At 44.2% G+C, this 134395-nt stretch overlaps 3 protein-coding genes, 2 long non-coding RNA genes, 8 other non-coding genes and 2 pseudogenes across 14 annotated transcripts; 10 read left to right on the top strand and 5 right to left on the bottom strand.

Annotated features, from left to right (window-relative positions):
- The first annotated feature begins 8296 nt into the window (after positions 1-8296).
- Positions 8297-8368, top strand: trnaa-cgc (transfer RNA alanine (anticodon CGC)). The gene has a single exon. It is a non-coding gene; the product is annotated as a tRNA-Ala (tRNA).
- An 8737-nt stretch (positions 8369-17105) lies between these two features.
- LOC138242515 (antigen WC1.1-like) lies at positions 17106-19428 on the bottom strand. The gene is made up of 4 exons (XM_069198049.1): positions 19401-19428; positions 19233-19271; positions 18397-18711; positions 17106-17458 (listed from the first exon to the last, which is right to left on the bottom strand). Exons 1-4 carry the CDS (start codon positions 19423-19425, stop codon positions 17106-17108), a joined length of 732 nt encoding a protein of 243 aa, XP_069054150.1. The 5' UTR covers positions 19426-19428.
- A 13291-nt stretch (positions 19429-32719) lies between these two features.
- LOC138242819 (uncharacterized) lies at positions 32720-36815 on the top strand. Of its 2 annotated transcripts, XM_069198377.1 has the most exons (7): positions 32720-32750; positions 33450-33517; positions 33840-33923; positions 34163-34225; positions 34893-34985; positions 35519-35875; positions 36314-36815. In XM_069198377.1, the coding sequence occupies exons 2-7, from the start codon at positions 33476-33478 to the stop codon at positions 36497-36499; spliced, it is 825 nt and encodes a 274-aa protein (XP_069054478.1). In that variant the 5' UTR covers positions 32720-32750; positions 33450-33475; the 3' UTR covers positions 36500-36815. The 2 variants fall into 2 exon arrangements, with proteins under 2 accessions (XP_069054478.1, XP_069054477.1); XM_069198376.1 differs by lacking the exon at positions 32720-32750 and having other exon boundaries at positions 33280-33517.
- A 24556-nt stretch (positions 36816-61371) lies between these two features.
- LOC138242816 (protein FAM78A-like) lies at positions 61372-71148 on the top strand. The gene is made up of 2 exons (XM_069198372.1): positions 61372-61699; positions 70052-71148. The coding sequence occupies exons 1-2, from the start codon at positions 61395-61397 to the stop codon at positions 70575-70577; spliced, it is 831 nt and encodes a 276-aa protein (XP_069054473.1). The 5' UTR covers positions 61372-61394; the 3' UTR covers positions 70578-71148.
- Positions 71149-82941: 11793 nt separating this feature from the next.
- trnaf-gaa (transfer RNA phenylalanine (anticodon GAA)) lies at positions 82942-83014 on the top strand. The gene has a single exon. It is a non-coding gene; the product is annotated as a tRNA-Phe (tRNA).
- A 109-nt stretch (positions 83015-83123) lies between these two features.
- Positions 83124-83196, top strand: trnav-aac (transfer RNA valine (anticodon AAC)). The gene has a single exon. It is a non-coding gene; the product is annotated as a tRNA-Val (tRNA).
- A 1387-nt stretch (positions 83197-84583) lies between these two features.
- On the bottom strand, positions 84584-84748 carry LOC138243639 (U1 spliceosomal RNA). The gene has a single exon (XR_011192292.1). It is a non-coding gene; the product is annotated as a U1 spliceosomal RNA (small nuclear RNA).
- Positions 84749-88134: 3386 nt separating this feature from the next.
- LOC138218669 (5S ribosomal RNA) lies at positions 88135-88253 on the top strand (annotated as a pseudogene).
- Positions 88254-88790: 537 nt separating this feature from the next.
- On the top strand, positions 88791-88899 carry LOC138218955 (5S ribosomal RNA; annotated as a pseudogene).
- A 4242-nt stretch (positions 88900-93141) lies between these two features.
- Positions 93142-95552, bottom strand: LOC138242884 (uncharacterized). The gene is made up of 3 exons (XR_011191754.1): positions 94609-95552; positions 94102-94262; positions 93142-93973 (listed from the first exon to the last, which is right to left on the bottom strand). It is a non-coding gene; the product is annotated as an uncharacterized lncRNA (long non-coding RNA).
- Positions 95553-109790: 14238 nt separating this feature from the next.
- trnaf-gaa (transfer RNA phenylalanine (anticodon GAA)) lies at positions 109791-109863 on the top strand. The gene has a single exon. It is a non-coding gene; the product is annotated as a tRNA-Phe (tRNA).
- Positions 109864-109972: 109 nt separating this feature from the next.
- On the top strand, positions 109973-110045 carry trnav-aac (transfer RNA valine (anticodon AAC)). Its single transcript has one exon. It is a non-coding gene; the product is annotated as a tRNA-Val (tRNA).
- A 1282-nt stretch (positions 110046-111327) lies between these two features.
- LOC138242914 (uncharacterized) lies at positions 111328-112936 on the bottom strand. Its single transcript, XR_011191789.1, has 3 exons — positions 112855-112936; positions 112089-112359; positions 111328-111683 (listed from the first exon to the last, which is right to left on the bottom strand). It is a non-coding gene; the product is annotated as an uncharacterized lncRNA (long non-coding RNA).
- A 17557-nt stretch (positions 112937-130493) lies between these two features.
- On the top strand, positions 130494-130566 carry trnaf-gaa (transfer RNA phenylalanine (anticodon GAA)). Its single transcript has one exon. It is a non-coding gene; the product is annotated as a tRNA-Phe (tRNA).
- Positions 130567-132135: 1569 nt separating this feature from the next.
- Positions 132136-132300, bottom strand: LOC138243612 (U1 spliceosomal RNA). Its single transcript, XR_011192267.1, has one exon. It is a non-coding gene; the product is annotated as a U1 spliceosomal RNA (small nuclear RNA).
- Between the last annotated feature and the right edge of the window lie 2095 nt (positions 132301-134395).

The following is a 134395-nucleotide window of genomic DNA, read 5'->3' on the forward strand; positions in this document are numbered from 1 at the left end:
GGTACAATGTAAGAACTAAAGTTAACTACACCCATAGTAATGCGTGGGGTCCTATCAATAGAAAAAAATTGTTGTAACCCGAAAACACAACAAACATAAAACAAGAAGTCTTCCAGGAACCTAGGTAAATCCCTGTAGTAGTCTAACAACTACGAAAAAAACAAACAAACGCAACAACTTCAAAAGAAAAAGAACATTAAAAACAAATCTGGGGAACAACAAAAACACAGAGCCTAATGCGAGAGCTTTTTCAAGTCTTCAGTGCTCCTCTCGTCTCAGTAGACCTCTCTCATATATTTGTGTACAGGTCAGCTGGAGGTACACAGCTGATGGTAATTTAAGTAGGGAGCTGCGTCAGCATGCATGGGCTTCAAAGGAAAAAGTCAAGGTTTATTCCATGCTGAAAAGAGAAGGAAACACAATGTTTCAGCTGTGGAGCCTTATTTGATTGTGACTCGAAGTAAACCTTTACTTCTTCGTTTGATGTTAATTTATCTCCATCAGATACCTAATAGTATCTGAACTTGACAGTTGCTTTCAGTAGCTAAAGACACTGATCCAGGTGAGGCTCGAACTCACAACTCCGCTGTGTACTGCTGTATAAGTACCATGCGCTGGCCGATTGCGCCACAGGAGATGTACAAGATATGCTCCTCATACAGACTGACGCTGCAAAAACACAGGGTGAAAACGGTTTCGGTTGTGGATCCATCTATACATGGGGAACACTAAAATAGCAAGGAGAATACAAGAAAAGAAACTGAAAGAATTGTGCTAACAGCAAAGGGGGACGGAGGGAGGTGGTCGGACAAGTAAATCAGACTGGCAGATTATTTGTATCGACATTTTTTGAGTCAATCAGCAAACAGCTTTCTCTTCATGTGCCTTAAACCGTGCAGTTTGTATCTTCGTTGTAGATAGGTTTCTTCAGAAGTCCAGTAAACTGACAATAATGGAGAACTAGCTGACGCACCCCGTCGTGAAGACCCTCTGTAAGGTGATTTACACGTTTCATTTTCAAGTCGCTTCCTTTACACGCAATTGCAGCCCGGACACTGAGAGAAAGCATGAGAAATGGCTTCAATTTCAATGTGAAAGCGCAGTACAGGTTCGATGGCTTCACATCTCCCACCAATCAAATGACATGCAGTAAAGCGATCTAAATATGACTCTGAAGTACTGGGAAAGATGATTATTTTGAGCGTACCTCCCAGGGTCTGCTACGAGGCTTAAATTGGCTTCTTATTCGCCAGCTTCTTATGCGTGTTTTTCGTTCCACCTTAAATGGTGCTGCTGTGATGTTATGTCGCCTGTAGATGGCTCTCTTCGATCAGTACTAATCCGGCTGGAATACTGTAGACATCTTCACTGAAAGGGAATATCCAAATAAATAGCGACTGTCCAAATTATATTTTTGTATGGAATATATTTCAGAAAATGGCAAACCAATTTTAAAAACTCACCACAACACGGACTTACACTGAGAAAAGTTGATTGCACTTTCTGCTTATTACTACGGCCTTCCCCCCGATTATGAAAATGTCTCACAGTTCTGACACCGACGTGTGAAAGACAATGTAACAGACTATCAAAATCCTGAAGTGCAAGAAATTTTAAGGCACCAGTTTTTTAAATATGATCCTGGCATGTCAGAATACATTTCGAAAAAGTATGGCATGAATTGCACGAATTGCAATGGCACAAATTGTTGAGAATATCACTGACCTTGCCGATATTTGCAGGGGATACGAATGTTTTACACATGTTGAACTACAACAAGTAAAAATTGAGCTCCTTAGTCAATATCACCGGGAATGTCCAATAATGACGAACATCAGTAGCTTAAAGGAAACTTAGACTCGCACATGGAGTTTTATCTTCGAATGGAGGGTGGGAGAATTCATTTATACTTTCGTTGCTCATTAGCTAATCTATTTTAAAAATATAACACAGATTTGTTCGACTGCACCAGCAAGCTCTCCACTGTCAATTGACAGGACTTTAGAAGAACATGTTCTCATACAACCAACATACAAATTACACATCTTAAGGAACATGAAGAGAAATCCGTGTACTAAATAACATAAAACTGTCGCTGCAAATTATCACCAAGCTATTTTATGTGTCTGACCACCTCTTTGCTACTTTGCAGCGAGCACAAATCTTTCTGTTTCTTCATCGCTATTTTACTGTCTCTTTCCCCTATGTGGAGACGGATCCACAGCCGAAACTTTAGGTCAGTTCCTGTTACTCTGTCTGATTGAAAGAGCTGTATTAAAGGCACTCCCATCTCTGCAGGAAAGTTATTGCTGCTCTTAACACAATATACTGCAGCCAAATATAGCGATACTGTCACTGCCTGTGGGCCACGTGTTCCTGCTGTCAGTCTATTATGTCATGTTCATCCACACCCAGAAGCATTACTGCTGTAGCACAAGAGTTATATAGGCGCAGTCCATAGAGCAAGAATCTCTTAATCTCAGAACTGTGGGTTCAGCCCCCACATTGGGTCCCTCTGTGTCAATTTGATCCCCCCCCAATCCTCCTAGCATGACCTGATGGCGTAACAGTGATACCCAGTACCCAGCGTAATTCAGCTTTCTTTCCATTTGATTCAGATTTTGATCTGAAATCATCGGCCGAACAAGAGTTTGTCTAAATCGAGGGAGATCTGCTCACAAGCAAGTATTAAACACTTCAGCATTTTCTGTTCGAATACCACACTTTGTCAAAACACTGCCGCTTCTTAAGCTAATAAGTAACGGTTTTTGAGCACGCATTGTATTGTTAATGCTTATATTAAAAAAACATAAATTCACATAGTGGAATTTGGACTGAACAAAGTAGTCCAGCCCTTTTACAACATTACATACCCACTGATTAAAGCTTAAAACTACAGCAGCAGGAGTAACAATAATGGCAACAACATGTTTGGAGTTCGGCATTTCATTTATTCTGCGGAAACATCGTATCGGAATGAACTGCCCGAGATAAAAGAGTTATTGCGGCTTCAGATCGTTTTTACAGAGCATTGCGTTGTTCTGTTCATGCTGACTACACGCTTTAGATTTGTCATTTACTGCAGGCGTTGCTTTTCCAGGTTTTTCTGAAATTCCTCGCATTTGAGCCAGCACTAAAACATTTCATTCCCGTCGCTGAATACATCGTGGAAACGGTATTTGCAACGGAATGCTGTCACACATGAAACCTTTTTGTTATTCGGTTCTGAAGTTTGAAAATGAAAATAAAACGGGGGTCAGTTCATAGACTTGAAAGAAGTCCAAGCAGCATAAAAACCCGTGAATTCTCACAAATTGCATTGTGCTGCACCTTTCTTCTGCTGCTGTTATAAATAAGCCTTAAACATTTGAATGCATACCTTACTGCTGCTAATCACATTCACGTGTTTACAAAGCTTTTTTCTGTCCGTTATGTTTTTGCTAAGCAGTTTCTCCGTTTTCCTCGTACTGTGATTGTCAGCGAGCACAACAAGACTGAAACAGTGTAAAGGCAGGTAAAAAAGACAGGGTAAAACGCCTGATTGTCGGGAGTGGGATTTGAACCCGTGCCTCTATTTGGAGATCGAAACACAAATCTTAAAAGACACGAAGCTGTGAATTTACTGTTTTAAACCGCTTGACTATCCTGAAAAAATGAGTACTGATTGCACCAGTCGCATCCGATTTTCCGTAACTTTAGAACGATTGATACGACTGGACGAACACAATTTACCGGGGTAAAGTTAGCTTGAAGTTCGAAAACGATTTTGGCACGCCTGTAGCGCTTTCACGAAATCTCTTAGAGTTACAAAAACACTTGCTTTGTGTATAAAATACATTGTGGATGATTTCTCAGCCTTTACTTTTTCGGTTTTATGACATTTTTTTGACCAAGCACGAATATTCTTTTGTCCATATCTCCGCAATGGAAGCACAGAACGCCTTCAAACCAAAAGCATTTTAAAGACCACGACTTGTGGATATTTCCACAGCCTTTACATCAAACTATCAGTGAGCTAATTATCTTTTTTTAAACCTCTGGTTTTTCATCGATGCGTAATTACGCACGAACTGGAACCCGGGGGACCGCTGTGTGCACACGTTCACAACGCGAGAAATACTGTTCAGAATACTGTTCACTGACAGAGAGTGATCTCATTATGTGTGTTTGGATTTTAACAACTATTTTTATTGTTTGCTTACCTGAATGAAAACAGGGCGTAAAGGAAGGGTTTCAGAAATCAAACAAAGCTTTATTCCCGTGCTTCCAGTCTGGGTAATGGGAGACTGCGCTGTTCTGCTTCCTATGGTCATATACGGGTTTTTCGCACGAAGCCGTATTGAACAGTATTTCTCGTGTTGTGAACGTGTGCACACAGCGGTCCCCCGGGTTCCAGTTCTTGCGTAATTATGCATCGATGAAAAACCGGAGGTTTAAAAAAAGATAATTAGCTCACTGACACTTTGATGTAGAGGCTGTGGAAATATCCACATGTTGTGGTCTTTAAAATGCATTTGGTTTGAAGGCGTTCTGTGCTTCCATTGCGAAGATATGGACAAAAGAATATTCGTGCTTGGTCAACAAAATGTCATAAAAATGAAAAAGTAAAGGCTGAGAAAGCATTCACAATGTATTTTATACACAAAGCAAGTATTCTCGCGATTCTAAGAGGTTTCGTGTAAACGCTACAGGCGTGCCAAAATCGTTTTCGAACTTCAAGCTAACTTTACCCCGGTCTTCTCGGAATCATCTGTCCGGTTTCGGAAAACTTCCGAAACTTCGTGCACGATCGATTTAAGCACAATCTCCATGAAAGAGTACGCCTCAGTTTCCAGATTAAGCAACAAATTCTCCATTTTTTTCAGAGTTGATCTGAAAAACAAAAAAAATTCCTGCAGCTGCAGTGGCTGTAAACACGTGGGTTTGAACACAGAAAGTGAAACGTGGTCAAACAGAGGATTTCCGGGTTATCAGATGAACTTCCTTAGTGACCGTTGCTATGAACCACAAAAATATTAGTCGAATAATAATAATCTGAAAAAAAATAGTCCAGAATAGATGTTTGCGTTATATTATAGTGTAACGTATACGGCCGACATTTTTTTATTATTTTTATTAAATGTGTAAATAATTAACAAATACAACTACAGGAGCAGAAATGGATAAAAGAAATAAAAACACGAACGTTTAAATAATATTTCAACTCAATCTGAAAAGTACTAAAAAGGGGAGTATTACTGGACCATTTTGATTTTATGAATGTAAAATTTACTAAGAATGACTAATAAATTTGCTATAAATAAATGCTTTTTTAAAAAAGGTATCTTACACCGTACAATATCAAAGTCCTTAAACCTAAAAAAAACACCTTTAAATGCCTACAAACAAAATTCTGCAAGTCCGTCCAAAACAACTTCACAAACACACACCTTACAACTAAATGTACCAAAGGTTCCCTTTCAGCTCGACAAAAAATGCACAAATCATCCTGCTCATGCTTAAATAAGTACTTTAGAGAGTACTTATTTAACTGGATAAAACCTATGAACAATTTTAAATAATATCTTTTTAACTTTATTTGTAATACAATATCCAACAGGAGTTGTCCAAACTAACTTCCAATTTATATTTTCAAATGGTGCAATCCAAAAAGATCAACTTGACGCACATGCCTTTCCTGTATAAAGTAAAAATCATCTCTCATTTTTTTACAAAACAAATCGCTTTTCTTTTTGCAACATTTCGAATACCGTTAATTTCATAGAAACATCTATCTCAATTTCTTATTTATTCCGCACGTCTGCAGTCACTGTTTACATGTCTGCATTGTTTACTTGTACGTTGTCTACTGTTTGTACAGTATATTGTCTTGATGCACTGTCTGTACTTTGTGTAAAGTATCTATATCTAGATATCTAGATATATCTATATCTATGCTCTCGCAGTCTCCTTCCTCACCGCTCCTGCTCGCTTGACACTCAGTCTCTATGCCTGGGCTCGTTGAATCTCTGTCCAAGTCTTTTGGATCTTAATGACTATATGACCAAAAAATAATTTCAGGTTTACAAATTTGACACCTACTCAATTCAGAGTGCACATGTTTCTTGTTACAGAGGGGAAAAAATGCACATGAAATTTCTCATGCTCACCTATAAGGCTCTGCATGGCTTGGCACCTCATTACCTGTCTGAACTATTATCGCCCTACTCCCCACCTCGCAACCTTCTCTCTTCTAATTCTGCTCTCCTAACTGTTCCCCAAGCCCCTCTACACTCTGTGGGTGACAGGGCTTTCTCCTGTTATGCCCCAAGCCCTGGAACTCTCTCCCCAAGGATATCACAGAGTCACCTTCTCTAAACTACTTCAAATCCAGACTCAAAACCCTCTTCTTTAGAAAAGCCTTTACTGAACTGGTTCCATTCTTCACCCCTCTGCTTTTCTTAGTACCACCATCCACGGTCTCCTCTATATATTGTAATTGTGTTTTATCTTGTGTATTTTTATTTATTGTTGTTGTCATTCTGTAAAGAGCTTTGAGAAGCCACCTTTTAAGGCGCTATACCCGTGTACCCCATGTATTAAGAAGACCCCCCTATTCCAGTATATTACCTGTAGTGTTATATTAAAAAAAATCATAAAAAAAGAAAGAACACTTTCACAACCCAAAGCAAGGTTGTATAAGGTGAGGGGAGCTGTATGGTGTGTAAAACACTTGGTTGCAGCATTGTGAATGTTGTGCTTCAAATGCTATTGCGTGTCTAATAGGTGCCGTATTGAAAAAATCATAACAAAAACTGAAAGAGGTTTCACAACCCAAAGCAAGGCTGGGAAAGGTCAGAGGACCTGCTTAGTGTGTAAAACACTTACTTGCAGCATTGTGGGTGCTGTGGTTTAAATGCTATTGGCTTGTGAACAGCATCCCCCTATCCTAGTGCACAGTGCCACATTCAATAAAACCATGAGAAAAAGAGATTCACAACCCAAAGCTCTGCCAGTCTTCTGTGTAAACAATCATGGACATCACGATTTGCACATCATGGGTGCTGTTTTTAAAAAGCTGTTGAGTAAAGAATAGGAATTTTCCTGCAGAATGAAAACAGGAAATAAAGAAAGGGTTTCAGAAATAAAACAAAGCTTTATTCCCGTGCTGACAGTCTGGGTAATTGGAAACTGCTGTTCTGCTTCCTATGGTCATATATGGGTTTTTCGCATGAAACTCTATTGAGCAGTATTTCTGCGTTGTGAATGTATGTATGTATACAGCGGTCCCCCAGTGTTCCAATCAAAACCCCGACTGTCAGAAAAGGATAATTAGCTCACTGATATGTTTATGGAGGGGTTGTGAAAATTTTCAAAGTCGTGGTCTTTAAAATGCATTTGGTTTGAAGGCGTTCTGTGTTATATAATATGTGATATGGACACAAGAATATTCGTGCGTGGGATAAAAAGACAAACTGAAGGCTGTGAGAATATTCACAATGTACTTTATACACAGAGCAGTTGTATATACAAAGCAATTGTTTCATAAAAACGCTACAGGCGTGCCAAAATCGTTTTCGAACTTCAAGCTAACTTTACCCAAAAGTGATGAAAACACAGACATTCAATGAAAACGAATTTGATTCACTCAAGGCTCCGCTCTTTTGTTGTGATGTCATTTTAATTAATGTTAGCTGTGATTAGGTGTCGTTTTTGTCTCTTTTAACTTAAGAGTTAAAGAGTTTAAGAGTCTGCTCCTTTCTTCCTGGTATAGAAATAACATGTTCCATGTTTACAACCACCACTATACATTATTTGTTCAGCTCTAACGCCTGTCTGCGTTGACAAGGCATCTCAAAATGACATATTAAATAAGAACACGATCCTTCCGGTTACCATTCCTGTGGTTGGAGCGTTGTTTCGCCCTTTTTCGTTCTTCTACAATATTTACAGACAGGGCTTTATCACTGGAGTTGTACAGAAGAAGTGTGCATCGGTCCATGAAAATCATCAGTACTGCTGTTGTTCTATGCGTAGTTTAACCGAGAGCACTTAAAAGATGCAAAAAGCTTTCAAAGAAAACAGAATTGAAACACAGTAGAGTAAGGAGGTAAAAAAGCACTCCCCCGTCGAGGAATTAACCACCGTCGCCCGTGTGACTGGATATAAAAATAACTGATTCGTTTTTGCCCAGTCTCTGGAAGCTTCAATGCAATTATTTTTTCTTCCTTATTTCTTCATTCCCATGAATTTACTCTGTAGTAGAGGAAACACGAAAGTGGGAAATTGCAGGCATTCTCCATGAGCACACACCGCTGGGGATGTAGCTCAGTGGTAGAGCGCATGCTTCGCATGTATGAGGTCCCGGGTTCAATCCCTGGCATCTCCACGTGTTTTATATTATTGTGCTCACATCGCAATCTTCTGTTGAGTGAGAACTCTTTGTCGGTGTTCATAGAGAGACAGGTTTACACAATTAAGTTCAGTCACACACGAAGTGCTACAGTGTTGCTCTGCTGTTTTAGATGTACCTCCAAAGCATTTAGTTCTGTTAACTACAACAAATGATTTGAACAAATTTAACGTCATATTCAGGAAATCCAGAGAACGTCTCCACACTTGTCGTGGCTGTTGAAGAAATCACCTGTTAAATCTCACCTTGGATTTCTTGAGAGATCATTCAGCGAGCGAGTCCTCCCTCTGGACTCCGCACTAAACTGAAAGCTGTGCGAACTCCTCACTGCGTGTCCTGTACTGTTACAGGTGCTCTCGTGTAGATGTGGAGCACAGCCATAAGGACACTTTGAACTTTTTCCGTATGTGAAGGAAAATTCAAAAGAGCATGAAAAGTATGGACTGTATAAAATATCCATTGGACAACTCGAGAAAGTACTGAAGGACTAAACAACGACTTTTGATGATTACAAGAGATTCAAGAAACACAACCGTCTGCACACGGGCTTGGATCCTGAACGCTTAAGTTAAGACAAAGCGAAGGATACGAACTGTAAACTCTCTTACAGTTTGTGAAATAAAACAATTTCTTACTTTCTTAATAATTTCTTACTGCTGATAGACGATTTATTGCATTTTAACAAAATTAAACTGTTATTCACACACTCTAACGAAGATAAACGTTAGTGTCTTCCGGTGTGTGAGCCCATTTCTAATAAGAATAAAAAATAAGTTATATCAATTGAATTGTTCTACTTTTTATACTTACATAGTCTTATTAATATTTCAGTTAAATATTTTCTTCTGTAGTAATACTAGTCTCGATTTACAATTTTTGGACATGGTAAATGTCCAAATAACTTGTGCATCTTAAATAACTTTGTTATTAGTTTCGGTTTTGGAAAATCGCGCCCAGAAGCTACCAAAACTGGTAATGCAATAGCAGCCTTCTGGGTGGAAAACAAAAAGTATTTCTTGGTATGAATCCTAGCTCATTTATAGGCGGCATTCTAGGACTTCTCGCTTCAGAAATCCTGTCAACGCATCGTACGTTTCTACTCCATCAATATCAGGAGTGTTATCACTACCAAACGCTAAGAATAGATCCTGGCAATACAAGATCTTCGTTGGAAAATTGTTTATTTTATTTTTTAAAAATATTTTCAATACCATCCAAAAAGTCAAGTTTCAATTGTATGCAACTGATGAGATCTCTCTTCGATGGAAGTTATAAGTACATCCAAAACACATTTCTTGTGGATCCAGAAGAGGATCATTATGAGGCTCAAAACATGCCTGTCTCTTCATTTTTTGAGGACGAATTGATTATTGAGGTGTAATCATTGGTTCAAAACCCAAATCATCTGCTATTGCTGCTGTTTCTTTGATAGTTTCTTCAAATCCTTCAATTGGTCTTCGATATCGAGGGATAATATCATACAAGTTGTGGTTTTCTTTTAATCACCAATTTTATTAAAATTTCACCTTCTTTTACTGATGTCTTGCATGTATCACAAGATATAACAGTCCCCTTGCGTCCTCAGGTAAAATGTTTTAAAAAGTACAACAAAAGTACAATATACTGAACAGCATTTATGGTTAAAATGAAAGTACATACCAAGATATTAAAATACAATTGTACAGATTTGTGAAGTTTTCCACCAAATCTGCAGTGTAATTTTGAAGTATTATAGCTGAGAATGCAAGGTGAGTATGAAGATCAAATTCAATGAGTGAAAATGATTTTCTTGGAAGTTGCCGATGTTGGTCATTATTTATCATTCCAGGTGATATTGACTTAGGTACTCAAATGTTTACTTGTTGTAGCTTGAAATGTGCAAAACACTCACATTTCTTTCAAATATGAAGATGTTTTACTGTATCTAGTGCTCTGTACTGGTCAATCTGGGTGCTATAAAATACCTATGGTTTGAGGTGCAGTATAAAGTGAATATTGGGGTGTCTCTAGTGCTGTGGGATGCTGTGTTTTAAATTGAGCAGCTCCTGAAGGCAGGACAAGGAGTCTTAGATAGATAGATGCAATTTCTTCTCATGGGATCAATAAAGTATCTATCTTAACCTTTTGATTTGAAGGGAATGTAAATAACAGCCAGGTTGTCTCTTGTGTTGTGTTGTGTTGTGTTGTGTTAGTTAGTGATTAGTTCCTAAAAGTCTACAAGTACTCTCAAAATATACTGCTATAATTTCTGATTGTTACAGAAAATTAAAATCCCCATTCACTACACTATTGTGACTATGTAAGTGTTTTAAAAAATCTAGGTACACCTGGGTAATGTCATCAATTCCAATTCCAATTACAGTACATGGCTAGGGGCTGCAAAGCAAGGAGATGTTTGCTGAGATGCTGAGGTGTGAGATTCAGAGATCAAAGCAACCATAAAGTTCTGGTTAAATGATTGTCAATCAACTGTCAATGATAGAAGGCGAGAGCTACTTCTTGCTTCTACTAATTGTCCAGATCAACTGGAAAGACCGGACTGGAGTTTAGTCTTTGAACCTCATAAAGAGAACTTGCCTTTCTGTTGTTTTTAGAAACTTTTATTTCTTTTTTATATAATCCCTTAGTAAAAAAGTGCCTCTCCTGGTTAGTGGGAGCATCTTTAGAACAGGGAGATAGGTTCCCATTTATTTTGTAGCAATTGGGTTCACAAAGAGAGAGATTTAACTGTAGGTTGTAATGTCTTTGGTTTAGAAGGTTTGGTTTATCTCTTTCTTTTATGTAGGTGTTCTGTAAAAGCTGAATACTTGGTAGCAGTTTGAGGATTTTCTGGGTGTTTAGGATGTAGGTGTCTAAAACACCTTGTTAGCAAATTTGTAATTGCGTGCTGTATGTTTATGTTGTGTTTATTGGTGCAGAGTTTCCCCATGTGATTGGACTGAAATAACCCACCTGACAAGGCATCTGGACTCTGAGGTACAGTTACAGCATCATCATAGTACTCTGGGATCTCTTCTTTCAGAGAGGTAATCGAGTCTCCTGAACCACACAGAGAGACAGAGAATTTACACTTCAGGACTCAGACTTACTTTGACCATAGAGCTGCAAAGTAATTGGAAAGTGTGATTTTAAATGTTTTGTGGTGTATAGTTAAGCCAAAACTCTAGGGTCGCTGATTAATCTGATCTGAAAGGCCATTTTTACAGCATGCTGTTCCGCAGTCTCCTTTTCTATCAAAACCAATGAGAGCACCCCAGTATTGACCAGGTCTAGTTTTGCTCGGCATCTATGATTTGCTGATGTAGCGGCAATGCTTGTTAATAAGACAGAATTAAGCGTTGGTATGCTCCTAAAGTAGGCCCCATCTCACCCTCCATCTCTGTGGTGCAGCCACAGAGAAATAATTCATGCAGGCTGATTTAAGATGTTTTCTTTTGATAAGAAACAAGCTCCCAGACGGGGATGCAATTAGCTAAGCCTGGCTATCATGATCAATGGTCAACCATTGGCGCCTATCAGTCTAGGGAGTGCCGAATGGACATCTGGACTGCATTCCTAAGTGTCAAGAGTAAGTGACTTATATCTCACCTTGACCAACCAATCAGGGACTGGCAGGGCGTGGTAATACCACGTGGGTCTCCAATGCCCGCCAAACTCTCAACCAATCAGCACACATCTGGGTCTTGATCAAAAAGGTAGCACAAGCTCAGATCGGAGCTCTCCTTGGCCATTTTCGCGCATCCTCAGAGACAATCACGTGACAACTGCTGTTGTCTGCAAAAGGACTTGGACTTTGTTCTAAGCGCGAGGCCGAGGATCCCGTACGTACTCAGAATTCTACCAATGTGAATGCTGCGCTTGATCAACGGCAGCCTACAGTTGGACCCTCGTCGACAACCTGAATAGCTTATTCAGAAGCAGCGCTGGACCGGGAACGAACCAGCTTCTTCCCAGGCAAAAGAGTGACTTGTGAGGACTCGCAGTCACACTCTGTGCATAGAGACTTTCTACTAGCCAGCCGGACTGCTGGTAGATCCCCTCGGAGCAACGACTGCCCTGCGCGCCGCAGTCAGATTCCTCCGCCCGTCCTACTCCGAGCTGCACCTTGAGTGGTTGGCCGGTAGCCAGAGGACGCCGACACAACGCCCATTGGACAACCGCTGGAACAGAGGCTGCAACAGAGCCTGTCAGCTGGTTTGGTGTTCGTGCCGGGAATTCCAAATCCATACACAGTGGATAAGTAAACCCCATGTTCTACATTGCATCTCGAGAATTCAATTGTACCTCAACACAAGTTGTTATCAATTTAATTCATGAGTAATGTATTTACTTCCGAGTTTAGAGTAACAGTGGGTAATAACACTGATTAGCGATTTGGTAACCGAGCGATATATATTGACATATATTCTCTGTTGCGTATCTCTTTGTGTTTGCATCTCTTCGAGATTATATACCTTGTATATTGATAACCCTCACAGTAAGGTCTGCCGCTCGTATCCAGGCAGACTAGTATATGTTTGGTGCACAGTTTATATTAAGAAATGTATCCCGTGTATTGAACCCGTGTGTGTGCGTTGTTAGTTGTTCTGACGATTGATTTTCTAAAAGCCCCAACGAACAACCTCGTGATTACTGCTACAATTAATATTTGTCTCAGTAAACCCATCAAACCACTACACTGAGATAAGGCTAGTGTGAGGCAACACTGAAGAAACACGTGTGGTTATATTTATATAATTCAGGATTTTCTACATAAGTTCTCTAAACGTCAGCCTGGTTTGAGGTGAGAGTGAGTACTGGACTGAAGACCTCCTCACTCCCACACTGAGCCCCTTGTCTCCATCTCCCCTCACCTGGTACTGGGTCTCCCTCACTGTCCTCCACATCATCGTATCCAGAGGGCAGCTCGTCAGAGAGGAATCTCCCTGTGAACAGGAGGACAGATCAATATTACCTGCAGTCAGACAGCAGACTCATTGTCTTCCACTGGCTGTGGAAGAAGGCAGGGTGTGAACAGTATCTCAGAGTTTGTGTGTATAAGGCAGATCAGGAACTGTGAACTGTGGTGTCAGTTACTTTGACACCAGTTGAGAAAAAACAATCCTACAGTCAGTCAGCACTGTCTCTTACTGGGAGAGAAGCCAGGTTGTCAACAGAAACACAGTTTATGATGCTTTTCTTCACTTACTTTGACAGCAGTTGAGAAAGAAAACTCTACAGATTTAAAACCAGTATGGTGAGATTTTCTACAAGTGTTAAGTCCTCAGATCTTCCTCAGAAGATGGAGACTAATCACTCCTGAAGACTCTCTCCACTCACCTCTCCTGGGGGCGCTGTAGGTTCCCTCTCTGGCCAGTTTGTGCCCTATTTCCTCGTAAACGGCATCATGATAGGGTGCGAGTGCTCCCTTAGATAGGGCTGTGTGAGAAAATAGACACTCAGGGTTAACATGCAGGGAGAGGAGTACAAGATCAAACATTGACTACTAAACCTTCTTTGGACATTACAGCACATAAATGTTATGCTTCTGGATTTGCAAATTTCCTGATATCTCCATCTGTAATTGTTGATAATCTTTTTTAAACTTTAAATGTTTTTCTCTACCAGGTCTCTACCAGGGCACAGCCGGTGCCCCTCAAGGCTGTGTGCTCAGCCCACTGCTCTACTCCCTGTTCACCCACGACTGTACTGCTAAGTTCAGCACAAACACCATCACCAAGTATGCTGACAATACCACAGTCGTGGGCCTGATCACTGACAACGATGAGGCTGCCTACAGAGAGGAGATAAAACAACTCGCAGACTGGTGCCGAACCAACAACCTATGTCTCAACATCAGCAAAACCAAAGAACTGATTGTTGACTTCAGAAGACAAGGAAAAGTTCACTCCCCCATCTACATAGAAGGGTCTGCGGTGGAGATGGTGAATAACTTCAAATTCCTAGGCGTTCACATCTCCTTACATGGACACTGAACACCTCCAGTCTCATCAAGAAGGCACAACAGCGGCTGTACTTCCTGAGAAGGCTGAAGAAAATACACCTACATCCACTGATCCTCACCAACTTCTACAGATGTACGGTGGAGAGCATACTGACGACCTGCATCACAGTCTGGCACGGCAACTGCACCGCATCCGACCGTAAGGCACTACAGCGGGTGGTCAAAACTGCCCAACACATCGTTGGCAGTGCCTTACCATCCATCCAGGAAATATACAACACCAGGAGTCTGAAAAAAGCCACCAAAATTATGTCTGACCCCACTCACCCCGGTCATAACTTGTTTGTTCCCCTACCATCTGGCAGAAGGGTTCCGGTCACTCCAGTCGCACACAACTAGACTCCAAAATAGCTTCTTCCTCAGAGCTGTCAAGTTGGTGACGCCCCCACTCCCTTCCACCTTATTATGATCTCTCCTAACGTCCTCCTGTACCCACAACGACTGTACTCCTACACCACCACACACACGTAAGCCAAAATTGTACTGTCCCCTCGATAGCCTGGTAAAATTGTAACAGGCATAATAATATTCAATATTAATTAACCACACTACTTTTACCCACACTGTTTTTTTGCACTGTTCCAAGAATTACCTTGCACTGTTTTTGTCCTGTTACATTTTCTCTGCGGAATTTTGCACAGTTTTCGATTACTTGATTACATGTTATTTATGTTATGTTATTACATGTTACTATTATTGCTATTGTGTAACTGTCTTATTGTGTAACTGTCTATTGTCTCATCTTCTGTCCTATTTATATACTGCACCTGAGTGACTAATAAGAAACACTTTTCATTATACTATGCACCTGTGTAAGTTTAATGACAATAAAGTTGAATTGAATTGAATTGAATTATTCCTCAAGGTAATTATATAAATATCAGTTCCATGTGAGTGACAGAACTGACCACTAGAGGTCACTATGTGGATGTAGAGTTCCCTCCCTACCTTTCCTCAGATTCCTGTTCTGGATCAGCTGCCCCACTAACAGGGCCAGCACCACGAAGAGCAGAGCCCCCAGCAGCAGGAGGACCAGGGGCGAGGCAGACAGGCCTCCCAGTGGCTGTGTCTGGGGTGTTGTCCTGGTTCTGCCTGAGAGAGGGGGAGACAATGGATGAACAGGGATCAGGAGAGGTGCTCTTGGGCTCATATACACTTCGACACATGTCCTGTTCTCCTCCTGTTCCGATATGTGGCTCTCATGGCTTCAGGGTGAACCCAAGATCAATGAAGAACAGTTAAGGATTCCCAATCTAACCCATCAGGACTGTCACTAAATCAGTGTGGAAAGAGAGGACACTAGCACAAGATCTACACTGGAAATCTGAAAACACTGATCTTATCTCTGAGAGAGGAGAGGAGACACTACAACAACACTGGGAATCTGAAGAGACACTGATCTTCAGACTCAAGGAGGAGAGGAGACACTACAGCTACACTGGGAATCTGAAGAGACACTGATCTTCACTCTGAGAGAGGAGAGGAGACACTACAACAACACTGGGAATCTGAAGAGACACTGATCTTCACACTCAAGGAGGAGAGGAGACACTACAACAACACTGGGAATCTGAAGAGACACTGATCTTCACCATGAGGGGGGAGAGGAGACACTACAGCTACACTGGGAATCTGAAGAGACAGAAAGACAGGAGTTATCAATGACAAGGAAGATTTCTGTTCACCTTTAGCTGTTGCTGGACTGGCTGTTGTCTCTGACAAACCTGTAAAAGAGATAGGAGAACTGTCATTATTTTGTCTTTGGTTTTAAAGCAAGTTGAATCCAGAGTGGTCTTAATAAAAAAAAATCTTTACATTTGTTCCTTGAGGTCAAATCTAGGATTGCTGGATGAATGGTGTCTTGTTCAGAGTTAAAGCCTAGTGCTGTTCACACACACATGATTACAAAACATCCAAATCTTGTGACTGGTGATCTTAGTTGGTTCAGTTAGATATTAAGCAGTGATAGAGTATGGGTGACATCAGTCTAACTTCTCCATTGATCTGCTACCTTGTTTATCTACAGTTCTAAGACTATCCTCACCTGTACAGGTAACACCTGCATCCTCCTTGTGTCGACAGTCACCCTGATTCAGTCCAGAGTGACAGCAGTCCCACAGGTGAAGCTCACTGCCTGTGCAGTTCACCTCGTCCAGCCAGATGGCACCACTCCCTGGTCCGAATGAGGCCTCTATTGCTGCACTTACTGCGTCCCCACAGCCCAGCTGTCTGCAGACCACCTGGGCATCCTGCAGGTCCCAGGAGTCGTCACAGACTGTCCCCCAGGAGCCCTCGTACCGCAGCTCCACCCGGCCAGAGCAGTTAGTGCCTCCAGCAAGGCGCAGAGCCAGTGCGACTGAAAGTCAACAGAAAGGTTATCAAGTGTCATTAGATCTGTGACTGTAGACGAGAGCAGAGAGCTTACTGAGTGTCTTCAGCTCAGTGACTGTAGTAGAGGTCAGTGAGGTATTGAGTGGCTCTAGAAGAGAGCTGTATGGTTACTGTTCCTCAGCTCAGGGCTGCAGTGTCTCTGACTGTTTTACACACTGAACTCACCTGGGCAGTGCTGCTGTGGCTGCTCTTCCTGAGGGGCTGGAGTGCTTCTGTCAGCTTCTTTTCTAGGACCTTCAAAGATTAATAATAATTATTTCATTTTATACATGTTTGGAGATAAATTAATAAGAATTCAGTTTAAAGCTTTTGTCTGTTCTAAAAATGGCAAAACACTAATTCACAGAGCATTACTCTTCCCTCTGTACCTGAGCAGGTGATCTCAGCAACTTCCCGATCTGTGCAGTCATTCTGACCCCAGGGGGAGGAGGGACACTGCCACAGGGTGGAGTCGTGTTTGCGACAGGAGACAAAGTCCAGCCATTTGGGATCAGGGCTCAGCCTGGAGTTTGTCTCTCTGACGGTGCCCTTGTCTCCACAGCCCAGCTGTTTACAGATCACTGCAACTGTGAAGTCTGTCATGCTGTTGGCACAGATTCTCCCCCAGGTGCCATTGTAGTAAACCTCTGCTTGTCCTGAACAGCCTGCAGATAGCCTCAGGAGAGTGTGATCTGCCAAGACAGCAGGGAAAGTCAAAGGAAACAAACCCTGACAAGACAGCCCAACGTTTCAATCTGAACTGGTAAGAAACAACCAGCAAACAATGTGAACAGCAACCAGTCTCATTTCCTGTAATAATCTAGTTATAACTGACTCACGTAATGAAACAAGGACAGCTGTACAATAACATAGTTGACATGAAGGTGACAGGACTGTGTGGTTCTGTTCATTCAGAACCTGGACAGTGCATCACACAGAGCTTTAAAATCCCATTACATGATCAGGTTCTGACCCAAAATGTAATTCTGATCAGCTTGGCTTTTCAGCAGCAGCACAACTAAGAGACTGAGGCATGAAAGTAGAATGCGTGGCGCAGCGCTGTGAGTGGAGAAAACGAGGCTCAGGGTGACATTTAACACCAAGTGGTTCATCAGGATCTGACCAGAAGCCATTCTTGGAACAAATCAAAATGAAACATTTGAAGCAGAAAATCATGAAAGATCATGGCCAAGACAAATACACCCAAACAGACAACAGGTCTTATTGATGTGAGAAGTTTAAAGTTTGGACCCTAGATTTTACTGGAGGACTGAGATTAATATATCCCCATTAAAGTGGAGGGGAATTTATCTTGAGTTTCTTTCTCTCTTTATTTATTTTTGCTGGGATGTGCATTCACAACTGTATCATAAATATAAATATTTATTTTAAAATTAATTCTGCATACAGCTCAGTCTTTTCCTCAACAAGATATATTTAAGCACTCCAGATGCAAACCATATCCACAATGTGGAATTTAAGACTGGATTATTTTACTTAACTAACTTACTGAACACAAGATTCTCACATCCTCACAAGTCAAACATATCTAGGCACTCTAGATGTAAGCCATATCCACAATGTGGGATTAAATTATCTGAATCATTGTAATTTTAATTATCTCCCCTACCTGAACACAGGATTCTCACATCCTCCTTGTGTCCACAGTCGTGCTGTCCCCACCATGCTGAGGGACACTCCCCCAGGGACGACTCATTCCCCAGACAGCCCACCTCGTCCAGCCAGATGGGACCAGTTCCCTGGCTAAAGGAGGCCGGCACTGGGGCACTGAGGGCCGTCCCACACTGGAGCTGCCTGCACACCACCTCAGAGTCTGCCAGGTCCCAGGAGTCATCACACACTGTCCCCCAGGAGCCATTGTGATAAACCTCCAGCCTCCCAGCACAATCATCTCCTCTCCCAACCAGCCTAAGGGATAGCTGATCTAGGACCAGAAAATTAGAGGTCAGGGGTCAGAGATCAGGAGTTCTAAGAGATCACCATGACCTCCTGTTACAAGTTGAAGATTATCTCGGCCCACTAGGCACAGCAGATACAGTTCAAGTACAGTGTTTCTTGACTTTTGATTAATTTAATATATACACTTATTGTAACAGATTGTTCATAAGCAGTATATATGTATATATATATTATTCTATTATATATATATTTAATATATACAGTAAGTTTAACATATTACACATTGTTCATAAACAGTATACCAGATAAGTTATTTTTTCTGACCCACTGTTGGGCATAGAGACAATAGCTCCACCAGTGTCAAATTGCAGTATTCAGATAGATGTGTTTGCTGTAGATCCCAAAGACCCGAGTGTGTTTGTGACACAGAAAAAACTGCACACACACAGCTGTTGCCTCACTGACTTATCTGGGATTCCACTGAGCAACAGAGACATCAGCACACACTGAGAGTCCTGGAGATACAGAACAGGGGCTAATTCATACCTGGTGTTTTGGAAGAGGGAAGAGCTGAAGAAGGGACGTCTGTGAAACAAACAGAGAGAGAGAAATCAGACTGTTAACCTTGTGTGAGAGGCGCAATTTAACACCAGAAATGAAACTACAAATAAAACAGCACTGATGTGATTAAGACAGTCCTCATTCTCTCTTTACCTGCTCCAGGTGAATCTCTGGTCATATTTGAGTCTGTAAAAGAGAAGAAAGGAGCTCATTTCTGTCCACAGGAGTGATGTTTCACCAGTGGAATGTCAGCGGTGTGTGGGGCTCAACTGCACATAACATCTGTAAACCTTGACTTTCTGAGACTCACTTTCTTTTCAGGCTCCTGTTTTATTGGGCTCTATTAATTAAACCAATTAAGCAGGTCAGATGTTAATTACGGGATACTGAGGTACAGAACTTTCTTTAATCTTTTAGAGCATTGATATCAACATAAATATACAACTGAGCTTTAGTCCTCAGTGTATTTGTGCATCTATCCATCAGAAAGAAAATAACACCTTGAGGGAATATTTGAGATAGATATGACATGTTAAAAACACACTCACGTTTTAAGGAATATGTGTTTTCATTTTTGCATCTCTTACATAACTGGGAGTGTGTAACAGAGCAGATATTCAATCATGAAAACAGTGTGCTTCTGTGTGTAAGCAGAGGGAGTGTCACTGTGTTTTAAATACACGATTCTCACCAGAGCAGATGACTCCTGCGTCCTGTCCATGAGAGCACCCTGCTCTCCCCCATGAAGAGACAGCACAGTGTGAGAGACGGCTCTCATTGCCCTGGCACTCAAACACATCAGCCCATACTGGTCCACTGCCCTGTCCAAACCAGGCCTGTCCTGGCGCTGCTACAGCCTCCCCACAGCCCAGCTGCTGGCAGAGAACACTGACATCTCTCAGGTCCCAGTACTGGTCACACACTGTCCCCCAGTCCCTGAAGAGCCACTGCAACTCCACTCGGCCAGAGCAGGAGTCAGAGCCATTCACCAGCCTGAACCCTGTGTATCCTGCAGATAGGAGAGAACTTCACCAGCATGACACCACAGCAGGTTACAAGAAATACAACAAATTAAAGTACCAATACAGTGAAAAAAACTATAAGATTCAGCACATAGTGATTGAAAAACCAATAGCAGGCATAGAATAAGAACAGATATTGTGATGCCATAAGTGATTGTTTCCTCAAAGGGTGCTACTTTCCCTGGGGACTCATTTTTCCAAGTTTTCCCCATACGTAAGATAACGATGTGCAGCTCATAGGAGACAATTAGCACCCTGCTCTAGGCCACATAAAACCAGGAAGGACTTGGAGGAGACAGAAAAATTCCCCAATAATTGCCTAAGCCTGGCACATATTGAAATAAAGTATTAATAAACCGTCCCCAAGATGAAGGTTTTCACTTATATTTTTATCTCTACAATTCCAGTCTTAGGCCTGAAGAATAGCGTTGATATTTCTGTAACAGTCCTTGCCATCACACTGGCTGTTTACCTTACTTTTCCTAGCTTCATTGGTGAGGAGCTTTGTTACAATTGAAAAATCTACCTACTACCTGCTAACTGTACTTTTTTCCCACACAGTCTGAGGGCTGAAGGGTATGCTGCTGCTATTAAAACAGGCTTTGGCACAGCCTAGGCTGATTCGTTTTCCCAGCCTCAAGGCTGAAGGGCAGTTTTCGCCATTGCACAGGCTGTAGATACACGTTTCACAAAACAGCCCAGGCAGAAAGCACCATCCCCTAAGTTGTTACACTAAACCACCTGTGTTATTTTCTTCCCCTAGCAGTTTCCACACCGGGCGCTGATGGGAACACCGACACAGCCACAGGGACTGTCCTACGGTCACTCACACTCCCCTCTGCTACACCCTGGTTATCCGCAAAAATGACAACATCCTCAAAAACAACAAGCTCCTATGTCTAATGTGCCCGGTCCAGGTCATATACTGTAAATTCCAGCTAACAAATCATGTTTTAAATTAAGTCTGGTGTGTGGGGTGTGTGCTTGGGACCCTGCCTAGAACCTGCCGATTGCATGCTGCCCCACTCGGCACTCCTCACCCACTCTCCCCTGGAGATCACTCAGTCTACATCAGAGATCACCCAATCAAAATATGAATCATTTATGACTCTATAACGATTGTTTCCATGAAGGACAATGATGTGACTCTCTTACCTGTACAAGTCAGACTCACAGCTCTACTCTGGGAGCAGCTCTGCTCTTGCCTGGCTGCAGTGGGGCAGTGCTGTAGTTTGGACTCTTGTCCTCTACACTGGAACTGCTTTGACCTGACTGCACCCTGGCCCTGTCCGTAATGAGCGCCTCTGTGTATCACTGCAGGAGCCCCACATTCCAGGTCACGACAGACAACCTCTGCATCCTGCCAGTCAAAGTCAGAGTCGCACACTGAGGTCCAGGTGTTCTTGATATTCACCTCCACTCTCCCAGAGCAGAGACTGTGTCCGTTCACCAGCCTCAGGAAACCTGCAATAGAGAACTACAGGCTGTCAGTCTGAGCAGGTAATCTCTCATAGTGCAGCTCATTGCTCACTGTCACTGAACCTGGTGCCTGTGAGAATTAAACTTACTACCCTATGAAAATAAACCAACTTCATGTGAAAAAATAAATATAATAGATTCTCAATTTAAATCTTGACTTCTTATTGTTCCATTCATAAACAGATTTACACCTACAATTTGGCGTAGAAAATTACATTTTATAAATGCATATACTATTACAATCAATTGTACAATAATGCAAAGTGCTTTCAATAAGAATATAGATAATAGGAGGATTATCTATATTGAGGAGTGAGGAGTGTTGGAAGAAAATCTGAAAGGTCAACGTCAAATAGTTAAACCAAAAAATATTTTGTGGCTGAATGTTTTAACTGAATGTAAAATTGATTAATTTCTTCCAGAAATAATGTAGATATATGTTAATCAAATAATTTTAGATGTATATTAAGATCTCTAAAATGTGTCTCTGAAGAAACTCAGTGCATTATTAGCTGTACACTGGGGCAAATAAAACTCACAGACACCAAATTGATCAGTCTGTGGAACATTACAAAGTACCCAAATTATCACTATCATTCCAGCTGCTCAACATGCCCATAACTATTACTACAGCGCTGACAGTAGTGCTACATGTTGCACACAGACTGCTGTGAAATCAATCAAAACAGAAACTGATAACAAATCCATCCATGAATTCTGCTTCTTCCAATTCAGTGGAGCCAGAGGTATGAAATTAATAACTACAGAAGAAATGGCTGATCATTATCATCTAATTCACAAAAGAAGAGCAGCGTTACTCCAGACGTTATAAACCCAAGGAACAGAGATCTCACATCCTGGCACTGCTGGAGCAGGACAGTCTGACCTGGGCACTGACAGATACTCTGGAGATGACCAGGACTGTCACAGCCTGGCACTGCTGGAGCAGGACTGTCTGACCTGGGCACTGACAGACACTCAGGACAAGACTAGGACTTTCACAGCCTGGCATTACTGGAGCAGGACTGTCTGACCTGGGCACTGACAGATACTCTGGACAAGACCAGTACTGTCATAGCCTGGCACTGCTGGAGCAGGACTGTCTGACTTGGGCACTGACAGACACTCTGGACAAGACCAGGACTATCACAGCCTGGCACTGCTGGAGCAGGACTGTCTGACCTGGGCACTGACAGACACTCAGGACAAGACCAGGACTGTCACAGCCTGGCACTGCAGGAACAGGACAGTCAGACCTGGGCACTGACACACACTCTGGGCAAGACCAGGACTGTCACAGTCTGGCACTGCTGGAGCAGGACTGTCTGACCTGGGCACTGACAGACACTCTGGACAAGACCAGGACAGTCACAGCCTGGCACTGCTGGAGCAGGACTGTCTGACCTGGGCACTGACACACACTCTGGACAAGACCAGGACTGTCACAGCCTAGCACTGCTGGAGCAGGACTGTCTGACCTGGGCACTGACACACACTCTGGACAAGACCAGGACTGTCACAGTCTGGCACTGCTGGAGCAGGACTGTCTGACCTGGGCACTGACACACACTCTGGGCAAGACCAGGACTGTCACAGCCTGGCACTGCTGGAGCAGGACTGTCTGACCTGGGCACTGACAGACAGTCTGGACAAGACCAGGACTGTCACAGCCTGGCACTGCAGGAGCAGGACTGTCTGACCTGGGCACTGACAGACACTCTGGACAAGACCAGGACTGTCACAGCCTGACACTGCTGGAGCAGGACTGTCTGACCTGGGCACTGACACACACTCTGGACAAGACCAGGACTGTCACAGCCTGGCATTGGTGGAGCAGGACTGTCTGACCTGGGCACTGACACACACTCTGGACAAGACCAGGACTGTCACAGCCTGGCATTGGTGGAGCAGGACTGTCTGACCTGGGCACTGACAGATACTCTGGACAAGACCAGGACTGTCATAGCCTGGCACTGCTGGAGCAGGACTGTCTGACCTGGGCACTGACACACACACTGGGCAAGACCAGGACTGTCACAGTCTGGCATTACTAGAGCAGGACTGTCTGACCTGGGCACTGACAGACACTTAGGACAAGACCAGGACTGTCACAGCCTTGCACTGCTGGAGCAGGACTGTCTGACCTGGGCACTGACAGACACTCTGGACAAGACCAGGACTGTCACAGCCAGGCACTGCTGGAGCAGGACTGTCTGACCTGGGCACTGACATTTTTTATTATTCTAGTTAAATTATTCTGTATAAAAGATATTCAGCAACCAAACCGTTGAGAGTTATATATCACATTCTTCCTCTTTTTAGTGTACTGAACACAATCTATCAGTAAAAATGACATTAAAAGTTTAAGAACCCAGCAAACGTAAAGTCTCAGTTATATTGCATGTAAACACAATTGTGATCTATTGATAATTATGATACTAATTAAAGGAAATTGTAAAATTCTTAATCATATCTGTTATCATATTTATTTACGCATTTTGGGTAAACATGAAATGGCTCATCCTACCTGAGCAAATACCCACTGAATCTTCAGAATGATAGCACCCTCTATTTACTGATCTTATTATATTTGAGAAAATACATATTTTAAACAGTTTAAGTCAAGTTAAATTAGCTTGCCATACCTGAACAAATGATGCCCGAATCTTCATTATGACCACAGGCTGAATTTGCTGATGTTGGAGAGCCACAGAACTTCACTGCAGCCTCTGAGCCTCTACAGCTCAAATGCCAGATGTTTCCAGACCCTGCTCCAAAGTGAGCTTTTCCTGGTGCTGAAACAGCTGATCCACAGCCCAGCTGTCTGCACACCACTGCAGCATCATCAAGATCCCATTCATCATCACACACTGTCCCCCACTGTCCCTCGTGATACACCTCCACTCTCCCCTCACAGGCACTGGCACCATTCACCAGCCTCACATCAGCACTGCCTGCAGAGAGAGGGGAGGGGTTTAACTCTAGTCTCCATGTTTGTTTAACAATTCACAATAATACATTCAGTAAAACATTAGTTCCTCAGTCAACAAACATACTCAACCAAAATAAGAGGAAAATAATTTTCTATGCTTTTCTTTATATATTCAATACTATAACACAATCAGATACATTACCAAAACATAAATTACAGATTAATTCTCAAATTCCCATCTCATCTCACAAAAAAAAATACCCACCTTTTGAAAAATGTTCGACTAATGAATCAATCAATAAAAACTAAATAACACCGGGTCTTGAAGAAATCAGTACCTAGAATATTGCTACAATGTGACTAGAAAGAGCTTGTTTTCTCTATTTTTACAGCTCTTCAAGGTGTCCAAAAGGAAATTTGCAATTTTCACTCTTTCTTTTTTTGCACTTTACAACAAACATGCACACAGTATCATTAAACAAAGTGTCCAACTCAGAGAAAAGGTCATTTAGAACAGAGAAGAGAAGCTGCAGTCTTGAATTGTGAATCAGTGCAATACAGTCTCTCTACTCTGACACAATAGACATGAGTGTGTCAAACCAGACTGAAAGAGCCATAGGAAAGATTCATTCACTTTCCACTGGAATAGATCACTCACTTTTCACTGGAGATCAACCACTGTCCACTGGAGATCACTCAGTCTCCACTAGAGATAACCCACTCTATTTCACAAAGCGGTCACACAAACATCGACACCCTGATGTTCACACCTGTATGTGTCAGGCCTATCCTGGATACTACCTTGAGAACTGCAGTCACTTAAGTGATCTGTGACTTAAATGACTTTATGACTTCAATAGACTGGTACTTGTGTTTCTGTATTTTTCTGGGATATGTGGTCATGACAGTGGACAGTGGCTGTAAAGACTGCATGACTTCAGAGGGCTTGGACTTGTATGCACACACTGAATATCAAAAGTCTATACACCCTTATTGAAATTTCAGCTTTTGTTAATGTAAAGGCTGAAATCAAGACAAATCATGTCAGACCTTTTATCACCTTTAATAAGATCTTGTAATAAAAATATTTAAGTGCAAGGCAAATGGATTCTTTTTAGGAAAAATAATTAAAATTAAACTATTCAGTATAGTGATCAAGACAGTGGTCAGTGTCTGCAATGACTTTGTCCCTGGGATTCTGGGACATATGGTCACTGCAGTGGAGGGTGTATGACTTCAGATAAGCAATTTGTGTCTGTGTGTTTCCGAAAGCTGTGGTCACTACAGTGGACAGTGTTTTTAATGACTGGGACTCTGTGAGCTGCTTTCACTGTAGAGGAAAGTAACTGCAATGACTGCATGACTTCAGAGGGTTCGAACATGTGTTTCTGGGAGCTGTGGCCACTATAGTGCATCGTGCCTGGAATGACTGACACGTCAGACGTCTGGGATCACTACAGTGGTCAGTGGTTTACAGGTGCTTCACATGTTGTTCTAAAATGTACAGTATGTTAAGGGTATATTCTCATTGTCTCTTTCTAGCCTTTACCTGTCAATATATATATTTAACACATGCTTGACTAATTAAATTATATTGAAGCACATTATTTTTCACAAATACAGGATAGGTTTAACACAGACACAGATACTGACACTTATTGTATTATTGTGGTGTCCTGAGAAACTGCTCAAAACTCAACTGCTGGGTTATGAATCTCTAAGTGCTTGCCTATTTAATATTTCAAGGCTTAGTTTATGTGTTATTGTGTGATAAAGTAATGATTAATTTAATTTGTATTATCCATACTTAAATATGTGTATTTGATTATATACCTCCAATAAACAAATAAACATATTATTAAACCTTCACAATATACAAACAAATATTCCATCATTTTGTAACTAAGACAACAACTAAGAACATAAAACAAATAATTTAGTTGTGAAGTAGCACTCAAATCCTGTATAAACATAACACAACTTCCTATAGTTTTTAAATTCTTGTTGTAATGTCACAATGTCCTTTAGCTGTTAAATTATTGCTGTTACACCTCAGTCAATATTTCCCAATAATAATAATAATAATAATAATAATAATAATAATAATAATAATAATAATAATAATTCTCACAATTGATCTTAAATTCTGCATTTTCTGTTTGATAAAGCAATACAGAATGTAACCATTATCAGCCTGTCCTGCTCAATGTCAAACACAGCAAACTTGGTCTATAGGAACCAGATAATGATAACATCAATTTTATTTTAACACTTTAAAAACTACAAGACATAAAAATTTGGATGACTCAAAACTTCCTTCATCTTAACTGTGACAAGACTGAAGTCATGCTTATTGGTACCCCCCATCAACTTCGTAAAGCCAGTCCTGTAACCCTGTCTGTAGATGGCTCTGTACTTGAGCTCCAATCAAAATTGAAAAACCTTGGGGTTATATTCGATTCTGGCTTAACATTCGACCCACATGTACAGCATACTGTCAAAACATCTTTTTTTCACCTTAGAAATATCGCAAGACTACGCCCTATGCTATCATTAACTGTGGCTGAAAAGCTGATCAACATATTTGTATTCTCTCGAATTGACTACTGCAATGCTCTGCTCCCTGGGGTATCTAAATCTACTCTGAACAAGCTGCAGTATGTCCAAAATTCAGCAGCCAGAATCCTGACCAGATCTAGTGCAAGTGTTCACATTACTCCTATCCTGGAGTCCTTGCACTGGCTTCCGGTCAAATTCCGCGTAGACTTTAAAATCCTCATGCTCACCTACAAGGCTTTACATGGCTTGGCACCTCAATACCTGTCTGAACTTTTATCGCCCTACTCCCCACCTCGCAACCTCCGCTCTTCAAATTCTGCCCTCCTTACTGTCCCCCAAGCCCGTCTACATTGTATGGGCGACAGGGCCTTCTCCTGCTATGCCCCCAAGCTCTGGAACTCCTTGCCCAAGGATATTAGAGAGTCACCTTCTCTAAACTCCTTCAAATCCAGACTCAAAACCCTCCTTTTCAGAAAAGCCTTTACTTAACTGCTTCCATTCTTCACCCCTCTGCTCTTCTTAATACCATCTTCCACGGTCTCCTCTATTGTTATTGTTGTATTGTTGTAATTATAATTGTGTCCTGTCTTGTGAAATTTTCTTATTTATTGTTGTAGTCTTCTTATTTATTGTTATTGTCATCCTGTAAAGCGCTTTGAGAAGCCACCTTTAAAGGCGCTATATAAAATAAAGTTTATTATTATTATTATTATTATTATTATTATTATTATTACAAGAGCCAATTGTCCTATGGCTTCAGTGTTTTACATTTTCAGAACCCAATTGTATATCTTTAAACTGCAGATGGGTAACCCATAATTACCTATCATAATGGAACAACATTTCTTATAACACCAAAATTAAATACATGGTTTTACGGTAACTGAATCTCGCAGGGCTTAATGACAGAAACCTGGACTGTCTGAACACACAAGCGATACATTGGCACCATTAAAAATCCAGTGTAAACTTACTGTATACCTATTAATACATTAGTATTTAATAATAAAATACCAGTGTCTCAATAATCCTCCTGTTAGTTAATAACACGCTTATCACTATGAATATATCAGTATGTAATAATAAATTATCAGTCTATCAGACTCAATAATACTTTGGTCTATAATTACACATATTTCTATTAATACATCACTCTGTAATATTAAAATATTATTTTAATATTAAAATCTCAATAAAATTCCAGTCTTTAATTACACAATGCTATTAATACATCAGACTGTAATAATAATATATGTCTCAGAAATGTACTAGTATTTAACAATACACTTACCTCTATTAATGCATCAGGCTTTTAATTATTTCTATGAAAGCTATAAAGAGCTATAAAGAATTATTTTATTAGTACTGCTTTTTTATTATTCACATACTCAGAAATAAACAATTATGACAATTTTGTTACACAGAAAGCTTAATTTTAAAAAGAATGTTAACATTTTTCAACCCAAGCTCATTTTCAATTTAGATTTGTGTTTTTCCACTTAAAACTTTAGTTTTATGTCAGCAAATCAGATGAGGTAAAATTATTATTCATGAATTAGCTTTTCAACACTAGCAATTAATTCTTCCTGACTCATAGAACCCCTAAAATGCAGTTATAATAAATTTGGACAAATACCCAGAAACCTGAATTTAAAATAAAACATTAACATATCTAAGCCCATATTTTTCTATAGAAGTTATAATAGAACATTAATATTTTTCAAGGCAATCTCATTTCAAAATACTTTTTATCCTTTTTTCATCCAAACTTTAATTTCAGTTGTTGTGTGTCTGAACAGAAGAAGACTCAACACTTACTGGCTGAGCTGTGCAGCACCAGGACAGCGAGAGAGAAGATGGACAGGCAGCTCTCCATTGTCATCAGGACAGAGCGCAGCTGAGACCCCTGTCTTCACCCCTGAGCCCACAGGGCAACTGAGCTGCTGCTCCGCACCCCGGACCCCCAGTAACAACACAGCCCCCCGCCCCGCCAATCACACACAGCACTGCCTTTTCAGACTAACAGCAGGAACCTCTCACACAGGCGGGACGCCAATCACACAGGGCCCTTTCAGTCTTCTCCATATATATCAGAGACACATCACTGTTTCCTCTCCCTGAAGACACTCCCAGCAGTGCGGAGGAGAGGAGAGACAGGAGCAGCTCTGTGTCTCACTGGAGGAAACACAGATACAGATACAGACAGCAGGGCTGCAGGTGCTGCAGGGGCAGGAAGAGATCAGATATTAAACTAAAAAAAATTGTAGACAAGTATTATATTTTTAAATCAGTATCAAGATAATCAATTATGTATATATGGTCCTGTAATTCTTGCAGTCTGTATCAGGAAGTGTCTAGAACGAGGTCCTGTCTTTTTGTCTGTGTAAGGCAGTGTCCAGTGACTGGTGTCCTGCAGTGAGTCACAGAGTTGTTGTGTCTCCAGACAGTAATGTCTTCTGGTCCTGGTCAAGGGCAGTGTGAGGAGAGCCTGTGCTCAAGGTGGCAGTGAGGTCATTCAGGTCAGCACAGGAATACGGAGACAAGGTGGACTGAATAAGAACTGGCTGTCCTGTGACTGTGATCAATAATTTAAATGAAAAAGAAAGAAAAGCTCAGCAGTGATTGTCCCTTATGTACTGAGCCTGTTGGACAGCAGCTCTTCCAGTTGACTCCCTCAGACCCTGAGTCTGTCCCTGCGCAGCTCCAGTCCACACAGATGTTCCAACCCCTCCAGCTGTGGCCCCAGTGTCTCTCTGTGTGGAGCCGACTGCATGACTGAGACTCTCTAACAGCACAGTGGAGCTGAACTGATACTGATACACTGATACACCCCCAGTCTGAACAGTGTGAGGGCACAGCTCACATCCTCTTCCTTATTATTATAGGTAGTAGGAGCAGCACTAGGAGCAGCAGTAAAGTATTAGTAGTAGCAGTAGTATCAGTGGCAGCAGCAGTTGTGGTAGCAGTAGTAGTATTAGCAGTTATGCTGTATTTAAACTCTCCTGTTCAATATAGCAGAGTTCTTGTGTTACAGCTTCACCATAATAGCTGCAGCAGCAGGAGCCGCAGAGCAGGAGTCAGTTTCAAATTAGAAAAAGCAACAAAATAATAAAAAAAAGTTCAGTCCTTGTTAATACAACGGTGATTTAAGGCAGAGCTTCACTGGAGCCTCAGGTCAGACTCTGCAGTGAGTCTGTGGTTTTTGCTCCTCCGAGCTCTTCCAGCACAGGAAACCAGGCTGTACTGTGAGGCTGTGGGTGTCAGTGTGATGAGGCAGCTGAGAGCTGAGCTGTACAGGGAGACACACGGGGAGCCTAGTGTTCATAGCTCTAGTGCTGCACAAGGAGACACAGGAGAGCCTAGTGTTCAGAGCTCTAGTGCTGCACAGGGAGACATAGGAGAGTCCAATGTTCAGAGCTCTACAGGGTGACAGGTCCTCTCCCCACACAGCTCTCTCAGTGTGTTTCTCAGGTCTGAACAGGACGGGCTGTTCCTGTCAGAATGGAGACTGACTCTCAGAGCTCCAGTGTCAGTATGAGGAGACGCTCTCAGACCTTACTGCTGCAAGAGCCTCTGAGCCTGAATGGCCATGAGCACTGAGCTCCTCAGCAGCTGAGAAAAGCCTCCTGTCTCCTGTGGTCACAGTGTGGTTGAACACCTGCACTGTCTTCCTGCTCCTTCTCATCTCTCTCCCCATTTCTGTCTCTCTCGCAGTGTGTGCTCTTATCTGTCCATCTCTCTCTCTCCTCTCTGCTTACTCTGACAGTCTGTGCAGAGTATCTGAAGGGGATGGAACATTGCTTGGCAAAGGAAAAGACTTCTCAGAGGCAGAATAAAACAAAAATATTTTTCTCCTCTCAGTCAGATTCACAGCTCAGACACACACAGAGCTCTGGGTCACTCAGTACTTTTCCCAAATTCCTACCTAAAAAACAAACAGAAGCTCATCTCCATCCTTCTCTTTATCCTGACAATCCAGAACCAGAGGACATTCAGACAATCAGTGCTGCTACATGAATAATATCAGACAGAACAGCCTGGACTCAGGTCACATCTCCCCCTTTTCTCCTTCCTCACAGCCTCTTAGAGACAGAGAAGAGCTCCTGGTTCTCCTCTCTGTGAACTGGGCTCAAGGGTCACTAATCTGGCCGCTGTGGGCTCTGTTCCAGATCAGAATCAAGAAGCTTCTATTAACCCTTTCCAGAACCTCCAGCCCCTCAGTATTACTGCCCTGATTCATTGTCTTTACTGTAAGTCAGCCTCCATCCCTCTGTCAGAAGTGTTTGACTGAAAATTGAGCAATATGTGTTTATCTCTTATTATTATTTTTACTAATTTAATGAACAGCAGTATTGCTACTCTTATAAGTGTAATATGATTATCAGCAGCAGCAGACCGATGGTCTTGTCTACAATAGTGACCAGTTGACCAGTCTGTACCTCTGAGCAGTGGGACTCAAATCACACAGAAGACCTGTCTGTGTGTGATTCCACACCAGCCCTGGGATACAGCGTCTCCCACACGTCTCTCACGGAGACTTATACAGTTAATTAAATCACCAAACTGGCTGAGGAACTGAGAGCTCGAGTGGAAATAAAACCAGGAGATACTCTTCAACCTCCAGGATCAGGAGTCTGATCCTCCTGGCTTCTGTTCTGTGGAGATTCGTGTAAAACGCTTAAAAGCGCTTTTTACAGGGATTTGTGCCCTTTCTGTTCTGCTCTACGGGAGTATGCTATACAACGCATTAATCTGTGAAGTAAACTATTTTTTTTGTTTAATAAATTGTATTCCTCGGTTTGTCGGTCTCCTTCTCCAGCTGTTATGAATCGCCTCTCTTCACAGCCTGGTGTTTTTTCTTTTGGAGATGTTACAGTATATCTGTAAGAAAAGCCCCCCGGGCTCCGGACAGCGGAGACTCGCTATGCTCTGTCAGAAAGAACGCTGTGACGTCACAGACACCAGCCAGAGCGCCGGGATCAGAGAGCGAGACCGCGGGAGGAGCGCGGAGCGCACTAAGGAGAGATATTGATCACTTATCTATCGACAACCAATTAATTCAACTAAAAAACCTTAGAATCATCTATTAACTTCACCGATTGGTGAGTACTGATTCTTTTCTTTCTTTAAATTATTTAAATATCTATAAAACAGTCAATACAGCCTGTATCGATCAAATACCATAGTGCGTTTAGTGTTCATAATGTTCAATCCCAAATTAAAGAATGATTATTCAAATGATTGTTTAGAAATTGTATTCTAGAGCTTGAAAATTATATTCCAAGTTGATAAATTTGTGTAGGTAACAGTTTAAATGCATTTTTCCACTGTTTACAAATTATAAGTATGGTAACCACGGCGACACGTGCCACATCACTGTGTCCGGCTAGGTGTCTCGCCTTCGTCATAAAGAGTGGTTTGACGTCACGGACTAATACTAATGCGAGTGTATTCATATTTAATATTAGTGAGAGTACAATCGGTAGCTTTAATATTAATGCTAGTGTTCATGTCAGTATTAATAGTGATTGCGCTTCTGATAGTTTTGATGCTAGTCATTCATGTTAATATTAGTTATAATTATAGAGTTACTGTTAGAGTATTTACACCAGTAGTCATGTTAGTTTTAGTGATAGTATTACTTTTATTATCAGTATTAGTAGTTTATTAGTAGTTTGTGTCATTGATAATGATAGTGTAACTCTTAGTGATAGTGTTACTGTTTTAATGTTAGTGGCATGTGTGTTAGTGTTAGTTATACTGTATTTGTAGTTATGAGTGTGTGTGTTTTTGTCTGTGTGTGTGTGTTGGTGTGTGTCTATAAGTATTTGTAGTCTATGTGTGTGTCTGTGAATGTGTGCGAGTAGGTGTGTGAGTGTCTGATTGTGTGTATAAATGTATGTTGTGTCTGTGAGTGTGTGTTGTGTCTGTGTGTGTGTCTGTGAATGTGTGTCTGTGAGTGGGTGTAGTGTATGTGTGTGTATCTGTCAGTGTAAGAATGTGTCTGTGAGTGTGTGCGAGTGTCTGTGTGTGTGTGTGAGTGTCTGTGTGTGTGTGTAATGTCTGTGTGTGAATATGTGTGGGTGGGTGTCTGTCAGTGTGTGATAATGTGTGTGATTGTGTGGGTGTATATCTGTCAGTGTGTGTGAGTGTGTGTGTAGGTGGGCTTGGGCTCCACTCGTGTGTCTGACAGAAGTGACCCATCAACAGGTGTTGAGGTCCAGAGTCGCCTGAGAATGGAACCACTTTCTAGATTCCAGACCAACGTCCAGAGAGCTGTGAGTGCTCTGTTTTTATCACTATTACTAGTAATGACAGCAGTAGTAGTATTAATATCAGAATTAGTATTAGAATTTGTAGTCATGGTCATAGTAGTAGCAGCAGAAGTAACAATAGTGGTAGTTGAATTATCCAAGCACTTACTCCAGGAACTACAGTATTACACATTTATACTCTATTTTCCAGGTATGTTTTGTAAAGTGCTTTGATGTTCTGGATTAAAAGGCAAAATATAAGAAAAAAATAGATTGATTGATTGATTGACTATGAGAGTGAAGTCTGGTCGAACTTGTTTGTCTAAATGAACTGTCCTGTCCACAGATGTCTACAGAGGTGAACAGAGATGTCCAAACCCACCAGAGACTGGAGACAAGTTTGAGAGTCAGGCCCCAGACCCAGAGAGCTGTGAGTCCACTGATGGTCTTCTTCATATTGTGATTCTTCCTCTTCTTCCTCCTCCTGAAATTAAAGCTCATCGCAGCAGCAGGGCTCTGTCGTCTTCTCTTGAGGAGGAGAAAGACTCTACCTGACAGTGTGTGCATCTGCGTGTGTGTTAGTGTGTGGGAGTGTGTGTCTGTGGGTGTTTGTGCTTGTGAGTCTAGTCCAGCCCGTGTCTGTAACAGAACTGTGTCTGACATCCCCAGATCAGGAAGGAGGTAACAGGAGACTCAGCCAAAACAGGAGCCAGACCCAAGACCCCAAGAAAAGCAAGTCTGCATTATTATTATTATTATTATTATTATTATTATTATTAGTAGTAGTAGTAGTAGTAGTAGTAGTAGTAGTAGTAGTAGTAGTGGTAGTAGTATTTGTAGTGAGAGGGTGAGTGTGTGTGAGGTTGTGTGTGAGAGAGGGTGAGCATGTCTCAAACTCCATTCCTAGAGGGTCTGGTGCATCATCTGGTTTCCTGCCCAGAGGTCTTGGTTACAAAGTTGATCTAATTTTTTAATTAAACAAAAAATATTCTAATACTGTACCTTTATCCAGACCTTAAATATCCAACTATGCCTTGAATATTTTGAGTCTTCAACAGTGAGAGACATCAAAATATATTATTAAACACATTATTTCCACATCTTCTTATGAAAATAATTAGATTAATTGTTTAATTGGCTAGCCCTGTTTGGAAAGAAAACCTGGAGATGCACCTGGCTCTCCAGGGATTGTGATTGGGCTTGAGACCCCTGCTCTAGCAGAACTGGCCCCTCAACAGGTCTCGACAGGGATGTTGGGGATCATGAAGCTGGATAGCTGAGGGCTGGACACTGCTTCTGGATCGAGGACGACAGGCCACTGTCATGTAGGGTCATCTTGGCCCATGATGATGATGTGTGTTTGTGTGACTGGCTGGTAACTCTGTTTTCTCCTCCCCAGCACCGCCTGGAGAAACTCGCTCAAGTCGAGAGAGGAATGGCCGAGCAGAGAGAAGGGTGTCACACCGAGACCTGGGGCAGATCCCACAGGAACGTGAGTATTGGCTTCAGCAACATGGCTAGACAGATTGTTCCACACCCCCACCCTCCTCTATGTAAAGAAAGGTGTTGATGATGATGATGGTGGACATGATGATTGTCATGATGAAGAAGGATATGGTGATGAAGATGGTGGAGATCATTTATTAGAAATGTGATGAAGATGATGGTGACGAAGATAGTGGAGATTATAATGGTGGAGGTGTTGATGATGGTGACACAGTCATGCCTGTGTGTGGCTGTGTGTGAAAGGAAAGGTGGGGTTGGATCGGGTCTGCCGCTGTCATCTGATAGGACTGTCAGAGGAAGAGGGAACAGACTCCCCCTGCGTCTCACCCTGGGCAGCCGAGAGCTGCAAGTCTGTGAGCCTGATATGTCTGTGACATCTGTCGAAAGTTTGGTTTCAGCTGCAATGATGGTGACTGTGATTGCTGGGAGACCAGGGGCAGGGCTTGGTCCTCCTAAAGAAGACCCTCTCAGTTTCCACTCTGTCCTCCCCATGCCCTCTCTGTGCCCCTGTCCCCTCAGGCTAGCCAGCCAATCACCAGGCAGGAGACCGAGACCCAGCTGTGGAACTACCCTAAGGTCCCGGAGAGGGATCTGCAGAAGGACAGGGCATGGACCTCCTCCTTGGCAGCCCACATACCCCATTGCTCGCCCTCTCACACACCCCCTGGTACACCCGCTCACCCGGGCCTGACCCCAGTGGCCCTGTGGCGGCTCAGGGAGGGCCTGCAGGTCGAGCTGGAGGGGCTGCTCCAGGAGGAGGAGATACGGGTGCGGACCTGGGCTCAGAACATGATATCATCTATCCAGCTGGACTGCCTGGCGCTGTACAATGAAGTCCTGCCTGACTTTGAATCAGAGGGTGCATACGCGGGATTGGTAAGTCCCTTAAACCCCTCCCCCTTGCTTGAATCACACTGAGGTACACAGGGGCGACTCACCTCTACAAGACACCTGCGTCATCCCACTCCCATTTCACCTCAACATGGTTCTGAGAAAATCTCCCGTCCCCAAGGGGAGAGAGACAGAAGCCGGGCTGGGCCTCCAGCCCTCTGTTTATTCAAGATTATTGCCTCAGGAGGTGAGTGAGGTGGAAGACACACTGTCTACAGATCACCACTAGGTGCAGCGTAAAGCATCCATGAGACTCTTGATCATGGATAAGGATAACAGTGGGATGACTCCCCCTCTCTTGACTCACTGCCTACTGATGATGTTATGTCACTCTAGCTCCTCCTCATGGTGGTGTCTGCAGTCAGGCAATTTGGAGAATTGTTGAGGGATGATGATGAATATTCACCTTTCTTGTTCTCCCAGGGCACAGGAATCATGAAGCAGGACAACTATGAGGAGGTGAAAGAGGCGCTGAAATCCTACTTCGAAAATACAATGGCCAGGTGTGACTTATCTGAGGTGGACAAGTGCTTCCGCCAGGCAGCAGCCGAGCTTGACCTTATCCTGCAGAAGTACCTGGGAGATGTTGTGGCCGAGGTCTGTGAATAGCAGGTTTATTTTGATAAAAGACATTTCTCATCCCCTTCTATTGTTGGTGTCTATTTCATGTAAAGGATTTGACTTGAAAATTAAATGTTTAATCGACTTACAGGGAGTCTTCTTTAAGATGTGTATCGGATAGCTCTCCACTGTCACTTTACTGGACTTTTGAAGTAACCAATCTACAATGAAAATATATACTGCACATCTTAAGGAACATGAAGAGAAATCCGTGTGCTGATTGTCACCAAAAATGTCACAAATTAACCGCCAAACTGTTTAACATGTCCAGCCACCTCTTCCTATTTTGCAGTGATTATAATTCTTTCAGTTTCTTCTCTTGTATTTTCCTTACTGTTTCACTGTCCCCTTTCCCCATGTGGAGATTGATCCACAGACGAAACCCTGTTTCACCATTTGTTTGTTCAAAGTCTTTGGACTGACTTGCGACTTGCGAAGCCCCAGTGGCACAATCAGTCAGTGTGCACAGCAGAGTCATGGCGATGTTGTGTGTTTACACCTCACCTGGAGCAATGGCACCTACAGATCATATACAGCTTAACATCTCATATACAGCGTTTGAGCTGTCACCAGAAAACGCCTGGTTTCGAATCCCAGTCACTGCTGAGGGACAGTCTTTTTACAATTAAGAATTTAAATTGCATACTCTTTAGATTTTTAATAATTTGAAACTGTGTATTACAGAATGTCAATCATTAAACATTAAAAAGTAGGTATATTTTATAAAAGAAAGATTGCTCTTGTGGACAAAAGTACACAACCTTCCACCTTCATCATAAATATTTTAATTATGCATAAATATTTTATGCATCAAAGTCTTTAACTTGGTAACTAACATGGGTTCTGGTTTTAACATGCTTGTTCTAACATTATTAAGCTTATATTCTGTAATTCATAAAAAGTTATAACGTTTTATCCTTTTCTAAGAATTCGTAGTAAAAACACCACTTGCTGTTATTGTAAAAAAATACATGTTGTAGTGATTTAACATCACTTGATAGTTATATTAATATGGGATTGTGTAACTAAGCAGCTAAAGTATCACAAGTGGACGTTTTGGAAACATTTTGATATTCGTTTCTTTAAAAAAAAACTTCTATTGTCATTGTAGTGGTAATGAGCACTGTAATTGTCACGAAAGCTTTCTTTCCAGACCCTATGCGGATGACACAATCCGGGGTTGAGTGAGGAAACACAGGGAAAAAGTCATGCAGGATACAGGAATAAAAACAGGGGGGCGTGTCCATGGAGTGCTGGTGGTCGGGGAAGGTGTAGCGAGGCAAACAATCCGGGGACGAGTCCAAAGAGAAGTCCACAAACAAGGCAAAAGTCCATGGCCAGGAGATCCATCCAAGACAGGAGATTAAAAACCAGAACCGGGTCGGGACCGGCAAGGGGAACAGGAACAGAAACTTAAAACTATGACGGAGCCAGACACATCCAGGACCCGGGCTCGCATGATACAGGAACCAATGCAGAGCCCAGATTGGCGTCTGCGTCTGGCTTATAAGGGGGAACTAAAAAGGGGCTGGAACAAGGGACAGGTGTGGGGAATAAGGCAAACAAGGAAGGGCTGGAGCGCCCTTCAGAGGAGGGGTTTGCGATCATGACAGTAATGTACCTAGGCGCACCTAGGCGCGATCAGAGCCGAATGCATAAAGATAGTCCACTATTATTATAGTCTACTACTACTATAGTCCACTATAGCTTATTGTGAACATGATGTGTCTTTTTCAGGTTTACACCTGAATTGAGAAAATCTATATTTTGTCTTCATCCAAATGTCATCAGCCAGTAATCAGCCAACAATTAAACTTGGAATTAAAACCAAAATTTAACTGTACTATATAGTAAACCACCTGGGATTGAACCCAGTCTGTCACATCATTCAACAGGAAACCAGCTGGCTGGGTAAAGGAGATCTCAGCCCAAGTGCCTGATTTGCTCTGGGATGTTGTGTCTGGCAAAATTGGCTCCTGCTTGTGAATTTGGATTAATTATTATACATAATGGTTTTGTTTTTAAGCATTTCTTAATGGAAATCTTTAAGTTAATCAAGGGAGGGTGGAATGGTTATTTTGTTTTACAATTGGCAGTAATTGGATCAACCAATTATCAACCAGATGGCCAAACGATTTATTTATTTTTTAAATTAAATAAAAAATAAGATACAATGACGTGTCCCTGCCTAACATCGCATGACTTTAAAATCTGTAAAAAACTGGTTTAGTTAAAAACCACTTTTTATGCGCAACAAAATTGGGTGATTTTTCATCTTCGTGATCAACTTTGAACCTTTGTGTTAGCTTTAAGATTTTTACTTTTTAATTAAATGTTTAAAATACTCGAATTTCATAAACGTAACACACTTTTCATACAGAAAAAAAAATCACATTCTCTTCTCTTCCTGTTATGTAGGACACATCAGCTGGTCTTTTTTCCCCAGTCAGAGGCTGTGAAAATACTGCGCCCCATCAAAGACGGGGGGAGAAGCAGCACAGCCTGAGCTTTCGCAGTGCAAATGGCACCAATCGCGTCTACATTTATTATTTAGTTTTTAAAATTAAACAACATCAATCATTGTCTTTGTCTTCTAAGTTCCTGAATTAACTTTAAGCATAGCTTTCTCACCATTTAGATTTATTTTTCATACCATCGTTAATCAAAGCAAGAGCCTATTGTACTTCACACACGTGGAAAGATTAGATTGTAATCTGTTGTCATAACAATCAGAAATAAAATAGTATGTGATATTTGTGTAGATGAAATGTTTCTAAAATTTATTTTTTTACTTAAAAATGATTAAAATGTATAATCTTTCCATGTGTAATGTCATTAGAAAGTACAATAAGCCCCTGTTTTGTTTAACGATCGTTTAAAAAATAAAACGAACTGGTGAGAAAGCTATGTTTAATAATAAAATATTTCAAGTTAAAATAAATTATTTACATTCTATTTTTAAGTTTTAAAGGCAGGCGCACTCAGAGCCATAAACACTGGGCTGCAGAATGGTGTCCTTACGGCACCCTCCTTTTCTCTGAGCTCAGTGGGTGCACCGTTTTCTCAATCTCCTGCTAATTCATTTCACACCACGGGAAAACAGGAGAATGTGATTGTTCTGGATCTGTAAGAAATTTGTGTTGCGTTTACAATATTAAAGTCTTTAATTAAAAAAATGTTTAATTAAAAAGTTTAAAAAATGTACAGCTTGCACAAAGATTCTAAGCTGATCACACAAAATATTTTTTTTTTCGTATTTTTTTCCTAAACCAGTATTTATGGGTTTTAAAACCATGCAATGTCTATTTGAGACATACACTTTAATGTTTCCTATTTTTGATTTTCTTAAAAATTAAAAGAATCGGTTGCCCATCGTGCCACACAATATTATGTTACATTTTTAGGTTTTTGAGAGACTTCAGCATGCTTCAAGTGATGCATAAAAAATATACCATAATGTCTTCTCGCGTTATCACTTGCACCTGGTATCCGCTTTATTCAAACTAGGATTTCTAAAACTGCAAGCAGGTACTAGATATTGTTTAAATTAAAGCTGTGAAATTTTTCACAAATCACAATCTTTAAAACTGTAGGTTGCAGGCTCTGTCATTTTTTCACAAAATTATCGACATCTGAAACATTGTGTCTCCTACACGAGTATTTTAATAAGCGAAACTTATGAAAACTGAAGAAAAAAATGACTCTGAAAAAGATACAAAAAGCTTGAAATTATTATTATTAAATTAATACTGTTAATAATGACCAGACACATATATAGTTTCAGTGGTATTTTTAATTTGTTATTCTCGATTCTAATTACAATATATACAACTTTGTTTTAAGGCTTGAGGCATCTGTTAAACTGCCCAACTGAATAAAGTGTTTTGAATCAAATCGGTTGAACAGTTGACAGTATTCCCGTTTGATAATTCACGTTTTTATTTCATTATTAATATTAATTAACATTGAATATGTTATGATGAATATATATATATAAATATGATAATATAGTGTACATAATACTTACTATTTTATTTTTTTAAGTATTTGTTAGAAGAAAAACTTGTCCTGTAAGCAGGTATTGAACTTGGATTGTGAAGGGCTGCTCGAAAACACAGCTGAGACGAACAGTTTTAAAATGTTTTGAAAGTAATCATGCGCGATTGAGTCAAATTAAAAATAAACCATGTTTACAAAGAATGTGGATTACAGTAAATTAATATCATTATTAATTTCTTTAGATAAGCGATTCCATCAATAACGAGTGCAAGTTTTCATAGGAAAGGTTAATCACTTAACTCAGTTAACTTTGAATGTGTTTTGATATTTATAAATACCAACAAATTCAATATAGTGTCAATAATATTTTTCTTCTTTGCCAAGTGGTGTTACATCCCCTTCAGATACTCTGCACAGTCTGCCAGAGTGAGAGAAGAGGAGATAGAGATGGACAGATAAGAGCACACGCAGAGAGAGATATACATCTTGATTTACTTTGAAACAAGTGTTCATTTCCTTTCTGGAACAAGCTGTTTCTTAATTTCAAGAAAGTCATACAACTTCAGAAAAATAAAGTACAAGTCTTGCTTATCAGAAACACTGCAAGAAAATGCCAGTGATTTTTTTTCTCCTTTTAACGAAAAGTGGAGAAAAACAACTGTAGTGCATCTCCGTCGGCTTGATTTAGCTTAATACAAGTATTCACTTCCTTTTCTGGAAATTACAACCTATGAAAGATTAAATAAAGTTCTTGGTTATTCTTGGTCAGTGCAGAAGAAATACTGCTGGCTGTCAGGAAAACGCCAGTATTTAATTTTCTTTAACAACAAACGTGTGAATGGTGAAAAGCAACAGGAGTGTGTTTATGTACAGCTGTTAAATAAAGGGCTGGTGGTTCAAGCCCACTCAGGGATGCGCTAAGATTTGTTCCTACAGATGCAGCCATTCAAAGTGCGCGGTACAGACACGTACCGCAGGTAATTGGCTGCGGTATCGCGTATCATGATGCAAGATGACGCGGTACGTGATTGGTTGATCGACAGGGGCACTCGTGGTCCGTTGGTCTGTCGTAGAAAGACTTACTGTAAACGTCTTTACTGTGCCCATTGTAGATATTAAATTTTACCACTGAAGGGAAATCTTAGTAGCTGAGCATAAAAAGAATAGGAGCATACTGTAACGCGTGTGAAGGCCATAAACGATATTAATTTTGGAACATAAACATACAGTATATAGCTGGTCTTGGTACTTTAAAGAAAAAAATACACACCAGTATTCCATTTCTCCCTAAACATTTTAAGCTTCGAAGTCTTTAACTAATGTGATATAGCCAGCAGCCATATCACCCTGCAACTCACAACTGGCAACACACTGAAGCTAAGCAGGTGTGATCCTGGTCAGTACCTGGATGGGAGACCACCTGGGAAAAACTAAGGTTGCTGCTGGAAGAGGTGTTAGTGGGGCCAGCAGGGGGCGCTCACCCTGTGGTCCATGTGGGTCCTAATGCCCCAGTATAGTGATGGGGACACTATACTGTAAACAGGTGCCGTCCTTCGGATGAGACGTAAAACCGAGGTCCTGACTCTCTGTGGTCATTAAAAATCCCGGGGCTCTTCTCGAAAAGAGTAGGGGTGTACCCTGGTGTCCTGGCCAAATTTCCAATTGGCCCTTACTAATCATGGCCTCCTAATAATCCCCCTCTATGAATTGGCTACATTACTCTGCTCTCCTCCCCACTGATAGCTGATGTGTGGTGAGCGTTCTGGTGCACTATGGCTGCCGTCGCATCATCCAGGTGGATGCTGCACATTGGTGGTGGTGGAGGGGAGTCCCCATTACCTGTAAAGCGCTTTGAGTGGAGTGTCCAGAAAAGCGCTATATAAGTGTAAGCAATTATTATTATAATTATTAATTATTAACGTGATACCGGAGTCAACAAGCATACTTTTAGAATTTGATTAATAGGGAATATAATATGGAATCGCGTATCTAAAGAATTTAATAACGGTATGATTATATTCGTGTACTGCGACAGGGCTGTGTAGGGCTGTTTCGCCTCCCTGTTCATGCAAGTTGTCTTGTAGCCTACTGGTCTAGGTGCATGACTAACAACGCACAGGTTGTGTGTTTGAATCCAGCTGGTGCTAGACTTTGCTTTTAACAAACATTTCTTCGAAAAAATAGAATAGCGATATTATGGACAATCAATTGACTTTTATATTTCAAAATATCGCAACATGATCGATTCTAAGTCATTTTTGATAACAATGAATAGTCACCTTCTTCCCTTCTGACAGCGGTTCCTGCTTCTATTGTGTGTGTGTGCAACAGAGTAAATTTTTATAGAGAAATGGAGGCTGGACAGTATGCGTTACAATATAAACGTTTATATTGATTTAAATCGTGTTCTGATTTAAATCGCAAACGCGTGTTTAATTATGTGTTTTTTAATCATAATCAGGCTAATGCATTTCTACATTTTCTGTATGAACCAGCTTAGAGGTTCATACAGAAAGACAGCTTGTGTTTAAATTGAGTGTAAGGTAATTTATGCTTCTAAAGTCATGGTCAGCATTTATTATTGTACTGTGCTGTAAACTTTTTCTGTGCCTAGTCACATTATTTTATAGCGTTTCTATTGCGTTATTAAATCCGGTGGCGCTGTGTGTAAGTTTCCTGACTCCCATGTCACATGGTCTGTGATTGAATCCCATGGAACTATGACTTTATTTTTTAACAAACATTTCTTTGAAAAAATGAAACGTTTCCCTTGGTCAGAGATTAAATAAAACCTCACTTGCACCAAACAAATTTATATTTCTAAATATCACAACATGATCGAATTTAAGTCTTTTTAATAACAATGAATAGTCACCTATGCGTTACAAAATATACATTTATATTGATTTGAATCGCGTTTTGATTTAAATCGTAAACGCGTGTTTAAATATATGTGTTTAAAGGCGATATACTGTATAAAAGCGCTGATTCCTATGGAGTGTGTTCCGCCGGGGATTCAAAAAAATTATTTTAAATAGGCTGATAAAGCTTAGACTACTGTAACTGTATTCTAGCCTGTATTACCACAGAACATTGGACAATGTAACGTAAATTGCAAAAATGCACTTGGAATCTGTCCAAGCCCTCCTACAAAAATTATTTAAACTGCGACACTGATCATTCATCTCTAAATAAACTTTATTTTATATAGCGTTTTAAGCGAATAGGTAATTAGATTGCTCATAAACCTAATCGCTTTTTCTACATGAAAACAGCGTGATTGCTCTCTGAAAATGCTTTTCCTTTATATTTACAGTAGGCTCAGATTTCAACTATAGATCGTATTATTATAAACTTTCTTGGAAAAATGTCTTTTATGTAAAACATGTTTGCTATTAATTCATTTAGGGCTAAAATACATTCATTGTCTTCCAATCGAGTCGAGTTGACATTGGAAGCTTGCCACACCCGGACTGTTAAACCAACGCATTAGCACGTCAAAGCCCATTGAGGGTATTGAGCCAGTATTGGCTTTAGTATTCCCCCCCTCTCCCCTCAATTCAATTCAATTCAAGGTGTTTTATTTGCATGACAGATGGGTACAAGCAGTGTTGGGTATGTATATTGTAACGCTTACGGCCGACAGGCACTGTGTAAGAGCCGGTGTACCAGAGCAGCGCACCGAGGGAGTGTCTGCATTTATAACTTAGTTTTTAAAATTAGTCAAGCAATATGAAGCATCTCCTTTTACTTTTAAGTCCCTTAAATACATTGAGCACAGCTTTCTCACCACTTAAGATTGCTTTTGATACCATCCTTACACAAAGCAGAAGGGAAATCTTCTGCCCCTTATGCAAAACCAAACCCTCCTCCCATCCCAGTTTACCCTCTTTATCATCCTCAAAATCTACCTCGATTTTCAACTTAAAGCATTACTGCTTACTGGGTTTTTGAGGGGGAGGTGTCTTTCGCTGGAAATCTCGCCTGCTTCCACTACTCAACCCCCTCTCTGCCGGAATGCTGGCTGTGACGAATTAAACCGGTTTCACGGGTATTCAAATTAGGAAGTACAGTGTTAAGTGGTAGCTGGGCTACTCCCTCAATAGAATCGCTTTAACATGCTAATGCGTTGGTTTAACAGTACGCTGGGCAAACGTTCCGAGGTCAAATTATTCCAGCACGGGGGTACCTTTAAAGCGGAGACGACGGCACCGAAATTTTTGGGCGCGCCTTCTCTTTAAAGCCCTGTCCAAATATGAAGACAGTACGTACAGTTATAATTCAAACGGAATTAAAAACTACACATCCCAGTTACCATGGCGGTGCTTGTGATCATTGCGTTTAACCAACGAAACAGGGCGAAAAATCAGTCACATGATTTTGGGGCAGAGTTTCGAAAGCTTAACCTATCAGCAACAAAGCGAAATTTACACGATAGGCTACCTCAAACTGTCAGTTACACGACTGTGTATGTCGCTTAAGCCACTCCTATTTGGCATTTTAGTTATGGAGGCGAGAAGACGGGGAACTGGGATGGGAACTGGGAAGTACCACTTAACACTGTACTTCCTACTTTGAATCCCTGTGAAACCGGTTTAATTCGTCACAGCCAGCACTCCGGCAGAGAGGGGGTTGAGTAGTGGAAGCAGGCGAGATTTCCAGCGAAAGACACCTCCCCCTCAAAAACCCAGTAAGCAGTAATGCTTTAAGTTGAAAATCGAGGTAGATTTTGAGGATGATAAAGAGGGTAAACTGGGATGGGAGGAGGGTTTGGTTTTGCATAAGGGGCAGAAGATTTCCCTTCTGCTTTGTGTAAGGATGGTATCAAAAGCAATCTTAAGTGGTGAGAAAGCTGTGCTCAATGTATTTAAGGGACTTAAAAGTAAAAGGAGATGCTTCATATTGCTTGACTAATTTTAAAAACTAAGTTATAAATGCAGACACTCCCTCGGTGCGCTGCTCTGGTACACCGGCTCTTACACAGTGCCTGTCGGCCGTAAGCATTACAATATACATACCCAACACTGCTTGTACCCATCTGTCATGCAAATAAAACACCTTGAATTGAATTGAATTGAGGGGAGAGGGGGGGAATACTAAAGCCAATACTGGCTCAATACCCTCAATGGGCTTTGACGTGCTAATGCGTTGGTTTAACAGTCCGGGTGTGGCAGGCTTCCAATGTCAACTCGACTCGCTTGGAAGACAATGAATGTATTTTAGCCCTAAATGAATTAATAGCAAACATGTTTTACATAAAAGACATTTTTCCAAGAAAGTTTATAATAATACGATCTATAGTTGAAATCTGAGCCTATTGTAAATATAAAGGAAAAGCATTTTCAGAGAGCAATCACGCTGTTTTCATGTAGAAAAAGCGATTAGGTTTATGAGCAATCTAATTACCTATTCGCTTAAAACGCTATATAAAATAAAGTTTATTTAGAGATGAATGATCAGTGTCGCAGTTTAAATAATTTTTGTAGGAGGGCTTGGACAGATTCCAAGTGCATTTTTGCAATTTACGTTACATTGTCCAATGTTCTGTTGTAATACAGGCTAGAATACAGTTACAGTAGTCTAAGCTTTATCAGCCTATTTAAAATATTTTTTTTGAATCCCCGGCGGAACACACTCCATAGGAATCAGCGCTTTTATACAGTATATCGCCTTTAAACACATATATTTAAACACGTGTTTACGATTTAAATCAAAACGCGATTCAAATCAATATAAATGTATATTTTGTAACGCATAGGTGACTATTCATTGTTATTAAAAAGACTTAAATTCGATCATGTTGTGATATTTAGAAATATAAATTTGTTTGGTGCGAGTGAGGTTTTATTTAATCTCTGACCAAGGGAAACGTTTCATTTTTTCAAAGAAATGTTTGTTAAAAAATAAAGTCATAGTTCCATGGGATTCAATCACAGACCATGTGACATGGGAGTCAGGAAACTTACACACAGCGCCACCGGATTTAATAACGCAATAAAAACGCTATAAAATAATGTGACTAGGCACAGAAAAAGTTTACAGCACAGTACAATAATAAATGCTGACCATGACTTTAGAAGCATAAATTACCTTACACTCAATTTAAACACAAGCTGTCTTTCTGTATGAACCTCTAAGCTGGTTCATACAGAAAATGTAGAAATGCATTAGCCTGATTATGATTAAAAAACACATAATTAAACACGCGTTTGCGATTTAAATCAGAACACGATTTAAATCAATATAAATGTTTATATTGTAACGCATACTGTCCAGCCTCCATTTCTCTATAAAAATTTACTCTGTTGCACACACACACAATAGAAGCAGGAACCGCTGTCAGAAGGGAAGAAGGTGACTATTCATTGTTATCAAAAATGACTTAGAATCGATCATGTTGCGATATTTTGAAATATAAAAGTCAATTGATTGTCCATAATATCGCTATTCTATTTTTTCGAAGAAATGTCTGTTATGTTAAATCCACTAGATGGTGCTGCCTCTTAGCTTGCGGTGTATCTTACTTCCTGTCAGTTGAGTTCAGCGTTTTGCGCATGCGCAGAAGGGACTAGGAAGTAGTGAGTTACTGTTAAAAAGAACCCTGAATTTCTGCAGAGTTGTAACAGTGAATACTGTGTTGTTTGCCTATTTACACCCTAAATAAGGTCTCAAATCAAAATTATTAACAAGTATAAAGGGGTATTTCATAGGATTGAGACAAGATTAGAAAGATGGATATTAGATTTTAACTGAGTGCACTGAGGCCGTAGCCAGTTTCTAGACATCTACTCGGGTTAGGAATATCTGTTTACTGAATTGTAAGTAATGTGTTTCACAGGTTCCTTGTATTTTATGTTCCTTTATTCTTTACAGAGACTTATGTTTAGCTGTGAAATGGGTATAGCACCATTTGTCAAGTGTATGCAATTGTAAGTATTATACTAATTATCGTTGTAATGTAGTTCTCAGTGAGGGTAGAGCTGTGAGCGGCCTATTTCTGCACGCGCTGCGTGGTGAGTTGTTTAAACTTCAACTGTAATGTAATTTATATTTTGTTCAGTTTAGATGCGATTTTGTAACGGTCAGATGGAATGTTGAAACCGTAAAACTAAAATGTGTTTTTTATGTTTTCCTTCATGGTAGGAAGAGCCACTACTGTATTTTGTGTGGGTAAAAATATCGTTATATGTAATTTCTTTTGTTTTTTTATTTTCCAAACTAACAAAACAGATCAGACACCATACTCACCTGGAATTAAAGAAACCCAAAAATATATTTGTGTCCTTTGCTGGTTATTCTTTGCCAGGCTACATAAATATTGATTTATTAATACCTCATATTGTATTTCGGTATTACAGGTATTACAGGAGTAATTTGAGTCTGGTGTTTTCAACCACGCCTGTTTTAAATAAGTTCATGGAGGCAGGTAGTTCGCTCTAAGTGTAACCCTGTCTGAACACTTCACCATAGCTGGCAGTAGATACTAGTTACGAAATACAATTCCAATAAACCCCCTGGGAGACTTCCTGGGGGCGTCTGCACTGCAAGTCCCACACAGCCTGGCCGTGATGACGTCACGTAGGTCCCTTCCTGTGCTGGCTGCAGTCAGAGACGCACGCCGAGAATAGTCACACAAGATCATGTTTTTTAAAGGATTATTTTCTAAAAAGTTAGTTCAAATATAGGGGTGTTTCCACAGGTTCTTGCATTACAGGGGTAACTGCAGCTGGTATCACGGATCTTCCTCTCAGCCTCATACATCTTTACACGCATTATAGGTGATGTTACACTGTCCTGTTTAAAAACTGTCACACTCTGTAACACACACAGGACTGAACAGGACAATTCCCCACAATGCAACTACACTTCACTGAACTCACAATACTGTTACACACCAGTGTGTTTTTCTTTTATCACTCCACTCTTCTGAAAGCTTCTTCAATTAACCCTTTATATACTTCATAAATACAAGTATGAATAATTTTGCACAGAAACAGGGGAACTGGCTCCATTACTGGAGACTTTGAAACCAAACAAACTCTCTCTGACCGCTGGACGGTTTCTTACTTGTGACCCCAAACAGCTGGCAAAGGTAGTAGCTCAGACAGGTACTGAGGTGCCAAGCCCTGCTTGTATGTAAGCATGAGGATTTAGAAGTTGACAAGAAACGTGACAGGAAGCCAGTGCAGGGACAGTAATGTGATCACTTGCACTAGGCCGGGTCAGGATTCTGGCTGCCAAATTCTGGTCATACTGAAGTTTGTTCAGTGTGGATTTAAATACCCCGGCATTACTGCAATCAATATGAGAGAAGACAAAAGCGTTGACCAGCTTTTCAGCAACAAAGGCAAAATAAAACATAGTGTGGTGGTATATCTGAGATGGAAGAACAATGTGTTTACAATATTCTGCACCTGAGATCCAAAAATCAAGCAAGGATTGGATATAACCCTAATGTTCCAGTACTGTACAATCCACAGGGTTACTGCACTGGCTCTACAGAGTTCATGGGCCTTGTCTTGTGGCAGTTTGTAAAGGAAATTGTAAGTCATGAAGGTTTTTATATCAGAAATGCAGTTTAAGAGTGCAGAGATAGCTACTTTAGTGTCAGGTTTAGTGTGGGCATACTGTAGGTTTAAGTATCATAGAAATAGTAATTCAGTCCATGGGAATTTAATGTTCTCTGTGGTTCCTCTCTCTGTTACAAAGTGGTTAATTGCAATGAGGTGATTGTTAAACTGAACTGCAACAGCACGCTCTCAGATTTTCACAAAGAGGCAAGTTAGATATAATTCAATTCAATTCAATTTATTTTTATATAGTGCCTTTCACAACAAGGTTGCCCCAAGGCGCTTAACAATACAATTGACAATAAATTTTGTCAATACAGAACAGAAGACAATGGAGGAGAGGAACCAAAAACTCCTTAGTAAGGAGAGAAAAAAACCTCAAGTGGTCCAAAGCCAACTAGTTGCCCTATCCCTTTGGGCACGCTAATATTATATTTGAATGATTTGAATACTGAGATTGACTCTGCATCCCAAATATGGGGTGGGAGACTATTCCATAAGCTAGGGGCCCTGTAACTAAGGGCTTTACTGCCAACTGTTTTTTATTAATGGAATATGTAGAAGACCTGCATTCTGTGATCTAAGCAGGCGACTTGGATGGTATACATTAATAAGTTCCATTAGATAGACAGGTGCCTGATCTCTGAGAGCCTTGTAAGTAAGTAGAAGGATTTTGAAGTCCACCCTGTACCTGACAGGAAGCCAATTGAAGAGAGCTAAGTATGGGGGTTATATGGTCTACTCCTAGTAACAATTCTAGCTGCTGCATTCTGAGTTCACAGTAAGGTGTTGAAAGAGTGGTGGGTGCTCCCTGTTAGTAGGCCATTGCAGTTATCTAACATGCTGTATACCAGTGCATGTATTCTCTGTGTCTTGAATGGAGAAAAACTGCCTTAGTTTTGCAATATTTCTTGTAGGAAGCATGTTTTAGATACTGTTTTAACATGAGAGTTAAATGAGAGCCTTGTGTCTAATATGACACCTAGGTTACATGCTGAGTCTCTGAGGCAAAGTTTTAAATCCTCTGAGTTAAGTGCTGAAGTTATAGCAGTCCTATCAGTATTGTTTCCTCCAAACAACAAAACCTCAGTTTTATCAGAGTTAAGTAACAAAAAGGTTTCACACATTCAAGTCTTTACTTCATTAATGCAATTAAATAAAGTGATAATAGACGAGTTGTCATTAAGTGTAAGCAAAATGTACCTTTGAGTGTCATCAGCATATGAATGAAAGTTAATATTATGTTTTCGGATTATCCTACCTAGCACCAACATGTAGAGAGAGAAAAATATTGGTCCCAGCATTGATCCTGTGGTACCCCAAATTGAACATGTAACAGTAATAGTGTCATCCTTTTGGAACTTTAATCTATTTGGGATAACCAATGTCAAAAATCACCATAATGCTGGAAACGAATAGACTCAACAGTGCAATCTTCCACTTTTGTGGTGCTATTTCAAGCTAGCTTTGTACTTTTAAGTCTTAGAACAAAGGTTAGAACAAAGGTTAGATTACAGCACTCACCCACAGTCTCATGACACATCACACAGTGACACACCACAGCTCATGACACATAGAGCTACTTTTGACATTTCTAAAGGAGGAAATGTATTTTGTTCAGACTTTACTCTTCCCATCCTTTTACTAAACTCTTCCTCAAACTCTTATACAGTAAATGTTGTACATAGACACACAGTACACTGGCTCCAAACCAGTATCATCTCTAGACTTTATGAAAATTTGAAAATGGGGTCCTTCTATGGGTGACCGGTGAAGTCACAATATGTAGTGTCATAGTGTCCACATACTTGAACTGCACCAGTACAGTTGGCTCAAAACCAGTATAAGCTTCAACCAATACACTTGGCTCCACACTAGAATGAGCAGCACACCATTCAATATACTCTCAATATCTGTTGCTCCACTGCAAAATCATCTTCTGTTACCCACTGAAATGCCACTTTGAACCTCCTCCTTGATATTGCATACACCAAGATTGCTTATCTTTCACCCCAATGACCAGCAGATCCTTCAATCTGTAAGTGTAGGACACTCCGTTCAATCTAAAGAGACACAGTTCCTCCAGCCTGGCAGTGTAGTTCATTTCCTTCCGCTCAGTTTGCTCTTCTCCACACTAATTCCAATATAATTTCTATAACATCTATAACATGGTGATCACTTCTGTACACAATAATTTAAATGAGGCCTCACTAGTGCATTGTACAGTTTTAATACCACTTCCCATAATTTTAATTATTCAATTTTCACTACAACTAAACATTTTGTTTTCCTTTTTAACTGCTTCCACACAGCGTCCAGAAAATGTGAGCAGAATGTTTCAGTTCTGGATTCAAAATTGAAAAAAACAAACACATAGTGGTCCCGGCTTAATTCAACACGTTCTCCATGTGTTAGTAGGACAGAGTGCCTCATCCTTGCAATTTCCCAATATCCCCTGTGCCCTTGAGATGCGTCACAAACCAGTCTTAGTTGACAGCAACAGGGGAACAGGTCGTTTCTGTACTGTGTTCAAGTATGTGGACACAATGACACGATGTGTTGTGACACAGCAGAGTACATTTTTTTTCTGAAACTCCACCAGTCACCCATAGAAGGAACCGATTTTCTTCCTCCACAAATCTTCTTCCTCCATAAAAAGGCATGTGGCACCTGGATCAGTGATTAAAACTGATCCTATTTCCAGATCAGTGATAAAAGTTCCTCATATGGTTGCATGGTGTTCAATCCAAATATCATTCTCTCAACCACCCTCTAAAAATACTCTCATTATTACAGTGTACACTATGTGAATGAGTCTCCATGAACACTCTATGGACACAGTGTATGATCACAGTATAGAAACTCTCTGGAGAGGAAAGTGCAGTTCTCTAATCCACAAGGTCACTAAGATATTTGACAATATGAATAAAACATACTGTAGGCTAATGTTTTTTTTAAGATGTGTTCTATTGTGTGTGCAGAAACCCTACATTTTTCATACATATATATTGTGTATTATCCATTAGCCATTCAAAAGTATCAGTGTCAGATGATCTGCTATACAATGTCAGATGGTGCACTCTGCCTGCAACCATCATTTGTAGCCAGTAAAGTGACTCACTGATTCCAGGTAAAAGATGTACTCTGCAGAGAGCTGTCTGAGTTCTGTTCTCAGACTGACTCTTCCAGCTGGGAAGTGTTACACTTTGGCAAAGTGGAAGAAATCCTAAAGCCTATTGAGTAATGAGAGAATTCATACATGAGATAAAGACTAGTTTATTGAAAAGAGGCATTAACACGAGCAAAGAGTTGATGTACCTGAAAGGATGAGGTCTCATGGAAACATCTGAAGCCAAGGCAAGCAATGATGGAAGATTCCGAGGAGGATCTGCAATAATGGACAGGAGCAGTGGGAGTGGTCCAGGCAGGTGACGGTGCAGCACAGCAGGACTGGACAGGATAATCAGGAACAAGACTGGAAATGACCAAAAGTGCACAGACCACCAGGTAAGCAGGAACTGGACCAGGAACAGAAGAAGAAGTGTGCAGGATCGCCAGAAAGCAAGATGAGACTAAAACATGGAAAATAACAGATCAAGACAGAGTGCAGAAACAACATTCAATAAAGAAAGTTATATATTTTTGGCTAAAATCAACATACTAATTATTATAGAAAATGCGAGTTCATTCCTGACCTTTATACCATGTTAAGAGAAACATTATCCAGTTTCAAACTGGAAATCAGTTAAAAGCAGATTCATATCAGCAGGGTAACAATCCATACCCTGAGTGAACACTCCTGGACATTGGTATCACTCTACTTGCTCCAAGAGGAAATACCGTAGAAGGACTGGACTGCTGAATTTCGTAGGCCTCTTTATGGGAAGTAGTTTCAAGGGTGTTTCTCAATAGTGCAGTTATAAAAGAAAGGAAGCTTGTAGTGTTTGAGCAGCACAACATTGATTTTATCTTTGGCTTTGACAGTACTGAAGCTCTAATAGGCCACATACATTTTAATTTTAAAAGAATCTTCAAAAGTTCAGTCAACGATCTATAATCTAGAATCTGTCATCCCAGCCATCCTACTATTTCAGATCTGTCATCAAGTCTCTGACTGCCTGAGTCGGTGTGAACAGGCCCCTCAACAGATATTTTGCTTTGCCAGTTGTAGTTAATAAGACCACGATTCCAGGAAGTGCAAATATATTTCTATTGTTGCAGACTTCGCTAGGTTCATTTTTAGAATGCCACTCATTGAAAATATGATATGCTTTGTTTGATGACCTGCTTAAAAAACTTTTATCTTATCTCCACAGAGCCATGATATCAATAAATATATACAGCCTCATTTTGAAAGTGAAAGGGTAGCTGTATCCGAGTTTGGGGGCATTGTGAAGTTGAAATTTCATTGTAACACGAGGTTCTTGAGTGGTGAGAGCAAAACTACTATTCCCATACTTTCTGTTCTTCTACAAAGTGCTTGTTGTGAAGAGGTCATGTTCATTCTCTTAATGGCTAAGGTCATGGGCTGTGAAAGCCAAGTCGGCCCAGCAAACAGTAACGAGAAGAGATGAGCCATTGCTGATTGCTTCTTTATTACCCCCTCTCACACTATGAAAACTGGTACAAACAAAATAGTAGTTTCACTATGACAGGTTAGAACACAAACAAAACATTGCTCTCTATCAAAGTCACCTGGAGATCTCCTCTCTTGTATTCATCAAAAACTCAAATATCACCAAATGTCAGAGTCATTTTTTTACATTTATGTATAATGAATGAACAGTGCCTGCACACATGCTTTAAAGAACTCAAAATCAGGTTTTGACATATATCATCATATGTTGAAAATGGGTGTTGAGCAACATTCTTGTCTGAACACTGAAGAGGCAGGAGAAGGACATGAAGTAGTAAGAAAAGAAACACACACAGTCAGTGCTAAAAATATCAGAGTTGATTTTCCTCTTTCTCTTTCTTGAGGCGATCCTTGACACGAACAATTTTGCTCAGAGCACTTGAGCTCACAGGAGTCGGTTCTCTAGGACAAGTGAAAAGGAACAACCTTCAATAAAGAAAGTAATTCATGAGTCAAGGGGAAGAGTTTTATATTTTGTGCTGATATCAACATGCTAAATAACGTAGAAAACGTGAGTTCATTCCTGAACTTTATACCATGTTAAGAGAGGAATGATCCAGTTTCAAAACTGAAATCAGATAAAAGAAGGATGATAGCTTTTTGGGGGAAACCTGCATTTCCATTAATCAAGGTAATAAATACTGATGGGTTCAAGAGCTGTCAAGCAACCGTCCAGATATCTGAAACAGAAGTGTAAATTTGAACATCGACACTAAGTACAGAGCAACAATATTTACACTTCTATGTCTGCCTGTGCTCAGTGTCACCAGAGAAAAGCTCCTCAAGCAAGCGTTCAGTAGTTCTAGGGATTTCCTTAAATACCTGCTTACTGTTTAGCTTTACTAAACACCGGAACAGAGTTTAGACTGGAACAGACAAGAAGGGGGGATCTTACAGTACCATCTAACATGCAAATTCCATGGGCTCTTGAGCGTTGCTCCTTGGGAATAAGCTACCTGGTGCAGATCATGAGGTCAACAGCCAGCAGATTCATATCAGCACGGTAACAATCCATACCCTGAGTGAACACTCCTGGACATTGGTTATTATCACTCTACTTGCTCCAAGAGGAAATACCATAGAAGAACTGGAGTGCTGAATTTCTTAAGCCTCTTTATAGGCAGTTAGTTTCACAGGCATTTCTTATAAGTGCAGTTGTAATAGATAGGAAGCTTGTAGTGTTTGACAGCAGAACGTTGATTTTATCTTTGGCTTTGACAGTACTGAAGCTCTAATAGGCCACATACATTTTAATTTTAAAAAAAGTGACTTCAAAAGTTCAGTCAACGATCTATAACCTAGAATCTGGCATCCCAGCCATCCTTCTATTCCAGATCTGTCATCAAGTCTCTGACTGCCTGAGCTTGTGTGAACAGGCCCCTCAACAGATATTTTGCTTTGCCAGTTGTAGTTAATAAGACCACGATCCCAGGAAGTTCAAATATATTTCTATTGTTGCAGATTTCGTTAGGTTCATTTTCAGAGTGCCTCTCATTGAAGATATGATATGCTTTGTTTGATGACCTGCTTAAAAAACCTCTTATCTTATCTCCACAGAGCCATGATATCAATAAATACATACAGCCTCATTTTGAAAGTGAAAGGGTAGCTGTATCTGAGCTTGGGGGCATTCTGAAGTTGAAACTTCATTGTAACACGAGGTTCCTGGGTGGTGAGAGCAAAACTACTGTTCTCAAACTGTCTGTTTTTCTACACAGTGCTTGTTGTGAAGAAGTCAAGCTCATTCTCTTAATGACTAAGGTCATGGACTGTGACAGCCACGTTGGCCCAGAAAACAGTAACAAGAAGAGATGAGCCAGGGCTGATTGCTTCTTTATTACCCCCTCTCAGACTATGAAAACTAGTACAAACAAAATAGTAGCATCACTATGACAGGTTAGAACACAAACACAGCATTGTTCTCTATCAAAGTTACCTGGAGTTCTTTTCTCTTGTATTCATCTAAAACTCAAATGTCACCAAACGTCAGAGTCATTTTTTTTACGTTTATGTATAATGAATGAACAGTGCCTGCACACATGCTTTAAAGAACTGAAAATCAGGTTTTGACATATATCCTCATGTGTTGAAAATGGGTGTTGAACAACATTCTTGTCTGAACACTGAAGAGGCAGGAGAAGGACATGAAGTAGTAAGAAAAGAAACACACAGAGACAGTGCTAAAAATATCAGGGTTGATTTTCCTCTTTCTCTTTCTTGAGGCGATCCTTGACATGAACGATTTTGCTCAGAGCACTTGAGCACACAGGATTCGGTTCTCTAGGACAGGTGGAAAGGAACAACCTTCATTAAAGAAAGTAATTCATGAGTCAAGGGGAAGAGTTTTATATTTTGTGCTGATATCAACATGCTAAATAACGTAGAAAACGTGAGTTCATTCCTGAACTTTATACCATGTTAAGAGGGGAAAGATCCAGTTTCAAAACTGAAGTCAGATAAAAGAAGGATGATAGCTTTTTGGGGGAAACCTGCATTTCCATTAATCAAGGTAATAAATACTGATGGGTTCAAGAGCTGTCAAGCAACCGTCCAGATATCTGAAACAGAAGTGTAAATTTGAACATCGACACTAAGTACAGAGCAACAATATTTACACTTCTATGTCTGCCTGTGCTCAGTGTCACCAGAGAAAAGCTCCTCAAGCAAGCGTTCAGTAGTTCTAGGGATTTCCTTAAATACCTGCTTACTGTTTAGCTTTACTAAACACCGGAACAGAGTTTAGACTGGAACAGACAAGAAGGGGGGATCTTACAGTACCATCTAACATGCAAATTCCATGGGCTCTTGAGCGTTGCTCCTTGGGAATAAGCTACCTGGTGCAGATCATGAGGTCAACAGCCAGCAGATTCATATCAGCACGGTAACAATCCATACCCTGAGTGAACACTCCTGGACATTGGTTATTATCACTCTACTTGCTCCAAGAGGAAATACCATAGAAGAACTGGAGTGCTGAATTTCTTAAGCCTCTTTATAGGCAGTTAGTTTCACAGGCATTTCTTATAAGTGCAGTTGTAATAGATAGGAAGCTTGTAGTGTTTGACAGCAGAACGTTGATTTTATCTTTGGCTTTGACAGTACTGAAGCTCTAATAGGCCACATACATTTTAATTTTAAAAAAAGTGACTTCAAAAGTTCAGTCAACGATCTATAACCTAGAATCTGGCATCCCAGCCATCCTTCTATTCCAGATCTGTCATCAAGTCTCTGACTGCCTGAGCTTGTGTGAACAGGCCCCTCAACAGATATTTTGCTTTGCCAGTTGTAGTTAATAAGACCACGATCCCAGGAAGTTCAAATATATTTCTATTGTTGCAGATTTCGTTAGGTTCATTTTCAGAGTGCCTCTCATTGAAGATATGATATGCTTTGTTTGATGACCTGCTTAAAAAACCTCTTATCTTATCTCCACAGAGCCATGATATCAATAAATACATACAGCCTCATTTTGAAAGTGAAAGGGTAGCTGTATCTGAGCTTGGGGGCATTCTGAAGTTGAAACTTCATTGTAACACGAGGTTCCTGGGTGGTGAGAGCAAAACTACTGTTCTCAAACTGTCTGTTTTTCTACACAGTGCTTGTTGTGAAGAAGTCAAGCTCATTCTCTTAATGACTAAGGTCATGGACTGTGACAGCCACGTTGGCCCAGAAAACAGTAACAAGAAGAGATGAGCCAGGGCTGATTGCTTCTTTATTACCCCCTCTCAGACTATGAAAACTAGTACAAACAAAATAGTAGCATCACTATGACAGGTTAGAACACAAACACAGCATTGTTCTCTATCAAAGTTACCTGGAGTTCTTTTCTCTTGTATTCATCTAAAACTCAAATGTCACCAAACGTCAGAGTCATTTTTTTTACGTTTATGTATAATGAATGAACAGTGCCTGCACACATGCTTTAAAGAACTGAAAATCAGGTTTTGACATATATCCTCATGTGTTGAAAATGGGTGTTGAACAACATTCTTGTCTGAACACTGAAGAGGCAGGAGAAGGACATGAAGTAGTAAGAAAAGAAACACACAGAGACAGTGCTAAAAATATCAGGGTTGATTTTCCTCTTTCTCTTTCTTGAGGCGATCCTTGACATGAACGATTTTGCTCAGAGCACTTGAGCACACAGGATTCGGTTCTCTAGGACAGGTGGAAAGGAACAACCTTCATTAAAGAAAGTAATTCATGAGTCAAGGGGAAGAGTTTTATATTTTGTGCTGATATCAACATGCTAAATAACGTAGAAAACGTGAGTTCATTCCTGAACTTTATACCATGTTAAGAGGGGAAAGATCCAGTTTCAAAACTGAAGTCAGATAAAAGGATGATAGTTTTTTTGGGGGAAACCTGCATTTCCATTAATCAAGGTAATAAATACTGATGGGTTCAAGAGCTGTCAAGTGACCGTCCAAATATCTGAAACAGAAGAGTAAATTTGATAATACACACTAAGTACAGAGACACAATATTTACACTTCTATGTCTGCCTGTGCTCAGTCTAACCAGAGAAAAGCTCCTCAAGCAAGTGTTCAGTAGTTCTGGGGCTGTCCTTAAACACCTGCTTACTGTTTAGCTTTATTAAACACCGGAACAGAGTTTCTGTTAATTCCTGTTTCATTCAGAGAATCTTTTTTAAAAAATTGCTGGTGATCTTAGTTTTACATCGGTTTTGGGTCTGTAGTAGAAGTAGTTTTACAAGAGTTAACATAATCATGTTCGAGACGGATCTGTTCCCCGCCCCACCAATTCCCACCAGCCCAAGTCTAGGCAGCCACCTTCCTTCCAACCAGTCCCCCAGGATTCAGTCATCATGAATTTGGAGGAGATAAAAGGGGGCTGCCCCAAACTTTACATTCACAGTCAGTCAGCACCCCCTTGCCGAGGACCTCTGTGCACTGTCCCATCACTGTCCTCAGGCGCAGGCTGATAGTCTCCCATCCTGAGGGTCCGGCTGTCTTGATGCCCAGCCCTCAGTGAGACAGGAAAGGAACAAACCCCACAATGGCAGGCGGGGTCTAGCACTCCTCCGGGTTTTCCTGCCCCCTTTAGGTTGCTCTTCTCCTGTTTCCCGACAGCTTCTGGGCGATGTCCACAGTGGTAAGTTGGTGACCTGTCTTCGCTGCTCTACTGGTGTAACACCGGTGGCCATCTCCTCCTCCCCACCCGATTCCTCTGATGTGGCCTCTGTTGCCCAGCAGGGAGCACCCTTCTGGACGTGCCCACCGGTCTCCTCAAACACAGCATTGACCATGTAGCTGTATTGCTGGTCAGCAAAGCCTATCAGGCCTTCCCCTCCCGGGCCATGGCAAGGTGGCCTGCCATCTCCCCCTGGGACCAGCCGTTCTCCCAGGCCGCCCACTGAAACTGATACGGGAAATAGTCCCCTCTCTGTTGGGTACAAGCCAACTGTACATATCATATACAGATCCTATGCATCTGCGTCTGCATAGGATCCTTACACTGATACTTTTATTCCATATTCTCAAAGGACATTGATCACCAGTGGAGACACTGATCCACTGAAACCCAGTGGATTTCTTTAGTATGAACAGTGGAAACTACATGGATTTAAAACTAAAAACTGGAGGCACTACTTTACTCATAGGGTGATGGAAAGGTGGAACAAGCTACCCAGCCATGTTGTTAAAACTGATACCCTGCTTCCTTTCAAGACACAGCTGGATGAGATCATCTGATGCATTAATTACTACCAAATGGGCTAGATGGGTCTCTAACTCCTTTTGTTCTTATGACCAACCACTGGGAGAATTTGCAGAGATGGTTTTGGATAGATTTTATGTTGAAATCAGTTTAGAGAGCAGGGAGTGGGAGTGATGGAGATTCTGGTTTTATTACAGCAAGCAGAAGAATAAGAGGAGCCAGGTCTAGATTATTTAGGTCTTCTTCGGGTCAGAACAGGAACCAAATGTGCGCACTCAGTCCACCTAGATTTAATTTCTAACAGTGGCTGCACCGGTGGAGCCATTCTAGCTCTTGGCACTTAAGGGTGGGACACCTGCTGGGGGAACTGGCGCATCTCTGAGTCCAACAGGTGCTGTAGGTCTCTGTCCATCCATCCCACCCTAACACCAATGTAACGAATTTGGGTTCTCGGGCTTGTGCCCCAGCCGCACCCAGTTCCTCTCTCTACCACATGGGCGCAAACCATCACTCAACAGGGGTCTTGCCGTCTTCCTCAGCCCGGGCAGCCAACATCCGTGTTATGCGCAGGGGCATATTTATTACAGTATCTTTTATTTATAAGCGCCTGCGAATTAAGGTTTTCTAAACAGGGAAAGCAGGGAAAATATATATATTTTTTCCTGTTATGAAATTTGAATGTAAACGATGCAGGACGGAACCATTAGATTGAGGAGGCATGAGATGAGTCTGAATGTGACATTATGAAGAAATCTAAATATTAATTCCGCTCTCTTTCACAACTAGAAACATGCAAACGTAGCTTAAATCGCTCTCACATCCTCTCCTCCGTCTTTTAAGGAAACTATAACAAAAGTAAGACAAAAAAACGACTGATCGTATAAGGGTACTAAAACTTGAGGTAGGAACTTCAAGCGCTCGACGGAAAGATCGTTTATCAAGCATTGCTGTTGCAGATGTCGATATTATTTTATGCATCAGAGCATGTAGATCAGTCTAGTTCTGTCAATCACTACTTTGTTTTAAATGGCTAGTTTATTTTAAACCGCCGGTAGTTTAAAGGAAAGCGTGGCTGCAGCTCTTGGTGTAACTGTTGATCGCGAACTTGAACTCACCTGGGACATGCCTGCAGGTCTGTACAGAATCCACTGATGTCCGCTCTTCTTCTCTGCGGCAATGGACTACTGTATGCTATGGCTATAAGAAACGGAAACCTGCTTCAGAGAAGTAAAGTAAGCTGTTTGTATATTTATAAAAAAATGCTATTGATAACTAGAATATTATTATTATTATTATTATTATTATTATTATTATTTTATTATTATTATTATTATTATTATTATTATTATTATTATTATTATTATTATTATTACAAATGCTGGACCTCCTTAGCTTTCCAGTATAGAAATACTGATTTGGCATAAAACGTGCAGTAAGTTTCTTATACAGAACATGTGCCGGGAGTGGATATTTTTCAAGACTAGTAAAAAATTTGAAACTGCAACAGGATATCTAACCATCGCGATAACGCTAGGCTATGTGCCATGAAGACCTACGGTTAAGACCCAGACGTCCCGATCAAAACGTAGGCAGAGACATCGATAACCACCTAACCTACCGCTTTGCTCTCTTGCTGACACACCCGCTCCTCTCAATGCATTTAAGCGCCGCTCATCCTCCTCGCTTAGTATTGCGTTTGACTTTTGATCTTCCCTTACTGTTGGCTGTTCATTTAGAGTGTCTTCTTGTTTTCGGACCCCTTTTAGTATTTTTATTTCGTTTCTCGGATTGCGGCTTTGTGTAACATTCGAACTTCTCTGTTTTTTTCCATTTTTGAGCAAATCTTTCGGATTGCGAAATCACTACCGAGGAAGTTTCTGGTTATTGTTCTGTCTACTGAACCCACATAGGATCCATCCTTCGGTTTAGGAAGACTGACCGTAACACCTTCTTTAAATATATATATATATTTCCTTGAGTGGAGACAAAATCAGTGACTATGTTTTTCATGCGTCTGTTGCCGTTCTTGGGAGTTCTAGTGATATTCAATGCAATAGGCTCTAGCCAGAGTTTTCCCAAACGTTTCCGTGAAAGCATTGCCGTTCTTGAAGTGAATTCTATCATAGACTCAAATCCCACCAGCATCTACGAATCCTTCTCTGCTCTGCGGTACACAACCCCGTATTTCCGAGCTTCGGCCCGGGTACTGGTGCCGCCCATCGCTGCTAAGGAGACCTGGACCGTGGGCTGGATTCAAGCGTGCAACCACATGCAGTTTTACAATGAATACGGGGATGAAGGAACGTAAGTACCGCGTTAGCAAGCGAACTGATGTTCTCATTATATATACTGTATATACAATGGCTTATTGGGGCTATCTACTAGACTTCAGTAAGAAATATGTATAGCCCTATAAAAACACGTTTCTGTGTAACCTCTAAGAAATGCTTTACCGCATAAAAACACAAAACTGAAAATGCTCAGCACAACCTGCTACAATATACAGTATCTACAAAAAACGTTTCAGAATCTTTTGACTTCCTACAGCCTGTATAAATTGGTGAACAGACGCAAGTCTGATAACATTATTCTATAGTTCAGGTGGGTAGCTACGTCAGCATGCATAAGGTGCAAAGGGACAAGTAATACTTTTATTCCATGCTGAAAAAAGAAATTAAACGCAACGTTTCGGCTTTACAAAACGAAGAAACCAAACCGGTTGAACACAGCAAACCCAATCTGTTTTCACAAGTTGCTTGCACTTCTTGCCGCGGGCGAAATAAAAGCTGCTGAGCTAAATAAGGAAAGCTGTAACTATTACGACTGCTTACTGTTCCTCAGGCTGTGACAGGAGATCACACATTGTATTATTATTATTGAGAGACAGGCTCACTGTCTGTTCCTCAGGCTGTGACAGGAGATCACACACTGTATTATTATTACTGAGAGACAGGCTCACTGTCTGTTCCTCAGGCTAGAACATGAGATCACACACTGGATTATTATTATTGAGAGACAGGCTCACTGTCTGTTCATCAGGCTGGGACAGGAGGTCACACACTGGATTATTATTATTATTATTATTATTATTTATTATTATTATTGAGAGACAGGTTCACTGTCTGTTCCTCAGGCTGGGACAGGAGATCACACACTGGATTATTATTATTGAGAAACAGGCTCACTGTCTGTTCCTCAGGCTGGGACAAGAGATCACACACTGGATTATTATTATTGAGAGACAGGCTCACTGTTCCTCAGGCTGGGACAGGAGATTCACAGCCGAAACGTTGTGTTTTCCGTCTTTTCCTTTATTCTTTTCAGCATGTAATAAATGTATTACTTGTTCCTTAACATTAGTCTGTGCCTTATGTTGATTGAATGTAGACAGTAAGGGGTGAATTAAACAGGCAGTTATGCTTTACCTTACTTCAAACCCCTCTTACCCACTTTTGAAACTCCATGTGGGTCCTAATGCCCCAGTATAGTGACGGGGACACTGTACTGTAAACAGGTGCCGTCCTTCGGATGAGATGTAAAACCGAGGTCCTGACTCTCTGTGGTCATTAAAAATCCCAGGGTGCTTCTTGAAAAGAGTAGGGGTGTAACCCCGGTGTCCTGGTCAAATTTCCCATTTGCCCTTACCAATCATGGCCTCCTAATAATCCCCATCCATGAATTGGCTTCATTACTGTGCTCCTCACTGATTGCTGATGTGTGGTGAGCGTTCTGGCGCACTATGGCTGCCGTCACATCACCCAGGTGGATGCGGTACATTGGTGGTTGCAGAGGGGAGTCCCCATTACCTGTAAAGCGCTTTGAGTGGAGTGTCCAGAAAAACGTTATATAAGTGTAAGCAATTATTATATTTATTATTATTATTCAACTTATAAGAAATACAGCAAAAGACATTATTCTTTTTTCCTTCTTGTAATTTGCCTGTGCAGGCAGAAATTTTCAAACAAGGCCTATGTACAAAAAATTACACCCAAGTATTTGGTCATCCAAGAGCTGCTTTCCTCCTTTGAGGTAGATCATTAATTGGTGGCTGTGTGGGAGAAAAAGAGTAAAACGTACATGAAGGTTCTGTTAAGGAGCAAGGGAAAAGTAACCAGGCACCACATTTAGAATGTTTACTTTACAATTGTAATATAAATTGTACACAGAAATAAAGCAGAATGATCAAATCCAGGGCAGCATGGTGGACTCCAGGGTCTAAGGTTCAGTTCCTGGGGTACTGTCTGCGTGGAGTTTGTATGTTCTCCCCATGTTCACATGGGTTTACTCCCACAGTCCAAAGTCATGCTGGTTGATAAATTGGCCTCTGGGAAATTGGCCCTGGTGTGTGTGTGTGTGTGTTTGTGTCTGTCTGTGCTGTGATGGATTGGCGTCCTGTCCGGGGCGTGTCCTGCCTTGCACTCTCTGCACTGTGTCCCCCACTTCCCTGAATTCTACGTCTAGTGGATAGTATTTGCAGCCCTGTATTTAGTCTTAACTGTGAGGTTAATGTTAACATGGCTCAGTATGGAAGAGCCCAGCTTCACTGTTTGTATAACCTTCTTCCAAACTTCCAGCATGGCACAGCACAGCGCCCCTAGAACCCCAAGCTGGCAGTGCTACTTGAGTTATTGCAGTGTTCTTGTGTTATCGGCTAATTCACAAGTGGTGCACATTTCTTTTGCTGAGTCCTAAATTAAAAAGTTTCATGTGTCAAGACAGCAAACTTTTTGGTTTCACTTTTAGATTTAGTGTAACTATCAGTATGATCATCTTAAATAAAAGTGAGGTTAAATAGCATTTAGCATGTTCATACTATGCAATATTTATACATACAGTTTATATAATAGAAGTATAGAGTTGTATTCTAATATATTTTTACACATCTTAAGAAATAAAATGGCTGGATTTATTTGTATCTGTTTTTATTTTTGAAAGCTTTCCTCAGTAACTTCCAGTACCTCTTGCTTTGCTGAAGAGTATGAGATTATCAGGTATTTTATATCCTCAGTGAACTGTCTAAGGGATCACTAACAGGTAGTATATTAATCCTACGTGTGCTGTTATTTTCATAACTGCTGTTATGAAATGGTGCTCTGCTTTCACCATTCATAGTTGCCTGTGAATGTTTGCCTTTATTTCAATCATGATCTTTAGCCAGGAACTACTGTAGCTACATGGCTGGAACATGTTCTGGTTGTATTTGAAGGTAAAATAACTGAACTCTAATGACTGTGAAGTGGACCTATCAAAACACGTTCAAAACTGGTATTATTTAGGGGGGGAAAAATTAATGTATCATTTGATGTTTAGTTTCTTAATCAAAACTAATTGCATTCGTCCTACGCCATGGTCAGCTAGATTGAGATGTTTGCAAACTGCTCTAATGAGCTCAGCAATGGTTTCTGGATTAGTACCAAATGAAGGTTAGAGAATTGCTGTGGAGAAAGTGACAAGGTCTATATTAAAACGCCTGAAACAGTGGCACAAGTCAAGATGTGAATATTCTCAGAAATTTCACATTTCCCAGCAGAGTACTTGTTAACACGGTTCTTAATAGATTCAGCACCAGTAGCCTGGACTCAAATTTCCCTCTGGAGAAACCCTTTTGTGTCTCTGAAATGAAGAGTGACAGGGAAGGGATTGAGAGAAATGAGAAAGAAGAAGACGCAAATACAAAGAGACACATATTTAATCTTTTGTTTTTATGTACCTGTAATAAAAAAGGAAATGCTGCTACAGTACATATTCAATCAGTGCTTACTGTAAAGATGTACACAAATGTGTTCTGCCGTACAGTAATCTTTTTATTACCAGGTTGCAGCTTAACCTTCTCTAAATAGTCATATGGAATGTCACTACTATTAGTGACACTGTGCACACTACACGTTGCATTTATAGGATTTGCTGACACTCTCATCTTGGTATACTGTATAAGGAGCTTCTTGTATTCAATGTCCAAGTCCAGGGAACAAATTATTGTCAAAACAGCACTTACCCAGTCCTGCAGTGATTTGATGCCAGTTAAGATAGGACGGTTTGTCCAAGAGCATGGACAGTGTTAGTTTCAGTGTGGGTGAGCCACTTATCTGACTGACCAGGACAAAGACACTTGTCCAGTTGTCTGTGGTTTGTTTGTTTGTTGAATTTCAAATCAGTGTATTTTCAGCTCAGTGCTCAGCAGTGACCCTTGTCTGTAAACATCCAGTATCTCAATCAACGTTTCTCAAATGCACAACAATACAGTGTGCAGCAGTACATGCCGGCAATGCAATTCCTCAATTCCTTTTCTACGAGGGGAGGGGGGGTCATAAAAATGACTAAATTAAGTAACATAGAATATGAATAAGATGAACTCCAACAAAACTCAATATAAATAGAGCTGTTATGTGTCCAGGGTGTATGCAATACATTATGTCCAAGTAGTGCAGTACACCAAATACAAAGAATACAATGAAAACTGTACAGTATGTCCATGCAGCCATTACAGTGATTTGCTGAAGCTGCAGGTTGGCTATTTAGCAGTCTTGAATGCTTCGATACTAGGATGACTGGGGTCTTGAGAATGGATCTGGACTTCTTAAGACATCTAGCTGAGAAGATATCATGGATGTCTGGTACCTTACAGCCGGTAATGAGCTGCGCTGACTTCACCACCCTCTGTGGTACTTGGTGCAGTGCGATTTCAGGTGGAGCAGTTTCCATACCAGGCAGTGATGCAGCCAATCAGGATACTCTCAATAGTGCACCTGCAGAAGCTGGCCTGGATATGTGATGGCTACTGAACATCTTTAGCCTTCGGACAAAGAACAGGTGCTGCCGTGCTGTTTTGACCACGATGTTGGTGTGGTGGGTCCAGGTAAAGTCCTCTGAGATGTTAACTCCCAGGAACTTAAAACTGCTGACCCTCTCCACTGCAGTCCCATTGATATAAATAGGTATGTGATCTCCCTATTGGTTCCTATAATCCACAATAATTTCCTTAGTCTTACTGATGTTCAGAGAGAGGTTGTTCTCCTGGCACCATGCTGCCAGGGTTTCAACCTCCTCCCTGTACGCAGACCCTTCACCATCTGTGATCAGGCCAATGGCTGTTGTATCATCCGCAAACTTGATGATGGAGTTGAGTTACGCCTGACGACACAATCATGAGTAAATAAGGAGTAGAGGAGAGGGCTAAGCACACAGCCATGGGGGGGCTCCAGTTTTTAGAGTCTGGGTAGAGCATAGAAGGTTTGTGAACCCTTTAGTATTTTCTGAATTTCTACATACATTTGTAAATTTATGTAAAGCATAAGTTCACATACTTTTTCTGACAGACATTTCATGTTGGATCATTTTGATCAATAAATGAATGAAAAAGTATATCCTTTTGTGTGTTATTTGTTTTATTGGGTTCTCTTTGTATATTTCTATGACTTAGATGAAGATCTCATCACATTTTAGGTCAGAATTATGCAGAAATTCAGAAAATTCTAAAGGGTTCACAAACTTTCTAGCACCACTGTATGTTGGTGCCCACCCTCACCACCTGCGGACATCAAGAAGTCCAGGATCCAGTAACAGAGAGAGATGTTCAGTCCCAGGTCCTGGACCTTGATGACGAGCTTTGAGGGCACTATGGTATTGAATGCTGAGCTGTAATCAACAAACAGCATTCTCACATATGTTCCTTTCTTATCCCCTTGTGAGAGGGCAGTATGGAGGGCAGTGGCTATAGCATCCTCTGTTGACCTGTTCTGGCGATACGCAAATACTAATGGGTCAAGTGTATCAGGCAGTGAGGAGGTGATGAATGCTTTGACCAACCACTCGAAGCATTTGATAATTGATGTAAGTGCAACGGGGCAGTAGTCATTTAGAAACCTGACTCTGTTTCTTAGGAACGGGGACAATGGTGCCTTTCTTAAAGCAGGAAGGAACTATGTACTGAGCTAGAGAAAGATTGAGTATGTCTGAGAAGACATCTGCCAACTTGTCTGCACATGACTTCAGAACATGGCCAGGGCCAGGAGCCTTGTGTGGATTGGTCTTTTTATAAACTTTTTATAAACTCTACAGTTGTATTTAGCTCTTTTGATGGCTTTCCTGAGGTTGTATCTGGATTTTTTTTGTATTTATCCAATTTGCTAGATTTGAAAGTGGCTGTCCTAGCTTTAAGTTTGGCATGTATCTTTCCATTTACCCATGATTTTTGATTTGGGTATGTGTGAACAATAATCCTGGGAACCATGCACCTTCAATGCATTTATTGATGTAGCCAGTAACATAGTCTGCATACAGATTGATATTTCTGGCAGTTCTGTGGAAGATCTGCCAGTCAGTCGTAAGGATAGCAGAGTCCGGAACAGATGGGTCAGGCCAAGTTTCAGTAAGAGCCAGCACGTTGCAGTTCTTGATGTCCCATTGGAAAGAAAGCCTTGCTTTCAGTTCATCCAGCTTATTGTGACTGAACATTAGCAAGAAGTATACTCGGGAGCTGGGCACGATTGCTCCGCTGCCTCAGTATTACCAGAACGCCTGCCCGCTTACCCCTCTTCCTACGACGCCGTCTTCTTCCCAGTACAGGTGAGACACCACAGTCCATAGTCGGCAGTAATTATTGGTGTAGATTTAACTTTGTCAGTATTCGATCTTATGTCCATAAGTGTTTGTTGGTCATATCTAATCATCGAGCAAACAGTACGTGCAGTTAGCAGGACAAAAAACAACAAAACGAAATAAACAAGGACGAATGGATGCTCGCAGGACACTTGCAGGACGCCAGCCTTCACTGTTGGCGCCATCTTACTCGCCATTTTACATCTTACTTGTCAGATGCACTAATTTATGTCGTAATGAGCCATATCCATTGGCTAGGTCCAGCCATAGTACTGTTAGTTCCCTATTCCTTTTTTTTGCCTCCTTTCTGCACTAATATATCCATGTACTTGTTAAGCAGCATGTAGTCAGTAAGTCATCTTGCCACAATTGCCAGAAAGATCTTTCCTTCCACATTCAGCAAAGATATAGTTCTAAACTGTCCTATGCCCTGGGCATTCTCCCGCTTTGGTATGAAACATACCTCCACTACATGCCAATCTGCCTCTTCTCAATACAACCCTTAAAAGCCTCCATAGCACTCTTGTTACTCTTAGACAGTATTTGCACACTTGACCCAGGTACTGAGGATGATCTTGCTTTCCTGATGATGCTGGTCATTTCCTTCAGTCTCCTGCATATCAAAAACATCCATTGGATCATCAGATTTCAATCTGTCAGCAGCTGTGAGAGCCGTGTCAGTCCCCCAGGCAGTGGTGACTCCATTGGTATCTGTGGGGCCTGTGAAGTGAAAAATAGCAGATAACTCTGACAAGCACAGGTTCCTGCAAGGTTGCTGGGTTATATCTTTCCTGTGCTGGTTTTAGGAGCTGCTGTAAATGCAGGCCTGTTAAACTATGGAGAATCTAAATTGGACGAGGGGGGGATTTAAAAGAAAATAATTGACAATTTTTATTTTTTTGGGGGGGGGGATTACAGAATGTGCAACAACTTCTAAGTGGCACAGTGGTTAGCATTACACCATCTCTGAGTTCAATTCTTAGGGTGTATATAGAGTTGTATCTTCTTATGAATATAGGGAGGGTTTTTTCCCAAAGTCCAAAGACATACTGGTGGATTAGTTGCCTTCTGGGGAAAATTGGCCCTCGTGTGTGTCTGTGTATGAGGGACTGGTGTCCCATCTAAGGTGTATCCTGCCTTGTGCATTTTGCTTACCGGGATAGGCTCCCCTGCTATTCTGAATTGGATGAAGCAGTTATAATATGTGTGGATAGATGATGGATTTACTTTTCAAAAACGTTCATGGGCATATCTGAACAAATCTTGCCACATCTGAATCACTGGTACTGCAGAGTTTTCCAAAGAGGATGCAGGACTTGTGTGATACCAGTGCGATCCTCTGTTTATTTTTAACAAAAACAGATGCATGGGATATTAAGAATGAGTATGACTTCTGTCAGTTAAAGCCAATACAGGTCAAACAGGTGTATATACAGTGGTGTGAAAAAGTGTTTGCCCCCTTCCTGATTTCTTATTTTTTTGCATGTTTGTCACACTGAAATGTTTCAGATCATCAAACAAATTGAAATATTAGACAAAGATACACAAGTAAACACAAAATGCAGTTTTTAAATGAAGGTTTTTATTATTAAGGGAAAAAAAAATCCAAACCTACATGGCAAACACTTTTTCACACCACTGTATATATATATATTTTCTTGTTAGATGGGAACTCATTTTCCTGCTGGAAAATTCTTCCTTAGTTCTTGCTGTGCAAAAGCCTTGGATATTTTAGGCAAATTCAGGAAGTACCATATGTTATGAGCATCATCAATTGGTACAAGCCACCATTAATGTTTTCAACTACTCTAATCATTTTGACTATTTTTCCTACAGTTCAGTTTGTGTGAGTTTTTGATCCATAAGTGATCAGAATCTTCAACAATATGATCTCAGGAACTCAAAGTAATGATGACCCAATTAGAAACACTATAGTAGCTAATCAATCCAGCCACCATAGACTTGTGTGTTACTATAAAGGGGGAAAGTGTCAAACTTGCACTGTTGCTGTGTTACATGTTGATATGCTGATCTATTAATTGGTGTGTTTTGTTTTAGGTCTAGCTGGGAGATCCCTGATTTAAGGGATGGTAAAATTCAAGCAATAAGTGACTCTGATGGGGTGAACTACCCCTGGTATGGCAATAAGAAAGAGATCTACATTTTCACCGGCCCCACCACGAAGGACACAGAGTTCAACGTCAGCATGGACGACAATTTCAACCCCAGTGTGTCCTGGGGCGTGCCCGTGAGCAACAGCAACCAGCCCCAGCTGACCAATATCCGCAGGGACCAGAGCTTCATCACCTGGCTGGTGGCCATCAACCAGGCCAGCAGGGAGCACTTCATCCTGAAGACCATCAAGTGGAGGATGCAGCTGCAGATCGAGATCGACCCCGGCAAATCCCTGGGCCAGCGTGCCAAGCTGCTGGAGCCCACCGCCCAGGAGCAGCCCCAGATCCTGGCCAGGAACGAGCCCATTCCGCCCAACGCCATGGTGAAGCCCAATGCCAACGACGCGCAGGTCCTGATGTGGAGGCCAGAAACCGGGAAACCTGTGGTTGTTATACCACCAAAACTATAGGGTAGTATATTGAAGAAAGGAACCCCCCCCCCCCGACCTTTTTTTTAACATCAGAAACATGAATTAAAAAATATAACAAGATGCCCCAAGTGGCAAAGCTATAAACGTCTCCTGGACTTAACAACTGCAACCATTCTACCTTTAGCACAGTGATACCCGGCCCAGTTTAAATTAAATCATTGCAAAAATGGCTAGTATTATTTTTTGCTAGGCATTTTTTTTAACATTATATGAGAATATATACAGTAGGTGTGTGTGTATATACAAATTTGCACATCTTGTTTCCTGGGATAGGAAGGGTGGGAGAATTGTTTTTTCAAACAGGAAAAAAATAATAAAGAAGGTAGTCCCCTAATTGAGTAGTCACATTAGAAGCTCAAAAAAAAACTATAATCTGAGTATTTATACTATGCAGTAATTTTGTACCTAAAAGAACCTGAAACTCCAACTGTACTGTTGTAGAGAAAAGAGGCACAGTGCAGTTCAGTGAAGGATTGAAAGAGGTTTATTAATAATGAAGAGGCCTCCCCAAGATCAGACTGTCAGAGTAATCCTATCTGATTTGCTTGCCATTGTTATACCGTTATAATCATCTCCTCTATGTACCTAACATGGTATTGGAGAAGCACATATTTTATGATCAATATGTTAAGGGCTAACCGCTGATCCATGCTACAGACTTTCATATATGCAACAACAGTCTGCTTGTTCAGCGTATGTGTCAGATTCTTTTTTTGCAACAACAGGTGTTTGTACAGTGTGTCCTTCGCACAAGCATCTGTTAACTGTATGCAGAAGTGTGCTTTTCCGGTCACAATAGATCCCCATATATATAGGTTTCTCTGTCAGACATGATATACCATTGACAGCAGTGACACCCGAAGAATGCTCCACAGCCGAAACTTGCTTCCTTTCTTCTCTTTTCAGCATGGAATAAAGCTATTACTTGTGATACACCATTGCATGGCTGACATTTGTATTGCTTGTGAGGTTCCCAACAGGGATGCAATTCTAGAAATACATTTAGAATTGTTATATAAAGGCTGTAAAGTATTACAACTGCATATAATATAACGGTGAGTTTCAGTACAGCAATCAGTTGTAGTAAGCAGTGTCATGCTTTCTGTTTACTATAGATCTTCTCTTACCACGAGTCATTACTTGATCTTTATATGGAATCTAATATGGAATATATCTTTATATGGAATCGTGCAAACTCTCAAAATGCCTTACTTTCTTGTATCTATGCTTATGTGATACTTGTGGAAACACTAAGAAAAATGGAACTGTAGTAGTGTCACCTCATGTAGTGGGTTTTGTTGTAATTCTGTCAAGTTAATTCATTTTTGTCAGTGAACCATTGTAAGCCTAATTTTTTAAGCATTTCCAATAGTGTATTTAGATACTACTCCTAATCTGATATCCAATAATTCACTTTTGACTGCATTTAATAGATCTCTAGCAAAATTTTCACATGAATAATTGTATTTTTCACTATACCTTGACCTAATGTATTCACTATTTCTACTTAAGCTTTACAGCATGCAAAAAAATAATTTTCTTCATTATCTGCTAAACCCAGACCTTGCAATGCCTGCTGAGCATATGCCTAGTTAGCACATGCTTCTCTATTTGCAATTTTCCAAGAAATTAGAGCCAAATTTGAACTTCCAAAGAGACCTCCAATATCTCCAAACAAACTTTTTTTTTTCCCCGAGCACTTCTTGGTGCAATTTAAGTTTGATATCATTGGGTCATCTATAATTAGTGTGGATATTGCTACACTTTGTTTAAACGAAAGACGAAAGATGGACCGTATGCGGGAGATGAGAAAACAAGAAGCCGAAAACCAGGATGCCATAATCCGTAGTCAAAAAGTATCAAGTTAAAAAAACCAGGAAGTCAATCCAAAAGACCAATCCGAAAACAAGATCCAAAACCGAAGTCGAGTCAGAAAACCAGAAGTCTAGAATAACCAAGAAGCAATCAAGATAGCAAAAGGCTCTGAATTGTATCACGAGAAGTTCAAGCAAATACTGAGCAGGGAGATGAGAGTGAGGCAGGTTAAAGTACCCAGGAGTAGGGGTGTGTCTGATTACTGATTTCGCACTGTAATGCGAAGAGGTGTGTGTCAGGTCCTCATTGGGCAAGTTGTAACAGATATGCTTTGTTGCAGCCATTGTAAAGTACTGGTTTTGTTTCTACAATTGATTACATTTTTTATATTGCAATACAACATTAGCTAAAACATAAGTTACCTCTAAAGTAATGATTTTAACATCATGCAACATTGCTTCCCTAAGAAGTCCATCTGTTGGTGGTGTCATCAATGTTGGACATATTGTTAGTATTTTATAGCCACAGGCTGTTGGATTGAAACACTGACTATAAACAGTGTTTCCTCTGGATAACATTGATACATTTAATTGAATAATATTGTCCATCGAGTCCATTTGTCCGTAAAAAAGGTTTCAAATTAGTCCATCTGGATGTAATTAAAATCAGTACTAATTCATACTCTGGGTCCTGGGATGCTCCTAGTATATGTTGTGATGCACATAATGAGTCCAGTTTCATTTCTATAAAGAGCGGTTATTAGCCAACTGTCATAAGTTTCATTGTGTATTCTGAGTTTGGATAAATTGGATGATAATCTTTTCGGATATGGTCTATATTCCCACCATGTTATACATTGTCGTACTTTACTTGGATTCAAACTGGATTTAACTTGTACGGCATTCCTGGTTTTTCCAGCTTCACTTGAATCATATTTTTACCTGGTGAACAGACCTTCTCCACTCACCATCTGCCCTCCCTATTAAGTGTTTATATTGGCCATTGTTAATGTACTATCCTGGATCCTGGTATATTGGAACACCATTTCCTGTCCTGTTAATAGAAATAAAAGAAAAATGATTAGTATTCATTGTTTAGTATTATCTTTGTCTTGATTTCCATTCAGAAAAGGTTTCACTTGCATCCAATAGAACCATTGTGCATTACCTTTTCCTGAAACTGATACACTTGTATCTCTTTTTCTTGTGGTTTTATTGAATGTGGCACTGCTGCAAGTAAGTGTTTTACACACTAAGCAGGCATTCTGACCTTTCCAAGCCTTACTTTGGGTTTCATGAAAATGCTACAGGCGTGCCAAAATCATTTTCGAACTTGAAGCTTACTTTACCCCGGTATGAAAATCATCCTATGTTATATGTGTATCTGTTACTGTGTGAAAGAATAAAGTGCTTTTGATTTCAACCATTAATTTCAATGGCTACTGACATTTGCTCTGCATTGAATAATCAACACACCACACCGTGATAGGCACTGGACTCCTGGTCACCACATAATTATAAGCCAGCTACCTCTTAAAATTGACGACAGCAGGTCTATTTGGCATCTGTGCCCGACTTGCTTAGTCAGTAAAGCATGAGACTCTTAATCTGAGGGTCGTAGGTTCAAGCCCACTGTTGGGTGCAGTGTATGTCATTATCTTACAGAAGGTCTCTAATTACCTTAATGGTACCTAGCACTTTACACCTTAATGGTACCTAGCACTAAATGGGAATGCATATATTTGGTCCAGTTAAAGATTATCAAGAAGCAAATTTCTTTCCTTGCTTGAGTAAATGAATCAAGGACTCTGCTTTCAATGTATTTTCATTGGACACTAGGACACAGATAAACGCAGTGAATATCATGCCACATTATAGTCTGAAACTGCATGATCAAAACACTGCTCATTATTGCAACCATTATTGGTATCTTAGCTCCTCTCTATTTTTTATACAGTAGAGTTTCTTTAAAAAACACATGCCTGTCAGAAGGCCAAGAAATTGCATGGCGAATAAGATGATTTACTAGTATTCTAATAAAATAAATATTGTGAAACCTTTGCTTTCATAGAAAAATTCATGTGTAAAAGTGTCACTTTGACTTTACAGGTAACACGTTCAATATGAAAACCAGCCAGCAGCCATATCACCCTGCAACTCACAACTGGCAAACCACTGAAGCTAAGCAGGTGTGAGCCTGGTCAGTACCTGGATGGGAGACCTCCTGGGAAAAACTATTGTAAGAGGTGTTAGTGGGGCCAAGAGGGGGGGTGCTCACCCCATGGTCCATGTGGGTCCTAATGCCCCAGTATAGTGACGGGGACACTGTACTGTAAACAGGCGCTGTCCTTCGGATGAGATATAAAAGTGAGATCCTGACTCTCTGCAGTCAGTAAAAATCTGAAAGTGTGCTTCCTGAAAAGAGTAGGGGTGTAAATTTCCCATTGGCCTTTACCAATTATGGCCTCCTAATAATCCCCCTCTATCAATTGGCTATATTGCTCTGCTTTCCTCCCCACTGAGAGAGTTCCAGGTTGCTGCACAGTGGTGGTGGAGGGGAGTGTCCAGAAAAACACTATAATATAAGTGTAAGCAATTAATTAAAACAATGATAAATAACCGCACTGGAAAATATCGGAAAACAATGGCTTATCTCACTATTCGCACCAGGCGCTCGGACACAGACATGACCGTTCACTAAGGAAATTAATGAAGAAGAGGAGTGATATCACTGCTGCTGGCTGTTTAGTTTAATAATTATTCACGAGGACAACATGGGTCCATGCAATAACTCCACAAGCAGTTTGAAAGAGCGAAAACAGGGACGTTTCGCGTGTGAGGTGAACGTGATAACCACCGCGCTACGGCAACGACAGTACACCCTACCCCCAGAACAGGATAGGAGACTCCACATTCTACAGCTCTCTAGCATTAGAGGAGTTCCGACTAGAGAAATGGGGACAATCTTCTCTTCAGGATGTGGAAATATTTTCCCGAGAGTCCTTTTTTCGAAGGTCAACACTCTTTGCCAGTCACACCTCCCCACCACGCGCAATGTATCTCTCTTAACACACTAAGACGATCGTTATTATACTTTTTTTTGCACTCCGCATGCTGCTCTTCGGGGCTTTTATCTGTACTGAGCTGCTCATTTGAGATCCAGAAGGCAACACGGATGCGCTCCTATACTAAGCGTCGAACCCGGACCGCCTGGGTGAAAACCAGGAGACCTAAGCACTAAACCGTACTGACAGCTTTTGAAAAGGAGCTCTGTATTATTCACAAATCCTAAGACAAAGTATAAATACTCCATAGGTTTAAAATTCAGGAATATGAATGGTCAATTGTTTACAATAGGAGTTTTTATGTTTCGTATGATTTAGCGACTTTTTTACAATACGTAAAAAACAGCACACCTAAATGACAAAGCCTTAGAGCCACAGAGAAAAACAAATTGCGTTTAAAGTCATTTTAAAGGCTCGAGATGACATTGCACTATAAACGCAAATGTTTGTCTTCTTTGTGGCTTACTTTTTGTTGCTTTAGCGAATTACATGCAGTTTATTTCTGACACAAGACATAACAAGCTTGTGTATTTATGACAAAAAAGCAGGGCAACAATTTTCATCGACCTTGGAATCGAAATTGTTAAAAAAAGAAATTAAATGCACATATAGTAAATATATTTTCTCATATAATGGTGTGTTTTTTTGTCTAAAAAAACCTTCATGAATGGTTTAACAGACACTTTGCATAATTAAAAAATATATATTTACGAATTTTAATGTTTTATACAAATACGTTTTATTGAGAACATGAGCCCTGTTTATCGATATCACCAATACAGTTCTGGATTTTATTCTGCCTTCCTATGCACATATGAATTTTCTTTTCTTTTCTCCATGTGTGGTAGCTTATTAGCGCCAGGGAGAAAAAGTAATGTTGTTGGCTTTTAAATGAGGTAGCATTGCGTTTAAATGAGGAACATTTGCGCTTAAATCAGAAACCATTTGCGTTTATACAAAATCACAATGCGTTGTCCCAGACACTGGGACACCCTCTGTTTAAACACCTGTCGTTTTCGCCGTTTCTGTGAAAAGAAGGAATACGGCTTTCCAAGCTCATGTTGCTCTACGTGTCAAACTGCAGAAAATGCAGAAGAACTTTTCTTGCTTTCCTGAACATGACGTGAAATTAGTCAAAATCATTTGAATGTTAACAAAGCTTAATGTATTAACACAGGGGTGCCCAACCAATCGTTCGCGGAGTACTTGCCAGTCGATCGTTTGTAAGAATGGCAAAAAACAAATGGGCTATTTGAGTATTTACTTTTTTTTCCAACAGCCTAAACATTCATTCAGATCTGTGCATGTGATGTCAAACATTTTACTGCCCTTGTGTGTTTAACCCTTGTCGAACGGGTTGTAAAAGTCTCTTCCCTGAGTGCTGGCTCACTGAAAAAAAGGCTACAGGAGCTCCGTAAATAAGTTGTTGTGTGTGCTGAGAACTTTCTCTTGGTTATTGCCCCACGAACCCCACGTTCGCTACAGCGCATCGTGGAGCAAAACAGACTGGCTGTGATAAATTAGCCAACAGTTTGATACGTATGCCTATTTGATAGTTGTAGTGTTTGAGCGAAAAGGATTAAGCAAAGAGACCGAAAACTTACAGTTTTCACAAGAAATGGGAGCATGACTATTTTTTGTACTTTCGCATTCAAATCTGCAATGCTAGCGCCTACGCGAAAAAGGAAAATATAGAACCACATTTATAAATTGCACACAAAACGTATGATGTGGACTTTCCTGCTAAAAGTCAGTGACAGAAAAGAAAAGTTGAAATAAATTAAATTACAAATTCAACTAGCAGCAGTCGGGTTTCACGAGGTCTAGTACAAGAGGTAAAGCAAGCAATCATCGCGTCGTCCCGTGTGAGCCGCGTCCTGGCTAAACAGAAAAACTCAGCCAGGAAGAAATTTAAAAAGCGTTTATCGAGGCTGTTGACTGGCTGTTTGGAGATTTCAAAAACAAACATTTTTGGAGAGGTTCAGACAGCTGTTACCTGAAATCAAGGAAATCCTCAAGTCGTCCAAACATGGTGAATATGCCCAATTATAGGATGACCAGTGGCTTCTGGAATTAGTATTCCTCACAGACTTGACTGAACTGCTGAATGAGCTGAATGTTGAGCTGCAGAGACAAACTAAAAATGGCATCGACATGATTAGCAGTGTCAACACGTTCAAAAAAATATTACAAGTGTTCTCAAGTAAGCTTCTCGGTGCCAATGTTAACATTAAGGTAGGATATTCTTTTTTCTAAAATGGGGAAAATTAATTGTTCACTGTAGCATGAGTCACTTGCTTTTATTTGCTGTCATTTTAGTGATGGGTATCGTTATTGTACCGATGTGCCCACAGTCTGTTTTTCCTATATTAGAGCTTCAGATTCACACTGGTACAGTAGATCGCGCTGGACTGGCAAATGAAGAAGTAGATTAAAAAAAGTTGGGCACCCCTGCATTAAAAGACACGTTAAAACAGCACAGCAACATTATAGCACTTCAAAAGTATCGGGATTTAACTATATAAACTGGGCTATGAAAACAAGCGAAGAGTTCTCACTCGACAGGATATAAAGCACCTAAACATACCGGGGATTGAACCGGGATCTCTTACATGCGCTCTAGCACTGAGCAAAGTCGCGCTTCTGCGGAGCTATTTAAGCAGTCAACAGCCTTGTGCGAATTTTAGTTCACTGCAATTTACCCAACGTGTTTTTTAGAGCTTTCAGCTGCAGTTCATTAATATACAGAAATGTAAATGGTTTAAATACGAGCCAAGCCCAGTCGAAACTACACTCTTCTGACCTGAAGTCAGACGCGTTATCCATTACGTCACTGGCCCGGGTCTGACAGTGCTCAATTGCACCATAGTGACCTCAGCGCCACTACTAGTGATACATCGGCCTGGTCCAAAATTTCTAGGTGAAAAAACAACAACACGTTTTCTATATTTGTCATTTTAAAAAAATAACCTCTTAAAAAAAAAACAAAGGGTTTGTGTGTCGTGCTATTTTCGATTCATTTCGAATGCAAAGAAAAGCCGTTTTCTTCCAAGAAATCATAAATTTGCCGCATCCTCCATACTATACTTCTCTCTTGTAGTAGTAAAGCATTTTGATTTAAACCGAACAATATATTGTAACGCCGTCGCCTGGTGGTGAGGAGGAAGCGCCCCTAGGCGCTCGTAGTACCGCTGGGCATGCTGGGAGTGGTAGCCGGGAAGAGTCTGAGGTTCAGCACGATGACCAGCGACTGACCCTACCTGTGTAAATAATGTCCTAGTAATTCTAGTGCCCTGTGTAGTCCTGTAAAAGTAGAGTGTGTTGTTAGGTAATTACCACCCTAAATGTGTATACGTGTTCGTCAGTCTCCTCATGTGTGTGTATATCCTGCGTTTGGTTTTGTGTTAATGCTTGTTTGTTAATCGCGTCTTCACTCGTCCTTTGTTCTGAAAAGAACCTGCAAATGCTACAGTATTTACTTTATAAACACCAGTATTGACACTTTGATCAGTATATTTATTATTAGTAGCCAGTCTTATAAATTTACAATTTAGATTAAGTCTGGTAACAGTTTTACAGTTAATTTAAATCATCAGACCACTAATGGAACTGAGAGCTGGGTGGAAATAAAACCAGGATACACATTTTAACCTCCAGGATCAGGAGTCTGATCCTCCTGGCTTCTTTACTCTGAAGATTCGTGTAAAACTCTTAAAAGAGCTTATTTCAGGGACTCGTGCTTGTCCTCTACTGCTCCACACGGGTACGCTTTGTAACGCAATAATCTGCGATGTAAACTTTTTTTTTCTGTTTAATGAATTTTATTCCTAGGTTTGTCGCTCTCCTTCTCCAACTGTGATGATTCGCTTCTCTTCACAGTCCGGTGTGTTTTTTTTTTGGGGGGGGAGATTTTATATCTGTAAGAAAAGCCCCCCGGGCTCCGGACAGGAGTCTCCTCCAGCTCTGCTTTGTCAGAAAGACCGCTGTGACGTCACAGACACCAGCCAGAGCGCCGGGATCAGAGAGCGAGAACGTGGAAGGCGCGAGGAGCGCACGGAGGAGAATTATTGATCACTTATGTATCGACAACCAATTTATTCAACTGAAGGACCATAGAATAATCGATTAACTTCACTGATTGGTGAGTACTGATTCTTTTCTTGACCCTGTTTAAATATCTAGAAAACAGTCAATAAAGACTGTATCGATCAATTACCATAGTGCGTTTAGTGTTAATAATGTTCAATCCGAAATTAAACAATGATTATTCATATTATTATTTAGGTAACTCTATCCTAGAGCTAGAAAATTATATTCCAAGTTGATAAATGTATGTAACAGTTTAAATGCATTTTTTCCAGTGTTTATAAATCATAAGTATGGTAACCACGGCAACAGCCGGCACGTCACTGTATGTGTCTAGGTGTCTCGCATTCGTCACAGAGAGTGTATGTGACGTCACGGGCAGCAACTAATACTACTACTAGTGTATTCATTTTAACATTAGTGAGAGTACAACTGGTAGTTTTAATGGTAGTGTTCATAAAGTGTGAGTATTAATAACAAAGCGCTTGTTTGTTAATCGCGTCTCCACTTGTCCTTTGTTCTGAAAAGAACCTGTAAATGCCACAATATTCTTTACTCAGCAGCTTATTAAAAACAGCTCCCGTGATGTTCAAACCGATTTTTTACACAGAACACTGACACAGCTTTGCGTTCTGAATCTCTTTTTCTCGTGCGTTTATTTAATGTGGCACAATGCACTGGGATAAGGGTATTCTGTTCACAAACCAATAGCATTTAAACCACAGCACCCACAATGCTGTAAGTAAGTGTTTTGCACACTAAGCAGAGAGCGATGTCTTCCTCGTTAGTATAGTGGCGAGTATCCCCACCTGTCACGCGGGAGACCGGGGTACATCAGGACGGCCACAACGCAAAGTACTGACCCCTATACGATCACGGCGAGTTACCGATACACACGTGACAGGGCGGAAAAGGCTGTGCTCTCTTCGTGTGACATAATTCGGAAAAGTCCTGATGTTGCATTTCAACTGAGCCCCAGTATACATCGACCCCTCGACACTCTGAGTGACAACTCTCTTGCGTGTTTTCTCATATTTATGTAGTTTGCTTGCATGATGCCCAGAACAGCGGGGTTGTGTGCTCCCATATGGTCTAGCGGTTAGGATTCCTGGTTTTCATCCAGGCGGCCCAGGTTGAAAACTCCATACTCCCGGTATGGGAATGTGTCAGTTTTGCCTCCTGCTTTCCAAAAGATCAACACCATACGAAGGAGCCGCATTAAAACCACTCGAATGTGCAAAACGCGCGAGAAGAGGGGGAGCTTGTTTCCAACCGAAGACTTCTCGCATGTGAGACGAGCTGATCATCGCTGCAGGAGGAGGGAGGGTTACTCTGGTAGACAGGGCTGACCTTCGGCAATAGGATTTATACTCTCCAAGATGATATTTGCACTTTCTGGAGAGACGATTTTCTCCACTTCAGTAGCCCGATTTTGTCGTATGCGTGGAGAAGGCTGTAGAATGTGGCGCCGCCTTTCCTGCTCCGTCCATGACAGGCGTGCTGGTCTCTGGAGAGAGAGCACGGTCAATCAGCGCACTCCAATAAAGGCACTGGAAGCAGCTGAATCGCATTGACGAAGCTCAGCGCTGGGCCGCTGGGCACGTCTTACCATCGTTACCGTAGTGTAGTGGTTATCACATTCGCCTCACACGCGAAAGGTTCCCAGTTCGAAATCGGGCGGAAACAGCCTTCTTTTGTCGCCACGCACAAAAGGGGATTGGGGATTCGCCTAGCGTTGTGATCGAACAGACCCACTCACCTCTTAGTGTGGCGGGATCTGCACAGTGCATGTCGCAGCGCATCCTGCTTTCACTTCAATGCGCGTCCTGATGTACCCCGGTCTCCCGCGTGACAGGTGGGGACAGGTGACAGGTCCTATACTAACGAGGAAGACATCGCTCTCTCCGACCCCCGGCATCGTGTCCCGACCCACCGTGCTGGAAGCCAACGCGTGCTGTGATTCCTTTACGGAGCAGAAATGACAACCGAGGAGCCGAGAGATCATTTCAGCATTTCGCGTCTGATCGGAAAACACAGACGACCAACTCGGAATGACTTGCCTTTGACGCTTATCAAAGCGTTCTTTGTGCATCGAACAGACCCACTCACCTCTTAGTGTGGCGGGATCTGCACAGTGCATGTCGCAGCGCTTCCTGCTTTCACTTCAATGTGCTTCCAGATGTCGAGTCGTGTGCCGTGCGGAGGCTCTGAAAGCGAGAGCAATGAAAAGGTGCACGACGCTGTGAAAGAAAACAGAGAAGTGAAAGGCAGTCCTTTCTCTAAGGAGGTGAAAGAAAACCCCGGTCTCCCGCGTGACAGGCAGGGATACTTGCCACTATACTAACGTGGAAGACATCGCTCTCTCCGACCCCCGGCATTGTGTCCCGACCCACCGTGCTGGAAGCCGACGCGTCCTCTGATTCCTTTACGGAGCAGAAATGACAACCGAGGAGCCGAGAGATCATTTCAGCATTTCGCGTCTGAACGGAAAACACAGACGACCAACTCGGAATGACTTGCCTTTGACGCTTTTCAAAGCCTTCTTTGTGGACGACGACTGCACCGCCTAGCAGATACAAATGGGTTGTACAACTTTGAACTAGCAAATGGAAGAGGGCTAAGCCCCCTCTCTTTTAGCCCAGGTTCGATCTGTCTCCCAGAATCACCAGGGCGAACGCACACACACACACACCCGTGCCGTTGAAGTGCTCTGCTTCATTTCTAAGGGCAACTCAACATTCACTCCTACCCCGAGTGCAGAAAAGACAGCGCCCGCAGCAACAACAGCTCAGGTCTCTGCACAGGAGCTAAGCTGCCCCCATCTCCTCTGCTCTGCGGCTCCTGCGGAGTGGAGTCCTTCCTGGAGCCGTGTTTGCAGGCGGCGGCTCCCCGCGCCCTGTCTGTGCGTCGTGTCCAAGAGCTCCTTGGAGGAAGAGAGAGCGCTCCCACTCGGGGGCTTTTCCACGGTCTGTGTGAGGAGGGGCGGGTGTGTCAAGTAGCTTATCGAGCGGAAGCCTGGGGCGGCGGAGAGCTGTGATCGTGCAGACCTTGAGGTGTCACCTCTTTGTCTGCTTTCCTGCCCCCCCTCCGCCCAAGCTCTGCTCCAAAGTAGCCCGGCAACCCCTCACACCTGCACGTGTCACAACCTAAGGTGTGGTCATGAGACACCCATGGGGTGTCGTTCTGTTCTTGCTAATTGTTTCCTGCCAGTCGCAGGCAGGAGTCCATGCGAGGAAGATGCGCTGGACAGAGCTCAGAGGGCGCACCTGGGTGGCTTTCCTTCAGAGTGACGTTCCTGCAACACTCTCCCGCTACTCTTGGTGCGCTCATGCCGCAACACAGGAAGGCTGGAGCAGGTGGCTGTGGGCTCTGCGCACCGCCAAAATAGCTCAGTTGGGAGAGCATTAGACTGAAGATCTAAAGGTCCCTGGTTTGATCCCGGGTTTTGGTATTTTGTTTCATCGCGCCCTTTGTTCCTCTCTCCAGCGCACCCTGCCTAAAGTGACGCGTCCCTTTCTCAGCCCGAAACGCAAGCAAGACACCAGCAGCGGTCCCTGCAGGTTTCCGTAGTGTAGCGGCTATCACGTTCGCCTAACACGCGAAAGGTCCCCGGTTCGAGACCGGGTGGAAGCAGGCTCGTTTTGCACGCTCCTGTACTTCACAGAGGTCTTGAACGACCGGTCATTTGTTCCCAATGTATTTCCGGTGCCTTCGTGCACTCTTGTACCAAACGCACGTTCCTTCTGTATGTGGAGCCGATCATTTGCAATTGGGCTGTGCCGACAGACCAGGACGAGCTCTGTCGGCTCAAAAGCAGCGCAGGACCTGCAAGAACAACAGAAAGATTAGCATCCAGCGGGGGCCTCTTAGTGAGCCCAAGATCTCATCAAGAATCGGCTCCAGCAACAGGGCTGGGCGCATTGTTCCATTCTCCGACCACTCTCGGTGTAAACAAGTCCCTCCTGGTCTCTGCTTGAAATGCACTTTCCTGCGTTTGCTTTGTTGTAACTGGCTTCCCCTGCATGGGCGAATGTGAAGAAGATCCTTAGTAAGTCATTGAAGAAAACCAAGAAGAGGTCGGAGTGGCCTCTGTCGTTCATCAACGATCCAGTCAGGCAGTACTCCTCCTATTCTGCCAGTATGCGGATTCGAACCGGGGTTGTTGCGGCCACAACACAAATTCTGAGCACTATACGATCACAGCGAGTTACCGAGACATACACAGCCAGTAGGAAAGGATGTACTCTCTTTGTGTGACACTAGTCGGAAAAGTCCTGACGCTGCATTTCAACTGAGCCCTAGTATACATCAACCCTTCGACACTCTGAGTGCCAACTCTCTTGTGTGTTTTCTCCATCAAGCAGGTCATGAAGGCAGCAATTACAGTTTGCTCACATGACGCACGCACAACATGGCTGTATGCTCCCATATGGTCTAGCGGTTACGATACCTGATCTTCACCCAGGTGGCCTGGTTTCAGCTCCTTGTATGAGAACGTGTCAGTTTTGCCTCCTGCTTTCCAAAGATCAGCACCATGTTTTACGCCTCCCCCAAATATCGAAGCTGCCTCTAAATCTGCAAATGAAGATGAGTCGATAAACCACTTGTTTTTCGTATAACTATACATATATTCATTTATTACTGATTTCATTCATTGAGCACGGATACAATAGAGGTACAGCCATTCACTGTTTGACATGTCTGCACTGGTACAGAACGTAGCAATCAGAAAACGGGTGAAACTGTCTTGAGAATTAGCATACAGTACCGAGGCCCCCATGACCAAATAAAGGCTAACCTCGATAATCAGCCTAAATAATGCAGACAACAGCAAAACGACTGACTTTGAAAAGGGAATGAATGTCCGGAAGGAGTAGTGTAACCAGCTTGAAATGCTTCTCCGGACTTCTAACTAAAAGAAACCGGGAACCAGCAGTGGCATCGACTCCTTTCGAACTGGGATCCTATCGCAGCTCGTGGTGTCCTAACTCTCCCGTATCTGATATTGGACCAAGCACATCAGGAGAGAGCGCGAACGCAGTCCCCCACTACCAGAAATTATGCAGTCGAGATTCCCATATTTGGGGAATTCGCAGGGGTCAGCACAGCCGGAGTGCAATGGCCGAGCCTCGCCCTGGGTGAATCGATTTTTTAAGAACTTTATTTTCTTTTCACAAAAAAATACAGGACATCACAAATTAGAAAGCTTTACATTAATATACATACTTAAAACAGTATATATAATCACATCTCATTACATTTTGACACGGTACCAGTTATATAGCAACAATTTATTTTTTTCTGGTGCAAATCACATTCTTTACTTAAACATGATAATGTTTTTCACAGTTTCTTGAGATATTGACCTATGCTCTCAATTTCCCACAGATTTTCTGCTTCCTCCCTCCCTTCTCTCCACAGATCTCTGAGGTAATAGTTCTCTCGGGTGATGAACAGGGCCAGGCTACCTGCTGCCTTGACTGGGACCTCGATGCCTTTGAACAGCCCCATGTTCCTCACTCTCCACAGGGCGTCTTTCCCACTGTTCACCACGGCCCAGATCCTGTCAAACACGTCAGGAGGACGTTTGACAGGAGAGATGCCGTTGTAGCGGCAATGCTTGTTAATAAGACAGAATTAGGCAGTGGTATTCTGTCCTAAATGAGGCCCCATCTCACCCTCCATCTTTGTGGTGCAGCCACAGAGAAAGTATTCATGCAGGTTGATTTAAGATGTTTTCTTTTGATAATGGACAGCTCCCAGATGGGGATGCACTTAGCTTAGCCTGGCTATCATGATCAATGGTCATCCATTGGTGCCTATCTGTCTAGGGAGTGCCGAATGGACATCTGGACTGCATTCCTAAGTGTCAAGAGTAAGTGAGTCATATCTCACCTTGACCAACCAATCAGGGACTGGCAGGGCGTGGTAATACCACGTGGGTCTCTAATGCCTGCCAAACTCTCAACCAATCAGCACACATCTATGTCTTGGTCAAAAACGGAGCGCAAGCTCAGATCGGGGCTCTCCTTGGCCATTTTCGCGCATCCTCAGAGACAATCACGTGACAACTGCTGTTGTCTGCAAAGGGACTTGGACTTTGTTCTAAGCGCGAGGCCGAGGATCCCATACGTACTCAGAATTCTACCAACGTGAATGATCCGCTTGATCAACGGCAGCCTACAGTTGGACCCTCGTCGACAACCTGAATAGCTTATTCAGAAGCAGCGCTGGACCAGGAACGAACCAGCTTCTTCCCAGGCAAAAGAGTGACTTGTGAGGACTCGCGGTCACACTCTGTGCATAGAGACTTTCTACTAGCCAGCTGGACTGCTGGTAGATCTCCTCGGAGCAACGACTGCCCTGCGCGCCGCAGTCAGATTCCTCCGCCCGTCCTACTCCGAGCTGTACCTCAACTGGTTGGCCGGTAGCCAGAGAACGCCAGGACAACGCCCATTGGACAACCGCTGGAACAGAGGCTGCAACAGAGCCTGTCAGCTGGTTTGGTGTTCGTGCCGGGAGATTCCAAATCCATACACAGTGGATAAGTAAACCCCATGTTCTACATTGTGTCTCGAGAATTCAATTGTACCTCAACACAAGTTGTTATCAATTTAATTCATGAGTAATGTATTTACTTCCGAGTTTAGAGTAACAGTGGGTAATAACACTGATTAGCGATTTGGTAACCGAACGATATATATTGACATATATTCTCTGTTGTGTATCTCTTTGTGTTGGCATCTCTTCGAGATTATATACCTTGTATATTGATAACCCTCACAGTAAGGTCTGCTGCTTGTATCCAGGCATACTAGTATATGTTTGGTGCACAATTTATATGAATAAATGTATCTCGTGTATTGAACCCGTGTGTGTGCGTTGTTAGTTGTTCTGACGATTGATTTCCTAAAAGCCACAACGAACAACCTCGTGATTACTGCTACAATTAATAATTGTCTCAGTAAACCCATCAAACCTCTACAACCACGATACACCACCATAAACTATATAAATTTAGGAACATAAACATATAGTGTAAACTGTATATGGCTGGTATTGGTAGTTTAAAGAAAAAATACACACCAGTATTCCACTTTCTTCCTAAACATTTTAAGCATCAAAGTCTTACATGTAGTAAGATTTTACCACGTTTCGGAAACGATTTTACATGCTCCTTCTGACCATCTTAAGTTTATATACTTTGTGAAAAGTCATAAGATATTAACATTTTCTGTGAATGTGCTCGTTATCGGAGTAAACAAAAGCATACTTTTAGAATTTGATTAATAGGGAATATAATATGGAATCACGTACCTAAAGAAATTAATAACGATATAATTATTTTTATGTACTGTAGCTCAAATAGTAGTATAATACACTTTCTATGGATACATGTGCTTCTACGCAACGCAGAAGCACATCCACAAGTAACATTACCTAGCTAAGAGAGGACATCGGCTAGCCAATATGATAAATACAGTGGAAAAAAGCAATTGGGAAAATAAGACCTGCTGATCTGTTATACATACCAGGAAGAGAACAGAATATGATTTTTTTCTGTACGAAACGTGTGTTGTCTTTATGAAATTCATGTATTTTAAACGTTTAATTAAGAAGAAAAAAACTTACAGAAAGATACTAAGCTGATCACGAGATAGAAAGATTACCCGTTTTTCGCGCATAAAAAGTGGCTATTAACTGGGTGAACTGTTATTAACTGGAGTCAACTGGGTGAAAACACATAATATGAACATGAAACAAAACAAAAAATAAAAATAAGATACAATCTACAGACATTAAAACCGGTGTCATGGAAATATAACTATCAAGGAAGCCACAAGAGAGAGTTCTCACCTGAGTAATGTCTTTATTTCAATATTGCAATATTGGGAGCCCTGCTGCCACTTCACAAAGTGCAACCAGAGACTCAATTTGTTACAAGCAGTACAGGGTTTTCATAAGACGTTGCGCTGTAAAAAAGCTCAGCGCTTTGTCCCTTCTAAAACTTCCCCTATCCCTAAGAGAAAACAGATTACATCAAAAAGCGAAAGAAGAAGCAATAGATATGTTATTGAAAGCTTATCAGTTAGTTTCAGCTAATTCTAACGACCCAGACAGCATATATTGTTTTGGTACATTGTCTTCTAAAGTAACCTAAACAGTGTACTTTGTTGACGCACTGTTTTCTAAAATTCTGCACGTACTTAAGCACAGCAATTACATCCTTGAAATATATTATCTAAAAGCCCCAATATATTTTTTTGCAAAGCTCTCTACATTTTAAGAATCAATTTACTTATTAGATTTCCAGATTTAGAGCTCAGATGTCAAAGCACAGCAGCAGCTCTCCACAGCGATCCTCTATAGCGCCCTTTCTCCCGCAGCTCCATCATCATTGGAAGGAAGCAAGAGTGAAAGGCTGAAGTGAAATAGAGTGGGGACGAGGCAGTGAAGAGAGAGAACGTGGGAAGAAGAGAAAAACGCAAGGGAAAAAAAGCTCCGTCACCTCGTAAAAGAGGTGACGGAGCTGTCCTCTCAATAAGAAGGGTGCCAGCGAGCCTTGCTCTTGCTTATGGCCACACCCCCTTGAGCACGCCTGATCTTGTCTGATCTTGGAAGCTAAACAGGGATGGGCCTGCTTAGTACTTGGATGGGAGACCCCCTGGGAATACCAGGTGCTGTAAGCTTTTAAGCGCAGGAGGCGCCCTATCCCCGCTCGCTCGCTCATTCCCCTGTTCATACGTGCAGTGCGGCTTGTCCGTCTGTTTCTTTGTCAGCTTTGGCGAGACACGGGTACTTGTGTATTAGCGTGTGCGTTTTTTATTCTGATCATGAACAGTTTTACAAGTCCGCAAAGGATCGAGGAAAGGTTTATCGCCAGCTGAAAAGAGACACAGCGCTTCGGCTGTGGAGACTTGTTCGGCTGGCGTTCGGAGAGTCGCGTTTTTCAGAATTGTATTGAGATCGTTTTCCACAGAGCTCAGATGTCAAAGCACAGCAGCAGCACTCCACAGCGATCCTCTATAGCGCCCTTTCTCCCGCAGCTCCGTCCTCATTGGAAGGAAGCAAGAGTGAAAGGCTGAAGTGAAATAGAGCGGGGACGAAGGCAGTGAAGAGAGAGAACGTGGGAAGAAGAGAAAAACGCAAGGGAAAAAAAGCAGCGTCGTAAAAGAGGTGACAGAGCTGTCCTCTCAATAAGAAGGGTGCCAGCGAGACTTGCTCTCGCTTATGGCCACACCCCCTTGAGCACGCCTGATCTCGGAAGCTAAACAGGGATGGGCCTGGTTAGTACTTGGATGGGAGACCGCCTGGGAATACCAGGTGCTGTAAGCTTTTAAGCGCAGGAGGCGCCCTACCCCCGCTCGCTCGCTCATTCCCCTGTTCACACGTGCAGTGCGGCTTGTCCGTCTGTTTATTTGTCAGCTTTGGCGAGACACGGGTGCTTGTGTATTAGCGTGAGCGTTTTTTATTCTGATCATGAACAGTTTTACAAGTCCGCAAAGGATCGAGGAAAGGTTTATCGCCAGCTGAAAAGAGACACAGCGCTTCGGCTGTGGAGACTTTATTAATAAGGCCCCTCAGTAGTTGAGATCTCTGTTATACCCATCTAGAAACATGCAATCAGCATGTTATTGCTGAAGCAATAGTCACAACATTATTCCACACCTGGGTGAGAGGCGGGTTATGATGACAGTCATGCTTTCTACACCTTATACTGAGCTCAGAAATGGACCAAGCGGACATCTCACGAGCAGATCCCTCCGCGTATAAGAAAGGCAACTTGTCTCAGCAAAAATACCACGGATTCACATCCAAAATATGATAAAAAGGCAAAAACCCCACACTTGGAATGCAAACGTACCCTAAAAAGGAAACATGGTTTTAAAACCAACTTGATTTTCCCCTGGAGAAACCTTTTTATGGACACACATCGCATCTATTACACATGTAGAACTAAATATAAAGCTAAAACTTAATATAAGAAGTCATGACATATCACACATGACGAAGTCTGGTCCAGAATAAACAGTTTACATTGACCCACCTTTATTTACCCTGGTCACTCACTTCTATTAACTGTTTAACTGGGTAACAAATTAATATTTGTTTCAATTTGGGATCTACACCTGGGAGCCCTGAAATGTTGGCCAGAGGGGAGAAGCTGATATTCAGACGTGAGAATATATTAAAAAAAAGGATCTGATGTTGTTTTTCACCTGTCTAATCAAAGCTTGTTCAAAAATTATCAAATTTTAGGACACACGAGTTTATAATCATACTCATTCCACTTTTTAACCCCGTATATATGCACAATATGAAACGTATATACACTAAATCTCACGTGTGACTCCCATAATATACATTTCTTTACGAAAATTAGGAACACTTACTACAATTATCAACCCCCCATGACGAGGCAATATTTCATACCTTTGTTTCTTTGTGGGTTCAAAGTTCTGTCCTGTCGTTTCACACGTAATGTTTTGGTAGTTATCTCAATTTTCCTTTGCAATTATCTCCAAGATCATCATCAACTTTTTGTAAAACGCTATGCACAACTGATATTTAAAGAAAGTCCTGTACCAAAACATCTTCGTAGGGAAAGACAACTTTTTTTTCCTTACGTTAGTCGCTACACGGTTACTCAGAAAATCCATTCACCGCCTTTAAAAAAAAGTTTCGTTTTTTATTGTGGTTCACTGACATTTCTGTCACAATTCTGAGGGACCCCAAATAAAATTCACTTGCCGGTATAAAGACGCCGGCGAGGATAAGACAGGTATCGAGCCACCTGCGTATCTAGCGGACGTTTAAAATAAAAAAAATGGCGTGTAATGTTGATAGGGCTACTGTTTTTTTATAGTTTGTCGATTGTAAGGGGACGTGGGCCGCGACAGAAATACTGGACGGGGTGGGAAAAGGTTTATTGATGGTTTATTGTACCGCAACGGTCACAATTGACTCACCAGCAAAGATGGCGCCGAGGCCACATCGACTCCCTCCTGCCCTGCCTCGCACCGAAGCTCGAGCTGCGGAGCGCGACGCCAAACCGCCGGTCCACGGGCGCGGGCGCCGGACATAGACGTCATAAACCCTTCCGAGGCGCAGGAATTATAGATCACTGTAGTTTCTTCTGGACCCGGGTTAGGGACAGTGTGCCCTCCGTGAGAGTCTTCTGAGGAAGCCAGTGTCTCATGGGTGTCCAGGCTTGGTACCATCTGTCCATCACAGGACACACAGACACACACACTCACACACCCTGGACAGGACACCAGTCCATCACAGGACACACACTCACTCACTCACACACCCTGGACAGGACACCAGTCCATCACAGAACATACACACACCCTAGATAGGACACCAGTCCATCACAGGACACACACACACTCACACACCCTGGACAGGAACCAGTCCCTCACAGGACACACACACAGAACCTGGATAGGACACCAGTCCCTCACAGGACACTCAGACACACACACTCACACACCCTGGACAGGAACCAGTCCATCACATGACAAAAACACACTCACTCACACACCCTGGACAGGACAGCACTCCATCACAGGACACACACACACCAGGGCCAGTTTTCCCAGAAGCCAATTAGCCCAAAAGCCTGTCTTTGGACCCGGAGAACACAGGGAGAACATGCAGACTCCACACAGACAGTCCCCCCCCCCCGGGTCCAGACCCGAGCCCGGAGCCCCCCCGCGCTGAACCCCTCCGTACAGACGGCCGCACACAGCTCCGTTGTTCCCGATTCCCGAGGTGATCTGTTAAAAGAAGCCGGTGTGTTGCCTCCAGGTGACCTTTCCTACTGGAGTCAGGACAGGAGGCTCTTCTGTACACAGAAGGGGGTGGGGGTGGGGAACAAGCCGCCCAGCCCTGTGGTTGAAGCCGATACCCCGGCTTCTCTCCAGACACAGCTGGGTGAGCTCCTCCAGTCAGTACAGGGGGCTCTACTGTACACAGAGGGTGGCAGGGGTGTGGAACAACTCCTTTTTTTTTATTTTGGAGGCCAAAGAGGACAAAAAAGGAAACGTCTGGAGGTGGATCGATGGTTATCTCTGCGGTTGTTCTGATGTTCTGGAAAAAAAAAAAAAAACGGCTCGCTTGCCCGGTCGTGTAGTGTTTCCACACCCCACGCAAATCAACTTCTCTTCGCCCCCGGGGGCTCGTCGCCCGCCGCACCCCTCTCACGTGATAGGGGCTTCCCCCGGCTGTGACGTACTTACCCTACCCCCTTCTCCGCCAACGTCATACCGAAGGTCGCGCTTCGGGCCGCGGCGATGTTGACGGACTGTCTTGTAGCGTGAGAAGGGTTTAAATTTCGACTTAAGGAGTTGGCCATCGTTATATTTCGCGAGGTAACATACGGGGGGAAAAAGAACATTTATATTTATCAACCTACTAGTAATACTGGGTGGATGTCACGTTCCCCAAAGTTCAGTGCCTCTCTCTAATAAAGTAGAAACGCGACGTTAAACTCTGTTCGAAACGGGAGAAATCACCAGGACACGATACAACTGACGTCCGGAAAAGAAAAAAGGACTCCTATTCCCATTTGTAATGACCCCGTCGTGTTTTTCCCGGTGTGCGCTTATCTTTCGGAGACCGTTTCTCTCTGGTGTTGTTTTGCTGTTAGAATAAATGCCGAAGTGACCCTTCTGTGTGGAGTCTGCGTGTTCTCTCCAGCGGGTCGTTTCCTCCACCGCAGGGGCTGGTCGAACCGGGGTCTCCCAATCGTCACAGAAGTGTGTGTCGTTCTGGGTGGTGGTGGGGGGGTGCATCGGGGATACTGCGCCCCGAGGGGGTGACCTCTCACCTTACTCCGGACGAAGGGAGAAGACCTGTACCTTCACAAGTCCGGGTTGTGAAAACTTCTTCTGGCAGTTCAAAACGTTACGAAGGGACTACAGCGCTACCCTGTTTTCCATTTGTATCGTGTATTATTAGACAGTCATAAGTATCTGTACTGATCACAGAGTCCCCCTCTCACTGCCAGGACTGAAGCCCAGTGCAGCACGAATAATAATAATAATTAATAAGTCTGGACTCTCCACTCAGAGCTCCTCCCAGGTCAGGGGGATCACCTCCAGCCCCCCCAGTGTGCAGCCCCTACCTGGATGATGCTCCAGTCCGCTCAGCACACAGCAGCTCTCAGTGGGGAGGAGAGCAGAGGGATGGAGCCAGTTCAGAGAGGGGGGTGATAAGGAGGCCATGATGGGTCAAGACCAGGGAGGGAATCAGGCCAGGACACTGGGGTAACACCCCTACTCTTCTCCAGAAACACCCCGGGATTGTTAACGAGCACAGAGAGTCAGGACCCCGGTTTTACGTCTCATCCGAAGGACGGCGCCTGTTTACAGTCCAGTGTCCCCCGTCACTATACTGGGGCATCAGGACCCACACAGACCGCAGGGTGAGAGCGCCCCCTGCTGGCCCCACTCACACCTCTCCCAGCAGCAACTTTGGGGGGGGGGGAGGGAAAAAACCAAAAGCTAAACAGATTTTTTTTAAAAAAAATTTATTGATGCTTAACAAAAGGTCATCAGTCCAGTCTGGGGCCCCTCAGCTTCAGTCCAGTCTGGGGCCCCTCAGCTTCAGTCCAGCACAGTCTGGGGTCCCTCAGCTTCGGTCCAGCACAGACTGGGGTCCCTCAGCTTTGGTCCAGACTGGGGTCCCTAAGCTTCGGTCCAGCACAGTCTGGGGTCCCTCAGCTTCGGTACAGCACAGCCTGAGGTCCCTCAGCTTTGGTCCAGTCCAGTCTGGGGCCTCTCAGCTCCAGTCTAGTCCAGTCTGGGGCCCCTCAGCTCCTGTCCAGTCCAGTCTGGTGTCCCTCAGCTCCAGTGCTGTCCAGTCTGGGGTCCCTCAGCTTCGGTCCAGCACAGACTGGGGTCCCTCAGCTTTGGTCCAGTCCAGTCTGGGGCCTCTCAGCTCCAGTCTAGTCCAGTCTGGGGCCCCTCAGCTCCTGTCCAGTCCAGTCTGGTGTCCCTCAGCTCCAGTGCTGTCCAGTCTGGTGTCCCTCAGCTTCGGCCCAGCACAGACTGGGGTCCCTCAGCTTCGGTCCAGCATAGACTGGGGTCCCTCAGCTTCGGTCCACCACAGTCTGGGGTCCCTCAGCTTCAGTCCAGACTGGGGTCCCTCAGCTTCGGTCCAGCACAGTCTGGTGTCCCTCAGCTCCTGTCCAGTCCAGTCTGGGGTCCCTCAGCTTGGGTCCAGCACAGTCTGGGGTCCCTCAGCTTCGGTCCAGTCTGGTGTCTCTCAGCTCCGGTCCAGTCCAGTGTGGTGTCCCTAGGCTGCAGTCCAGTCGTCTGGTGTCCCTCAGCTCCGGTCCAGTCCAATTCAGTCCAGTCCAGTCCAGTCTAGATCTTAGCAGGCACAGAACCAGGAAAGGAACCTGGAAAGAATATTGTTATTGCAGGTGTGAGGGACACAGACACAGACGTCACCATGACATCAAACAGCAAGAGGAGACTCCTCCTTGAATCACAGACACGACCGGGCGGCGCCCCCCTGTCTGCTCACCTGCACCTCCTCTTCCTCTTCTTGTCCTTCCCGGCAGCCTGCTCCTCCTCTCCCTCGCTCTTCCTCTCCTGAGCTAGGGTCTCCGCCGCCCCCATCGGCTCGTCCTGATCTTCTGTCTCCACTGACACGCAGCTCAGGGACTTCAAAAAGACGCATCGGCGCTTCCGAAGCAGAGACAGGAGAGTCACGTTAAGAGTCGGACTGGACACTCCAGTACATGAACACTGCACTGAGAGAGAGAGGGGTTGATACAGACACACTGACTGGACACTCCAGGACAGAGAGGAGGAGAGAGACACACTGAGGACAGAGAGGAGGAGGAGAGAGACACTGACAGACAGGGCTGAAAGAGAGAGAGACAGAGAGGCAGGGACAGGCAGACAGCAGGCCGAGAGAGACACTGACAGACAGGGCTGAAAGAGAGAGAGACACTGAGACCCAGGGACAGACAAGACGGCAAAACTCCACCACAGACAGGACAGGGGGCAGGGTGGGACCAGCACTGACCTCCTTCCTCTCTCCTGCCGGAAGAGCTGTCTCCACCTCCTCTTCCTCCTGCAAGTCAGGAGACAGGCTGAGAGAGTGACGGGCTGGCGGGACATCGGCGAACAGAGCTGAAGGCAGAGAGCAGAGGAGACAGGCCCAGCTGGGACAACGCAGGACAGACAGAGAGACAGACAGGGAGACACACGGAGAGACACAGGGAGAGAGACCCAGCTGGGACAACGCAGGACAGACAGAGAGCAGGGAGACACACGGAGAGACACAGGGAGTCAGGCCCAGCTGGGACAACGCAGGACAGACAGAGAGCAGGGAGACACAAGGAGAGACACAGGGAGAGAGACCCATTTGGGATAACGCAGGACAGACAGAGAGCAGGGAGACACACGGAGAGACACAGGGAGACAGGCCCAGCTGGGACAACGCAGGACAGACAGAGAGCAGGGAGACACAAGGAGAGACACAGGGAGAGAGACCCAGCTGGGACAACGCAGGACAGACAGAGAGCAGGGAGACATGGAGAGACTCAGACAGAAGGACAGAAAGACAGAAAGAGAGAAGTACAGACGGACAAAAAGACAGAGAAAAGGATAGATGGACTGATGGACAGAAAGGCAGAGAAAAGGACAGAAAGACAGATGGACAGATGGACAGAGAAAAGAACAGACGGACAGAGGGACAGATGGACAGAGGGACAGATGGACTGAAGGATAGACGGACAGAAGGACAGATGGACAGACAGACGGACAGACGGACAGACTCTGCCCCACTTGTCTCGACAAACATCTCAGCCTCTCTCCTTGCCCTCCGCACTGGGGAGCCCCAGGCGGGGCCTGGCGGGGCCGGGCGGGCGATGGGGGGCAGGACGGGCGGGGGCAGGGGCAGGGGCACCGCCCCGGGCAGCAGGGGGGGCTCGAGGGGCATGGCGGGGATTAAGGGGGGGCAGCGGGGCGGGGCGGTCAGGGGCCTGAGGGGGCCGGAGGGGGGGGGCGGGGGCGGGGGCGGGGGCGGGGAGCGGAGGGGGCTCTCGGGCGAGGAGGGGGGGGGAAACCAAGCGGAACGAGCTGGGCGAGCCCGAGCGCGACAAGCCGGGCGACCCCGGGAGCTCCAGCTGCAGCTCGGCTGCCCTCTCAAGCTTCTGGACGAGCTCGGGGAAACACGAAGACACCACGGGATTCTGTCCAGCGGGGAGAGAGGGAGACACAACGCAGGGGGGATGAGGAGCAGAGACTACGCCTGGACAGGTGAGTGTGTACAGTGTGTCCAGTAAGAGTCTGGACAGGTGAGTGTGGACAGTGTGTCCAATAAGAGCCCAGACAGGTGAGTGTGGACAGTGTGTCCAATAAGAGCCCAGACAGGTGAGTGTGGACAGTGTGTCCAGTGAGAGTCTGGACAGGTGGGTGTGTACAGTGTGTCCAATAAGAGCCCAGACAGGTGAGTGTGGACAGTGTGTCCAGTGAGAGTCTGGACAGGTGGTTCTGTACAGTGTGTCCAGTAAGAGTCTGGACAGGTGGGTGTGTACAGTGTGTCCAGTAAGAGTCCGGACAGGCGAGTGTGTCCAGTGTGTCCAGAAAGAGTGTGGACAGGTGTGTCCAACAGTAAGAAGCTGTCTTACCCTGTAACCTAGCTCAGGGGTGTTAGGGGATGCTCTGTCTCCTCCCCAGATCTCACCTTCAGCTCTGGTGAAATGACGGACCACTAGGAGACGCTGAAAACGAGGACACAAGACAGAGGTTAGGTCCACAGAGCTCACTCAATCACTACAGCAAGCAGAGACCTCTCGGCCATCAGGACTGTGGGGGTCAGAGTGGGGAGCTGTAGGGTATCGGGAGTTTAGGGGTCAGTGTGGGGAGCTGTAGGGTATCGGGAGTTTAGGGGTCAGTGGGGGGAGCTGTAGGGTATCGGGAGTTTAGGGGTCAGTGTGGGGAGCTGTAGGGTATCGGGAGTTTAGGGGTCAGTGTGGGGAGCTGTAGGGTATCGGGAGTTTAGGGGTCAGTGGGGGGAGCTGTAGGGTATCGGGAGTTTAGGGGTCAGAGTGGGGAGCTGTAGGGTATCGGGAGTTTAGGGGTCAGTGTGGGGAGCTGTAGGGTATCGGGAGTTTAGGGGTCAGTGGGGGGAGCTGTAGGGTATCGGGAGTTTAGGGGTCAGTGGGGGAGCTGTAGGGTAGATGTGGGGCACCGGGCCCACCACAGGGCGGACGGTCCAGTCTCGCGGAAGGCGACCCGGTCAGACTTACGGAAAAGCACCGGGACTTGGGCCGGGATCTCTCCCGCTGCCAGTCCGGGTTCGGCCTGACCGGTGTGACCTGTGAAGACGCCAAACAGCCCATCTCCGAGACAGCTCTGACCAAATAGTCCAGCCCAGTCGTGTCGAGACTAGGGGCCTTGAGCAGTCTCTACAGTGTGTCCAGTGAGAGTGTGGACAGGTGAGTGTGTACAGTGTGTTAAGTAAGAGTCTGGACAGGTGAGTGTGGACAGTGTGTCCAGTGAGAGTGTGGACAGGTGAGTGTGGACAGTGTGTCCAGTAAGAGTCTGGACCGTGTGTCCAGTAAGAGTGTGGACAGGCGAGTGTGTACAGTGTGTCCAGTAAGAGTGTGGACAGTGTGTCCAGTAAGAGTGTGGACAGGTGAGTGTGGACAGTGTGTCCAGTAAGAGTCTGGACAGGTGAGTGTGTACAGTGTATCCAGTAAGAGTCTGGACAGGTGAGTCTCTACAGTGTGTCCAGTAAGAGTCTGGAAAGTGTGTCCAGTGAGAGTCTGGACAGGTGAGTGTGTACAGTGTGTCCAGTGAGAGTCTGGACAGGCGAGTGTGTACAGTGTGTCCAGTAAGAGTCTGGACAGTGTGTCCAGTAAGAGTGTGGACAGGCGAGTGTGTACAGTGTGTCCAGTAAGAGTCTGGACAGTGTGTCCAGTAAGAGTGTGGACAGGTGAGTCTCTACAGTGTGTCCAGTGAGAGTGTGGACAGGTGAGTCTCTACAGTGTGTCCAGTGAGAGTGTGGACAGGTGAGTGTGTACAGTGTGTCCAGTAAGAGTCTGGACAGGTGAGTGTGTACAGTGTGTCCAGTAAGAGTCTGGACAGGTGAGTCTCTACAGTGTGTCCAGTGAAAGTCTGGACAGGTGAGTGTGTACAGTGTGTCCAGTGAGAGTCTGGACAGGCGAGTGTGTACAGTGTGTCCAGTAAGAGTCTGGACAGTGTGTCCAGTAAGAGTGTGGACAGGCGAGTGTGTACAGTGTGTCCAGTAAGAGTCTGGACAGTGTGTCCAGTAAGAGTGTGGACAGGTGAGTCTCTACAGTGTGTCCAGTGAGAGTGTGGACAGGTGAGTCTCTACAGTGTGTCCAGTGAGAGTGTGGACATGTGAGTGTGTACAGTGTGTTCAGTAAGAGTCTGGACAGGTGAGTGTGTACAATGTGTCCAGTAAGAGTCTGGACAGGTGAGTCTCTACAGTGTGTCCAGTGAAAGTCTGGACAGATGAGTCTTTACAGTGTTCAGGAAGAGTCTGGGACGTCCAGAGGCAATCTGTGCTCTCAGAAGGCCATAATGGACCTGCAGCTTGGTGTTCCTCGGACCCGCGACCCTGTCTCTTGAGCCGAGGCGTGTCCTCAGTCAAGATCACCACTGGAAGTGTCTCTCCTCGTCTGGAGGTGTTACCGTGAGACCTGGTCTGTCAAGCGCTTTGCGCTGCTATGTGTGTGAAAGGTGCTCTATCAGTGAAGTTTATTATTATTATTATAATACAGCGAGCGCTGCTGGGGGCGGAGAGGCCAGTTGGAGGAGGGCTGGACGCTGGACGCTGGACGGCGGGCGGGAGGGGTGGACTTACGACGCCTCGCTGGGCCCGGGTCCTGCTGCGACCGCGCACGGCCGTGCGGCATCTCTGTCGGTCCATCGTCCTGCCGAGACAAGCAGAGTCACAGAGGGGAGGGGAGGGGGCGGAGCCACACAGCTGGGCGACTTGTTCCCTACCCCCGCCCCCCTCTGTGTACAGTAGAGCCTCCTGTCCTGACTGGAGGAGCTCACCCAGCTGTGTCTGGAGAGGAGCCAGGGTATCAGCTTTGTTCCACACTCCCGCTACTCTCTGTGTACAGTAGAGCCTCCTGTCCTGACTGGAGGAGCTCACCCAGCTGTGTCTGGAGAGAAGCCAGGGTATCGGCTTTGTTCCCCACCCCCGCCCCCCTCTGTGTACAGTAGACCCTCCTGTCCTGACTGGAGGAGCTCACCCAGCTGTGTCTGGAGAGAAGCCAGGGTATCGGCTTCAACCACAGGGCTGGGCAGCTTGTTCCCCACCCCCACCACTCTCTGTGTAGAGGTGCACCTCCTCTCAATATCTTTTTACAGCACGATCACACCCATCAGAGTGGAGTAACGGAAAAAAAAAACAACTTATTTCTCAACTTATTTTGTTATTTCTCGACAGCGGCATTTTTAACTGACTTACCGATTTCACAGGGATTCTTCAGAGTGAATCTGAAGCTGAAACTATTATTTGTTTGAAGTCGAAGTAACCCGCGAATCTTTTTTGGAAGAAACACGTGTTTAGAAAGCGCTATATAGTCCTTTCCTCCTCCTCTCCCTTCACTCCTCTGAGCTCACGGGGCTCCGGCGTCGCCCCCCGCTAGATTCCGCCGCTCTGTGACGTCAGGCGGCTCATTGTGACGCCCCCGTGATGTCGCCCCCGACGCGCTCACGGCTCGGCCGCGAAACAAAAATGGCCGATATTTTTCGCGGTTGTTTTTTTTTTAGGTGGACATTTTATTTTTCCAACTCTCAGCGGCCAGCCGGGTGTCCCTGTACGACCCCGGTAGTCGCCACCTCGGACAGGCAGGGGAAACGGGTCCAGCTTTTTCCGGCCCAAGGGTTACAAAAGCTGCACTTGAATTTAAAGACAAAATCACGTCGAGGGCGCATTCAGCACCCCCACGTCCAACACGGGTTTCCGTGGGGTTTGGTTCAGTGAAATTAGCACCCCCCCCGACCCCCAAGTCAAAGAAAGACCAACCTCCACCCCCCTCTAGCGGCCAAGGGTGGAAATTTCGGGCCACGCCACGTCCAAAAAACACAGGTTCCCCCCCCCCGTCCTGCGGGGAAAAGAGACGGCATTTTCTTTTCCGAGCGCTGCGTGGGACCTCACAACCCCCCCCCCCCCAAAAAAAACAGGCTTCGGAGACGAGGAAAACCAGGCACGTCGACCTCTCTACAACACCACACGGCCGTTTCTGTTTCACACCGTGGTAAAAAAATAAATACAATTTCGCCCCTCACCGACCGCCGCGCAAAAAAACACAACTTCACGCTACAGAAACGGCCTGTGTGAGGGGGGACACGGGAAAAAAATAAAACCTGCGTGTTTTCGGCAGAGTAAGCTCAGCGGGGAAACTCCCTGAATCTCGGGGTTGCTTCTTGAACCCCAAAAACGACCTTTTTTCTCTCTCTCGTTTTCTTGGTGTCTGGGACGTTCACAAACTCCGCCGCGTCGGTGCGATTCCCAGGGGGACTTGAACATAACCCCCCCCCCCCCCCGTGGAGCCAGAGCGCCCCCGTGTGGCCGAGAGGACCACCACCCGCAGGGCTGAGCTTTTACTGCCGTGTCCCGCTTTCACTCTGGCGATGAAGGAGGGAATCAAGGAGGAGAATTAATATTGTGATCCACCAGTCCATCACAGGACACACACACACCCTGGACAGGACACCAGTCCTTCACAGGACACACACACTCACACACCCTGGACAGGACAGCAGTCCATCACAGGACACACACACACTCACACACCCTGGACAGGACAGCAGTCCATCACAGGACACACACACTCACACACCCTGGACAGGACAGCAGTCCATCACAGGACACACACACACTCACACACCCTGGACAGGACACCAGTCCATCACAGGATGTTCAGTGCCTCTCTCTAATAAAGTAGAAACAAGACATTAAACTCCGTTCAAAACGGGAGAAATCACCAGGACACCATACACCTTGCTCCGGACGATGGGAGAAGACCTGTACCTTCACGAGTCCGGGTTGTGAAAACTTCTTCTGGCAGTTCAAAACGTTTCGAAGGGACTACAGCGCTACCCTGTTTTCCATTTCTATCGTGTATTATTATACAGTCATAAGTGTCTGTACTGATCACAGAGTCCCCCTCTCACTGCCAGGACTGAAGCCCAGTGCAGCACGAATAATAATAATAATTAATAAGTCTGGACTCTCCACTCAGAGCTCCTCCCAGGTCAGGGGGATCCCCTCCAGCCCCCCCAGTGTGCAGCCCCTACCTGGATGATGCTCCAGTCCGCTCAGCACACAGCAGCTCTCAGTGGGGAGGAGAGCAGAGGGATGGAGCCAGTTCAGAGAGGGGGGTGATAAGGAGGCCATGATGGGTCAAGACCAGGGGGGGAATCAGGCCAGGATACTGGGGTAACACCCCTACTCTTCTCCAGAAACACCCCGGGATTGTTAACGAGCACAGAGAGTCAGGACCTTGGTTTGACGTCTCATCCGAAGGACGGCGCCTGTTTACAGTCCAGTGTCCCCCGTCACTATACTGGGGCATCAGGACCCACACAGACTGCAGGGTGAGAGCGCCCCCTGCTGGCCCCACTCACACCTCTCCCAGCAGCAACTTTGGGGGGGGGGGAGGGAAAAAACCAAAAGCTAAACAGATTTTTTTAAAAAAATTTTTATTGATGCTTAACAAAAGAACAAAAATTACAAGTTTCAGTCCAGACTGGGGTCTGGGGTCCCTCAGCTTCAGTCCAGTCCAGAATGGGGCCCCTCAGCTTCGGTCCAGCACAGACTGGGGTCCCTCAGCTTCAGTCCAGACTGGGGTCCCTCAGCTTCAGTCCAGCACAGTCTGGGGTCCCTCAGCTCCAGTCCAGTCCAGTCTGGTGTCTCTCAGCTCCGGTGCAGTCCAGTCTGGTGTCTCTCAGCTCCGGTCCAGTCCAGTCTGGTGTCCCTAGGCTCCAGTCCAGTCCAGTCTGGCGTCCCTCAGCTTCAGTCCATTCCAGTCTAGTCCAGTCCAGATCTTAGCTGGCACAGAACCAGGAAAGGAACCTGGAAAGAATATTGTTATTGCAGGTGTGAGGGACACAGACACAGACGTCACCATGACATCAAACAGCAAGAGGAGACTCCTCCTTGAATCACAGACACGACCAAGCGGCGCCCCCCTGTCTGCTCACCTGCACCTCCTCTTCCTCTTCTTGTCCTTCCCGGCAGCCTGCTCCTCCTCTCCCTCGCTCTTCCTCTCCTGACCCACGGTCTCCGCCGCCTCCATCGGCTCGTCCTGATCATCTGTCTCCACCGACACACAGCTCAGGGCAGCAGAGACAGGAGAGTCACGTTAAGAGTCGGACTGGACACTCCAGGACATGAACACTGCACTGCGAGAGAGAGAGGGGTTGATACAGACACACTGACTGGACACTCCAGTACATGAACACTGCACTGAGAGAGAGAGGGGTTCATACAGACACACTGACTGGACACTGACTGGACACTGGACAGGAGTAAAGAGAGGATCAGAGCATTACCCACCTTATTTTTCTTCTGTCTCACAGGAGGTGGTGATTGGACCTCCTCCAGCTGGAGTCCGAGGAGGGAGAGAGGGGGCAGGAGAGGGACAGCACAGGGAGAGAAAGAGAGAGACAGGTGAGTCAAGTGTCCCAAGAGTACAGAGACTCTGCTGAAATCACACTCGCAGTGAGTGACACTGACACTAACCAGCCTCAGGACAGCAGTGCTAGAGCACCACAACCCAGACTCAACCACATCACAGCACAGATCAAACAGCAATATCTCACACACTGGGACACACACACACAAACACAACATAAACTGGAATGCTACAGAACCTTAAATAGACAATACACACTAGCTGAATATTTGACCAAAATAAAAAATAACAAACAGAAACAGACCCTGACGAATTACAGGCTCAGTGACCACAACCTGGCCATAGAAACTGGGCGACACAGGCAGACCTGGCTGCCCAGAGAGGACAGGCTGTGCTCCCACTGCCAGCGGGGAGAAATAGAGACAGAGGTGCACTTCCTACTGCACTGTGACAGATACTCTGGGATTAGAGAAACATTCTTCCCGAAATTCAGAAATCTAATCCCAGAGTTCCCACACCTGCCAGAATCACAACGGGTCCCAATCCTACTGGGAGAGGGAGGAGGGAACTCAGTTGATCTGGGAGCCCAGTATGTGATCTCCTGTCACAGCCTGAGGAACAGTGAGTCTGTCTCCCAATAATGCTCCAGCCGCCTACAGTATATGTCAATATTTTATAATATGCCTTTGTTGTAAATGTCTGTAACATGTCTGCTTTACGCAGAGAGTGGCGGGGGTTGGATGTCAAGGCCTGACGATACCGCATTACGCAGAGAGTGGAGGGGTGGGATGTCAGGGCCTGACGACACTGCTTTATGCAGAGAATGGAGGGGTGGGTGTCAGGGCCATACGACACTTCTTTATTCAGAGAGTGGAGGGGGTGGGATGTCAGGGCTAGATGACACTGCTTTACACAGAGAGTGGAGAGGTGGGTGTCAAGGCTATACGACAGTGCTTTACACAGAGAGTTGTGGGGCTAGGATGTCAGGGCCATATGACACTGCTTTACACAGAGAGTGGTGGGGGTGGGATGTCAGGGCTTGACGACACTGCTTTATGCAGAGAGTGGAGGGGTGGGATGTCAGGGCTATACGACAGTGCTTTCGGCAGAGAGTGGTGGGGGTGTGATGTCAGGGCCATACGACACTTCTTTACGCAGGGAGTGGCAGGGGTGGGATGTCAGGGCCTGACGATGCTACTTTACACAGTTAGTGGTGGGGGTGTGATGTCAGGGCCATACGACAGTGCTTTACACAGAGAGTGGCGGGGGAGGGATGTCAGGGCTTGACAACACTGCTTTATGTAGAGAGTGGAGGGGAGGGTTTCAGGGCCATAAGACACTGCTTTATGCAGAGAGTGGAGGGATTGGTGTCAGGGCCATATGACACTACTTTACACAGAGAGTGGCGGGGGTGGAATGTCAGGGCCTGACGACACTGCTTTATTCAAAGAGTGGAGGGGTGGGTGTCAGGGCTATACGACAGTGCTTAATGCAGAGAGTGGAGGGTTGGGTGTCAGGGCTATACGACAGTGCTTTCCGCAGAGAGTGGTGGGGGTGTGATGTCAGGGCCATACGACACTTCTTTACGCAGGGAGTGGCAGGGGTGGGATGTCAGGGCCTGACGATACTTATTTACGCAGAGAGTGGCAGGGGTGGGATGTCAGGGCCTGAAGATACTGCTTTTCGCAGAGAGCGGAGGAGGTGGGATTCGACCTCTCAGTGGGGCCAGCAGGGGGCACTCACCCTGCAGTCTGTGTGGGTCTTAATGCCCCAGTGTAGTGACGGGGGACACGATCTGGCCCACCAGCGACGAGCAGGTTACCAGATCTAGACAAAGGGGGCAACTCTTAGTCGTATGAGCTTAGTCACACATCGCAGCGATTAAAAAAACAAAACAAACATATTATGTCTGTTACTAGCGACTTTTTTTTCCTACATTGAAAGTCTCTTTCCCGGGTGATTTTCTAGCGCGACTGGGGCTCTTCATTTCTCCTCGGTGTCTCATCGCGGGCGGATTTGAAACAGACCACAGAAGGTGGTCACACACTATATTATTATTGAGAGACAGGCTCACTGTCTGTACCTCAGGCTGGGACAGGAGATCCCACACTGTATTATTATTATTTAGAGACAGGCTCATTGTCTGTTCCTCAGAGTTGGACAGGAGATCCCACACTGAATTATTATTATAGAGAGACAGGCTCACTGTATGTTCCCCAGGCTGGGTCAGGAGCTCACACAGTATTATTATAATTATTGAGAGACAGTCTCACTGTCTGTTCCTCAGTCTGGGACAGGAGATCACACACTGTATTATTATTATTGAGAGACAGGCTCACTGTCTGTTCCCCAGGCTGGGACAGGAGATAACACTGTATTATTATTGAGAGACAAACTCACTGTCTGTTCCCCAGGCTGGGACAGGAGATCCCACACTGTATTATTATAATTATTTAGAGACAGACTCACTGTCTTTTCCTCGGTCTGGGACAGATGGTCACACACAGTATTATTATTGAGACAGGCTCAATGTCTGTTCCTCAATCTGGGACAGTAGATCACATTGTATTATTATTATTAATATTATTGAGAGTCTGGTACACTGTTCCCAAGGCTGGGACAGGAGATCCCAAACTGTATTATTATTATTTTGAGACAGGCTCACTGTTTGTTCCTCAGGCTGGGACAGGAGATCACACACTGTATTATAATTATTGAGAGAGAGGCTCACTGTCTGTTCATCAGACTGGGACAGGAGATCCCACACTGAATTATTACTATTGAGAGACAGGCTTACTCTCTGTTCCTCAGGCGGAGACAGGACATCACATACTGTATTATTATTGATTGACAGGCTTATTGTTCCTCAGGCTGGGGCAGGAGATCAGACACTGTATTATTATTATAGTGAGACAGGCTCACTGTATATTCCCCAGGCTGGGACAGGAGGTCATACATTATATTATTATTATAGAGAGACAGGCTCACTGTATGTTCCACAAGCTGAGACAGGAATTCACACTGTATTATTATTATTATTGAAAGACAGACTCACTGTCTTTTCCTCAGTCTGGGACAGTTGGTCACATACTGTATTATTATTATTGAGAGACAGGCTCACTGTTCCTCATGCTGGGACAGTAGATCACACTGTATTATTATTACTGAGAGTCTGGCTCACTGTTCCCTAGGCTGGGACAGGAGATCACACACTGTATTATTATTATTGAGAGACAGGCTTACTCTCTGTTCCACAGGCTGAGACAGGACATCACATATTGTATTATTATTATTGACAGATAGGCTGACTGTCTGTTCCTCAGAATGGGACAGGAGATCACACATTGTATTATTATTATTGAGAGACAGGCTCACTGTCTGTTCCTCAGGCTGGGACAGAGAATCACACACTGTATTATTATTGAGAGACAGGCTCACTGTCTGTTCCTCAGGCTGGGACAGGAGATCACACATTGGCTTGTTATTAAGAGGCAGGCTCACTGTCTGTTCCTCAGAATGGGACAGGAGATCACACATTGTATTATTATTATTGAGACACAGGCTCACTCTCTGTTCCTCAGGCTGGGACAGGAGATCACACATTGGCTTGTTATTGAGAGGCAGGCTCACTGTCTGTTCCTCAGGCTGGGACAGGAGATCACACATTGGCTTGTTATTAAGAGGCAGGCTCACTGTCTGTTCCTCAGGCTGGGACAGGAGATCACACGCTGTATTATTATTATTGAGAGACAGGCTCATTGTCTGTTTCTCAGGCTGGGACAGGAGATCACACACTGTATTATTATTATTGACAGATAGGCTCACTGTGTCTTCGCTTGGGCTTGAACAGGAGATAACACACTGGATTATTATTATTGAGAGAGGCTCACAGTCTGTTCCTCAGGCTGGGACAGGAAATCACACACTCTATTATTATTATTGAGAGACAGGCTCACTGTCTGTTCCTCAGGCTAGGGTAGGATATCACACACTGTATTATTAGTATTGAGAGAAAGCCTCAGTGTTCCCCAGGCTGGGACAGGAGATCACACATTGTATTTTTATTATTGAGAGACAGGCTCACTGTTCCTCAGGCTGGGACAGGAGTTCAAACTGTATTATTATTATTATTGAGAGACAAGCTCACTGTTCCCCAGGCTGGGACAGGAGGCGCAATGATTATTGAGAGACAGGCTCACTGTCTGTTCCTCAGGCTGGGACAGGAGATCACAAACTGTATTATTATTATAGAGAGATCTGCTCTTTCCTGACTGTTCCTTAGGCTGGGACAGCAGATCATAATCTGCTTTATTATTATTGAGAGACTGGCTCACTCCTGTCTGTTCCTCAGGTTGGGAAAGGAGATCACACACTGTATTATTATTACTGAGAGACGGGCTCACTGTCTGTTCCTCTGACTGGGGCAGGAAATGACACACTGTATAATTAGTATTGAGAGACAGGCTCAGTGTTCCCCAGGCTGAGACAGGAGATCACACACTGTATTATTATTATTGAGTATCTGGTTCACTGTTCCCCAGGCTGGGACAGGAAATCACACACTGTATTATTATTATTGAGAGACAGCCTCAGTGTTCCCCAGGCTTGGACAGGAGATCACACACTGTATTATTATTATTGAGATACAGACTCACTGTCTGTTCCTCCTGCTGGGACTGGAGATCACACACTGTTCTATTATTACTGAGGGACATGCTCACTGTTTGTTCTTCAGACTGGGACAGGACATTCCACACTAGGTTATCATTATTGAGAGACAGGCTCGCTGTCTGTTCCTCAGGCTAGTACAGGAGATCACGCACTGTATTATTATTATTTAGATACAGGCTCACTGTGTGTTCCTCAGGCTGGGACAGTAGATCACACACTGTATTATTATTGAGAGACAGGCTCACTGTCTGTTCCTCTTGCTGGGGCAGGGAATCACACACTGTATTATTAGTATTATTAAGAGACAGGCTCACTGTCTGCTCCACAGGCTGGGACAGGATATCACACACTGTTGTAGTGTTGTCTCACGAGGCACCAGTTCTGTAGGGGTTTGGGCATTTACTGGGACAATTATTTTTGTGGCAGTACATCACAAAATTGATTATTTTAATGGTCTTAGAATCCAACCATGCGACATAACTCAAACAACGCACACACAGGTACTAATACACGAGGATACATTTGTTAATATATAGAATATGCATGCAAACCTAACAGATCTTATCGTATGGGTTATCAGAATACAAAAGATATAAATTCATTCAGTTACAAAGAGTTACACATATCAAGAGGACATAAGTTCAGTATATCATTCATTTAGACCATTTCGTAATTGAACTTGTTTACAACTTCTACATGAGATACTCAAAACAAGTACATAACCCTTAGGAATTAAATTGATATCAACTGGTTGGGAGCAGTAATGCAATAAGGTTGAATACTTACTGCCGGGGGGTCCCTTTTCTCACCGTTTCCGTAGTGCAGCGGTTATCACGTTCACCTCACACGCGAAAGGTCCCCGGTTCGAAACTGGGCGGAAGCAGACTTCTTTTGTCGCCACGCGACCTATACTAACGAGGAAGACATCGCTCTCTCCGACCCCCGGTATCTTGTCCCGACCCACCGTGCTGGAAGGTGACGTGTGCTGTGTTTACGGAGCAGAAATGACAACCGAGGAGCCGAGAGATCATTTCAGCATTTCGCGTCTGAACGGAAAACACAAACGACCAACTCGGAATGACTTGCCTTTGACGCTTATCAAAGCGTTCTTTGTGCATCGAACAGACACACTCACCTCTTAGTGTGGCGGGATCTGCACAGTGCATGTCTCAGCGCTCCCTGCTTTCAATTCAATGTGCTTCCTGATGTCGAGTCGTGTGCCGTGCGTAGGCTCTGAAAGCGAGAGCAATGAAAAGGTGCACGACGCTGTGAAAGAAAACAGAGAAGTAAAAGGCAGTCCTTTCTCTAAGGAGGTGAAAGAAAAGCTACTCCTCGTCAGGGAATCGAACCCCAGTCTCCCACGTGACAGGTGGGGATACTTGCCACTATACTAACGAGGAAGACATCGCACACTCCGACCCACGGCATCGTGTTCCGACCCAGCGTGCTGGAAGGCGATGCGTGCTGTGATTCCTTTACAGAGCAGAAATGACAACCGAGGAGACGAGAGATCATTTCAGCATTTCGCGTCTGAACGGAAAACACAAACGACCAACTCGGAATGACTTGCCTTTGACGCTTATCAAAGCGTTCTTTGTGCATCGAACAGACACACTCACCTCTTAGTGTGGCGGGATCTGCACAGTGCATGTCGCAGCGCTTCCTGCTTTCACTTCAATGTGCTTCCTGATGTCGAGTCGTGTGCCGTGCGTAGGCTCTGAAAGCGAGAGCAATGAAAAGGTGCACGACGCTGTGAAAGAAAACAGAGAAGTAAAAGGCAGTCCTTTCTCTAAGGAGGTGAAAGAAAAGCTACTCCTCGTCAGGGAATCGAACCCCAGTCTCCCACGTGACAGGTGGGGATACTTGCCACTATACTAACGAGGAAGACATCGCACACTCCGACCCACGGCATCGTGTTCCGACCCAGCGTGCTGGAAGGCGATGCGTGCTGTGATTCCTTTACAGAGCAGAAATGACAACCGAGGAGACGAGAGATCATTTCAGCATTTCGCGTCTGAACGGAAAACACAAACGACCAACTCGGAATGACTTGCCTTTGACGCTTTTCAAAGCCTTCTTTGTGGACGACGACTGCGCCGCCTAGCAGATACAAATGGGTTGTACAACTTTGAACTAGCAAATGGAAGAGGGCTAAGCCCCCTCTCTTTTAGCCGAGGTTCGATCTGTCTCCCAGAATCACCAGGGCGCACGCACACACACACCCGTGCCGTTGAAGTGTTCTGCTTCATTTCTAAGGGCAATTCAACATTCACTCCTACCCCGAGTGCAGAAAAGACAGCATCCACAGCAACAACAGCTCAGGTCTCTGCACAGGAGCTAAGCTGCCCCCATCTCCTCTGCTCTGCGGTTCCTGCGGAGTGGAGTCCTGCCTGGAGCCGTGTTTGCAGGCGGCAGCTCCCCGCGCCCTGTCTGTGCGTCGTGTCCAAGAGCTCCTGGGAGGAAGAGAGAGCCCTCCCACTCGGGGGCTTTTCCACGGTCTGTGTGAGGAGGGGCGGGTGTGTCCAGTAGCTTATCGAGCGGAAGCCTGGGGCGGCGGAGAGCTGTGATCGTGCAGACCTTGAGGTGTCACCTCTTTGTCTGCTTTCCCGCCCCCCCTCCGCCCAAGCTCTGCTCCAAAGTAGCCCGGCAACCCCTCACACCTGCACGTGTCACAACCTAAGGTGTGGTCATGAGACACCCATGGGGTGTCGTTCTGTTCTTGCTAATTGTTTCCTGCCCGTCGCAGGCAGGAATCCATGCGAGGAAGATGCGCTGGACAGAGCTCAGAGGGCGCAGCTGGGTGGCTTTCCTTCTGAGTGACGTTCCTGCAACACTCTCCCGCTACTCTTGGTGCGCTCATGCCGCAACCGAGGAAGGCTGGAGCAGGTGGCTGTGTGCTTTCTGCACCGCCGAAATAGCTCAGCTGGGAGAGCGTTAGACTGAAGCTCTAAAGGTCCCTGGTTCGATCCCGGGTTTCGGCATTTTGTTTCATCGCGCCCTTTGTTCCTCTCTCCAGCTCCCCCTGCCTAAAGTGACGCGTCCCTTTCTCAGCCCGAAACGCAAGCGAGACACCAGCAGTGGTCCCTGCAGGTTTCCGTAGTGTAGCGGCTATCACGTTCGCCTAACACGCGAAAGGTCCCCGGTTCGAGACCGGGTGGAAACAGCCTCGTTTTGCACGCTCCTGTACTTCACAGAGGTCTTGAGCGACTGGTCATTTGTTCTCAATGTATTTCCGGTGCCTTCGTGCACTCTTGTACCAAACGCACGTTCCTTCTGTACGCGGAGCCGATCATTTGCAATTGGGCTGTGCCGACAGACCAGGACGAGCTCTGTCGGCTCAAAAGCAGCGCAGGACCTGCAAGAACAACAAAAAGATTAGCATCCAGCGGGGGCCTCTTAGTGAGCCCAAGATCTCATCAAGAATCGGCTCCAGCAACAGGGCTGGGCGCATTGTTCCATTCTCCGACCACTCTCGGTGTAAACAAGTCCCTCCTGGTCTCTGCTTGAATTGCACTTTCCTGCGTTTGCTTTGATGTAACTGGCTTCCCCTGCATGGGCGAATGTGAAGAAGATCCTTAGTAAGTCATTGAAGAAAACCGAGAAGAGGTCGGAGTGGCCTCTGTCGTTCATCAACGATCCAGTCAGGCAGTACTCCTCTGTAAAGCGCCGTTCGTTCACATCGATTGGCTTTTTTTTGCCTTAATTCGTGCAAGTAGTAAAAGCAGACGCCCCTATTCTGCCGTGACCCGGATTGTTGCGGCCACAACACAAAGTACTGACCACTATACGATCACGGCGAGTTACCAAGTTACATGTGGCAGGACGGAAAAGGCTGTGCTCTCTTTGTGTGACATAATTCGGAAAAGTCCTGACATTGTATTTCAACTGAGCCCCAGTATACATCGACCCTTCGACACTCTGAGTGACAACTCTCTTGCGTGTTTTCTCATATTTATGTAGTTTGCTTGGTGGCGCAGTTGTCGTGCACAAAGAACGCTTTGAAAAGCGTCAAAAGCAAGTCATTCCAAGTTGGTCGTTTGTGTTTTCCGTTCAGACGCGAAATGCTGAAATGATCTCTTGGCTCCTCGGTTGTTATTTCTGCTACATAGAGGAATCACAGCACGCGTGTTAAAAGAAGACTGTGATATTTGGTGTGTCTTGGATTAGACGAGATTAAAGAGTGAGTAGTTTTGTTTTTATATTTCTGTGATGTTATGGGACCAATGAAGAATGTGGCATTCAGACTAATGTGGAGTATTTGTTTCCTTAGGGAAATTGCCACTGCCGTATACTGGGGCATTAGGACCCACACAGACTGCAGGGTGAGCGCCCCCTGCTGGCCACACTAACACCTCTCCCAGCAGTACCTCAGCTTTCCCAGGAGGTCTCCCATCCAAGTACTGACCAGTTGCGAGTTGCAAGGTGATATGGCTACTGGCTATCCAGCCTGCGTACTTTAAAAATCTTAAAATCTTTTTTAAAAATCTGCGGCCGGCAGAGGAATCCTACTCCTTTGGGCCCCTGAGCAAGGCCCTTAACCCCAACTGCTCCAGGGGTGCTGTACAATGGCTGACCCTGCACTCTGACCCCCAGCTTCTCTCCCTGTCTGTGTGTCTCATGGAGAGCAAGCTGGGGTCTGTGAAAAGACTTTGTGAAGACAGTGGTAAAAATGGCACACAGCACAGCTTCTTCTGGTGCAAGATGACTACAGCCCCTGCTGCCATCACACAGAGAAGTGCCAGAATCACCCTGATATGCAGTCTGGAATCCAGGTGGTTAGAGTTCAGACATGCGGCATAATCTGTTATAGAGACAAGAAAAGTTTCAGACGTTACCTGCTGCATAACAAAAATAATGTGACTCTGTTATCACCCTAGTGTGTGATACAGTATAATACACACTGATCTGCTCCAGACTCACCTGTGTGTGATACAGTATAATACACACTGATCTGCTCCAGACTCACCCCAGTGTGTGATACAGTATAATACACACTGATCTGCTCCAGACTCACCCGTGTGTGATATAGTATAATACACACTGATCTGCTCCTGTATCACCCCTGTATGTGATACAGTATAATACACACTGATCTGCTCCAGACTCACCCCAGTGTGTGATACAGTATAATACACACTGATCTGCTCCACTCTCACCCCCGTGTGTGATATAGTATAACACACACTGATCTGCTCCAGACACTTACCCCAGCTCAGCGTGACGCTGTGGTTGGAGCTGTGATGAGTGACAGTACAGCTGTATTCCTCGATCTTACTCTCTCAGATCTCTACACTCTTCCTCAGCTGTCTCCATTGGGTCTGAGCCCACTGGACCACACGTCCTCTCCCTCGGTCTCTCCAGGCCTGGACAAACTGACCTCTATGACTCTAGGACTGAAGCCCCAGTGACCAGACAGGACAGGGAACAGCTCTGTGTGTCTCCCAGATGCTCGGAAGAGACAAACACCTGAGGAGAGACTGAGAGGGAGACCGGAAGCAATGTAAACACACTGAGAATTAGTGTGGACACTGTGCAAGGTGAGGCGACATCGCTGCACAGACAAAATATTGTGTGGCTCCTTTCTGCAAACCTTTACAACCAAAACATGTCAGTATTAGACAATTATACAAATCAAACACATTTTCTCTTTGTCTGTTCCTCAGGCTAAGAAAGGAGATCACAGTAGAACTGGAGCACTGCAGACACGTCCTATTCACACAGGATCACACAAGCTTCACATTCACACAGACACAGACACACACTCACACACGAGCCAATTTCCCATAAGCCAATTTACCCACCAGCAAGTGGGAGGAAACCCACACAAACATGAGGTGAACATGCAAACTCCACACAGACAGCACCCCAGAAACTGCACTGTGCCACCCACTCCTCTGCACATGGGGGAACTTCTTGTGTAGAGCTTCTAGGTGCATTTGTCTCATATTGTATCTGATATCTCTCTGTCTCACCTTTGTGTGGTTTTTGTGTTTCTTTCTGTACTGCAGGAATCTCTTCAGTGTTTCCATACAGTCAGTCTCCAGGAAGAATCTGGTATATTGGTTTTTAATCTTGTTCTGGTTCCAGTCCCTTTGAGTGCCCTCTGCCTCCAGGGAACTTGCTCTCCAGGTCATGTTGTCCACCTCAAAGGACAGGAAGTCTTGTCCATTGAAGCTGTAGTGATCAAACAGAGCCACACTCCCATCATCCTCCAGTCTACAGCCTTGCCACCTCTGGAGCGCATCTGGAGAGAGAGACCGAGGACACTGACACAGACAGAGAGACCAGGGACAGTGACACACACACACAGAGACTGGGGACAGTGACACACATAGAGAGACCGGGGACACTGACACACACAAAGAGACCGGGGACAGTGACATCCATTTTCTAACAGCTGTATCCAGTCCAGGGTCACAGGGGGGAGCTGGAGTCTATCCCAGCAAGCAACAGGCACAAGGCAGGGTTCACCCTGGACAGGACAGCAGTCCATCACAGGACACGCACACACACACCCTAGACAGGGCACCAGTCCATCACAGGACACACACACTCACACACCCTGGACAGGACACCAGTCCATCACAGGACACACACATACACACACCCTGGACAGGGCACCAGTCCATCACAGGACACACACACACCCTGGACGGGGCACCAGTCCATCACAGGACATACACACACACCCTAGACAGGGCACCAGTCCATCACAGGACACACACACTCACACACCCTGGACAGGACACCAGTCCATCACAGGACACACACATACACACACACACCCTGGACAGGGCACCAGTCCATCACAGGACACACACATACACACACACACACCCTGGACAGGGCACCATTCCATCACAGGACACACACACACCCTGGACGGAGCACCAGTCCATCACAGGACACACACATATACACACACACCAAGAAGTCAATTAACCCCCCAGCCTGTCTCTGGACTGGGAGGAAACTGGAGCACCAGGAGGAAACCCCCACAAACACAGTTCAGAACCCCACACAGACAGCACCCCAGGTTCTGAACTGATCCCAGGGCAGGAATAACAACCACTGAGCCTCCCCCAGACATCTATACCTTTTATTTGTACGGAAAGTATTATATATAGAGACATGTAAATATCACTTCTCGAACCTGTTGTTTCCAGCTTCCTGTAAAGTCGTGTGGAAAGTTATTTATTTCTGATACGAAGTAGGAGTGAAACTCCGAAGTAATGAAGACAGAAGTCGGTTCAACGACAAAAGGAGTCAGGTGCCTCTGAAGTCCGCCTACGCGTCAGAAACTGGTGCGCGTTTATGCCCTGGGCCGTTGTCATTGTTTTATTCGGTTATGCAGTTTAAAATATTTTTAAGTTAAAGAGAGCTCTCTACTTCCGTCTCTGAACAGGTTTACGATGATGATACACGAGTTTCCTTGTTCTCTGACTGGCCATGCGGCGGCCATGTGACGAGGAAACGGGAGAGAGCAGGACGAAAATGAAAGAGAGGGAGAGACGGTGGAAATGTGACAGTTAAAATAAACTGCCAGAAGAGAATAACCGTCTCCGTCCCGTCCCTCTCCCTGCAGGCGGAGTGTTTAGTCACCGCCGACCTCTCGTACCCTACAGCAGTTAGTGAACAGGGCACTAGGTACTACTGAGCTTCCGTCCGGACTAAGCCCGAAGAGGACGGCGGTTCACTCACCCGTGGGGCAGCTCGGACCCGGATTCCCGTCTCGGGTTTGACAACCCGTCTCCTGCGGAGCCGGAGCGGACTGGCGACGCGTACACCGGCCAGGCAGCAGTTTAATCGGAGGTTGTAATCGTGGGGGGGGGGGGGGAATTTAACCTTATGAGAGTTTCTTCTGTTACATTTTTTTTTCTGTTAGGGAAATTCATATTACAGGATAATGTAAATTTACTATGTAAGGCGTTTAAAGGTCGAGGAGAGGTTGGGAAAGCCCCTGAAACCCAGCGCTGGAAACGTTGTCCGTCTCCACTAGGTATAGAATGCGCTCTTTACACGTCATTCACAGGCGTCACGTTACTCGGGCAACGATGGTACGCTTATCCTCGGTGGGCAAGTTGATGTAATTCAGTAAAGCTGGAAAAGATACTCAGACACGTTAATTTATCACCTGCATATATTAACAAAGTTATTTTAGATGGACTTGCAGAACTATACTGTAGCTGCGTCGGCATGCGTAGGCTGCAAAGGAACAAGTAAAAGGTTATTCCATGCCTTCTTCAGTTGTTAGAAAGACAGGGCAGTATGCAAAGATAATTTTCTTTTTATCTTTGCTTACTGCAGTTTATCTTTGATGACAACATCAAAGACATTAAGGAATTCTTACAGCTAACAGCTCCACATCAACTTCCTTTTATAACTAACCTCATCAGATCTCTCAACTCCCAACTCTTCCAGTTTCTCACTTCAGAGAACGATAAAAAACTCAATCATCCTCTACAGAGAAAAACCATCAACACCCCTACCACCTCCACCAATCCTAACCTTGTTGTTACTGTACCCTCTGACCTTTCCCTTTCACCCCTTTGCATCCTCAGCTAACATATTTTAATATTACAACACAATTACAATAGATTGTACAGTATTTACAGTTTAAAATTAAGGTAAATATGTCAAAATATCAAAATCCAACTGCACAGTGCTAACAAAACAATGCTTGTCAAGTTCTCAAACAAATCTGCATTGTATTTTTAAAATATTTCAGCAGAGGATGTGACGGGAGTATAAATGACGATTCGACGATCATTTTTCTTGGGTGAATATGGTTTTCTGGGGAGTTGCGATGTTGGGCATTATTGGACATTTTTGACACGTGTTGAACAATCGCATTTCCTACAAATATTAAAATGGCTGTGATTTAGCTGAGAAATCCAATCGACCTATGCGAAAACAATGTTTACATCGCAAAAGAAACCCGACCCTGGGTGGACTTGAACCACCAACCTTTTGGATAACAGCCGAACACGCTAACCGATTGTGCCACAGAGACTGACTGGTGGAGTATTTTCTCGAATCAAAAAAAAAATATCTTACCGTTCTTTTTGCCAGCCGGTAATATTTCTTCTGCACTGATAACCAAAAACTGAATTTCATGTTTCGCAAGCTGTGTGAATTTAATCAAAAACAAGTTTTCCAGAAAGGAAATGAACACATGCATTTAACGAAGTCAAGCCCTTTGTGATTGCCCAAAATGGTACGTTCTGTACTACAAGATAGGAAGAAATACACAGCTGGGATTTGAGCATAGGTTCTTTTGTTTAATTGAGAAGCGCTTTAACCAACTAAGCTACAGTGACAGGATGACTGTCACCTTTTACAGCTACTTGGACACACTGCTCTGAGACATCTGCGTTCAGAAAGTGTTGAACCTGCTCTCAGAGCAAATTGCCTCTTTTACATACAGTAGCAGCCCCGACACTAAGAAACGAAGAGAAATGGCTTTTATTGGGCATTTTTCATGTCCAATGTGTTTGACATTTCCCAAGGGCGACAGAGTTCTTTTGCAACACTATTTCTTCTTCTTTTTTCTTTCTGTACGCTTTGATAAAAAACGAGAAATCATGCAAGGGAAAAATGTCTTTTTTTCATAGAGAAAACGTGTACCAGGAAATGTTGTGTTGAGAAGAAGTGATTTAACATGATACGTGACCTAATTTATCGGAGCGAATGCTCACCCAGCAAGGTCTGGAGAAGTTGGAGAGTCTGGTGGATGTGATAATTATACGGTGTTGTGGAAGAAAACAGTCTTTCTTTGAATTCTCAATCAATTGGAATTTCAGTGCGGAACATAAAGCCTTTGTCTGATTTAAAGAGATTATATTTTAAAACTCATAAAAAATCAGAAAACACACGTTTCTCACTTTGAAATTTTAGACGGGGCGGTATATTACTAGTAGCAACGCTGAGCACACTATTGGGGAATTCAGGTTATGTGAAATACCAGCAGTTTAATAAATAACGCATCTGATGTTGGATCATAAGATTGTAGGTTCGACTTCCACCTGGCTCATGTAAATTTTATTCAAGCTCCTCAGTTATAGATGTCTATTATGTAATGAACCGCACCTGAAAGCAAACATTGGGTCTGTTTCCTTTGTTTTCCAGCATGAAATAGCAAATCGTTACAAAAAGTACCTGCTAATGTCCAATAGCGTTTTTTTTTTCAAATTACATTTTCAGGCTTCAGACACTTTTTAATAAAACAAAAGTATCCAGAAACTCCCTAACTTTCAGGTTTGCTTGAACCTGTATTAAAAGAAATTATTTGAAACTTCCGGGATTCCATTCTTTGATGTAGCTGTCTCTAAAGACGGATGTGATGTTTCGCAGATGTGAACTGTGCCTTCTCTCTTGTGTTCAAGGGTATTCGCTGTGGGAGATCCTAACTGTATGTCCAGTAGGGCTCTATTTTGTTTAGATTATCTATGTGGTGTACAGATAGAACTCAACTACATGGTGTGAATTCCGTGTTCAGGACGAGCAGAACCTGAAAAACTAAAAGCAGACCTCGACATAATTTGAACACACAGCCTTCTGATGTGGAGTCAGACATGCTACCTTTGTGCCACAAGGTCACAGCTCTCAGCTGTTTTGAATTCCCCAAAGGAGACAAATCAGCTTCACAAAAAATTCTCCTGTGAAGAGCGCCGCTCTTCCGAAGAGAGTCTCTTCATCTCAGACCATATTTTATTCTTCCTGCGCAGCTCTTGTGCAGGTGTTGTTCTTGATAACAGATCCAGGAACACTGACTGTTTTTCTATTTTTTTTAATTAAGTACCCCATGGTGCAACGGTAGCATGTCTGACTCTAAATCCCGAAGTTAATTTTCAAAGTATATCGGAGTCAACTGATACTGATCAGGTTCTGCTGCTGCTGAACCCGCAGTCTTCACCTTAAAGTTTAATTCCCCAAGCCTTATATGTCCATCCCTTCTCGTCAAAACTCATATTTTCACAGGGTACCCTTCAGAAATCGCAGTATAGAATGAAAAACTCCAGTAGATATCGGCCGCTGTTGGTGATTTTCCTTTAAAAATAAATGAATCTCTGGAAATTTTACGGAGTGTATTACTTTCACTGAGACCGAGGAGTGTTAAGATGTACATGAGTCTTTGTGGCTCGGTTGTTAACCAAAAGGGTGGTTTTATGTTTCACACTAAATTGAGATCTTGAAACCAAAATAGTTAGAAATATGGAACAGAACCGTTGTTCCCCAAGAAGGAAAGCTGTTTTGTACTGACGTCACTCCTTTTTATGTAACCCAGATTGTGAAGACAACTCTGCCCTATCAAAGGAAAATGTTACACAAAAGTTGGAAAGCACACTCTGAACCCATCTGTATATTTGATTCCCGTGATCCGTTCAAAGCTGCTTAGTACTTTGCAAGCAAATCAAATCATTTCAGGGAAGAAACTCAGTTTAATGAACTACTTTTGTATTTTCACTCATTGATTTTGATCTTTGTATTCTCTTCGCATTCTCAGCAATAATATTTCAAAATTACAGTTCGGATTTATTGGAAAACTTCACAAGCATTATGAGATTAGGACTGTACAATTGTTTTTTAATATCTTGGTATATTTACCTTCATTTTAATATAGATATAACCATAAATGTTGTTAAGCATATTGTACTTTTGTTGTACTTTTTAAAACATTTTAGCTGAGGACACACGGCGACTATTATACCTTGTGATACATGCAAGACATCTGTAAACGAAGATGTAATTACAATAAAATTGGCAATTCACAGAAAACCACAATTTGTATAATATTATTCCTCTATATCAATGATCAATTGAAGGATTTGAAGAAACTATCAAAGAAACAGCAGCAATAGCAGATGATTTTGGTTTTGAACCCATCTTTACACCTCAATAATCCATTTGTCCTCGAAAAAAGAAAAGACAGGGATATTTTGAGTCTCATAATTATCCTCTTCTTGATCCAAAAAAAGCATTTATTGCTTTTGTACTTTTTTGGATTTTCTTACGAAGATCTCACGAAGTATTGCCAGGATCTATATTTAGTGTTCGGTAGCGATAACACTGCTGATATTGATTGAGTAAAAATCTGTGATGTATTGACAGCTTTATCTGAAGCGAGAAATCCTCGAACACCGCTTATGAAGTGTTGGGATTCATACCAAGAAATACCTTTTGTTTTCCCACCCAAAATGCTACTATTGCATTACACATTATGCAAACATTACCAGTTTTAGTAGCTTCTGGGCGCGATTTTCCAAAACTGAAACTAATTACAAATTATTTAAGATGAACCATGTCCAAAAATTGTAAATCAGGACTAATATAATATCAAGTGAAATTACTACAGAAGAAAAGGTTTAACTGAAGTATGAATAAGACTATGCAAGCCTACAAAATAGAATAATTCAATTTATATAACTTATTCTTTTCTTATTTGAGAAATGGGCTCACATACCGGAAGACACTAACGTTTCTCTTCGTTAGAATATGTGAATAACAGTTTAACCCCAAATGTCTGTAATTGTGATTCTGTTAAAATTCAAAAAAGCATCTATCAATAGTAAGAAATTATTAAGAAAGGAAGAAATTGTGTTATTTCATAAACTGTAAGACATGAAGACATTTACAGGTTATATCCTTTGCTTTGTCTTTTAACACAAGCGTTCAGGATCCAAGCCCATGTTCGGATGGTTGTGTTTCTCTTGTAATCATCAAATGTCATTGTTTTGTCCGTCAGTTCTTTCTCGAGTTGTACCATGGATATTTTATACCATCAACACTTTTCATGCTCTTTTGCATTTTCCTTCACATACGGAAAAAAACTCAAGGCGTTCTTGTCACTGTGCTACACAGTACAGGACACGCAGTGAGGAATTCGCGCAGCTTTCAGCTCAGTGCGGAATCCAGAGGGAGGACTCGCTCGGTGAATGATCTCTCAGGAAATCCCGGGTGAGGTTTTTCTGCAACAGCCACGACAAGTGTGAAGACGTTCTCTGGATTTCCTGAATGTGACTTTAAATTAGTTCACATTCTTTGGTAGTTAACAGAACTAAATGCTTTGGAGGTACATCTAAAACTGCAGAGAACACTGTAGCACTTCGAGTTTAATTGTGTAAACCTGGCTCTCTATGAACATGAGCAAAGAGTTCTCACTCGACAGAAGACTGCGATGTGAGCACAGTAACATAAAGCACTTGAAGATGCTAGGGATTGAACCTGGGACCTCATACATGTAAGACAAGCACTCTACCACTAAGCTACACCCCCAACATAGAGACCTTTCGAAGATGTGCAGGTACTCACAGACCACAATCCATCTTTTGCATCTTTTAAGTGCTCTTGATTAAACTATGCATAGAAAAACAGCAGTACTGATGATTTTCATGGACTGATGCACACTTTGTTCTGTACAACTCCAGTGATAAAACCTTGTCTGTAAATATTGTAGAACGTAAAAGGGTGAAACAACACTCCAACCACAGGAATGGTAACAGAAAGGATCATTTTCTTATTTAATACGTCCTTTTGAGATGCCTTGTCAACGCACACAGACGTTAGAGCTGAACAAATATTTTGTACACAAGACGGCAGTGCGATATTAAAATTCCTGTCTTCTTGATGGATTCAGACTGGTAGCCAGAGGACGCCGGGACAACGCCCATTGGACAACTGCTGGAACAGAGGCTGCAACAGAGCTTGTCAGCTGGTTTGGTGTTCGTGCCGGGAGATTCCAAATCCATACACAGTGGATAAGTAAACCCCATGTTCTACATTCCGTCTCGAGAATTCAGTTGTACCTCAAAAAAAGTTGTTATCAATTTAATTCATGAGTAATGTATTTACTTCCGAGTTTAGAGTAACAGTGGGTAATAACACTGATTAGCGATTTGGTAACCGAACGATATATATTGACATATATTCTCTGTTGTGTATCTTTGTGTTTGCATCTCTTCGAGATTATATACCTTGTATATTGATAACCCTCACAGTAAGGTCTGCCGCTCGTATCCAGGCAGACTAGTATATGTTTGGTGCACAATTTATGTTAATAAATGTATCTCGTGTATTGAACCCGTGTGTGTGCATTGTTAGTTGTTCTGACGATTGATTTTCTAAAAGCCACAATGAACAACCTCGTGATTACTGCTACAATTAATAATTGTCTCAGTAAACCCATCAAACCTCTACACTTGTATAGTATAATTTATTATCTGTACCTGCAAATCCCCAATATTACTGCTGTCTCCTGAGAAACACAAGTGTAGAGTCAAATCATATGAAATAATACAACAAATCTATTCAATTAACACCCAGATGTGACAGAACACTTTTAAGACTTATACCCCTTTAAATAAGTATTTCCTTAATTTCAGTTCTCTTCCCTCCATGGGATACCTGAAAATTCACTATAGCATAATAAAGGCTGTGCATGCATTACCTGTAATACAGCTACTAATAAAGATAACATTAAAGTTGATTATTAAGAAATCACACTTTTATTAATAAAATATGTTTTGATAAAAGAAGTCTTAATAGACTAGGTAAATCCCTGTAGTAGTCTAACAACTACAAAAAAGAAAAAAAAACAGAACAACTTCAAAACAAAGAGAAAAAGAACATTAAAAACAAATCTTGGTAACAACAAAAACACAGAAAAGTGAGTGCTTTTTCAAGTCTTCGGTACTCCATCATGCTCCTCTCATTTCAGTAGACCTCTCTCATATATTTGTGTATAGGTCTGCTGGAGGTCCATTGCTGATGGTAATTTAAGTAGGGAGCTGTGTCAGCATGTGTGGACTGCATAGGAACAAGTAAAATTTTATTCCATGCAGAAAAGAGAAGCAAACAACGTTTGAGCTTTGGAGCCTTCTTCAGGTCTGACAAGGAACAAACCTTTACTTGTTCCTTTGATGTTAATTTAGACCTGATCTCCAGCAAATACTTAACAGGACCTAAACTGGTCAGTTAGTTTAAATAGTTGAAGATATAGGCCACACTGCTCCAGGTGAGGCTTGAACTCAATCTCAGCATGAGTTCGATTGCACCACTGGAGCTGCAGAAGTCTTTTTTTACACAGACTAATGCAATTGCAATTAGTCACGAAACAAACGAGAACTGCAGCTGTACACTTGAGACAGGACGCTACTGTATTATTTTTGTTTAACACTCCAGTCGAACAAGCCGACATGTCACTATTGCTAAATCGTTATAAAAGACGCCAACTAATGACCAGTTTTATTTTTAACAGAACTTTACTGAAAGTTAAACTTATAAAACTACCTGAGCAAATAAATACAACAATTATTGTTCCTCTGACCTTCTCAGTATTTCTTTTTTTAAATTAATACATTTATTTATCCATGGTGTGCCTTGTGCTTACTTTTCAGAACTCTCTCTCCTGTGTTAGTAGGAGCTTACATTTCAAATTAAGTTCTTTAATCAGTTCCAATATCTTCCTTTCAAAGTAGGGAAGAGCAAGCTGGCATGTTGTTTTGCCTGTGGTTATTCTTTATGACTATATCTTCTGACACCTGTGCACAATCCTACAACATTACAAGAGAAGCACTATAACAGGAGTCATAAAAATGCAAGAAGCCACTTTGAACAATCTTTCGGAATTGTAAAACAACTAACGCTTTGCTTGGCTGTCATTTGGTTTGTATACCAGTCCATCAAGAGGCAGCACCATCATCATCAGGTCATGTGCAGTCCTACACAACCTTGCGATTGACTGGGATGAGCTACCTTTTCCATCTCCATGGCATGCAGCACACTCTGGCTGTTTCAACACAGTCATTATTGGACCACAGTGCACTGTCTCTTCTGTCCTGTGGCTATCATAATCACTTTTAAGAAGCCAAGTTTTTTTTCTTTAACATGTGCTTGGGTGCCACCCATTTCCTTATTATCCCTGCTTTCCAGCGGCTGACCCTACCTGTGTAAATAATGTCCTAGTAGTTCTAGTGCCCTGTGTAGTCTTATAAGTGTATAGCGTGTTGTTAAGTAATTACCACCCTAAAGATGTGTACGTGTTCTGTCAGTCTCCTCATGTGCATGTATATCCTGTGTTTGGTTTTGTGGTTGTTAAAGAATAAAGCTATTGCTTGGTTTGTTAATCGCGTCTCCACTGGTCCTTTGTTCTGAGAAGAACCTCTAAATGCTACATTGGTGTCAGAAGCGGGCAGGATGGACAAATCTTGGCAGACATTAGCTGATTCTGTCAAGTGCTGTCTGACTCTAAAAGAGACAGAACCCATCGGCAGCGCACATAGGGAGCCTGAGCAACTCCTGGGTGTGACAGGTGGCCACAGCCCTTACCAGGGCTATCCAGTAGTGGTCCTGCCGGTAGAATTGGGGCGACTGCCCGCTACTCCCGCCCAGTGGATGCCCCAAAGAGAAGATACCCTCCCTGCTGGAGCTGACCAGCGATTCCCACACCCATCAGTGCAGGTGCAACCCGGTCGCTACGACGGGGAAGCGCCTTGGGAAACCTACAAGGCGCAGTTCCAGCTCGCGGCCTGGACGAATGGCTGGTGCCGGGCAGAGATGGAAGGAGTGGCCTGCCAGGTGCTCCTGGACGTCCCGGAGGAGGACAGAGGCGAATACACGGCGCTGGCGGCGGCTCTCCAGCTGCGTTTCGGTGTGGAGGAGGCGCCGGACTTGATGCGGGAGAGGCTGGCCCTGCGGCGGCGCCGACCAGGAGAGCGACTGGGCCCGGTTGCCGCTGATGTCGCGTTCCTCGCCCGCCGAGGATACCCAACTTTTCCCCGGGAGGCGCAGGGGGAGATGGCTCTCCAGGCCTTTCTCAAGGCCCTCTCACCCGAGGAGCTGCGGCACCAAGTGCATCGCTGGAGCAGGCCTTGGCTGAGGCCGTGTTCAGGGTGGCTGGAAGCGCCAGCAGACACTGCTGGCTGACCGAGGCGGCGACGGAGGAGTCCAGCGAGGGGGAAGAGGAGCCAGACCTTGCAGCGACCCCTGCGGAACAGCCCCACACGCTGCTTTGCGACCGCTGCAGGAAGAGGGAACTCTGAGCCCGGTTCTGCCGGGCACCCGAACCTTGCACTCCTCGATCGGCGTCGGGAAACGGGAACGGGGCGACTCAGCGTGTGGAAGGCCGCCACTCGAACACCTCACCCCCCGCTCCGGAGAGCGCTATTAAGACCGGCGCCCCTCACGTCACCGTGGGGCGAGTCGGCTGTAGCCGGGGCCTGTACCTCCACTGCCGAATCGAGGACCAACCCTGCCTGGCCCTACTCGACGCCGGTTCATCGGTAACCTTACTCCGGCCGGGCGTCCTCCCCGACACCGAGGGCACCAACCCCCCAGGATGGGAGGCCTCCGGCCTGCAGCTAAGGACCGTGACGGGACAGCTCGCCGCAGTCCGGGGGAAACGGGTGCTTGCCTTCCGTCTAGGTGCAGCGACGGTGTGCCACCCCTGCTACCTTGCACCCATCCAGGAGGACTGCATTCTGGGGCTGGACGTACTGCAGCGAGTGGGGGCCAGTTTGGACTTGAGCCGGCAGGAGTTGGTGTGGCAGGGGGAGCGACTTCACCTGGTGGAGGGCAGGCCCGGCGAAGGCCGTGGGACGCGGGCTTGCCGGAGCTGGGAGAAAAAGAGGCAGTGGCGGCGGCGGCGGCGGCAGTCGCCGGGGCAGACCAGGCCTGTGAGCCGGGGAGCGAGCGTGCTGGATCCTGCTCCCGAGTCAGCCGGGAGGCCAGACAAGGCGGCGGCGGCGGGAGCCGAGCGTTGCATGGAAGCGAGGCGCGCCGTTGAGGATCTACCAGCAGAGCTGCGAGGGCCTCGATCAGGACCAGCGGCAGCGGCTCCAGGCGCTACTCGCCCAGAACGAGGATCTCTTTGCGGCGATAGATGAGGACTGCACCCGCACTGCCCTGGTCCAACACGAGATCAACACCGGCGACGCTCGGCCCATCCGCATCCCACCGGGACGCATGGTTCACGCCAAGCGGACCGCCGCCGAGGAAAAGATCCGGGAGATGGCCGCAGCGGGGGTGATTGAGCCCTCCGCGAGCCCGTGGTCGGCGCCAGCTGTACTGGTAAAGAAAAAAGACGGCTCGTGGAGGTTCTGCGTCAACTACCGCAAGCTGAACGAGGTCACCCGGAAAGATTCCTACCCCCTGCCGAGGATAGATGACGCCCTAGACTACATCACCGGGTCGACCTGGTTCAGCTCCCTGGACCTCCGCTGCGGCTACTGGCAGGTACCGCTTGCTCCCGATGCTCGCCCGAAGACGGCCTTTTCTATCGGCCAGGGCCTCTGGCAGTTTACTGTCATTCCTTTTGGCCTGTGCAATGCCCCGGCGACGTTCGAGAGGCTGATGGAGAGGGTGCTGGCATCTGTCCCGCGGAACCAGTGTGTGCTGTATCTGGACGATCTGCTGGTTCATGCCCGGGGCTTCGACCAGGCCTTGACGAACCTCCAGGCGGTGCTGGACTGCATCCGCCGTGCTGGCCTGAGGCTCAACCCCTCACCGACAAGGGCCGCCGTTTCGACTGGGACTCGGGCTGTGAGACTGCCTTCGGCCGGTTGCGTGAAGCTCTGGTGGGGGCCCCCGTGCTGGCCTACCCCGACCCGCGGTTGCCGTATGTTCTCGATACCGACGCGAGTGACTCGGGGGTGGGCGCGGTGTTGGCGCAGGAGGGGCCGGATGGGGAGCGCGTAGTGGCCTACTATAGTCGGGCTTTGACTAGGGCTGAACGGAACTACTGCGTGACCCGTCGCGAGCTGCTGGCGGTGATGGCGGTGGTCCACCACTTCAGGCCGTACCTGTTCGGGACCCGGTTCCGGCTGAGGACCGACCATGCGTCCCTCACCTGGCTGCTCCACTAAAAGGAGCCGGAGGGGCAGATGGCGCGATGGATAGAGATCCTGCAGGAGTACGACTTCACTGTCGTGCACCGTGCGGGGTCTCGCCATCTCAATGCCGACGCTCTCTCGCGGCGCCCCTGCGAGGCCGCGGACTGCCATCACTGCGCCCGGCGGGAGCAGCGTGAGGTGGCTGTCCGCACCGTGGCGGGGGTGGGCACCGCGGCCACGGCCCGGGAGGGGCCGCTGGGGGTGGGCCTGCCAGACCTGGCGCAGCGTTAGGCAGTTGATCCTGACGTGGGGCCGGTGCTCCGCTGGAGGGCAGCTGGAGTGCGGCCTACGCGAGAGGAGCTCGCCCCGCACCCAAAGTCCGTCAAGGCCCTCTGCGCCCTGTGGGAGGCCTTGGAGGTAAAGGATGGGGTGCTGCACCGGGGGTAGTGGGTACCCTCCAGTGGTGAGGTACGGTGGCAGCTGGTGGTGCCTCGGTCGCTCCGCGGGGCGGTGCACGGCCAGCCGGGCATGGGGCACTTCGGCGGTAAGAAAACCCTGCAGCGTCTCCGAGGCCATTTTTATTGGGGTCTTTGCCACTGGGACGTGCAGAGGTACTGCCAAACGTGTGCGGTGTGCGTGGCGCAGAAGGGTCCCCCCGAGCACTCTCGGGCCCCCCTCCAACAACACCAGGTGGGGGCTCCTATGGAGCGGGTGGGGGTGGACGTTTTGGGCCCGTTTCCGCGCACCGAGGCTGGGAACCGCTACGTCTTGGTGGCCATGGATTATTTTACGAAGTGGCCGGAGGCCTACGCCCTCCCGGACCAGAGTGCCCCCACGGTGGCCGATGCACTGCTGGAGGGGATATTTGCCAGGCTGGGGGTGCCGGAGGAGTTACACAGTGACCAGGGGCGTAACTTCGAGGTCTTCGCCAGAGTGTGCCAGCGCCTGGGGATCACTAAGACGCGGACCACACCGCTGCATCCCCAGAGCGACGGGTTGGTGGAGCGGTTTAATCGGACGCTCGCCACCCAGCTGGCCACCCTGGTGTCCCGGCACCAACGGGACTGGGACTGCCACCTCCCCCTTGCGCTCTGGGCGTACAGGACCGCGGTCCAGGAATCCACCGGGTGCACCCCGGCCTCGCTCATGCTGGGCCGGGAAATGCGAACCCTGGTGGACCTGGTCTTCGGCCCGCCGCCCGGAGACGGGTCGGCACCGGCGGCTGGACCGGACTACGAGTGGGACCTGCGGCAGCGGATGCAGCAGGTGCACAGCTTTGCACGGACCCACCTGAAACAGGCGGGGGTCCGGCAGAAGCGGCACTACGACCTGCGCTGCAGGGGGCCTGCCTTCCAGCCCGGGGACTCGGTTTGGGTGTACAACCCGCGCCGCTGCAAAGGCCTCAGCCCTAAGCTGGCGCCGTCGTGGGAGGGTCCCGCTGAGGTACTCGGGGTGGTGGGTGAAGTCTGCTACCGTGTCCGGTTGCGAACACGGGGGAGAGTGGTGGTCCTGCACCGAGACCGCCTGGCCCCCTACCGGGCCCGGGAGGAGGAGCCGTGTGGGGAGGCTCTACAGGAGCAGCCGGGGCTGGAGCCGGACGATAGTGGGGCGTCCGTGGGTCGCCAGCCGTCACTGCGGCGCAGGGTTCCACAGCAGTTAGACCAGTACGAGTACAGCCTGAGGGGGGTGTTCGACGTCGGCGAGACGCCAGACGCCAGACGCCAGACGCCAGACGCTTCAGGTGGGGGCAGTGTAATGCCCTCACCTGGTGGTGAGGAGAAAGTGCCCCTAGGCGCTCGTAGTACCGCTGGGCATGCTGGGAGTGGTAGCCGGGGAGAGTCTGAGGGTCAGCACGATGACCAGCGGCTGACCCTACCTGTGTAAATAATGTCCTAGTAGTTCTAGTGCCCTGTGTAGTCTTGTAAAAGTATAGTGTGTTGTTAGGTAATTACCACCCTAACTATGTGTACTTGTTCCCTCAGTCTCCTCATGTGTGTGTATATCCTGTGTTTGGTTTTGTGTTAATGCTTGTTTGTTAATCGCGTCTTCACTCGTCCTTTGTTCTGAAAAGAACCTGCAAATGCTACAGTATTTATTTTATAAACACCAGTATTGACACTTTGATCAGTATATTTATTATTAGTAGCCAGTCTTATAAATTTACAATTTAGATTAAGTCTGGTAACAGTTATACAGTTAATTTAAATCATCAGACCACTAATGGAACTGAGAGCTGGGTGGAAATAAAACCAGGATACACATTTTAACCTCCAGGATCAGGAGTCTGATCCTCCTGGCTTCTTTACTCTGAAGATTTGTGTAAAACTCTTAAAAGCGCTTATTTCAGGGACTCGTGCTTGTCCTCTACTGCTCCACATGGGTACGCTTTGTAACGCAATAATCTGCGATGTAAACTTTTTTTTCTGTTTAATGAATTTTATTCCTAGGTTTGTCGCTCTCCTTCTCCAACTGTGATGATTCGCTTCTCTTCACAATCCGGTGTGGTTTTTTTGGGGGGGGAGATTTTATATCTGTAAGAAAAGCCCCCCGGGCTCCGGACAGGAGTCTCCTCCAGCTCTGCTTTGTCAGAAAGAGCGCTGTGACGTCACAGACACCAGCCAGAGTGCTGGGATCAGAGAGCGAGACCGCGGGAGATGCGCGGAGGGAACGGAGGAGAATTATTGATCACTTATGTATCGACAACCAATTTATTATAATAATAATAATAATAATAAACTTTATTTTATATAGCGCCTTTAAAGGTGGCTTCTCAAAGCGCTTTACAGGATGACAATAACAATAAATAAGAAGACTACAACAATAAATAAGAAAATTTCACAAGACAGGACACAATTATAATTACAACAATACAACAATAACAATAGAGGAGACCGTGGAAGATGGTATTAAGAAGAGCAGAGGGGTGAAGAATGGAAGCAGTTAAGTAAAGGCTTTTCTGAAAAGGAGGGTTTTGAGTCTGGATTTGAAGGAGTTTAGAGAAGGTGACTCTTTAATATCCTTGGGCAAGGAGTTCCAGAGCTTGGGGGCATAGCAGGAGAAGGCCCTGTCGCCCATACAATGTAGACGGGCTTGGGGGACAGTAAGGAGGGCAGAATTTGAAGAGCGGAGGTTGCGAGGTGGGGAGTAGGGCGATAAAAGTTCAGACAGGTATTGAGGTGCCAAGCCATGTAAAGTCTACGCGGAATTTGACCGGAAGCCAGTGCAAGGACTCCAGGATAGGAGTAATGTGAACACTTGCACTAGATCTGGTCAGGATTCTGGCTGCTGAATTTTGGACATACTGCTGAAGTATGCTGAAGTATTATTCAGCTGAAGGACCATAGAATAATCGATTAACTTCACTGATTGGTGAGTACTGATTCTTTTCTTGACCCTGTTTAAATATCTAGAAAACAGTCAATAAAGACTGTATCGATCAATTACCATAGTGCGTTTAGTGTTAATAATGTTCAATCCGAAATTAAACAATGATTATTCATATTATTATTTAGGTAACTCTATCCTAGAGCTAGAAAATTATATTCCAAGTTGATAAATGTATGTAAGTAACAGTTTAAATACATTTTTCCAGTGTTTATAAATCATAAGTATGGTAACCACGGCAACAGCCGGCACGTCACTGTATGTGTCTAGGTGTCTCGCATTCGTCACAGAGAGTGTATGTGACGTCACGGGCAGCAACTAATACTACTACTAGTGTATTCATTTTAACATTAGTGAGAGTACAACTGGTAGTTTTAATGGTAGTGTTCATAACAAAGTGTGAGTATTAATAACAAAGCGCTTGTTTGTTAATCGCGTCTCCACTCGTCCTTTGTTCTGAAAAGAACCTGTAAATGCTACAATATTCTTTACTCAGCAGCTTATTAAAAACAGCTCCTGTGATGTTCAAACCGATTTTTTACACAGAACACTGACACAGCTTTGCGTTCTGAATCTCTTTTTCTCGTGCGTTTATTTAATGTGGCACAATGCACTGGGATAAGGGTATTCTGTTCACAAACCAATAGCATTTAAACCACAGCCCAGGTTCGATCTGTCTCCCAGAATCACCAGGGCGCACACACACACACACAACCGTGCCGTTGAAGTGCTCTGCTTCATTTCTAAGGGCAACTCAACATTCACTCCTACCCCGAGTGCAGAAAAGACAGCGTCCGCAGCAACAACAGCTCAGGTCTCTGCACAGGAGCTAAGCTGCCCCCATCTCCTCTGCTCTGCGGTTCCTGCGGAGTGGATTCCTGCCTGGAGCCGTGTTTGCAGGCGGCGGCTCCCCGCGCCCTGTCTGTGCGTCGTGTCCAAGAGCTCCTGGGAGGAAGAGAGAGCCCTCACACTCGGGGGCTTTTCCACGGTCTGTGTGAGGAGGGGCGGGTGTGTCCAGTAGCTTATCGAGCGGAAGCCTGGGGCGGCGGAGAGCTGTGATCGTGCAGACCTTGAGGTGTCACCTCTTTGTCTGCTTTCCCGCCCCCCCTCCGCCCAAGCTCTGCTCCAAAGTAGCCCGGCAACCCCTCACACCTGCACGTGTCACAACCTAAGGTGTGGTCATGAGACACCCATGGGGTGTCGTTCTGTTCTTGCTAATTGTTTCCTGCCCGTCGCAGGCAGGAGTCCATGCGAGGAAGATGCGCTGGACAGAGCTCAGAGGGCGCACCTGGGTGGCTTTCCTTCAGAGTGACGTTCCTGCAACACTCTCCCGCTACTCTTGGTGCGCTCATGCCGCAACACAGGAAGGCTGGAGCAGGTGGCTGTGGGCTCTGCGCACCGCCAAAATAGCTCAGTTGGGAGAGCGTTAGACTGAAGATCTAAAGGTCCCTGGTTTGATCCCGGGTTTTGGTATTTTGTTTCATCGCGCCCTTTGTTCCTCTCTCCAGCGCACCCTGCCTAAAGTGACGCGTCCCTTTCTCAGCCCGAAATGCAAGCAAGACACCAGCAGCGGTCCCTGCAGGTTTCCATAGTGTAGCGGCTATCACGTTCGCCTAACACACGAAAGGTCCCTGGTTCGAGACCGGGTGGAAGCAGACTCGTTTTGCACGCTCCTGTACTTCACAGAGGTCTTGAACGACTGGTCATTTGTTCCCAATGTATTTCCGGTGCCTTCGTGCACTCTTGTACCAAACGCACGTTCCTTCTGTACGTGGAGCCGATCATTTGCAATTGGGCTGTGCCGACAGACCAGGACGAGCTCTGTCGGCTCAAAAGCAGCGCAGGACCTGCAAGAACAACAGAAAGATTAGCATCCAGCGGGGGCCTCTTAGTGAGCCCAAGATCTCATCAAGAATCGGCTCCAGCAACAGGGCTGGGCGCATTGTTCCATTCTCCGACCACTCTCGGTGTAAACAAGTCCTTCCTGGTCTCTGCTTGAAATGCACTTTCCTGCGTTTGCTTTGGTGTAACTGGCTTCCCCTGCATGGGCGAATGTGAAGAAGATCCTTAGTAAGTCATTGAAGAAAACCAAGAAGAGGTCGGAGTGGCCTCTGTCGTTCATCAACGATCCAGTCAGGCAGTACTCCTCCTATTCTGCCAGTATGTGGATTCGAACCGGGGTTGTTGCGGCCACAACACAAATTCTGAGCACTATACGATCACAGCGAGTTACCGAGACATACACAGCCAGTAGGAAAGGATGTACTCTCTTTGTGTGACACTAGTCGGAAAAGTCCTGACGCTGCATTTCAACTGAGCCCTAGTATACATCAACCCTTCGACACTCTGAGTGCCAACTCTCTTGTGTGTTTTCTCCATCAAGCAGGTCATGAAGGCAGCAATTACAGTTTGCTTACATGACGCACGCACAACATGGCTGTATGCTCCCATATGGTCTAGCGGTTACGATACCTGATCTTCACCCAGGTGGCCTGGTTTCAGCTCCTTGTATGAGAACGTGTCAGTTTTGCCTCCTGCTTTCCAAAGATCAGCACCATGTTTTATGCCTCCCCCGAATATCGAAGCTGCCTCTAAATCTGCAAATGAAGATGAGTCAATAAACCACTTGTTTTTCGTATAACTATACATATATTCATTTAATACTGATTTCATTCATTGAGCACGGATACAATAGAGGTACAGCTATTCACTGTTTGACATGTCTGCACTGGTACAGAACCTAGCAATCAGAAAACGGGTGAAACTGTCTTGAGAATTAGCATACAGTACCGAGGCCCCCATGACCAAATAAAGGCTAACCTCGATAATCAGCCTAAATAATGCAGACAACAGCAAAACGACTGACTTTGAAAAGGGAATGAATGTCCGGAAGGAGTAGTGTAACCAGCTTGAAATGCTTCTCCGGACCTCTAACTAAAAGAAACCGGGAACCAGCAGTGGCATCGACTCCTTTCGAACTGGGATCCTATCGCAGCTCATGGTGTCCTAACTCTCCCGTATCTGATATTTGACCAAGCACATCAGGAGAGAGCGCGAACGCAGTCCCCCACTACCAGAAATTATGCAGTCGAGATTCCCACATTTGGGGAATTCGCAGGGGTCAGCACAGCCGGAGTGCAATGGCCGAGCCTCGCCCTGGGTGAATCGATTTTTTAAGAACTTTATTTTCTTTTCACAAAAAAATACAGGACATCACAAATTAGAAAGCTTTACATTAATATACATACTTAAAACAGTATATATAATCCCATCTCATTACATTTTGACACGGTACCAGTTATATAGCAACAATTTATTTTTTTCTGGTGCAAATCACATTCTTTACTTAAACATGATAATGTTTTTCACAGTTTCTTGAGATATTGACCTATGCTCTCAATTTCCCACAGATTTTCTGCTTCCTCCCTCCCTTCTCTCCACAGATCTCTGAGGTAATAGTTCTCTCGGGTGATGAACAGGGCCAGGCTACCTGCTGCCTTGACTGGGACCTCGATGCCTTTGAACAGCCCCATGTTCCTCACTCTCCACAGGGCATCTTTCCCACTGTTCACCACGGCCCAGATCCTGTCAAACATGTCAGGAGGAAGTTTGACAGGAGAGATGCCGTTGTAGCGGCAATGCTTGTTAATAAGACAGAATTAGGCCGTGGTATTCTGTCCTAAATGAGGCCCCATCTCACCCTCCATCTTTGTGGTGCAGCCACAGAGAAAGTATTCATGCAGGTTGATTTAAGATGTTTTCTTTTGATAATGGACAGCTCCCAGATGGGGATGCACTTAGCTTAGCCTGGCTATCATGATCAATGGTCATCCATTGGTGCCTATCTGTCTAGGGAGTGCCGAATGGACATCTGGACTGCATTCCTAAGTGTCAAGAGTAAGTGACTCATATCTCACCTTGACCAACCAATCAGGGACTGGCAGGGCGTGGTAATACCACGTGGGTCTCTAATGCCCGCCAAACTCTCAACCAATCAGCACACATCTATGTCTTGGTCAAAAAGGGAGCGCAAGCTCAGATCGGGGCTCTCCTTGGCCATTTTCGCGCATCCTCAGAGACAATCACGTGACAACTGCTGTTGTCTGCAAAGGGACTTGGACTTTGTTCTAAGCGCGAGGCCGAGGATCCCATACGTACTCAGAATTCTACCAACATGAATGATCCGCTTGATCAACGGCAGCCTACAGTTGGACCCTCATCGACAACCTGAATAGCTTATTCAGAAGCAGCGCTGGACCAGGAACGAACCAGCTTCTTCCCAGGCAAAAGAGTGACTTGGTGTTCGTGCCGGGAGATTCCAAATCCATACACAGTGGATAAGTAAACGCCATGTTCTACATTGTGTCTCGAGAATTCAATTGTACCTCAACACAAGTTGTTATCAATTTAATTCATGAGTAATGTATTTACTTCCGAGTTTAGAGTAACAGTGGGTAATAACACTGATTAGCGATTTGGTAACCGAACAATATATATTGACATATATTCTCTGTTGTGTATCTCTTTGTGTTGGCATCTCTTCGAGATTATATACCTTGTATATTGATAACCCTCACAGTAAGGTCTGCCGCTCGTATCCAGGCAGACTAGTATATGTTTGGTGCACAATTTATATGAATAAATGTATCTCGTGTATTGAACCCGTGTGTGTGCGTTGTTAGTTGTTCTGACGATTGATTTTCTAAAAGCCACAACGAACAACCTCGTGATTACTGCTACAATTAATAATTGTCTCAGTAAACCCATCAAACCTCTACAACCACGATACACCACCATAAACTATATTAATTTAGGAACATAAACATATAGTGTAAACTGTATATGGCTGGTATTGGTAGTTTAAAGAAAAAATACACACCAGTATTCCACTTTCTTCCTAAACATTTTAAGCATCAAAGTCTTACATGTAGTAAGATTTTACCAGGTTTCGGAAACGTTTTTACATGCTCCTTCTGACCATCTTAACTTTATATACTTTGTGAAAAGTCATAAGATATTCACATTTTCTGTGAATGTGCTCGTTATCGGAGTAAATAAAAGCATACTTTTAGAATTTGATTAATAGGGAATATAATATGGAATCACGTACCTAAAGAAATTAATAACGATATAATTATTTTTATGTACTGTAGCTCAAATAGTAGTATAATACACTTTCTATGGATACATGTGCTTCTACGCAATGCAGAAGCACATCCACAAGTAACATTACCTAGCTAAGAGAGGACATTGGCTAGCCATTATGATAAATACAGTGGAAAAAAGCAATTGGGAAAATAAG

Source organism: Lepisosteus oculatus, chromosome 14 (assembly GCF_040954835.1).
Source record: "Lepisosteus oculatus isolate fLepOcu1 chromosome 14, fLepOcu1.hap2, whole genome shotgun sequence".
Taxonomy (NCBI): Eukaryota; Metazoa; Chordata; class Actinopteri; order Semionotiformes; family Lepisosteidae; genus Lepisosteus; species Lepisosteus oculatus.

Excerpts from the sequence above, each read along its gene's own strand:
- LOC138242819 (XM_069198377.1), top strand. The coding sequence starts at position 33,476 with ATGGAACCACTTTCTAGATTCCAGACCAACGTCCAGAGAGCT. Across the intron at positions 33,924-34,162 it reads GGCCCCAGACCCAGAGAGCT|ATCAGGAAGGAGGTAACAGG; the intron begins GTGAGTCCACTG and ends TGACATCCCCAG. Across the intron at positions 34,226-34,892 it reads GACCCAAGACCCCAAGAAAA|CACCGCCTGGAGAAACTCGC; the intron begins GCAAGTCTGCAT and ends TCTCCTCCCCAG.
- LOC138242515 (XM_069198049.1), bottom strand. The coding sequence starts at position 19,425 with ATGACCAGAGATTCACCTGGAGCAG. Across the intron at positions 19,272-19,400 it reads CAGAGATTCACCTGGAGCAG|ACGTCCCTTCTTCAGCTCTT; the intron begins GTAAAGAGAGAA and ends TTTGTTTCACAG. Across the intron at positions 17,459-18,396 it reads TGTGAGAATCCTGTGTTCAG|ATCACACTCTCCTGAGGCTA; the intron begins GTAGGGGAGATA and ends CTGTCTTGGCAG.
- LOC138242816 (XM_069198372.1), top strand. The coding sequence starts at position 61,395 with ATGTTTTTCATGCGTCTGTTGCCGTTCTTGGGAGTTCTAGTGATATTC. Across the intron at positions 61,700-70,051 it reads GAATACGGGGATGAAGGAAC|GTCTAGCTGGGAGATCCCTG; the intron begins GTAAGTACCGCG and ends GTTTTGTTTTAG.